This window comes from Myxocyprinus asiaticus, chromosome 37, assembly GCF_019703515.2.
Source record: "Myxocyprinus asiaticus isolate MX2 ecotype Aquarium Trade chromosome 37, UBuf_Myxa_2, whole genome shotgun sequence".
In the NCBI taxonomy this organism is placed as follows: Eukaryota; Metazoa; Chordata; class Actinopteri; order Cypriniformes; family Catostomidae; genus Myxocyprinus; species Myxocyprinus asiaticus.
The window spans coordinates 3,908,861-4,042,500 of NC_059380.1; the positions used below are offsets into that span (position 1 = coordinate 3,908,861).

General features: G+C 36.5%; 6 protein-coding genes and 1 pseudogene across 9 annotated transcripts; 3 read left to right on the forward strand and 4 right to left on the reverse strand.

Annotated features, from left to right (window-relative positions):
- Positions 1 to 22,390: 22,390 nt before the first annotated feature.
- LOC127427598 (gastrin-releasing peptide receptor-like) lies at positions 22,391 to 30,102 on the reverse strand. The gene is made up of 3 exons (XM_051675274.1): positions 29,681 to 30,102; positions 25,474 to 25,825; positions 22,391 to 22,973 (listed from the first exon to the last, which is right to left on the reverse strand). The coding sequence occupies exons 1-3, from the start codon at positions 30,085 to 30,087 to the stop codon at positions 22,584 to 22,586; spliced, it is 1,149 nt and encodes a 382-aa protein (XP_051531234.1). The 5' UTR covers positions 30,088 to 30,102; the 3' UTR covers positions 22,391 to 22,583.
- Positions 30,103 to 46,167: 16,065 nt separating this feature from the next.
- Positions 46,168 to 61,544, forward strand: LOC127427596 (endoplasmic reticulum membrane adapter protein XK-like). The gene is made up of 3 exons (XM_051675273.1): positions 46,168 to 46,513; positions 52,878 to 53,140; positions 57,338 to 61,544. Exons 1-3 carry the CDS (start codon positions 46,269 to 46,271, stop codon positions 58,120 to 58,122), a joined length of 1,293 nt encoding a protein of 430 aa, XP_051531233.1. The 5' UTR covers positions 46,168 to 46,268; the 3' UTR covers positions 58,123 to 61,544.
- Positions 61,545 to 61,885: 341 nt separating this feature from the next.
- On the forward strand, positions 61,886 to 75,565 carry LOC127427587 (cytochrome b-245 heavy chain-like). 2 transcript variants are annotated; one of them, XM_051675257.1, is made up of 13 exons: positions 61,886 to 62,024; positions 62,181 to 62,273; positions 63,325 to 63,435; positions 63,543 to 63,627; positions 64,933 to 65,081; positions 65,778 to 65,959; positions 68,855 to 68,987; positions 69,514 to 69,606; positions 69,724 to 69,977; positions 72,294 to 72,456; positions 73,784 to 73,930; positions 74,035 to 74,159; positions 74,250 to 75,565. In XM_051675257.1, the coding sequence occupies exons 1-13, from the start codon at positions 61,980 to 61,982 to the stop codon at positions 74,365 to 74,367; spliced, it is 1,698 nt and encodes a 565-aa protein (XP_051531217.1). In that variant the 5' UTR covers positions 61,886 to 61,979; the 3' UTR covers positions 74,368 to 75,565. The 2 variants fall into 2 exon arrangements, with proteins under 2 accessions (XP_051531217.1, XP_051531218.1); XM_051675258.1 differs by lacking the exon at positions 63,543 to 63,627 and having other exon boundaries at positions 61,969 to 62,024.
- A 138-nt stretch (positions 75,566 to 75,703) lies between these two features.
- Positions 75,704 to 84,298, reverse strand: dynlt3 (dynein light chain Tctex-type 3). Its single transcript, XM_051675301.1, has 5 exons — positions 84,171 to 84,298; positions 83,621 to 83,662; positions 82,997 to 83,120; positions 78,233 to 78,310; positions 75,704 to 76,180 (listed from the first exon to the last, which is right to left on the reverse strand). The coding sequence occupies exons 1-5, from the start codon at positions 84,195 to 84,197 to the stop codon at positions 76,104 to 76,106; spliced, it is 348 nt and encodes a 115-aa protein (XP_051531261.1). The 5' UTR covers positions 84,198 to 84,298; the 3' UTR covers positions 75,704 to 76,103.
- Positions 84,299 to 85,907: 1,609 nt separating this feature from the next.
- On the reverse strand, positions 85,908 to 102,794 carry LOC127427582 (X-linked retinitis pigmentosa GTPase regulator-like). The gene is made up of 17 exons (XM_051675249.1): positions 102,674 to 102,794; positions 101,692 to 101,817; positions 101,475 to 101,567; positions 99,966 to 100,028; positions 99,267 to 99,425; positions 98,877 to 99,026; positions 96,747 to 96,905; positions 96,509 to 96,664; positions 96,015 to 96,139; positions 95,446 to 95,637; positions 92,810 to 92,930; positions 91,699 to 91,796; positions 91,493 to 91,552; positions 88,528 to 88,794; positions 87,639 to 87,687; positions 87,335 to 87,435; positions 85,908 to 87,149 (listed from the first exon to the last, which is right to left on the reverse strand). Exons 1-17 carry the CDS (start codon positions 102,702 to 102,704, stop codon positions 86,931 to 86,933), a joined length of 2,169 nt encoding a protein of 722 aa, XP_051531209.1. The 5' UTR covers positions 102,705 to 102,794; the 3' UTR covers positions 85,908 to 86,930.
- An 11,024-nt stretch (positions 102,795 to 113,818) lies between these two features.
- LOC127427605 (pleckstrin homology domain-containing family A member 3-like) lies at positions 113,819 to 119,841 on the forward strand. Of its 3 annotated transcripts, none has more exons than XM_051675283.1 (8): positions 113,819 to 114,117; positions 114,789 to 114,905; positions 115,011 to 115,166; positions 116,214 to 116,350; positions 116,492 to 116,662; positions 118,213 to 118,256; positions 118,394 to 118,469; positions 118,672 to 118,820. In XM_051675283.1, the coding sequence occupies exons 1-8, from the start codon at positions 114,078 to 114,080 to the stop codon at positions 118,675 to 118,677; spliced, it is 747 nt and encodes a 248-aa protein (XP_051531243.1). In that variant the 5' UTR covers positions 113,819 to 114,077; the 3' UTR covers positions 118,678 to 118,820. The 3 variants fall into 3 exon arrangements, with proteins under 3 accessions (XP_051531243.1, XP_051531242.1, XP_051531241.1); XM_051675281.1 differs by having other exon boundaries at positions 113,820 to 114,117; positions 118,360 to 118,469; positions 118,672 to 119,833; XM_051675282.1 differs by lacking the exon at positions 118,213 to 118,256 and having other exon boundaries at positions 118,360 to 118,469; positions 118,672 to 119,841.
- A 4,218-nt stretch (positions 119,842 to 124,059) lies between these two features.
- The window catches only part of LOC127427762 (guanylate cyclase soluble subunit beta-2-like), a 9,673-nt pseudogene continuing 92 nt past the window's right edge, over positions 124,060 to 133,640 (reverse strand).

Consider the following 133,640-nt stretch of genomic DNA (forward strand, 5'->3'; position numbering starts at 1 on the left):
TTTCACAGTGCTTTCAAACACTTCAGTTAGATTTTGGTCCATCCTGATATCAATATTAATTCAACAGTAATTATGGATCTTTTCTTGATTAAGTGGATAGGGGAGACTGATATAATTATTATTGTCATTATTTTATTATTAAATAATATTAAATGTTTTATTATCATACAATTATTAAATATATTTAATAAAAAATCATTATTTAATATTATTTTATTTTTATTATTTTGTGAATAATGAATTAAATAAATGTTTTGATTAATAATAGATTTGACTAACAATGAACAATACTTTCACAGCACTTATTAATCTTGCTTAATTTCAAAGTATACTAATAATTTTTAACATTTAAAGTTGTATATATTAACATTAGTTAATGCATTATGAACGAACTAACTTATTATCCAAGATTAATAAATGCTAAAATATATTGTTCATTGTTATTTCATGATACGTAATGCATTTACTAATGTTAACCAATACAACGTTATTATTATTATCTATTTATAATTGATCAAATGCATAAGATGCATTACTTTTGTCCGGTTGAATTATTCAGATTAAATATATTTATTTTTTTACATGAATAAAACCATGAAAATTTGCCAGGAGCACATTTTTTTGGTTACCTGACAAAACATTTTTTATAGTGTATTAGGTTAGAAAAGTAATAAGGGAGGAAATATTTGGAAGTAAATCTTGTAATGTCAGTCCTGCCTGCCAAGCATTTATCCGTATGTAAGATGATACTGTTTTCTTCAACATTCATGCATTTTGTCGAGTACAGATCTAAGGCTTAATCAAGTCATGTGTACTTGTTTGAGGTCATTTTCTGTCCCACAAACAAAACCGTTATAAAAACTAAAACTATTCTGAAATAAATTCCTTAGTGACTTAATCCTTTGTGTAGCCAGTATTCTCTTGATTGTAAGAGAGTAATTCTCTCAAACAAATAGAGCAATTGTGTACATGCTGTTTTCCTTAGGTAAGGTTTCCATAGAAACACTTCAGTTTACTTGGAACATCAGATACTCATGGCATTACTGCAAGGTCTAAGCAACTTAGTGACAAACATGAATAAATAATTAATTAGCATACACCTTTTGTAAAAGCTTTATGATTCATGTTCTGATGTGCATTGTTTTACACTGTCAGATAATAATAGCTACCAGTAGAATTGAAGCAGATGTCCACGCAGATTCCAATTAAACTAAATAACATCCATAAGGTTGACTCACACATATTTACATTACATGTCAAAGTACATAGTAGAGAGCGGTCTGTCTGCCCGAGTTTCCTCTCACTCAAGTATTTTGCGTAAGAAAAAAATACAACCCCAATTCCGAAAAAGTTGGGACAATATGAAAAATGCTAATAAAAACAAAAAGGAGTGATTTGTAAATTATATTCACACTTTGCTGTATTGAGAGCACTACAACTACACATTATACGATGTTTTACATTGTGAATTTCATTGTTTTTTGAAAATGTACAAATGACTTTCAAATCAGATGATTGCAACACACTCCCAAAATGTTGAGACAGTTGAGTGTTTACCACTGTGAAACATCACCATTTCTTCTAATAACACTTATTAAGCATTTGGGCACTGAAGACACAAGTTTGTTAAGTTTAGAAAGTGGAATTTTCTCCCATTCATCCATTATGCAGGTCTTCAGCTGCACAGTTGTACGGGGTCTTCGTTGCCGTATGGTGCGTTTCATAATGCGCCACACATTCTCAAATGAAGATGGTCAGGTCTGCAGGCAGGCCAATCTAGCACATGCACTTTCTGCTTATTCGGCCAATATGTGGTTTGAAGTTGTCCTGCTGAAAATTTCAGGATGTCCCTGGAAAAGATGGTGCTGGATGGTAGTATATGCTGCAACAAAATTTGTACATACTATCTGTCTGCATTAATGGTGACCTCACAGATATGCGAGTCATGCCATGGGCACTGACACACCCCTGGCCCATACAGACACTGGCATTTGGACCTGATGCTGATAATAGCTTGGATGGTCCTTTTCCTCTTTGGCCCAGAGACCACGATGGCTGTGTTTCTCAAAATCTATTTGAAATGTGAACTTGTCGGACCAAAAAACACAGTTCCACTGTTCTACTTTCCAGCTAAGATGAGACCGAGCCCAGAGAAGTCGGCAGCGCTTCTGGACAGTGTTGATGTATGGCTTCTCCTTTACATAGTAAAGTCTTAACTTGCATCTGTGGATGCAGCGGCGAGTGGTGTTGACTAACAAAGGTTTATTAAGTTATCCCAAGCCCATGTTTATGATATCCATTACAGATGAATGATGTTATTTAAGACAGTGACGTCTAAGGGATCAGACATCACATGCATTCAGAAGTGGTTTTCGTCTTGCCCTTTACGCACCGAGATTTGACCAGATTCCTTGAATCTCTTAACTCTATTGTGCACTGTAGAGGGTGAAATGCCCCAAATCCTTCCTATTTGTATTTGGGGAACATTGTTCTCAAAGTGCTGGATTATTTGCAGAAGCATCTGTTGGCAAATTGAATGTCTCGAATGAAGGACTAGGCTGTTTTTGGAGGCTCCTTATACAGTATACAGTATTATGACACAATTGCCTCACCTGTTTCACATCGTCTTGTTATTTTAACTCGTCAAATTGTTATTTGTCTTAAATTGCCCGTCTCAACTTTTTTTGAGCGTGTTGCAATCATCTGAGTTGAAATGACTGTACATTTCTAAAAAAGGTTAACAAGGTAAAACATCATATAATGTTTAGTTGTAGTGCTTTCAATATAGCAAAGGGTGAATATAATTTACAAATCACTCCTTTTTGTTTTTATTAGCATTTTTCATACTGTCCCAACTTTTTCAGAATTGGGGTTGTAACACAACTCGCAACAATTTGTATGAGATGGAGAAATCATAAGATATCCTATGGCTTGACTTGTAAGAAAAGCTATGTCTTTTATCCCCATAGAGAGCAATCAATCAACAAACAGAATTTCAAATCGATGCAATGCAGGCATCAAATTTTTGCTAGACTCCAATCAAACCCTTTATTTTAAGAAAGGAAACGTCTGTGAATAATTCTGTGATACACAAACTTTATTTTTCAATTAAAATCATGTTTATGTTGAGGTATGGGTATGTTTAGGTTAGGGTAAAGGTTGGGGTTAGGGGTAAGGTTAACAGTGTAACTATAGATGTAATTAAATGCAGGTACTTTAAATGTAAACACAATGCAACAACACATATTTAAATAATACGTACATAGAGTCAAATACTTAAATGCATAGTGGTTTAAGATACTTAATATAAAGTGGGTCCATGTAGCTTGTAACTGGAAAAGCTACACTACTGTGAAAATAGCTTAACTGCTGCCACATCACTGAAAAATGTAGTTAAGTCAGTAGTGTTGCTACTTTAGGTTAACTACTCCCCAACTCTGTGGGTTAAAGTTAGGAAAAATCGTTACAACATCGTTTACTATTATTACGACTTGTCAAGTTACGTACATTTTATTGTGATAGATGGGTGAACAAAAACCTTTTTGTTGTTGTTGTTTGTTTTGTTTTTTTGTTTTTTTGCAATGAATGGGAGTTTATCCTGAAATGGATTTTCCAAACAAACGACTTCACCAGCCACACCTGACATTTTCACTTGGATGCATATTCATCACCTCCAGCTAATCCTTGACAATAAGAACATAGTCTTTCTCACCGTAGAGCCCCAAACACACACACGCACTCTGTCTTTTACTGTTTAAGGTCACGCAGTCATTGCCCACAGAGTGTTAAATGCCTGGGAGTCGTCCTAGCCACCTTGACCTTTATGGATCACTTTATGCAGCAAATGCACAGCCCTGCAAATGCACTGCATCCTTATTAATCTCAGCTCCACGCTCCATACATCCGTCAACTTAGGGTCACACATCATTCATCGCTGGTCTGCCTGCATCAAACAGTATGACCACTTGAGCACATCCATAAGTATGCTCATTATGCAATCTCTGAAAATTCTCACGTTTCATCAGTGTATCTGGTGACTAATAGATGCTGCCAAATTAACAGACGGTCCGCCATCCATGATCTGTTTAGTAGACCAGTCAAGACATACTGTATGTGGATGAGAAGGTCTCTCATCTCTCCACATGAGAGGCATCTGCCTCTCTTCATCAAGGAACTTTGAACCAATGGTGGAATAACACCCCAAATGCAGTTACATTTCATTACAGGCCAAAAATCACACTTTTCAAAGGGGTCATATCAAATATTTTTATTAATTATTTGTTTATGTCTTTTTTGTTTGTTTGTTTTTTGTTAAAATACATACTCTTTAATATGAAGTAAGGCATTTGATCAATGATATCCAGTGTAACCATTGTGACTTAGCCGCGCTGTAAAACATTACTCTGTTTGAGTGTCCCAACCCAGCAACATCGATCCAACCAATGTGACTTTGGGGCGGGGCTATCTGTTTGTTGCACCAGTGGCAGTCTGTGGGGAGTATTTGAAAACAATCAATTTTTTTGCAACAGTGCTCGTCCACTTTTTCAGCCGTCTTGGTTCAGGAAATATTTTTCCCATTCATTTTTTCCATAGGGATTTCCTAAAATCCTTCATAAAAGAGTTATAAGCCATGAATCAAACCAACCAGCTCCGAGGTGAATCACAACATTATAAACTTTGATTTTGAAGCGAAACGTATTTGAAAATTGGACAAAAAAAAAAAAGGTGCAAGACTGTGTACTTAATGTTGCTCATGAGGCAGTGAACAACAATCCCATGAAGCATTGTGAATGACGTAATTGAATTAAAAACGATGCCAAATTACAGAATTGTTGTCGATTATCAGTATAGAAACAATATATTTTACGTTTATTGCAAAATATTCAGATATATCAATACATAAGAAGTCTGAGAGTGTAGGGTTAGGGTTAGGATTTTTTATTTATTACATTGAAATAGCGACAACTGCTGGCTTCAACTGAAGCGTATACCATTGATTAACAACCTTAGAGCTCATGGCAGATCTGTCTTTAAAGGTTTATACTGTAAGTTATCGTTAAAAAACAAGTTGCCTATGGAGAAAATGAATGGGATTTTTACTTCCAGAACCCGACTGTTGTGCTTTATTCCGTTTGGTGGCATTAAATAAGACTTTTTTTTTTTTTTTTTTTTTGCTGCTACGCCTTTAGAACTTTTGTATGAACAGCCTCTTTGCATGTGAAATAAAACTGAGCACTTTGCAGCTCTTGCAAGCTGCACTTTTCGTATTGAGCCCAATATAGTTTATCACTGTCCTTCTTTCCTTCAATAACAGCCTCTTTGCAAAACTGCATTACGTTTTGACAGATTCACAACCAATCCATGCTAAAAATATGCCGCTCAAACTGTTAAGATCAGACTGAAATAATTAGGGATCAAGACATGTGCAGAGCAGCAAGTGCTACACACAGCCAAGGTTTGACAGACCCTGACATCAGAAAGTCTTTTCACTGGGGAGAAAGTTTTGAGTTCTAACTCTTAATCACTTTGCTTATTTAGAAAAATGAAAATCAGATAAACAATGGGGTGAAATAAGCTATTTTATGTATTATTCAGCTGTAGCCCAGTGTATGTTCCTGACATCATGATGATAATTCATATAATCAGTTTTATTTGTTACAACTAGACTGATTGTTATTTGCAGAGTTACTGCAGTGAATGTTATTGTTTGTCTTTGGATTTTAATCAAGAGTTTGATTCAAACTCAAAACTAAAATGCCAATAGCAATCAAAATTAATTCCGCCTGCACTCAAACTGTCAACAGAAACTGATTGGTTTTGGCTATTATCAACTTCATGTGAGCAAAACGAATTGGATTTGAGCATGCAATTTGACAACGGTCTGGGACATCTCAAACTGTTCAGTATGAAACCGTTTCAACAGGAGACAACCTCCTTTTTTCTAATGGTTTTTTGGATCACGCTCTCCGGGATTCAATTTCATCTTAAAGCTCTGAAGCACCAGTGCCGGCATGTCCCCATAACAATCCCCAACATATTCATATCAGAGCTGTAGAGCCATAGACATGTATTCAGGTCAGCCTGTGACAACCAGGCACTGCTTTCCATTGTGCAGACAGGAGGCACGTGACCTCATATCTGCATAAACAACAGAATATGAAATGGGGAAATGAGAGAGATGAAAAGAATGTGTCTGTGTATATACTTTATATGTTAAGGCAAATTTGTCCCCAGAAGTGAGCTAAATCTGTCAAAACTATCCTTTGGGGGGGCCTGGGAAGTTCAGCGAGTATTGACGCTGACTACCACCCCTGGAGTTGCGAGTTCGAATCCAGGCTGTGCTGAGTGACTCCAGCCAGGTCTCCTAAGCAACCAAATTGGCCTGGTTGCTAAGGAGGGTAGAGTCATATGGGGTAACCTCCTTGTGGTCGCAATTAGTGGTTCTCGCTCTCAGTGGGGCGTGTGGTAAGTTGTGCGTGGATCACGGAGAGTAGCATGAGCCTCCACATGCTGTGAGTCTCCGCAGTGTCACGCACAACAAGTCACGTGATAAGATGCGTGGATTGACTGTCTCAGAAGTGGAGGCAACTGGGACTTGTCCTCTGCCACCCGAATTGGACCACCACAAGGACCTACTAAGTAGTGGGAATTGGGCATTCCAAAATTGGGGAGAAAAGGGGATAAAAAAATACATTAAAAAAACTATACTTTGGGGACATTTTGGGACATCCCCATTTACAAAAATAATAGAAGTCTATGTTAAGTCCTCTTAAGTTGCCTTAGTATATGTGTGTGTGTATTTTGTGCTTTTTTACTCAAAAATGTGTGCTCTGACACTTCCTGAACTCTGCGTACCTTTTATGTCATCAAAGATTATGGTTTATAATATCCTCTAATTATATTGTTTAACTTACTTTCTAACCCCAGAGGGGAGTTCAAACATTGACCTGTTTAGCTGAGAAATAATGAGGACCAGAAAGGAGCATACTGATCATAAAAACACCAGAAAGGACAAAGGTTGAGCGAGGGGAAAAAAAAATGGGACACACAGAGAGAGAGAGAGAGAGAGAGAGAGAGAGAGAGACAAAAACACATATATACGATGAAAGTAAATTATTTTTCAGATGCAAAACTGAATTCTCCCTCTATCATAAAACAGAACAAATCTACAGAACAATGTATCTGAGTTTAAGTAGTAGTGCTAATTTTATTCTGCTTACATTCTACTTTAGTCACAGTTCTTGCTATACATTAAACTGCTTTGCATTTACAATACGTCTCTGTGTTTTGTCAATTGTATGCAAAACTATTGTATGCAAAAACTATTGCAACTACGTTTTTGAAGAAAATATGAGTGGTGTTTGCCCATGCATAAATCAGCGCCATGATGCTGCGGTGTTGCGGATGGTTGCTAGGATGTTGCTAGGTCAGAAAATCCCACCCCCAAGTCTCTGTTTTACAGTATTCTGGTCCCAAGATGTGGCTCAGGTCTCAAACATCTAGGAGATGTTTTAACCCATTTCATTTCACCCTTCTGTTAGGTAAGCACAGCTTACCTTGCTTATATGGATGGCACGTCCCTGGTCCATATTTTGTTAACCCCTCACTGTACAATGATGCATTCAGTGTTGGGGAGTAGATAATTAAAATTACTAACTTTACTAACTTAAGTAAATGTTTCAGTAGCGTGACAGTAGTTAAGCTATTTTGACAATAGTGCAGCTTTTCCAGTAAAAAAACTACATTTTCCAATGATTTGCAGTGTAGTGTCACAAAACGCTACATTTGTGTATTGCAAACACAACCACTGGAGCAGAGGGTGTAATCAAGCACACACACCTTAACTGTCATCCGTGTCAAGTTAAAAAGAGCTTCAGTATACAAAAATGCACCTCGAGACACCTGCGCTCTGTTTCATTTATTGTGCTGCATCTAGACTGTTTTTAGCACAGGTTTCACTAAGATTCGATGTTCTGAAGAAGTTCAGGTGTCAAAGAGGACTTCATGTGACTGTTGCACCTTTGCACATGAGTCCAGATTGAAAAGTTTTAGTCCAAATAAAGTTTCAGCGTGTGATAAACGGTGAGCCAATATTTTTTCCCTTCTGCTCTGGTTTGCTGAGGGGCCGCTATGTCTTGTTTAAACTGTTTACTGTTACTATACTATTACTATACTGTTACTATACTGTTACCAATGTTGCCTATGATGTTTTCATGGCATACAGCCTTTTGCAACAAATGTACTTGCTTGGAAAATAAATTATAAAGTGAGTGATCAATTTTGAGTTACAGATTTTATTAATCAGTTAGGAACAGTTTAAGAACAGTTCAAGAATAATTTATTTAATGTTATAGGATTTATTTGAAAGAATTAAAATAATAATTTGATGTCTATCCTTTTATTGTCCATCTGATCAAAGCTGATATGGGTTTTAGAAAAGTAATTAGTAATTTAATTACATTTCAGACAGAGTAATTAATACAGAAATCTAATTACAATGTAGAAGATGTAATTAATAATTAGTAATTAATTACTTTTTTGGAGTGACTTACCCAACACTATTCAGAAGCAATATAATAGGTGTGGGTGAGAAACAGAACAAGTCCTTTTTTACTCTAAATCTCCACTTTAACTTTCACTTTCAGATGTAAAAGTGAAAATGGAGATTTAGAATAATAAAATTACTTACATTTTAATCAGTTTCTCACCCACACCTCTTATTATGCTTCTGAAGATAGATTTAACCACTGGAGTTGCACAAGGTGGCAGAGAGCTCGCGATCGAGTTGCAGGTGTCCGGTCACAGTCTAGCATGCAACAACGCGCAATTTTTACAATTATTAAATCCAATAATATCCATAAAAGGGATGTATGTAGTATGAGACAGAGAAAAACACAGACTTTAAAAGAAACAAGTCAGAAGATAAACAAACATCTTTGGTGTAAATCGGTAGCATTTAATAATCAAATTTCCAGTATCCAGGACGGTGGGTGTCAGTATATCTAAAAACTATTTTCGCCTTTAAAAGCTTCAATGTAGTTAGCTACTTTGTGTTGGTAACTTGTAATGAAGCTAAATACTTTTTATAAGAGTAGCTTGACTAGTTTAACTACTTTAAAGTAGCTAAGTTTGTCAAGACAAACTTTAATTTTGGCTTAAAGCCTTATCTGAAAATGTAAAATTGATTTTAAAAAATTTAAGTTTGACGTTAAAGCAGATTTCTTGTGTGAGTTTGTTTAAATTGGGAAGTGGAAAGTTTTTACTCTGTGACCATGCGCTACACGGACTGCTATCTCTGTTGCGCACCATCTCCGTGTTTACATTTGCGATTCCCTCTGCACTCGTTTACATGCATGAGAACAGCATGATGGATGCCGCAACCGGCCCTACCCCCAGGTAGTTGGGGGCCCCCCTGCAGCCATGGGCCCCGGGGCTTTAGCCCAGGTAAGCCCATGTGTTAATACTGCACTTCCAATGGCCAGCGGATGTAGAAAAGTAAGTCCCGCCTTATAGGTAAAGATACAAATATCGCCTCTCAGTCAGCTCAAGAATGTGCATGCGCATTAGCTTAACCAGCCTGAAAATATATATTTGTTTGTGTGTGATGAGCTAAAGAAGCACAATTTATGATACCATTGTCAGATTTTACAGCTGATTTGAAATATGTTCTTTGATCGTAATCTTGACCAACCATTTTGGTGATTTCAGTCTTTCCCCATTAAAGTAGATAGAGGCTGCCCTTGTATACCACATGTTTAGTGGACCGACTTACCTTGCCCTTGACAGAAATTTTGGTCTTGGCTTAGGGATGGTAGCTTGGGAAGCTACAGCTGTTTTTCACATGCTTTCGTTATTTGGAAATGTTCACTGCTCATGTCTTTCTTTGGCATGACTACGAAACTGCCAAAAGTTCTGTAAAAATGAAAATTGTCAACGTCTTTACGACCGTCTAATCAAGTGCATTTGATTAGCAGCACCTGGCCAATTAATACCTTTCCACAGAGGCAGTAGGAGTGCATTTAATTTCTCCCACATGGTTCCTCTATTTTGGCTTCCTTTTAGTCAGATAGGTAATGACATAGTGGCATCTGTTATATGTTGTGTATCAAATATAAAGCTACATTTATGTGATTTTAGAAATTGGTGAGAACCAGTTGGTTGTCTTTGTGCTCTTCATGTGAAGATATTAGAAACACAGGTGTGCTGGGTGCAGAATGTGAATCATAGCTGAGATCATCACATCTCTTCAACAGAAAGCAATAGCTATAGTGTGCATTTGAGGTTCTGGTGACAAGAAAATGAGAGTGGTGTTCTTTCAAGCAGACTCTTTCAAAATACCAAGAATTCAGCTCTTCTGTTCAATGGGCTTCCTGTCATTTTAGTAAGTACCTAGGCCCAATAATGCACAATAGAGACTATATACTAAATTGTTTTTACCTTTTTCTTGCTTTTATTTATTTATTTATTTATTTTTATGAAGAATCGATGACGTATGCTTCAGCCTCATCTCATCTCCATCATGACTGAGCACATGGTAGCATGCACTCTGCCTGTGATTACCTGCAGTTCCTTCATTTTCAGTACGACAGCACTGTTTACGTGTGATATTGCTTAAATATATCATGGTGTATGAGTTTATAGAGGACAGGCTGTAAAGGTAGGGTGAATATGGGCAATTCACCCTACATTTACTGGCACTTTTAATTATGATCCAAATGCCATATAACCTGACATTATACATTTATGGAAATTTTAGGATGTCTCCTAAATGAGTCAAAAGTGAAAAGTAGGAAATACTAAATACTGGGAAGAAGAACCTTTGAACCTTTTATTTTTTATTTTTTTTCAGCCAATACTTGTAAAGTGGAACCCTTAATTTTTAAATTAAGTTTGTTTACCTCTTAAACAAGCTATACAAGGGCCTACTTATATATAGTTAATTATAAGTATTTATTTTGTTTGCAACCTAGGCTTACATAAAGATTAAAATATCCACATCCACAGCACAAAGGTGCAAGTGCTCAACTATAACAAATAGTCAAAAATGGGGAAATACGCTATTCATTTGTATTTCAAATTTATGCTACATAAACATTAGAATATGATCAAGAGAACAAATTAAAATCATTTATTTTCCTTTCACTTTTGCATATGAATACACTACATTTATAAACTGAACTGCACTACACTGCCATTTTGTCATGTTTGTCATAATATTATTAATTAATAATAAACTCATAACTCTTTAAATTACTTGATTTGCTATCCCACTTTACTAGTATCACCCTGTCCCACTTTGCCCATATGACTTTGTAAAGTGGGACAGAGGAAAACTGATTCTATAGAAAATATTTACAAATTATTTGGAAATACTCTCAACATTTTCCATCATCATAAATCATTATATGTGATATTTACCAACACTGAGTCAGCTTTTACTTTTTTATAACCTTAACAAGATTTCCCACCGGTGGTTGAGAAATTGGCATCCCAATGTAACATCGTCAACTAAGTAACCCCAAAAAGTTAATTATTTACTTCCCAAGGATTAGTTTAGTTACGATTTTTAACCATTTTAACTACGGAATGGTGGTGGTGGCATAGTGGGCTAAAGCACATAACTGGTAATCGGAAGGTTGCTGGTTCAATCCTGACAGCCATCCCCACTGTGTCCTTGAGCAAGGCACTTAACTCCAGGTTGCTCCAGGGGGATTGTCCCTGTAATAAGTGCACTGTAAGTCGCTTTGGATAAAAAGCATCTGCCAAATACATAAATGTAATGTAAAGAAATACATATGGATGTAATTGGGATCAAGCTTAACTGTCCCACTTCACCCATATTCACCTTATGCAATGTATAAAAATAACATTTAAAGACAACAATCGGAATAAGGTATTTTTGTAGATTTGTTTTTTATTTTGTTTTGTTTTGGAGTCTGATTCCGAAGGAAAACGATGTACAGTCCACAAGTCTGGCATGTTGGTTCAGGAAATGTTTTCAGTAGTTTTACCTCATTAAAGAGATTTCATCAGAGGACAGAAGCTTGTAAAAATCTGATAATAGATGAAAGGCTACATTTGAACAAATGCTTTCACAATGAAACTCTGTTTTTCAATGTTTTAGCCAAGAAATTGATCGATTAACAAAACAACAGGATCATTAATACAGAGGCTTGTAAAACATGACGCAACAGAAAGTTCTCGTCTATATATATATATATATATATATATATATATATTCTGTAGATCAAAACACCTAATATTTCATGTGAACCGGATTCCAGATATGCTTTCGTGTAGTCTCTAGCCCAGAGGTGCCTGTCTGTACATGCTTGTGTATGCTATCAAATGCTGTGCAGAAATTGGGAAGCTGTCCGGTCACGTATGATGTTGATGCAGTGCTGGCCAAAATGCTTTGATCAGTTTCCCACGATGCCCTGATATTTGTGAACAGGTATTTACAGGAAGTGCACAGCACATTGCACAAGCCCAGAGGAGAATGATGGAAAGATACTGTCCATTATGGAGCAAAAATAGACTGATGCTAGAGCAATAAGTTTTACATGCCTGGCTGTTCACATTGCAAGTTCATGCAGTTCATATAACAAGCATCTTCACTTTCAAAAAAATAGTACTGCTTAATGTACAACAGCAGTTACTGCGGTGGTACCCTCATGGGGAACTTCTGTACCCTTTTTGGGTACATAATTGTAACTTTAGCACCTGTTGTGTACCTTTAAAAGTACATTTTTATGTAATTTGAAACCTTTTTGTCTCCTTAAGGGAACAAATATGTTCCCAAAACAAGGGTACCACACCAGTGACAGTGTAAACAGTACCATTTTTCCATAATAAATTTAATTAAGGAATGGTTCACACAAAAATGGGAATTTTGTCCCCCATATTGTTCTATACCAATTTTATTTTCTTTATTCTGTGAAACATAAAATGAGATGTTGTAGGCAGAATATCTAAGCAGCTCTTTTACATACAACAAGTGGATAGTGATTTTAAATGCCAAGCTTATGTGTTTCACAATGAAAGCAAATAATAGTACTGTAGGTTGGAACAACATTGGGGTGAGTAAATGATTATAATATGTCTTTTTTTTTAAAGAAGGTATTTCTACCTTAAAATGATTTTGTTAATGTAACCTAACATATTCAGGTTGATTCAGTCATATTAAATAGCCTAATATTTTTGACTTGAATAAAAACATTTCATTCAGATGTTATCACAGGCTATTATGAACTAGAACTTTTTATTCTCATTCGGTTCTGTTTTATTTATTTATTTATTTGTTTATTACATTTTACAGCTTTTTTTTAAATATAAACAAAAGTGGTAAGTAGAGATGGGAATCATTAGGAATTTTACGATTCTTGTTCTGATTCTGATCCTTCAACCATCCAGTAATTTCTCTTAATTTAAGTTTCACCAGCCTCAAGTACACATATGGCAACAATTATTGGTCCATTTCGAGTCAGACATGATGAAATGATTGACTTGCAGTACGCTATGTTTTTGATTCACTAAAAAGAACCAGCTGATGAGATTCACTCTTTCGGGTATGTTTTGTTAATGAAGCGCTGACTGTACGTTTGGCAGTCTAGATTCAAAAGAACCGACTCATAAGAGTCATTCTTTTAGGAATCGGGCTATACCGGTTTTTGGCGGTGTGTAGGTGCATCCCAAACCGCACACTTCTGCACTATTCTACGACATTTTGTTGTGTAAGTAGTGCGAGTAGTATGTTTACACAAAATGCAACAAAAAGAAGTGTACTGCAAGAACCGGGATGATGCACTTCTTCAACCGTTAAAACGGAGTTTGGAATGTTTGACACTTCATGCACTCAGCACTAGCGGGTTGCCGTACATAGCGGAAGGGGCGGAGTTACCTGGCTGTGCTGCTGGTCTGACAAAACAGTTGTAAATCATGGGGAATGTAGCAACTAGAGAAACTTTAGTGAAGACAGCATCTTACAAATGTGAGTTGAATCATCACTCCATGCTGTGAATATGTGCTAAAGCTAGCGGCAACACATCACTTTCATTTGAAATGTCACTTCTGTCATTGTTAAACGGCGAACGCTTCTGTGTAGTAAAAAAAAAAAAAACATTAAGTGTTCCATTTTGGACGATACTACACTTAGCTGAGTATAATGCAAGTGCATTGTGAATACTGCGTCATTTGGGCCTAATTAAATTCTTTCGGTTCTTGTATTTTTGAAAAACTGGTACTCAGTTCTCGGTTGCCGACCCTAGTCGTAGGGCATTACAGCTTGCCTTTTTCCAAATGAGTAAACCAGGAATATTCTAGTGCACTAAGACTTGACTTTGGCAACAGACTAAACACTGCAGTTGAACACACAGTGTGATTCAATGAGCTCAGTATAGCACCACAATGTCAGTCCAGTGGAAGGTGCCCATCTGGTAGAGTGATGAGGTCACATGACTGAGGCTGTAATGAAAAATAAAAGGTTTCATACACATGGTTAAAAGTCATTAACTTGCTGTTAAATTGATTTTATATGGCATCTGTAGCAATGGCGGCCATATGAAGACATAAATATAAATGTAGCTTAGTGTAAATGCATAGCTGAGGGGATAATTTACCCAAAAATGACAATTCTGTTGTTCTCAACTTCATGTTGTTCCAAACCCAAATGACTTTCTTTCTTCACTGGAACACAAAAGGAGATATTAGGCAGAATGTTAGCCTCAGTCACCATTCACTTTCATTGTATGGAAAAAAAGAGCAGCATGAACATCTTAAAAATGTATCTTGTGTTGCAAGGAAGAAAGGAAATCATACAGGTATGAGGAACAACTTGTGGGTGAGTAAATGATTCATAATTTTTATTTTGGTTTAAACTAACCCTGTAAGACTTTCAAGTTGCAGATTCCCTCTAAAAACACAAGCACACGCACACACGCATATGTGCATAAGCAAAACATTGACTGATCCAAAGTGACAATTTTGTACCCAAATCAGGGGATTGTTAAATGGCAAGTTATTCCAAAACATAGAGGTCTTTTAGGTATGCCTGCAAATTTGTCTCATTTATCAACCAGTGGCACTGCAAAGTATCACCCGAATCAAAACAGGAACCCTGGTTTAATCATCATTAGTCCTGTCAATCACACATAGGGATACTTAATCACTCCAATAATAAGCCTAATTTGGAGATGAATTCTTGCTGGCAAGAGTCATCTGTTGCTACACCGTCCCATTCACCTCTACAACATAAACAACACTCAGTATAAACAGAGTTATTTTTTAAACAGACGAAACAATCAACATCGTCAAAGATGAACAGAACACATTTTACACTCCTGGCTTAGGAAAAACCAAGGCTGTATGACAGAGCCGTAAACTCCATTAACAGGTGAGTTAAAGGAGATTTTCATCTCATGAAAATTACATGATCGTAGTGACACATTTAAAAAAATGACATGACATTGTTCCTCATGTTGCAATTCTGAGGTGAAATGTCCACTGCGTGGCGCTAAAAGTGAGGTTTTTAAGGTTAGTTCCCTATCAAGTTTTAAATCAATGAAACTGACCTCCCTACCCTAAACCTTAAACCTAAACCTAATCTATATAGTGTCATAAAAACCTAATCTATATACTGTCCAAAAAAAAAAAATGTTTTTTTTTAAGCAACCATGTCATTTTGTGGTGCTTCTATGACACTTTCAGCTCACATGTCGACTTGCATGCTCTTCAGGACTCATAACCCGATCCTTTGCAATGCAAGTGCAATGCTCTATTAGTTGAGCTACTGCACAAATTAATTGCACTTGGACATAAAAATGTATCGCCTTACAAGTCATGCACTATAGAGACAGAGTTTAGATGTCATAAGATTGAGTGAGGAACAGAGTTAAAAGTGTTTATGAACTAATAATCTGCCGTTTTACTTGTGATTTGTGTGAAAGTGAATAAAAGTAATTGGTGATGTAGTGCCTCTAGTATTCATTTAACCAGGAAACTGCCACGATACGTACAACAAGCCACGTAAAAATCATTTTGAAAACATGTAGCTATAGTAACCTAATTCTATGAGATCAGGTTGCTCTATGGGCACCAAACAGAATTGCAAAAATAACTATAGGATAAATTCTGTAGACTAACTTTGAAATTGGCTTGAAAAAACCTTGTCTTAAGGTTTAAACTAGTTTTGAAAGTTTAAACTCATTTTTTAAAGTTTGAAGTTGCAGTAACCATGTGTTGCAAGCATGTTGCTAGGCTTTGCTAGCATGTTTAGCAATTAGCTGGGCAATGCTAGCATGTTCTAGCATATTGCTGGCATGTTGCTAGGTGTTTCTAGCATGTTTTAACATTTAGCTAGGCATTGCTAACATGTTTATCATGTCACTAGCATGTTGCTAGGATATTTTATCACTTCGCTAGGCATTGCTAGCATGTTTTAGCAAGTTGCTAGCATGTTGCTATAATGTTTTAACACTTAGCTATGCATTGCTAGCATGTTTTAATATGTTGCTAGCATGTTTAAGCACTTAGCTAAGCATTGCTAGCATGTTTTAGTATGTTGCTAGCATATTGCTAGCATGTTTAAGCACTTAACCAAGCACTGCTAGCATGTTTTAGCAAGCTGCTAGCATGTTGCTAGGATATTTTTTTTTAACTTAGCTGTGCATTGCTAGTATGTTTTAGTATGTTACTAGCATTGTGCTAGCATGTATTAACACTTAGCTTGGCATTGCCTGCATGTTTTAGCATGTTCAAACAAATTTCAAAACAAGGAGGTCTAATATACCTTTTAAAAAAGATCACACTAACATTTTCATGCTACAAGTCGCGCATGAATTACACACTTCACCATTAATGTAATTAAGAATTTGCACTACTATTACACTGAAAAGTTATATATCAAATACTATATGTTTCTGTTGGGGGTGCATTTTGTTTTCACTGCCATTACCTACTCATAAACATAACAGTCATAAAACTAAACAATAAGTTAGTGAATTCAGATTGGTTTTTAATTGCTGCAGACTGAATAATTGACTAATTGAATAATATAACAGACATTGAATAATATAATGAAAAAAAAAAAACTGAGGGGAAACAATTGATATTTTCCAGTACAGGCATTTCTGAAAAGTCTAACTGACCTCGACAACACTCTTCTGCTCCTATACATCTATTTTTGCATGATCCAAGTCCAAGTATCCCAAAGGGACATATGACTGTTATATTTCTCTAAGGAGGTGTGGGATGGAGGGTCTGTATATCTCTGTTATGTTCTCCATTGTAAAGCGAATCATCAAATTGTTCATATTTTTGCATATTGCATGGTATCAAATTCAAGGCTCTGATGCTGGCATACAGAACTGTTACTGGGTCTGCTCCAGCATACCTAAAATCATTTATGCAGAGCTACGCGCCCACTAGAAGTCTGTGGTCGGCTAAGGAACGTCGCCTTGTTGTACCAACACAAAGAGGCACCAAAACACTTTCCCGGACTTTCAGCTTCATCATACCACGTTGGTGGAACGACCTTCCCAACTCCATCCGTGAAGATGACTCGCTCTCTGTCTTCAAAAAATAATAATAAATTCTGTTACACTTTATGCTATTTTGAATACTATTATGATGCTAGTGATATTTTGTAATACAGCACTTTTTATACCACTGTCTCCTAAGATGATTCGCTTATGTTTTCCTCTCTAGTAAGTCGCTTTGGATAAAAGCGTCTGCCAAATGAATAAATGTAAAATGTAAATGTACATTTAAAGGGATAGTTCACCCCAAAATGAACATTTTCTCATCATTTACTCACCCTCCTGGGATCCCAGATGTGTATGACTTTCTTTCTTCTGCAGAACACAAATTCAGATTTTTAGAAGAATATTTCAGCTCTGTGGGTCCATACAATGGAAGTTAATGGGTGCCAAAATTTGGAAACTCTAAAATCCACATAAATGCAGCATAAAATTAATCCATACGACTCCAGTGGTTAAATCCATGTGTCCAGACACGATATAATAAGTCTGGGTGACAAACAGATCAATATTTAAGTCCTTTTTATAATTAATTCTCCTCTCTGCCCAGTAGGGGGTGATATTCACAAAGAAAGAGAATCACCAAAAACGGAAGAAGGAGAATGTAAGAGTGAACTTAAACATCGATCTGTTTCTCACCCACACCTATCTGAACACATGGATTTGACCACTGGAGTCATATGGATTACTCTTATGTGGATTTTGGAGCTTCAAAATATTGGCACCCATTCACTTGCATTGTATGGATCTACAAAGCTGAAGTATTCTTCTAAAAATCTTCATTTGTGTTCTGCAGATGAAATTAGGGTATTAGGGTGAGTAAATGATGAGATCATTTTCATTTTTGGGTGAACAATTCCTTCATTACTTTTATATCTCTCATCATCCATCAAAATAATAATAATCAAAGAATCAGACCTCTGATTTAGTTCTGTCCTAGTTTTCTCACACAATTATTTGTTGTTACATTTTATTTTTTGCATTCAGTTGTTTTTCTATGCATTGAATGGACCCACCAGTTTAGAATGACTGTTAACAGATTATTGTACATTTCTGTTATTTTTAAAGTGACCCGGAGCCTTTGGAAATGTGTTGTATCCTGCAAACAAACATTTTAAAAAAGGATGATCACATGTTTAGCCTGCAGCTCTTTCGGTGAGTAAACAACACACCATTTTATTCACAAAGCCAAACAGGCCTACGCTAGAGAATCTCCATTCTGTGAAACAACATCACAATCCACAACTAAAAGATTGTCTCAACATTCATCTTTTAACTTCATTACAGTTAATGTCTGAAAAAACAACAACAACAACAACAACAACAACAAAACAGCACACTGCATGACTGCACAAAATCAGAAGCGGCATCAGTTTGCTACAATGCCCTTTGGCAAATAAAACCAAAGAAGCATTAAGGTGAGGGATTAAGACACAAAACTGCAATAAGGGATGTATTTTCTGCATCTTGAAAATACTAAGAATGACATGCCTTCCTTCAAAGCATCACTGAAGTGGCAAAAACAATGGTCACCAGTAACCCATTTCCTGCCAGAATTCATTAGTACTGACCAAGTAAGGCATTATAGCATCAGTCAATAATCAATAAAGGTCCTTTGCAAAGACTTTCAGAAGCAGAAAAGACAAGGATCATGACTATTTTTATTCACATTTGCTGAGGCTTGTAAAACACTCCAAATCAAAGTCTCTTTCAGTCTTTAGAACCGCAAGTCTCAGTGAAAAGTATTCATCCAAGTATTGAAGATAAAACAAAATAACTAAGTATTGCGCATATTACATAACATTTGTTCATCCTTTCACATTTATATGGGTTTGCCTCTCAAAACACATTTGTTGTAGATAAGTATGGACTTTTATCTTTAAATATCTTTGAAAACGCAATAACTAACAAAACACTGATTGCAAGTGAGTCATACAATTACTGTAAGTTCCAGGCCATTGAAAGTCTCAAAGTTCATAAAATAGCCATTCTAATTTTCCATACATGTATTTTCATTTGTGGTTTTAGAGGGAAAAGAACAAACACCAATTATAGGTCAAAATCCAATCCAACAATAATGAACACAAACTGATGAAAAGAAAATCCCCTCCAAATTCTCCTGGTCTTATCAACTAAACATGTTTAAAAGTGAAACGCTGTATAAAGTGAAACTGTGCAATTTGTTAAATCAAGGAGCCATTTTTACCTGATCTGACCCCACAGGTTGTTCCAAACCCAACTTTCTTTCATCCGAGGAACACAAGAGGAGATTTTAGTGTATGTTAGTCTGAGTCACCATTCACTGTCATTGCGATAAAAATGAATGGTGACTGAGGCTAACAGAGTGATACAGATTTCCCAGTTCGATTCGATTCTGATTCTCTATTTGATTCCGATTCATTGGGGTATATTTCAGTTATAATGTCCATTTTACTTACATATGAAAGAAATTCTCTCTCAGCTAGGGTGACCAGATGACCATGACAAAAAATACCCCTGGAGTCACGAGTTTGAATCCAGGGCATGCTGAGTGACTCCAGCCAGGTCTCCTAAGCAACCAAATTTGCCCAGTTGCTAGGGAGGGTAGAGTCACATGGTGTAACCTCCTGGTGGTCGCAATTAGTGGTTCTCGCTCTCAATGGGGCGTGTTAAGTTGTGCGTGGATCGCGGAGAATAGTATGAGCCTCCACATGCTGCGAGTCTCCACGGTGTCATGCACAACGAGCCACGTGATAAGATGCACAGATTGACTGTCTCAGAAGCGGAGGCAACTGAGACTTGTCCTCCGGCACCCTGACGACCGGAGGAAAAAATGAGGAGCTGCACTCCTAACCAAAAGAATGCACAATCCTTTCTTTCTCTTAAAATAAATAAACAGAACGCATAGTCTGGAAAAAATACTGGTATGCCCGTTTCAGATGGGATTTAAATCAATGAGAAGCTCTGGTAATTATTACATTTCCCCACATCACTGTATAAAACGAATCTCATCCAAATAGGGTTTATGACATCACATGGCTCGTTGATACAGGGTTGCGATTTTACTGACCGGGTGTCAGATGTTTATTGGGAAGGGGATGCATTTTTTATTATTTGATTCCTTGAACTGTGCTGTTCAGCTATTATCATCCCTCCCTCTCTGGTTTTTGGCTTTTAGCAGGTGAGTAAACCTTTCTTATGGGCTGACAGATAGCAGCAGCGGTGGGAGGGGGTGATTAGGGGAAAGCTTAGCACTGCAGAAAAAGCCCCGCTGATTCTGAGACTTCAAGAATGAACCATTCTCTCATTATTTGTCAGATGCTTCTCATTACAGAATAAGCACGTATCACAGCAATGATAATTTTCGTAAAATATTAGGCTAAGTCTGATTATAAGGACAAAAGTTGTCCCAACTGTAACTCCGTCAGGACACGGCTCATAAAATCGGGACTGTCCCAGTTTAATCGGGATGTCTAGTCATCCCTATGCTCTCAGCTAATGCTGTTAATTATACATGGGACCTTCTAACTTGGTACATTACAAAATATTAATTATACAAATTATATTCTATCATTAGTTTTTCATCATTTTGGTCACATATTAGCTTTTTAAATTCCATGTATTCCATCCATGAATATGATGTCTTAAAATTGCACATTATATAATGTTTACATGCATAATTTGTACTATTCACAAGGATTTACAATATATTGAACTGTAGATCAAGCGTTAAAATGGTACTGTGTCTTTAAGAATAGTGACAAGTGTTTTGGCTGAATGCAAATTGACAAGAATGGAGTCGAATGGCTTCTTTACTGCATCCATGTGATTAGAATTACACGTTTCTTTTTAGTTTTTAGTTGTTTTTTTTTGCTGTTTTAGGTCTTTTTTACCAGCCAGTGGCTAATCACAGACATTTTTAGTCTCATAGCGCAAAATCTGATTGCATATGTGAGCGATTCACCCACGTTGTAGAGGGTTGCTGCATAGTTAAATATCAATCTTGGGATTTTAAGAATCAATATCGAGATTGTGTAAAAGAAGATTGGTAAATCAAGGTTTTTACCAAGTCCTACTGCCTAACATCTCTTAAGGAAAAAGTAATATGGGTTTGGAGCAACCTGGATAAATTAATTAACTTTGATTTTGGGGGCCTAGGTAGCTCAGCGAGTATTGACGCTGACTACCACCCCTGGAGTCACGAGATCGAATCCAGGGTGTGCTGAGTGACTCCAGCCAGATCTCCTAAGCAGCCAAATTGACCTGGTTGCTAGGGAGGGTAGAATCACATGGGGTAACCTCATTGTGGTCATGATTAGTGGTTCTCACTCTCAATGGGGCGCGTGGTGAATTGTGCATGGATCGTGGAGAGTAGCATGAGCCTCCACATGCGGAGTCTCCATGGTGTCATGCACAACGAGCCACGTGATAAGATGCGCGGACTGACAGTCACAGAAGTGGAGGCAACTGAGACTTGTCCTCCACCACCCGGATTGAGGTGAGTATCCGCACCACCACGAGGACCTACTAAGTAGTGCGAATTGGGCATTCCAAATTGGGAGAAAAGGGGATAAAAATTAAAACTTTTTTTATTGTATTTTTTTATTATCCTTTTAAAAATACCGCCGTTGTTGTAACCCAATGCACTCGGATTAATTTAGTCATATTATATTTTTGACTTCAATAAAAACAGTTAATTTAGATGTTATCACATTAAGTACATGTTTGAAGCTGAAGTACTGTATGTAATTTCTGTGCTACTAGAGCCTCAACCCCCAACAAACAGAGCAATTTTCACACCACCACAGAAACACAGTGCTTACAATTTTAAAAATAAAATAAAATAAAATAAAATAAATGAACATATGAATGGCTTACTTATAGTTGTCTCTGCATATTAAGCTGGGATAGAAGAAATTATTTGAACACAGAACAAATTACATACTTCAGCTTTAAGTTGTCTGATAAAACATATTGCACAATAGTACACAGTGTCCTATTTCAATAACATTTTTAACTATAATTTAACACTGATGAAGACACATGTGATCAACTTTCAGACAGTCCAGTTCAGCCCTCATGGCAGACAGCATTGCCATTGATAATGCTAAAGCTGGCTACAGAGTGATTCTGGGTGCTTTTGAATGAGCTAAGTCGTGTGTTGTTACGCCTCGTGCTTTGGGAACGCAGGGAAAGGGATGGGCAACAGCAGCACAGTTGCTTGTTGAACTGCTTTCGAAAGGATTTGCTGAGCAGGTAGAGAGTGAAGGGGTTCACGCAGGAGTTGGTGAAGGCAAGGATCCGTGCGCACACACTGGAGATGAAATGGGCCATGGAGGTGTCCACCTCTGTGTAGTGATAGGAACGGTAGAGGTAGATCACATGGCTGGGGAGCCAGCAGATGGCAAACAGGCCCACGAACACCAGCACTGTCTTGGCAAGCCGCATCCGTGACTCAATCTGTGGTTCAGAGAGCAGAGCTTTAAATATCACATGTTGTTTTCTGTAAGATCCACATGTAACGTGCATGCAGGGCAGCAAAATAATAGTGTTTGAGGTAAGTGTAGGTTTTGGCCTTTGGTTATGTGTAAATTAAATGTGGCATCAGAGCGGCTTTACTGTTGTTATGACACTTGGTACACATCTTGTTTCCTGTTGGCTGTGCATGAGAATCAATAGTGTAAAGGCAGCTACAGTGCTGTGAAAAAGTACAACTGTTTTTGTGTATATCTCATACAAAATTGTTTAAAAAATTAATTATAATTATATATCACACATATACAGTGAAATTCATTTTTTCACATATCCCAGCTAAGCTGGGGTCAGAGATGATACAGTGCCTCTGGAGCAGATAGAGTCAAAGGCCTTGCTCAAGGGCCCAACAGTGGCATCTTGGCAGTGCTGGGGCTTGAACCCCTGACCTTCTGATCAGTAACCCAGAGCCTTAACTGCTGAGCCACCACTGCCCCTGATTCTAACAAAATTCTAACAAAATCTAACATAAGACAAAGGCAATCTGAGTAAACAAAATACAGTTTTTTAAATAATATTGTTATTTATTGATTTATTTCCAATACCAGCTGGGGCTGTGTGAAAAAGTATTTGTCCCTACTAAATCCCCAAATCTATGAAACTGCATTCATAATGGGGTTCAGCTGGACTAGACACACCCAGGCCTGATTACTGCCAGCCCTGTTCAAACAAATCAACACCTAAATAGACATTTCAGCAGCATGAAGTTGGCTCAAAGGTCTCACCCAGTAGCACACTATGCCAATGTCGAAAGAAATTCCAGAAATGATGAGGAAAAAGGTGATTGAAATACATCAGTCTGGGAAGGGTTACAAAGCTATTTCAAAGGCTCTTGGACTCCAGACGAACCACAGTGATAGCCATTAACTCCAAATGGAGAAAACTTGGCATAGTAGTTAACCTTCCCAGAAGTGGCCGACCTTCCAAAATTCCTTCAAGAGTATAGTGACGAGACATACAGGAAGTCACAAAAAATCCAAGGACAACACCCAAGGAACTGCAGGCCTCTCTCGCATCAATAAAGGTCACTGTTCATGACTCCACTTTCAGAAAGACATTGGCCAAAAATGCCATCCATGGAAGAGTGGTGAGGCGAAAAACACTGCTAACCCAGAAGAACATTAAGGGTCGTCTGAATTTTACCAAAACACACCTTGATGATCCTCAAAGCTTTTGGGAAAATGTTCTGTGAACTGATGAGTCAAAAGTGGAACTGTTTGGAAGACAGGGGTCCCGTTACATCTGCCGTAAATCAAACACAGAATTCCACTAAAAGAACATCATATCTACGGTCAAGCATGGTGGTGGTAGTGTGATGGTGTGGGGATGCTTTGCTGCTTCAGGGGCGACTTGCAATACTTGATGGAAACATGAATTCTGTTCTCTACCAGAAAATCCTAAAGAAGAATGTCCGGTCATCAGTCCGTGAGTTGAAGCTATTAGACAATTATCTAAAGCATAGGAGTAAGTCCTCTGAATGGCTCAAAAGAAGCAAAATTAAAGTTTTGGAGTGGCCTATTCAAAGTCCTGACTTGAACCCGATTGAGATGCTGTGGCAGGGCCTTGAATGGATGCTCGAAAACCCTCCAATGTGGCTGAACTACAGCAGTTCTGCGAAGAAGAGTGGTCCAAAAATCCACCACAGCGTTGTGAAAGACTGATCTCCAGTTATCGGAAGTGTTTTGTTGCAGTTGTTGCTGCTAAAGGTGGCACAACCAGCTAATAAGTTTAAGGGGGTAGTTAGTTTTTCACATGGGTGATATTGGTGTTGGATAACTTTTTTGCTTCAATAAAAAAATATATATTTGAAAACTGCATTTTGTGTTTACTCAGTTTGCCTTTGTTTTATGTTATATCTCGTTTGAAGATCTGAAACAATTTATGAAAAATACACAAAAATGGAAGAAATCAGGATACTTTTTCACAGCACTGTATAAATAGGTAAAAAGATGCAAGGAAGACAAGACATCTACATTTTAAAATTTTAAATGCTGAACATTGAAGACAGTTGACAATCCAAAACTGGCAATTCAAGTCATTTACTAAAGCACATAATTTGTAACGTGATACATTTTATCAGTTGCATTACATAACCAACTACATTTACAAGCTTGTTTGAGTTTGATCAGATTGCACAGTAGTCCAGCTGATAGAGCATTACACTTGCAATGAAAAGAGCACGCAAGTCGACACATGAGCCGAAAATCTCATAGAAGTACCACAAAATGACACGATTGCTTCAGCAATTACTTTTTCATTTCACATTCGCTTTTTATGATGCTATCACTTAGGTTTAGATTTAAGGTTTAGGGTAGGGAGGTCAGTTTTGTTGATTTTACACTCAGAGTGTTAGTCTTAAAAACGTCATCAGTTTGGGTAAACATTTAACTTGCTTTTAGCACAACACAGTGGACATTTCACCACTCACCTGTCTCCTTTTGTGAGCGTTCCCCTCCACAGGCATGTCAGTCGCACTTCGAATCAGACTCTTAGCAATAAAGATGTAGTACAGAGAGATAATGAAGAGAGGGATGATGTACAGAATGAGGAAGGAGGACATGGAATGGATTTTGGGGTGCAGGCCTCCAGCGTGAGGGTACGGGGCACATGCCATGAAAGTCTCATTGCTTTTGGGGATGTGGAAGGTGTGGAGGTCGGAGAACACCGCTTCAGGAACAGCCAGGACCATGGAGAGCAGCCAGATTGACGCAGCTCTTAGGAAGACCTTCAGTGTGGCATTTGACGTCTGGACATTCATCGGTTTGACAATGACCTTGTATCTAAGAGAAAGAAAAGAGCCCAGGAACAACAGTACATGAGCCATTTTAATTAAGTACACAAATCAAAAGGAAAATTATAACAATTTCTCTGGGAGGAAATCCTTAATTACCTCACAGTGTGCCACATAATAAATAAAGGCCATTCTCAAAGACTGCTGTGTCTCAGAGTCATCACTATAATACTCTTTCGGTTGATCAGAGGAATATGATACTCTTCAACGCTCTTACAAACAGGATGAGAATTTGTGATGGATGACAACTTTTCAAAAGTTATCAGAGTTGAAGTGAAAGTGCATATTCTTTGATTTGAATGCATAGTATATAGACAACGAAAACCTCCCTCCCACCTGGATGTGCCGTCTGCCATCTGTTCATTAGGGCTTTTTATATACTAATCTAAATATGACACACAAAGACACTCCCGATCATAAAATACAGTAATGTTCAAACAGTCCCAATACAAAAGAGGAGAAACAGTCGTTCTCGGAATTGGTCATGTAGTACCTGTTTTAAAGTATTTTGTCTTTGCCTCACATCGAAAACATACGTGAAAGACTCATCCATAATTGGCTGCTCTCATTCTGCAAGATCTTTCTGAATAGTGTAGTCAGGCTGAGTTAGTCATGTTAAAGGAATATTCAGGGTTTAATACAAGTTAAGCTCAATCGACAGTATTTGTGGCATAATGTTAATTACCACAAAAATGTATTTCAACTTGTCCCCTTCTTTTCTTAAAAAAAAAGAAAAAAAAGAAAGAAAAAAAAGAAAAAATCGAGGTTACAGTGAGGCATTTTCCTGTACAATGGAAGTGAATAAGGCCAACCCGTAAACATTAAAATAACATTACAGCTCAAATAATACACAAGTTTTCACAGAAGAATTAATGTACTGTAAATGTTTTAATACAATTAAAATCTTCACATTTCTGCCTTTAAACCTTACAAAAATTGGCCCTATTCACTTCCATTGTAAGTGCATCACTGTAACTTTTTATAAAGAAAAGGAGGGACGAGTCAAAATTATTTTTTGTGGTAATCAACATTATGGGGCAAATGCTGTCGACTGAGCTTAACTTGTCTTTAACACAGAATATTCTCTTAAATAATATTTTTGACTTCAACCAGTTAATTTAGATGTTATCGCATGAAGCACATTTTTGGACAATATATACCCATGTTTTAGGAAACCTGTTTTTATATAAATTGGAAATTTTATCTTAATAATGAGAATAATCATTCTTAAAAATGATTGAAATTCCTTTCACAAAAATACTAATCAAAATCACATAACCACAAACACTGACTGATTCTCATTGAAATCCGGAGCAACTTGGTCCTCAATTGATCCATAGCTCTGAGGATGCACCATTTCACCATTCCTCTTGAGTGCTCTAGCATCAACACAAACAGGTACATAAAGCAGTTAATTTTTTCCATCATTAGACATGGAATACTTCATATGCCACTGCATGAACCCGAAATGACCAGCCGGTTGAACTGCGATGCACCTCACTGATCTCTGCCTGTATCACATTGGTCTAATAATGGACTACACTCTTAAAATGGAATGCATAGACTATCAATTAATTGCAAACAAAAGTCTTCATCAACCAACTAACAAAGGTCAATGCATCTATGTGAACTTCTGCAGTTAACCCAGGATGGACTTCAAAAACATTAGTCATTAATCTTACAGTTCATACAAAATCTTTGTTTAAACACTGACCCTTAACACTTACCATGACTTGCACTGCACATAAATAAGTAATATTGGCATTATATTCATGTTGTTTAGTCAGAGGGGAACTGACCCCCACAGTGAGTCTGGTTTCTTCCAAGATTATTTTTCTCCATTAACCAACATCTTATGGAGTTTTGTGTTCCTTGCAGCAGTCGCCTTCAGCTTGCTCACTGGAGTTCTAAATACAATTATTATTTAATTACTTATTTGTATACACAATTTATAATCATATTTAATCAAACTACACAATGATGACTCTAAGACTTTATATTGGGACTACTTTGTATTACAGTTTAATTTTCTGCTAAAGCATGATCTTCTGAAAAGCTGCTTTGAAACAATGTGTGTTGTGAAAAGCGCTATACGAATAAAAATTACTTGACTTATTTTTCACTTCTGTTTGCCTGTTCCTATCAAACACTACTTTAAGAGAATAGACAGACTACAGAGGCAAAACACAGAAGGCTGATGAATAGAACAGAATAAAACAGAATCAGTGCTGAACTGAATCACTGAAGTCATGGCTGACTTGAAACAAAACCCACTAATTGTAAAGTACCCATTATTAAACCCTATTCATACTCTACACTAGAAAAAAGCAGTAACCTTCAATTGCTACCTTAAAGGAATATTCTGGGTTTAATACCAGTTTAGATCGATCGACAGCATTTGTGGCATAATGTTGATTACCACAAAAAGTAGTCCTCCTTTTCCTTAACAAAAGCAAGAATTAGGGGGCCTGGGTAGCTCAGCAATTATTGACGCTGACTATCACCCCTGGAGTTGTGAGTTCGAATCCAGGGCGTGTTGAGTGACTCCAGCCAGGTCTCCTAAGCAACCAAATTGGCCCGGTTGCTAGGGGGAGTAGAGTCACATGAGGTATCCTCCTTGTGGTCGCTATAATGTGGTTCTCGCTCTCGGTGGGGTGCGTGATGAGTTGTGCGTGGATGCCGCGGGGAATAGCGCGAAGCCTCCACACGTGCTATGTCTCCACGGTAACGCGCTCAACAAGCCACGTGATAAAATGCGTGGATTGATGGTCTCAGACGGAGGCAACTGAGATTCGTCCTCCACCACCCGGATTGTGGCGAGTCACTACACCACCACGAGGACTTAAAGCGCACTGGGAATTGGGCATTTCAAATTGGGGAGAAAATCATAAAAAAAAAAGAAAAAAAGAAGAAGAAGCAAAAATGGAGGTTACAGTGACGCACTTACAATGGAAGTGAATGGGGTCAATTTTGGGGGAGTTTAAAGTCAGAAATGTGAAGCTTATAATTTTATAAAAGCATTTACATTAATTCTTCTGTTAAAATCTGTGCATTATCTGTGCAATTTTAATGGTCATTTTAGGGTTTTACGGTTTACAGTGTTGCGTTGCCATGGTAACGAAGTTGTAAAATTCGAAATAACTTTATGCAGATGCGGTTAGTAAGTGATTTTATCACACTAAAATCATGTTAACACGCATATTGTTTATGTCTTGTGGTTATACTTTTGAAACAGCATTTTAATGTTTACAGATTGACCCCATTCACTTCCATTGTAAGTGTCTCACTGTAAACCAGATTATTTTTCTTTAGAAAAGGAGGGAGGAGTTGATTTTTTTCTTCTTCTTCATTGTGGTAATCAACATTATGCCACAAATGCTGTCGACTGAGCTTAACTTTGAACCCAGAATATTCCTTTAAGGAGCTTTGCTTGCCTGATCTAACCCATACAGTGTGTTTTGTTGGTGTAAACTATAATCCATTCGTGCTGATTCAGTGATGTTATATATATATATATATATATATATATATATATATATATATATATATATATATATATATATATATTATTTTATTTATTTATTTTTTTTAAATTTATTTATTTATTTTGCTTATATAAAAACAGTTAATTAAGATGTTACTAAATTTTTTCAGTGCAGTAAAACTTAAGCCTACTCTGAAACTAAATGCTTGCAAATGTTTGTCTTGATGATAGGCAAAATAATCAACAATGTTTAGACATTTAAAAGAACTGGTCACATTTTAAAATAGTGTTCATGTTACTCAGTATATACGCACGTTTCGCTCTCTGGAGCGAAATATATTTAAAGACAAAATCTGTTACCTGTCCGCTGCCAAAGCGGTGAGCGTGAACACCGACACTCCGACCGACGTCAGCTGGATGAACGGGATGAGTTTACAACCAAGCCGCCCAAAGAGCCACTCATCCGAGAGAAACTTGCTGGCGTCCACGGGCGCGCAGGTGACCAGGAGCAGCACGTCTCCGAGAGCGAGGCTCGACATGAACAGATTAGGGACATTGCGCATGGATTTCACGATGCAAAACGTCAAAATGAGCGTCACGTTACCAATTAGTCCAACAGTAATAATAAGCGCGTAAACGGTGGCGATAATAATGCCTGAACGCAAGTACGGATGCTCCGGAGCGGCGCTGACGTTGTTGCGCTCCAGCGAGTCGTTCAGAGGCAGAAACTTTGAAACATCAGGTGTCGGTGTGTCGTCGAAAGACATGTTAACATGTGTGCATGTTGTGCCTCAAGACTCCGATGAAGCTGAATATGACCATTAACACAGATAGTTCACATCCCTTTCTGTTCTTTACTTGGTATTCCTCTCCAGCGCGTCTGCTGTGAACTCTGTGCGCAAATGGAGAGTCCATGTGAGGTTTGGACCGTGTATGTCAAACTGGTGCGCCTGCGCTCTCAGGTGTTCTTTCAAATATAGATTTAGTTAATATTGAAAAAAAAAAGTATTAATAGACAGCTTTAAAAGAAGTCAGTTGTGCAGTTGAGTAGACCGGGGTTGGTTGGCAACAGAGTTCATTTCTGGCAATTCATTTTGTTATTAATTAATTAATTTAAAAAAATATATATATATATAATAACCTATTGTTCACCTTCTTGATCTACACTGATTGATTCTGTCAGTGCATTTGAATGTTAAAATATGTTAAAGTGAAGTCAGCTTTTCATGTTATCTACTGTATGTGAAAACAAAAATGCAACCCTTCTGCGAAAGATTTTATAACAATATGGAGAGCGATTCAAATATAGTAATTTCAGCAGTGATGGGTATCAGCTATATTTTGATTTTGATTTGTATTCTTGTGATAAGTTATGCAAGGTGATTGACATCATTTGCAAAATGTGGGTTGGCTGGCACATTGATTCTGGAGTTGGTTGGCACATTGGATATATAAAAAAAGAACAGATAATAATTCATAACCTTCATAAAGACTATTTACCAAACTAAGTACATTTACATACATAAATACAGTATATGACATTATTATTATTGTCATCATAATCATTCATATTATTATTAGGCCTATTACACACAGCTCAAGCCAATGATACAACAAATTCCGATCTTTTATGTGATTAAAAATGGTTTACATTTAAACAAGTTTATTTTCATATTAATCCCAAACCATAAATTAATCATAATTACATTAATCTTATATTAATAATATATAACCCATATTAATGATATAAGACAAGTGTGTTTCAACATTGGCGTTCTGTTGTCCTGGTTTAAAATAAACGAAACTATTGTTTGTTTTTCTTTGTGTTGCTTCTCTCTTAAAGCTTAACACGTGCCAACTAAACCCCACAACCTGTGCCAATCCTAATATGGGGATAGTTGGCAAAAGTGCACAACATAACTTAAATAATTAATTAACAGGCACATTTGGTGACTTTGAATATGTTAGGTTTTTTTTTACTTAAGAACTTAAGTTTTCATTTGCACTCATTTGGGGTATCTTAACGTTTGTTCCACCAGAGATATGAAACGAAGAATAAAAAGTGTGCCAACCAACACTGGTCTCCCCTAATTTAATTTTCTATCTTGTCTGAAAACCTAGTGAGCTGCCAGCCTAGACAGCATTCTTTGGGCATATAGGTCAAAGTTGATAATGGTACTTTCAAACTGATCTTTGATCTTAGCTCTACAAAGTTACCACAACAATGCACATCACATCAGTGTAATGTTACTTTAGATTGACCTTCTGTCAATTCTGGTATATCAAATGATATTATTAATATTATATTCTCCAGCTGTGTAGCTGGGCATTAAAGGTCAGTCAGATCCCCTGGCGACTGAATCGCTATGTTCAAAACAGATTTTAAAACCGTAAGGGGTTAAGATTGCAGATTACAGACTAGCAATTTTGAGAATATCCTCATATATTGTTTTGGTGAAGATTTAAAAAATAATAATAATAATTTAATATAATATCAAAACTTCAATGATAGACCTGCACTATGACATCTAATGTAAACATGGATAGCTCTCTTTTTAAGTGAACTGTTGAAGCATGTTTATAGCCATCTTCTACCCAAGTGTGAAAATGCTCTGGAAGGAAGCATAGAACATCTGCTACCACAGAGTGACCAACCATATATCCAGTCTCCATAGAAACAGAGTTAAAACTGCTTATGAAAGCCAGGCAGTTTTAATGGAGTACAGATTTTAGCACACCAACCAAAACAGTGAGTCCCAAGCAATTTATTGAAGAGAACATAGCAAAGTTCAGATCATAAGATGAAAAGATACAAGTGCATTTGAATTAATTAAAATTGTTAGATTCCACCGCCTCACATTAATTAACTGAACCCACATTAAACTGATTAAATCAGGGAAGCAATCTTGCACTACTAGAATTACACCGTGAATTCAAATAATGAAATCCAGTGTGCATTTATTATAAAAACCTCTCCATAGTACACCAGAGACCAGACCAGCTATCAACACAAGGTATAGATGTTCATGTAAAGAGACTTCAAGAGGCTGGTGGTGCTTGGTAAGAAAACACTCAACAGGTCTCTCACAGAAACTAATCAAAGCCACAAGAACAACTTCTATCAGCATTATGAGGTGTGAGTATTTGGGTTTTGCAATTGGAAGAATGGATGGTGATAACTGCAAAGCCCAAGCTTATCTTCACCAGGTATGAATGAAAGGGAGAAAGACTTGAGTCCCACCATTGTGTGAGTCCCCCCATAATCCTCTATAACACTGAAGAAAGAGGAGGGCATACAGAGGAGTTTTCTGAAATATGTCCACCAGGTTCCAATTTACACTTCAATCAAAAAAGATGTTCTTGTGTAAAGATGGCCAAAGCAGTTAAATACTTAAAGCAATACTTAAAACAACAGCAGCTTTACCCCATTTTTTCCAAGGGCCTTTTAGACACGTTTTATTTTAGTCCTGTAGACCCCTCAACATTCCAGTGACTAGAACAAGTGTGATATCTACAGTTATGCTCATACAGTAAGTTTTCATACCACTTTGCAGAGTCTGTAAGATCTGCCTTTAAAAAAAAAAAAAAAAAAAGGTCTGCCCTGAAGAAGTTGCACAACATATTTAAAGTAATATTCCGTGTTCAATACAAGTAAAGCTCAGTCGACAGTATTTGACTATCACAAAAAATGTATTTAGTCTCGTCCTCCTTTCATTAAAGAAAAAAAGTGGCACTTACAATGGAAGTGAATGGGGCCAATCGGTTAACATTAAAATACTATTTCAAACGTATAGCCACAAGACGTAAACAGTATGTGTGTAAACATGATTTTAGTATGATAAAATCGCTTACTGTCCTTTTCTGTGTTACATTATATCCAATTTTATAACGCCATTAGCCTTAAAACCCTAAAAGGACCATTAAAAGGCAGATTTAAACAACTTTACAACTTTTTGCTTCTGTTTTTTATAGAAAAGGACATTATAAGGGTCTAAAGAAATACACTCTATTGCCATTGTGATGGAATTATTATCTAATATCCTTTAATGAATAAGTAGATGTGTATCCCAAAACAGTATATTTCATGATCAATAAAACATTCACATATGTTAAAGAAATTACAGCTATAGGGGTTCAATTAGAATCCCTTGATAAGGATTAATGAAGGAAAATAATGTCATATGGAATGAAGAAACAGAAGGTTATACAAAGAAGTATTATTATATTAAATTTGACCCATTGAGTGCAGTGACACAAATGACAAGGAGGAACCTTTTAAGACAAGAAGAATGGTTTGAGTAATAAATGTCTTGAATATAATCTGCTGGAATTTAATCAAAAGTTGTCATACAAAAGTTATAAAGAGCAGGTATATTGTGCATAAATATACTGTATATATATATATATATATATATATATATATATATATATATATATATATATATATATATATATATTTTACCCACGATTAAAAGAAAATGTTTTTTTGTTTGTGATACTATTGATTCCTTTTACAGTTGTGAATACTTTTTCAATAGAATATCTTTGTTTGGTAACACTTTACATTAAGCTTCCCTTTGTAAAGGGTTTATAAAGGGATTCATTAATGACTAATAACTGATCTACAAATGCATTATTAATTATTTATGTGCAGTTATAACAACATGATTAAAAAGGTGAATTTCATGCAGTGCCTGCCAAATAGTGAGCCAATTTTAACTCACATGTTATAAATGCTTAATAAAGGCACTTATTCATATGTATTTTAATCAAAATCATGAAAAGTCAAAATTCATGATCTATGTCATGATCCAGCAAAAATTGACTAGTATAGAGATTAAAAGGTTTTGTGTCTATATTCATTACTGTAATGCCTTGACTTATGTTACTTTCCTGGTTATTTTAATGTAAAAAGAATGGTGCTCCTCCGAGTGATGTCTTACCCAGTCCTCTGTGGGTCTTCATGCTCACCCAGTGCATTGTTTGACAGTTCTGATTTCTCTATTGTTTATCAAATGATTGTTCACAAAAACTTTAATGTTATGGGATATTTAAACTTTAATCGTACATTATAAAGCTTTAAGATGAATTTATCAACCTTTGTAATCTAAAAATGGGTACCTTAATGCAAAATTAATACCTATATTGTTTAATCATGAGTTAACCATGAACCACTAACTATCCACATTATCAACCTATGAAATGTACCTTAAAGTGGACCCCTGTAAACCAATTATTGAGTTGCCAACATTAATAAGCAATGAAAGTGTACCTTAATGTAAAGTGAACAACTGTGAACCATTTATTAATGAGTTATGTATGTTAGTAAGCTATAAAATTGTACCTTAATGTAAAGTGAACACCTATAAACCATTTATTAATGAGTTATGTATGTTAGTAAGCTATAAAAGTGTACCTTAATGTAAAGTGAACACCTGTAAACCATTTATTAATGAGTTATGTATGTTAGTAAGCTATAAAAGTGTACCTTAATGTAAAGTGAACACCTATAAACCATTTATTAATGAGTTATGTATGTTAGTAAGCTATAAAAGTGTACCTTAATGTAAAGTGAACACCTATAAACCATTTATTAATGAGTTATGTAGGTTAGTAAGCTATAAAAGTGTACCTTAATGTAAAGTGAACACCTGTGAACCATTTATTAATGAGTTATGTATGCTAGTAAGCTATAAAAGTGTACATTAATGTAAAGTGAACACTTGTGAACCATTTATTAATGAGTTATGAATGTTAGTAAGCTCTAAAATGTACCTTAATGTAAAGTGAACACCTGTAAACCATTTATTAATGAGTTATGAATGTTAGTAAGCTCTAAAGTGTACCTTAATGTAAAGTGAACACCTGTGAACCATTTATTAATGAGTTATGTATGCTAGTAAGCTATAAAAGTGTACCTTAATGTAAAGTGAACACCTGTGAACCATTTATTAATGAGTTATGTATGTTAGTAAGCTATAAAAGTGTACCTTAATGTAAAGTGAACACCTGTGAGCCATTTATTAATGAGTTATGAATGTTAGTAAGCTCTAAAGTGTACCTTAATGTAAAGTGAACACCTGTGAACCATTTATTAATGAGTTATGTATGCTAGTAAGCTATAAAAGTGTACCTTAATGTAAAGTGAACACCTGTAAACCATTTATTAATGAGTTATGTATGCTAGTAAGCTATAAAAGTGTACTTTAATGTAAAGTGAACACCTGTAAACCATTTATTAATGAGTTATGAATGTTAGTAAGCTATAAAAGTGTACCTTAATGTAAAGTGAACACCTGTAAACCATTTATTAATGAGTTATGTATGTTAGTAAGCTATAAAAGTGTACCTTAATGTAAAGTGAACACCTGTAAACCATTTATTAATGAGTTATGAATGTTAGTAAGCTATAAAAGTGTACCTTAATGTAAAGTGAACACCTGTGAACCATTTATTAATGAGTTATGAATGTTAGTAAGCTATAAAAGTGTACCTTAATGTAAAGTGAACAACTATAAACCATTTATTAATGAGTTATGTATGCTAGTAAGCTATAAAAGTGTACTTTAATGTAAAGTGAACACCTGTGAACCATTTATTAATGAGTTATGAATGATAGTAAGCTATAAAAGTGTACCTTAATGTAAAGTGAACACCTGTAAACCATTTATTAATGAGTTATGTATGCTAGTAAGCTATAAAAGTGTACCTTAATGTAAAGTGAACACCTGTAAACCATTTATTAATGAGTTATGAATGTTAGTAAGCTCTAAAATGTACCTTAATGTAAAGTGAACACCTGTAAACCATTTATTAATGAGTTATGAATGTTAGTAAGCTCTAAAGTGTACCTTAATGTAAAGTGAACACCTGTGAACCATTTATTAATGAGTTATGTATGCTAGTAAGCTATAAAAGTGTACCTTAATGTAAAGTGAACACCTGTGAACCATTTATTAATGAGTTATGTATGTTAGTAAGCTATAAAAGTGTACCTTAATGTAAAGTGAACACCTGTGAGCCATTTATTAATGAGTTATGAATGTTAGTAAGCTCTAAAGTGTACCTTAATGTAAAGTGAACACCTGTGAACCATTTATTAATGAGTTATGTATGCTAGTAAGCTATAAAAGTGTACCTTAATGTAAAGTGAACACCTGTAAACCATTTATTAATGAGTTATGTATGCTAGTAAGCTATAAAAGTGTACTTTAATGTAAAGTGAACACCTGTAAACCATTTATTAATGAGTTATGAATGTTAGTAAGCTATAAAAGTGTACCTTAATGTAAAGTGAACACCTGTAAACCATTTATTAATGAGTTATGTATGTTAGTAAGCTATAAAAGTGTACCTTAATGTAAAGTGAACACCTGTAAACCATTTATTAATGAGTTATGAATGTTAGTAAGCTATAAAAGTGTACCTTAATGTAAAGTGAACACCTGTGAACCATTTATTAATGAGTTATGAATGTTAGTAAGCTATAAAAGTGTACCTTAATGTAAAGTGAACAACTATAAACCATTTATTAATGAGTTATGTATGCTAGTAAGCTATAAAAGTGTACTTTAATGTAAAGTGAACACCTGTGAACCATTTATTAATGAGTTATGAATGATAGTAAGCTATAAAAGTGTACCTTAATGTAAAGTGAACACCTGTAAACCATTTATTAATGAGTTATGTATGCTAGTAAGCTATAAAAGTGTACCTTAATGTAAAGTGAACACCTGTAAACCATTTATTAATGAGTTATGAATGTTAGTAAGCTATAAAAGTGTACCTTAATGTAAAGTGAACACCTGTGAACCATTTATTAATGAGTTATGAATGTTAGTAAGCTATAAAAGTGTACCTTAATGTAAAGTGAACAACTATAAACCATTTATTAATGAGTTATGTATGCTAGTAAGCTATAAAAGTGTACTTTAATGTAAAGTGAACACCTGTGAACCATTTATTAATGAGTTATGAATGATAGTAAGCTATAAAAGTGTGCTTTATGGTAAAGTGACCACATGTAAGCCATTTATTAATGACTTACTTTTCCAACATTAGTAACTTAAAGTGTACCTTAATGTAAGAAGGTACCTTAATGTAAGAAGACATTTAAGAAATATTTATTAAAAGAGTTTCCAACTCCTGCACTTAATTTATTAATGAGCGACTTTTAATGCTTCAAGATGACATAATTTATAATACATATTATTCAATCAATAAATGAACATATATCATGTAACATAGTCTGATGAACATTAAACCACTAAACTTTACATATACAGTAAGGTACACTTTTATAGCTTATCAATGTTTGTAAGTCATTAATAAATGGTTCGCAGGTGTTCACTTTACATTAAGGTACACTTTCATGTTGGTAAGTCATTAATGAATGGTTCACAGGTGTTAACTTTACAGTAAGATACACTTTAGCTTATTAATGTTAGTAAGTTATTAATAAATGGTTTGCAGGTGTCCACTTTACATTAAGGTTCACTTTCCCTAGCTTACAAATGTTGGTAAGTTAATAATACAGTGAATGGTTCATGGATAACTCAACAAATTAACCATGGTCGTTCAGTTTGCATAACGTTTTTGAGGTTGCTAAATAAGTTAATCCACCTTGCATTAAGACTTGTACTAGAAAGTGCAAATATTGTTACTTAATTAATAAATGACCCCTAAAATGAAGAGAAGTAAATTATATAAGTGAGAGAAATCAAAGTTACAGGTATTGCTGTGGATGAGCATGAAGACCTGAAAGGTGTTTGGCTGAGACATTCCAACTTTGATACGTAGATTACCACTCTGAGTAGCGGCATTCTTTCGTCACCAACTTGACAAGCAAAGTGACATGAGTCAAGACATTAGAGTAATGGATATACACCTTTTATTCTCCCTATTATAGCGTATTTTGCTGTATCTTGACATAAATAATGAATTATGAAATGTCATGATTTTGATGCAAATAAGTATGGATAGGTACCTTTTATTAAGTACTTATTACATGTGAGTAAACACTGGTTCACTATTTGGCAGGTACTGCATGCACTTCACCCTTTTAATTAATGTTGTTATTACTGCACATAAATGATTAATAATGCATTTGTAGATGAGTTATTAGTCATTATTAAACCCCTTTACAAACCCTTTATAAAGGAAAACTTAATTTAAAGTGTTACCCTTTGTTTTTCTACAATAGTTCAATTGCACTTCAGCATAAGAATTGTATTGGCTTCCCTAAATGTCACACCAGCTGAATGTCTCGTCTTTTGGATGTTATCTTGAATACACACCACTCTTTCCACTGACAGGATTTGAAAAAAATGTACTCCACTGCAATTTTGCTGCAATTATTGAGTCGTAGCCAGTACACGAATATGCTGATGAAATGTCATTCCTTGTTGTGTTTAATAAGCGAATGGATAAAGAGCCCATTTCTGTGATAATCTGCCTCTGTATCCATTACAACAATGATGTTCGGCATTTGAGATATTCCAGAAAATGTCAATCTAAAAAAATACGAAGAAAACTGTTTTCCTTTCCTCTTCATAAGGGAAATTTGCTGGCTGATTAAAAGAACCCATTACTTAATTTCAATAGGCTATGTATTCAGATTAGGCTGTAGCATAGGACAACTTTCTCCCAGGTTTAGAATGAATTGACAACTTGTTGCCAAGTAATAATGAACTCTGGAAGGGAGAAAAGTCAAATCATGAAACACGAGCAAAGAAAATTCATGTCAAAGGTCATCAGATCTGCAGCAAACTACGGTGACCTTTTCAGACTGACCGAAGATGAAAAGGTTACTATGAGACCTTTTCTTATCAACTATAGCGATAACCACATAATCCCAGTGCTGCGTTACCACAGCTAAAATGAATGTTGAGTTTAGAGCCGTGTCCAATCAAAACATGATAATGAGGCTTTATTACTCAACATATTTCTTCTCCTGAGCCCTTTAAAGAAATAAAAATATGGGGAATATGTGAACATTGTTCCAAACCCGTTTGACTCTTTCACCCGTGGAACCCAAAATGAGATGTTTTGAAGAAAGGTTTATGCTGCTCTTTACCACACAAAGAAAGTTTGAGCTCCAAAAATGACAAAAAGCATGCACTATATGTACCAAGTCTTCTGAAGCAGATATTAAAGTTTGAGATATGGGAGCTACAGTACATCAGATACTTCTAACTGACGGTAAATCTGTGATATGTTTTTTAAGGATCTCTTCTTTCCTCATTCTTAATCTAAAACAGCAGGTGATTGATTTTATTTCAGTTCCTTGATTAAACACCCATCCAAGATCCGAATAGTTGACTTCAGGTAAATATATGACATGAAGTCTCACTCATGTTTCAAACTATACTTTTCATTAAAGTGATAGTTCACCCAAAAATGCAAATTATCTCATTATTTACTCACCCTCATGATATCACAGGTGTGTATGACTTTCTTTCCTCATCAGAACACATTTGAAGAAATATAGAAAAATATCTCAGCTCAGTAGGTCCTTAAAATGCAAGTAGATGGAGATTTCTCGTTTGAAGCTCCAAAAATCACAGACAGTCAGCATAAATGTCATCACTACAACTCCAGTGGTTAAACTAATGTCTTCTAAAATGACATGATCACTGAGATATTTTTCTATTTTTCTTCAAATGAGTTCTGGTGAAGAAAGAAAGTCATACACACCTGGGATATCGTGAGGGTGAGTAAATAATGAGAGAATTTTCATTTTTGGGTGAACTATCCATTTAAGTACGCTCATAAATGCCCTGTTTGCATTGCACTTTTGTCATGCTATGAAACTGACAGTGGACTTGAGCAAAGATCAGAAATGTCCAAATAAATGGCTCCCTCTTTCGTATACGTACACGCGCACACTCACACACACATGTTGGTGCAGCTATCATTATAAGGACTCTCCATAGACATAATGATTTTTATACTGCACGAACAATACATTCTATCCCCTAACCCTAACCCTAAACCTAACCCTCACAGAAAACTTTCTGCATTTTTACATTTTCAATAAAACATCGTTTAGTATGTTTTTAAAGCGATTTAAATTATGGGGGCACTAGAAATGTCCTCATAAACCACATTTATAGCATAATACCCTTGTAATTACCAGTTTGTAACCTAAAAAAAGTCCTCAAAAGTTCTCAAAAGTCTCACACACACACAGTGACATGGTAAGGAAACCATTGCAACCTCTCAACCAATTGTCAATGCCAGTCACCTTGAACATTTTGCACAGAAATTAAATTTCTTACTCAAACTATTTCACTTCAGCCTGACTCACACTCAGGAACTAAGTTGAGGCTGCCTATTCATCTTACTTGGGATTACATTTGTGAATTATGGACCCAAGTGGGCAAAGTACAAGAAAAGCAGTAATATTCTGGGAAATATTTTTACCTTTGATTGACAGCTCAAAAACAGGTGGGTGGTGGATGGTCAGTGGTTCTGGGTTCAATACAAGTTAAGCTCATTCGACAGCATTTGTGGCATAATGTTGATTAACAATAGAAAATCATTTCGACAAATCTAAAATCTGGGTTACAGTGAGGCACGTACAATGGAAGTGAATGGGGCTAATCTGTAAATGTTAAAATATTCACTGTTTCAAATACAATATGCATGTTAACATGATTTTAGTGTGATAAAATCGCTTAGTAACCTTTTCTGTGTACAGTTATATACAATTTAACAACTTTATTGCCAGGGCCACTTAACTGCAAACCCTGAAACACTAAAATGACAATAAAATCAATGATTCAAACAACTTTACAGCTCCAATAATATATGAGTTTTACCAGAAGAATTAATGTAAGTGCTTTTATTAAATTATAAGCTTCACATTTCTGCCTTTAAACCCTCCAAAAATTGGCCCCATTCACTTCTATGTTACATACTGTAAGTGCCTCACTATAACCTCGATTTTTGCTCTTTTTTTTTAAGAAAAGGAGGGTCAAGTTGAACTTGTAATTTTCGTTGTGATCAATGTTATGCCACAAATGCTGTCGATTGAGCTTGACCCAAAATAGTCCTTTTAAAAAATCTGAAAACAGTGAACACAAGTTTATGAGGTCAAAAAGGTATACCAACAGCATCCAATATGGCAAAAAATGATTGATTTACATGGAACACACATGCTGATAAGTTGTATAGCTTGCAAGCACTGCATGTCAGTTTGGATAAAAGCATCTGCCAAATGTAAAGCAAATGTAGTAAATGTACAAATTCAGTCAAATGATGATTACCATATTCTATTCAAAGATTAATGTGCACATTATGTACATAGTTCATTGTTCAATGAACAGGACACTACAGTTACTATATATGCAGAAAAATATTATTTGGTTTCCAGTTGGGTTTATTGCATTACTATATGCTTTGATCTGTTTTTTATTAGTAAAAAAATAAAAAATAAAATGCTGCTGTAACTAACAAAGCGTACAATCTGTATCAAATTTGGTTGGGTACCAATTTCCGACAATGATGAATGTAACAGAGAGTTCCAAGCAGTACCACATAATGAACTAAAGATCTGATAAATTGAATCACATTGACGTTGGTATTTGTTGTAAAGCCTTATAAGGCTGTGTTCTATACTCTACTTGAATTCAATGTGTAATGAGCTCTAATTTGGTCAATTTCTGCTCCATTTTGTTCTCAATATGAAAAGACCATGCTTGCAAGCACCCATCCTCTACATTTGTCCCAAGAGTACCCATTTCTTTTTCATCTTTACTCTTTACCGAGGCCAATTAAGGATTATTCAGGACCATTTGCTTTCGCCTGGAAACTGTGATAAACATGTCTGCAGACGAGGCTAAGTAAAGCAGATGAGGTAAGTAACTACATCTTTAAAGCATTGGTAGTTGTTGATTCAATTTGATCACACTATAATTTGACATGTTACTACTGAGTTTTCAAGTTGCTTAACATCAACCCCATTCTGCCGGGTTGCTGCCATCCCATATCAGACTTTTTTGCATCTATTCAAATGTATTTACCTTTTCCTTTCGCACTACTTTTAGTGCATTGCACGAGCAACCTCAGAGACCAGCAACCAGAGAGTAATCACGTCCACATAAACAACGGTGAGTAAGCTTCGGGTTGCCTTTTCCCTCTAAAATTTCATTTTTACTCCAATAACAGTTAGGTGTAGTGTTGGGGTTTGGGATGGGGGTAGAGAAATAAGCATTCCTATTAACTATATTACATCATTTACAACTAAAATACAACTTGTTTTTGGTGCCATTCTGTGGACATTTCACTCGGAAACTGGAGCTCACATGTGCCCATACGTTCGACAACACTTTCAGCTTCGACCATTGAGGGCAGTTATTCAAATTATGTTAAGCACAGACCGATTTCAGTGGAAGAATATTTGACCACTGGATTCACAGTGAGGTCTGGTTTATTACGTGGTGAAAACGAGTTTTGCTAGGCAATAACTAAGGGTCTAATGTTCAAAGACATTTCTCACAAAGCTGGTTTTAAATCAAGGGTAGGACAGAGCCATATACAGGTGCGTTTTCTACAGTAGGTCTCCTCTGCATGTGAGGTGGTGAACCTACATGTGTAAACTAGAGGAAAATGTGACTCGGCAGAGAAACTTCAGCCGGGTAGTTAAGTGGAAAGGTTGTAAAATGTAAGAGGGAATTTGTATCTTTAAGCACAACATATCCAGGTAACATATTCAGATTAAGAGTCATTCTTAGAGTGATTCTGCGTACTTAACAAACAAGAATGTACAGACCATTAGGTTAGCTGCCCCTAAATTTCTGGCTTAGACAATTGACGATGAAATGATACCCTCACAAAGTGACACAGCTAAACTCTTGTCTATGGGGTTTCCACTCACTCAGTGTAATGATGAACAGTCCATCATTCATTGTGACTTCGGCTACAGAAGTGAACCCTCTTTTCCATCCCGTTCCATTCAGGGACCAATTTCTGTGGAAGAACCACACACTGATTAGGTCTGACATGTTTCATTTTCTTTAGTAATTCTGCATGAAATGTAACTCCAGCAGGATTACTGTTGGGATTTATCATCTGCCTGTCAAGTAAATGCATTGCCTGAACTCACCAAAAGGAAATTCAAGTCAGGATTTTATTAGATTTTATTAGAGTAAGCCTGAAAACTAATTATTTTGATTGCTCAAAAATTGGAACAGTTAATCAATACCCAATTACCACATTTTGTTTTTGACCTCTTTTCTCTTAACACTCTAAAATGTCATGTTTAGCCAACATGATCACACGGGAAGTCTGCATGTTGTTTCCGAGAGTTCCCTATAATTGGCCACATTACAGTTTACACATTACTCACCGACAAGCACCATCTCTTATCAGACATTTCTGCACTGGCTCCATTGTGTTTACCTTCCCCTTTGGCATGACAGGAAGCATGTTGTGTCAGCAGCTTGGAAGACCAAGGTTTGGATCCTGCATTGAAATCAGGTAGTAATTGTGTCAGAAATGACTGTCTATAAAATAATTATATTGAAAGAATTAAACTTATATGCAACGATGACAAAAATGTTACATGAGGATGCCATGCTTATGCATATAATTTACTCACCCTCATGTCGTTCCCGTGAGAACTTGAGGTGTTTATGGCACTTAACAATACACTGTAAGTTCTCGCATCTCTCACGGCGCTCAAGAACGTGCAACTAGTCTAGGTTTTCATTGAAAAATCACTTGCATTGCAGGTTGTTTCTTACCAAAACCTGTATGTCTTCAGAAGACTTGGAATATGACGCACAAGCCACATGGACTACTTCTGTGATACTGTTGGGTTCTTTTTTTTTAAGCTTTAAAGTGGCAAATGCCATTATATTGATAAGGTAAAAAGAAATCTTATTTTGTGTTCCACATAACATAAGAAAGAAAGTCATACAAGTTTGAAACAACATGAGGGTGAGTAAATTATGACAGAATTAAAATTTTGGGGTGAACTATACCTTTTAAGTGCTAAAAGTAAGCCCACATTTAAAATCTATTTAAAAGAAGTACACTAACAGACTCATGATTTGATAGGAATTTTATGAAGTGAAACTGATTTGCATAAATTACTTGTGCTTCATTCATTCTTGAATATGTTTCCATTAACATTTCACACACTGTGACTTACAAAAAAATCTAAAAATAGCAGCAAAGCATTTAATTCTGGTGTCTTTGAGAGCAACATTTACAATTTACTATTGTGTAGCATTGACGTACAAACTATGGGCTGCAAAGCATTTCCGAAAGACTTATTCACATGACACAGCACTAATTACTCATCATTAGAGTACAACGAGGATAAAACCCCCCAGCACTTTCCTAAACATCTGTTTGTTACTATGCACTTCAACATTTTCCTGATCCATGAGGTCATTGCATGTAATGTCTAAATCGAGGCAATTTTGAGGCAATTTCAACTAATATTTAAGAACTTTTAAAAAGTTGCAAATTTCAGCAATGATCACATACATTTTGAGACAAATTACTTATTTGTTAATTTTCAGTTTTGTTCAATGTGATTAAATCATAAGTTTTTCAATAACTGTCCAATACTCCAGTATTTGGGGTAAAAAGCCCCCCTATTGCAGGGTCTAAAGGCCCCTATAAAATACAGTGTTTTTCTTAAAGGTGAGCTCAGTAATGGACTTACACTGACACCTAGAGGCACGGATGCAGTACAATAACAATATTTTTTAGTTATGATGCCATTGTAGAAGTTCACTATTCACAGTCAGTCATGATTAATTAAATGCATGAGTGAAAGTGTTCAATAAAAGGGCGGTTACTTAGATTAAAGGGATAGTTCACCCCAACCAAAAAAAATAAAAAATAATTTAAATTAAAAAATAATAATAATTCTCTCATCATTTACTCACCCTCATGCCATCCCAGATGTGTATGACTTTCTTTCTTCTGCTGAACATTTCTGCTGAATTTTTAGATGAATATCTCAACTCTGCAGGTCCATACAATGCAAGTGAATGGGTACCAAAATTCTGAAGCTCCAAAATCCACATAAAGGCAGCATAAAAGTCTTCAGTGGTTAAATCCATGTCTTATGAAGCAGTATAATAGGTGTGGGTGAGAAACAGAGCAAAATGTAAGTCCTTTTTTTTTCTTCTTTTTTTTACTCTAAATCTGCACTTTCACTTTTACATGTGAAAGTCACATGTGCTGCCTGTTTAGTTTCACTTTCACATCTGAAAGTGAAAGTTAAAGTGGAGATTTATAGTAAAAAAGGACTTAAATATTGTTCTGTATACACCTGTATTGGTTCTGAAGGAACTGGAGTTTTATGGATTACTTTTATGCCTCCTTTATGTGATTTTTGGAGTTACAATGGTCTGATCACAATTTACTTGTGTAAGGGTGGCCAGCTGATAGATAGCTGTGCAATGTATATAAATTTTTTGCCTCTTTGTTAGCGCACCCACCTCCCATGCCGGTGACGCCGGTTCGAGTTCCGTACGGAGCGGGTAGAACAGGAGCATCACAATGGTGCCGTGACCCAGATGAGAGTGAGGTTTAGGGGGGTGAGTGTAATGGTGGCCAGCTGATAGATAGCTGTGCAATGTGTATAAACCTCACTGTCCTGACCTCAAGAGGTGCACTAGCCTTAATCTTCATTTGTTACTAAAAAATAAATAAATAAATAAATAAATAAAAACATCCTGATGTAATGATTTGCATTAGTCGACAAATTTTGCAGTATACCTACTCCCCTATTGACTTTTACCCACTGCTTGCTGATGACGAGTCAAATTTGAGCTTACTGCGCCCCCTATCGGTTAGAGTTGCAACACCGTTTTTCGCCTCGATCAGCTGTGAGGCTGTGTCTGGTGGTTGCACGCGAGCACTGAAATTTCAAAATGCATGCATTCGAGATCGGAGAGCAGAAAATCAAGATGGATGAGTGAGGATGAGACTTCCCAGTTCAGTTCTAGTGTCGGTCTCTTTGTTTACGGCCGAGACGACGGCTGCTCTTTATCTGAGCACCACTTATCGCTCCGCCGGTGACAAGATTTGGCAGTGTTTCACTCTCCTCTTCACGCTTGTGCCATCCGTGCTGGTCCAGCTCACACTGATCTTTATTCACAGAGACCTGAGCAGAGACAGACCTCTAGTATTGCTGCTTCATATATTACAGCTAGGGCCAATAATCCGGTAAGTAGCCAATGAGTTATTCTGTTTTAACGCATTAGATCTTGGATGTGTTTGAATGGTGAGGATTGCATACCATGTATATAGATGGATGAGTAATCTCTATCCACATAACGGACTGAAGACCCAAAGCATCAATTGTGAGCGTGTAATAAGAAGCATTTTCTCTTTTGCGCACACAGACGATAACATGCGCGTATTATATTGTCGATATTTATTATGCGCTCAGGCAGGTCTGTTTCACGGTTTTTTGTCGCTGTTAATTATATGGGTAAGTGACCATACCATGAACTGCGCAGGAATGTGTTAGGTGCGTGATTACGCACTCGCATCGTTTTCGAGATCGATTTTAAACGCGCGCTGCAAATGAACAAACTGCTGTTTATTTTGTACACAAGCTTCCAGCCAGATGTGCACAATTTGTATCCTGAATACAAATACAATGATTGCAAATACGTGCAATAGTTACTGGTGTTATCCACAGCATCTATTTCAGTCAAGGCCTCACAGTGGACTGTTCCATCTCCATCTGTCTGTATGTTGTTGCATTGACTGTGCATAATTGATGCATCGATTTTGCCTTCTAGTGCAATTTAGCAACGTGACCCAGTGGCGTGTCCAGGATTTTTTTTATTTTTTTTTTTACCAGGGGTGGCAAAGCGGTGGCAAGAGTTGAGTGAGGGGTGGCATCCAGTAAGTACATCTGACTGGGGGGGGGGGGGGGGGGACTCTTTGTCCTGCCAGACACCCTGTTATGAACCATGCGCAAAACGGACGGGTTAAGCCATTGCGCACCGTCTCCACGACATGAGTAGGGGTGGCAAGTAGGGTGGCAGAGCTCATTTTTAGGGTGCACCCCGTGCCTTCTGGCCCCGCTCCTGTGCAACCTGCGCCTGCTCATTCAGATACAGCACTCTTTCAACCCTGTGTGGACCATGCATAATTCAAATGTTTATTTCACTGAGTTTGTGTGAATGGCCTGTGGAAGATCTCTTGGCTTCCTCTTAACACACTGCCATCCATCACATTGTCATTAAGGACTGTTTGACTCCATACTGTTCAATGACAAGGCTGTTTCAGGGAAATGTTTGGCACCTACAGCCTACGCTTGGACACCTAGCCTCTGCATTTTAAACGAATGAGATGGACAGATTGGCCTCTGAGGCATTATAGAAGCTTGGGGTAAGCTAGAATTATGCTGGTTTAATGTGCAATGAGCCTTGGGCGCCGTGACCCTGTCGCCGGTTCACAGGTTGTCCTTCCTTGGACCACTTTTGGTAGGTACTAGCCACTGCATACCGGGAACACCCCACGAGACCTGCCGTTTTGGTGATGCTCTGACCCAGTTGTCATAATTTGGCCCTTGTCAAAGTCTCTCAGATCCTTACGCTTGCCCATTTTTCCTGCTTCCAACACATGAAATTTAAGAACTGACTGTTCACTTGCTGCCTAATATATCCAACCACATGACAGGTGCCATTGTAACGAGATAATCAATGTTATTCACTTCACCTGTCAGTGGTTTTAATGATGTGGCTGATCAGTGTATGTCAATAGTTTTTTGTATGGTTTGTCAAGTGCTTTTAGTTAAAGGAATAATATGTGGCTTAATGTTGATTTCCACAAAAATGTAATTTCTTTTTAATTAACTATAATAATTTTCTTTATTTATCACACATTATACATATACAGTGAAATTCTTCTTTTTCACATATCCCAGCTAGGCTGGGGTCAGAGTGCAGGGTCAGCCATGATATGGCACCCCTGGAGCAGATAGGCTTAAGGGCCTTGCTCAAGGGCCCAACAGTGGCATCTTGGCAGTGCTGGGGCTTGAACCCCTGACCTTCTGATCAGTAACCCTGAGCCTTAACCACTGAGCTACTACTGCCCTATTGACTTAAAAAATCTGGGTTACAGTGGCCACGTTTACATGCAAACAAATAATCCGTTTAGAATCCGACGGATAGCTCAGTCGGATTGAAAAGCCTACATGTAAACAAAAAAATGATCTGACTGAGCTGGATCCAAATGAAATTTCCATCCGATTGAAGGGGGTGGTGTAGACCTAAAATAATCAGATTTAAAAAAAATATTAGCCATGTAAACGATTGAATCCGACTACTTTCTCAATTGTATTCAAAATACCTTGCGCTCATGTGCAGAGATTTGGTGCATGCAGTATGTATGTTTATACATGATACTCTTCACGGGAACCTACAAAGCAATTATTAAGGGTATGCGGGCTTGCACTTAATATTCTGTACGGCATTCTGTGTTCCATTGTGTATACGTGACTTCACTCACTTCCTGATGTCGAAACCATAATTTTTAAAGCATTTTTCATTGCCATAGTGACAGTCGATCGGACGTGACAGATTAAGAAAGTAAATGTTAGAATATGTTTTACAAGAGATGATGCAAAGTGAACACAGTAAATAGCCTAAACATCCTCCTGGAAACGTATGTTAAATTACACACGGTTATAGGCTTTGAATAAAAAAACCTCAAAAATATCGGTAGACTATTAATAATAATATCTAGGTTTTAGACGTAGGCTATTAATATCGTACAAGAGTAAAACTCTTCTTCTGACAGTTATTTAACACTGTGAGCATCACTTCTCTTGCTGTTTAAATAGCCTACCTTTTTATTCTTGAATGATTAAATGCTCCGTTCCGCCGTCATTATTGCTTATTGATTTTTGCGTAGCGTCCCGTCCACAGATGTTGCTTAAAGTCCCTATTATTTTGCTTCCATCCCACATCTGTAAACTCCTTTAAGGACAATTCTCACCTGTCTTCGTACTCGCTTCCAGAGATGCCTGCAGTTAGACTAGAGGAGGAATGGCATCAGGAAAATACATGGTTAAGTCAGACAGGGTAGTAGGTGCTGCTTCTAATTCTTCGTTTGCAGAGTAGAGTGAGTAACATAAGAAGAAAGCTTTTCTGGCATATTTTTTTTTAGATATCTCAACAAAGCAAAAACACCTGGGGTCTGGGTAGCTCAGCGAGTAAACACGCTGACTACCACACCTGGAGTCGTGAGTTCGAATCCAGGGCGTGCTGAGTGACTCCAGCCAGGTCTCCTAAGCAACCAAATTGGCCCGGTTGCTAGGGAGGGTAGAGTCACATGGGGTAACCTCCTCGTGGTCGCCATAATGTGGTTTGCTCTCGGTGGGGCGCGTGATGAGTTGTGCGTTGATGCCACGGAGAATAGCGTGAAGCCTCCACATGCGCTATGTCTCCACGGTAACGCGCTCAACAAGCCACGTGATAAGATGCGCGGATTGACGGTCTCAGACGCAGAGGCAACTGAGATTCGTCCTCCGCCACCCGGATTGAGACGAGTCACTATGCCACCACAAGGATTTAGAGTGCACTGGGAATTGGGCATTCCAAATTGGGGAGAAAAATGGGGAGAAAAAACAAAACAAAGGACTTTGGTGCCATTCTCACTTTCTCAGCCTTTCTCTGCTTCTTCAGATTGCAACGACTAACGCTCTTTGCATGCACAGAAGTTTTGTTCGGAATACATGTAATGCACATGTAAATTAATATTTGTATCAGATTGCAAAGTTTAGGGGACATATAAACAGTACATTCGGAATCTGCAATCGGACTGAATTTATTCTGATTGATGAAAATTATATAATAATTATATACAGCGAAACATAGCCAGTGAGGCACTTACAATGGAAGTGAATGGGGCCAATCAATAAACATTAAAAAAACGGTTTAAAAAGTATAGTCACACAACACGTAAACAATATGAGTGTTAGCATGATTTGTGAGATGAAAAAAATATCTAATTGTGCACCTTTGTTTCCATGACAACATAATGCCGCAAACCCTAAAACGACCGTAAAAACTATTAACTATTATCGTAAAAACTATTTAAACAACTTACAACTCAAATTATACACAAGTTTTAACAAAAGAATTAATGTAAGTGCCTTAATAAAATTAAAAGCTTCGCATTTCTGCCTTATAGCAATACAAAAACACTAAAATAAGTGTAACTGAAATAGTGACGTTCAAGTTAACCCTGTATGGTACGCATTATGTTCTAACAGTGGAATATTTTTTCCCGTTTGATTTTCTGACATAAAATAGCAACAATAAAAAGGAAAAAAAAAAGAGAAAATAATTTTTTGGGAAAAAAAGGAAAAACAAAGGAAACATTGTCATGTGGCAACTAAATGTTTTTCTTAAACATGATCAGTTCCTCCTTGAATTAAATGAATATTTCTTCAATTAATTGATGTATTTATACACATTTAACTCATACAAACTAAAATTGAGTGAATCATTATCATGCGTTCTTCAATATTGTGGATTATTGATGTCACTCATTTTAACTGTCACTAAAGCCTATAGTTCATCCTCACTTGCTGGGTTTCCATCCAAAATATTTTGCATTTTTTAAGCGCATTTCTAAAAAATTGACTTAAGAAAATATTAATTGTTGCGTTTCCATCCACTACTAATGCGCATTATCATGAGAGAACCGCCTCGTCATGATGGAGCAGCTGAATGACCTCTCCCTGCTTCGGAAAGAGTTTTATTGCAAGATTGGAGCAAGTATCTCATTTTATGAAATGCATCCACAAGACACCGCAGAATAAGTGTAATATTTGATATAATGGAGCTGAAATGGCTGCGATGCCCACACACTGCCAGTCTCCGCATACCTGGGAGCGCTCGCTCTCAGAACTGTTCTGGTGGATTGTGAGGACTCATTTTATTGACCAGCTGTGGGTTAAACACTTCCGAATGACAAGCGCTATGTTCAAAGGATTGTGTGCCAAGGTCGGACCTTTTGGTGGGCTAATCACATCAAGATATCGCACACTCATAACACATGCATGAATGGACAAAACACATCATCATTTTGCAAATAAACCGTTTCCATCACTTTAATGCGCATTTTAACTAATGCGAAACTCTAGAAAATCCACCTCCTCCTAGCGCATTAAATTTTAAGCGAATCTAGAAAGTTTATTTGTGGGGGCCTGGGTAGCTCAGCGAGTATTGACGCTGACTACCACCTGTGGTGTCGCGAGTTCAAATCCAGGGTTTGCTGAGTGACTCCAGCCAGGTCTCCTAAGCAATCAAATTGGCCCGGTTGCTAGGGAGGGTAGAGTCACATGGGGTAACCGCCTTGTGGTTCTCGCTCTCAGTGGGGCACGTGGTAAGTTGTAATTGAAGAGAGTAGCATGAGCCTCCACCTGCTGTGAGTCTCCACGGTGTCATGCATGACAAGCCAAGTGATAAGATGCGCGGACTGACTGTCTCAGAAGCTGAGGCGACTGAGACTTGTCCTCCGCCACCCGGATTGAGGTGAGTAACCGCGCCACCACAAGGACCTGCTAAATAGTGGAAATTGGGTATTCCAAATTGGGAGAAAAGGGGATACAAATTAAAAATAAAACAAAAAACAAAACAAAGAAAGTTTATTAGCATATGAAGCGTTTCCATTCAGGATTTCTTATGTGCAATTTCAAAATGTGCATAAAAATTGCTGGATGGAAACCCACGTTGTCATTTGGAAGAACTAACTGTGCACTCTTTCCATAAAACATTGTCATGTTCATTTTGGTCTGAAAAGTTGTGTTTATTGTGCATAAATGCTATTTTATTATGGTAAACACTTCCAAATAAATGAATAAATGTAATAATAAAATAGATGGCACTATCTATAAAAATAACCAATGAAAAAATGCATTAGTGCAAGATCAGTAACTTAGACATTTTACCATTGTAGTGCAGAGTTGCCATTTGACAATGTTCATATTTTCTTAATTTTCTGTAAAACTATATTAGATAAAGTTTATCAGTTAACAACACTATCTAATTAACTTATCAAAGATGCAGTAAAAAAAAGAAAATCATGATGTAGAAGAAACATACCAAAACGTGTTTAAAAGAGCATTTCGTGTCAAGGGTGACCCTCGGAAAAACAGTCTTGGAGACAAAATTGTGTCATGTGGCTTAAAAACAGCACATTATTTGGTTACTTTAAAGACTGCTCTTTTATTTCCAAAACTGCATTATGGATATTTTTTACTAAAAGGTGAGAAAGTGAAAGAAAAGAAATTGTTGCCATATGGCCACAATGCACCATATCGTATGTACAGTACATGCATATAGTAGACATGTAACAAGGTGTTGGTGATGCAGTGAGGTAGGGCAATTGAAAAGTCTATGACAGATGCAAAATCGATGTTATATGTGGTGATATTGTGTGTAGTGTTAACTAAGTTTTCTATTCGCAGAGGTGTCACTATGTCAGATACCTGTAAAACAGCACAGAAAAACTGAAAGATGTGCACTGCTATCTAAACTATACACTCAATGTTGTTCCTAAGGTGCCTGGATGCCTTCTGTATCTATGGCAGTGCTGGAAAGGTGGAGGAGCCATATGTCACAATCACCAGAAAGAAGCAGATGCCCCAGGAGGAGCAGACAGAGGAGGTGGAGCAGGAAGTTGGGCAGGTGGAGGGGAAGCTAGTCACTCACCGTGCAGCCTTCGCCAGGACCTCTGTCATACAGGCCTTCCTGGGTTCTGCACCACAGCTCACACTGCAGCTCTACATCTGTGTGCTGCAGAAAGGGGTGTCTATTGGAAGAGGTGAGAGAGAGAGAACACTCACTCACACACACACACACACACACACACACACACACACACACACACACACACACTCAAACAACACCTAAATTAGAACTGCAGCAAGAGACAGACTGGGTTTGATGAGAACTGTTAGAAAACCCGAAAGCTTTTGCTATCCATCCATCCATCCATAAAAATAAAGAAATAGTATTTCTTAAATATTTACCAAAGAAAATAGTTAAAAAAAAAATAGTTATTAACAATAAAACAAATTCCAGGGTAATATAACTAATATAATATTATATATATATATATTATACATTTACAAAAATAAATAAATAAATGTGCACATGAATGAAATGGCAAATCAGAGATGTTTAAATTGGTCAAAAGGCATATCAATAATGCTTACTTTCAATGAATACATTTTTCAAAATTTGAATAACACTTTTGTTTTTCATGCAATTAAAACAAGGCAGACAGTTCTCAGCTTGGTTTCGATATGTAGTCTATATAAAGACAATGGCATCCAGTTGCCCCACACAAAATAAGAATTGTAATAGAAATCCTATTAATCAGAATCAGAATCAAAATGAGCTTTATCGCCAAGTATGCTTACACATACAAGGAATTTGTCTTGGTGACAGAAGCTTCCAATGCACAACAATACAGCAACAAGACAGAGATAATAAAAATAAAAAGCAAATAGAAAATGTAAGTATATATAGAAATACACAATAAGACAAAAACATGTACGAAAACAAATCTGTTATATACATAGTGCAAGGGAATGTAATGGCAGAAGAGGTTGCACATAATTATTGCTCAGTGGGGCAGTTTTAACTGTTCATGAGATAGATAGCCTGAGGGAAAAACTGTTCTTGTGAAATTATTAATAAAAATGAATAATTACAATTACAACATCAAGGATAATTGACAATAACGATTTTCATCATTATCGCGCCGCCCTATTTTCTGTGTTAACATGCTAAGTGGACATCTGTACCATTGCAAAATGACTGGATGTTTTTCAGTGCCTCACGCCATGAGCACGTGTTTTTAAAACTGTGTGTCAAGTCAAAAACAGCGTAACTTTCAAAAATGAATCTCCAAGCACCTGCGTTCTTTCAAGACTTCGTTGAAAGAATTTTTTTATTCCTTCTTTCTTTTCATGCCGTTATTTGGGCTTGTGATGTACAGCTTTGCAAGCTTATGAGTTTCACTGTTAACGAGTTTCGAGTTTTGAAAGTCCTCTTGTGGGATCGCTTGATTAATTTTCAGACATTCTCCACCACATCTGTAACATGTTAAAGAGACAGAAAGCCATTGGTTTTAATGTCATTGAGGTGTGTCATGTTTTTGCCCTTTAAAAAATGATCTATACACCTTCTGTTTTGTATTAATACCATATTTCTTGTTTACAATAATGTGAACCCTCTTTGTAAACATGGAGCAGCTCCTCACTGTTGCCCATCTAAATTTAACAAGGTCTCCTCAGTGATACATTCTACACTGTGCCTTAGAAATGCTTTCCTCTGCTTGTGTACTATATATTTCCTCTTGTTATCTCAAGGACGCACACTTTGGTTCAGCTAAAAGCAAAAATAGCACAAAAATAGATAGTGCTACAGTATGTCAAGCAGTTAGATACTGGTGCGTGCAGGTCTCAACGAACAGACAACTTTACAAACTGGCAAAATATATTTTTGTGAAGTGAAGTACATTGTGCAGTTTTATCATAAGGAGCTGTTTATATATTATGTGTAACCTAATATAGTCAGGTTGATTCAACATATACTGTAGGCATGAGGAGGCATGTGGATTTGCAAGCTGTCATATGGCTTAATGACAGTTTTAGTCTATTAGTCATATGGTATCTATCCCTGCTCCCCACCTATACTGAACTGTCACACTAGACTGTATATGTACCTGTCTATAGAATGATAGACCATTCGCTGATAGATCAAAAGATTTGTAGTCGTCCACCACATGTGAGGAATGTGTTGCCAGCCTTGTTGTCTGTTCTTGAAAGCAGTATTGTGGATCATAATGGACAGAGAATGACCCCATTCATTACACAAGAGGCATGAAGTAATGATACAGTGACTGATTCTGGATGAGATGGGAGGCCATATGTTTGAGCTGCTGGTGGATTTACAGTAGACCTTCAGGGTATCTGCATTTACTATTCTTTTATTACTTAACAGCAGGAAACAAAACAGTAAATGATGCAACAGTTTCGGCAACATATTATGCATCACAGTAGAGTTGTTTATTTCATATCTAAGTATGTAAAGCAGAGATGGACGAGGCTTTTGTGCAATGTGTGATTATTTTTTATATTATTTGTAATATAGTGTTCAGTGTTGGGGAAGCTACTTTTTTAACTAAATAAAGTTCCAAATGTAAGTTCAGGAGGAGCTTGTTCATCTAGGGCTGCCAATCATATCCCAAGGATGTATAAGCGGCTGCTTCCCTCGCACCGGTGACAATTTTTCCAGCATCCCTCCAGCTCCTCATCTCCACCTTTATAATGCATAACACCTAATTATTCTTTCAAAAGTAGCACTTTACAATAAGGTTCCATTCTTTAAGATTAGTTAATGCAATGAGCAATATATATATATATATATATATATATATATATATATATATATATATATATATATATATATATATATATATTTACAGCATTTATAACTCTTTGTTAATGTTAGGTAATACAAATACAGTCCTGTGCTTGAGCCCTTCTGTTATGAACAGCATGCAAAATCAGTTTACTTCAATGCACTCCAGCACTATATGAACCAGTGAACTCATTAATGCAGAATTTAAAATAGCAAAACAATAGTTTGTTACAGTAGCTACACTACAAGTTAAATAAGTAAAAATAAAAGGGGGGCAATGTGTTTTTAAATCAGATGAGATATTTTATTTTTGCAATCAAAACACTATTTATCTTCCATAAATCAACAAGGGTTACATCATTAAACTTATAAAAAATACAGGGTTCCTGTGGTCATGGAAAACCTGGAAATCAGGGACTTTTAAAATACAGGCTTACAGGCCTGGAAAAGTCATGGAAATGAGGCAAATCTTAAAAAGTCATGGAAAAGTAGCTTCGGCAACACTTCACAATAAGGTTCTATTTGTGAACATTAGTTGACTACATTTGTTAACATGAATAACAATGAACAATACGTTTACAGCATTTGTTAATCTTAGTTCATGTTCATTTCAACGTTAATATAACTTATATTTCTTTTTAATTAAACGTTGTATACAATAACATTAGTTAATGCTCTATGAAGTAACATGAACTAACAATGAACAATTGTGTTTTCATCAGTTAACATTAACCAAGATTAATAATTAATAATAATTAGTTTAACCTATTTTTAAGAATTTCAGTTTCATACAAAATTCCTTAAAATTTCATTACAATTTAATTGTTTAACAAAAGTAAATTGATAAAACCTTAAATATTAAGCTTTATTTTATTTTATTAAAGATTACTCAATTTAGTTTGATGAAATTTTGTTATAAAATTGAAATGTGTAAATCTTAAAATTATGATTATTATTATTTTGTATTTTTATTTTATTTATTTATTTTTTTTTTTTTGGAGTTTAATGTTAATAAATGGAACCTTTTTTTAAAGTGTTACCAAAATTTCTATAGTGGATGTAAAAAAGTTATGCAATGCTCTAAAGCGTTTCCTTCGCTGGAAATTACTTATTGTGAGCGCGCTCTTTGTGAATGAATTATTTAAAAATCTTTATCCAGTGACTGGAAAAAACATGGAAAATTCATGGAAATTCATTGGTCAAGAGGTGTGGGAACCCTGTAAATAAAACAAATAAATCTAGAAAACATCAAAGTCATAGTAATAAACTGCTAACTAACTAAAGATTTTACAGGGATGTTTTTGCAGGGACTAAAATGAATAAAATGATTTTTTTTTTTAATCCAAGTGATTAAAATGACTTTTCAATGCTACCTCAGTTAGTTTGGGGGTAAAGCTGCATGTGCAATGCAATGCGTCAAAAACAGTGACGTAGCCACTGTCACGCTACTGGAAAATGTACTGTAGTTAAGTTAGTAGCATTGCTACATTTAGTTAAGTTACTCCCCAACACTGACAAATTTAAACTGAATTAGATGGTTATGTTTCACTCATGTTTCCTCTTGTCTCTCTTTTTCTCTTCCTTCCAGGGACATTGATGTTCATTTCCCTTCTCTCTATTGTATACGGAGCCCTGCGCTGCAACATTCTGGCTATCAAGATACGCTATGACGATTATGAAGTCTCTGTCCGGCCGTTGGCGTACCTGTGCGTGTTTTTGTGGCGAGGGTTTGAGATCGCCACACGTGTGACCGTGCTGGTCCTCTTCAGCTCCGTGTTGAAGGTGTGGGTACTTCCAGTAGTGGCCGCCAACTTCATCCTGTTCTTTCTGTTCCCATGGGTTCTCTTCTGGAGCAGTCGTTCTCCGTTTCCGGAGAATATCGAGAAGACGTTGACACGCGTGGGCACCACTATCGTACTCTGCATGCTTACTGTCTTGTATGCGGGCATCAACGTGTTCTGCTGGTCTGCCGTTCAGCTCAAACTGGATGACCCTGATCTTATTGATAAAGGCCAGGCGTGGAGGCGGATGGCGGCGTATTACTCACTCCGTTTCATAGAGAACACGGGGCTGACATTGATGTGGTATGTCTACCGGACTGATTTCTACCAATGGGTGGATGCCCCTGTGTTGGAAATTCTGCTGCTTTTGGGTTATGCCACAGCTGTGTTCTTTATGTTGCTGTTTTACCAGTTTTGCCACCCTTGCCGGCAACTGTTTTCCTCCAGTCCAGCCCAAGGCTTCTGGCAGGGCTGTGGATCCCTTTGCCTGCTCCGGGAGCCCTTTTCCCAGTCCGACTCCATGAGGACCAAGCCTTTGTCAGAGCCATCAGGGAAAGACGTTGGAGATGACCCACCCTGTGTTACAGTCTGAGTAAACAACTTAAGCACATTGCCATGAAGGATGTATGGCAAATGAAAATGTTTGTTGCAGTCTTTGCCTTCGTACTTGACGTTGGAATGTAAGAGGCAACGTTGGTTAAAATTGGAGATAAACGTTTCTCTTCTTCGGTATACAAGGCAATCAAGCCAGCATGGTCCATTGCAGTGCATGTGAAAATCCTTAACAAAATGAGAGTGAAATTGCTGCTTTTGTCATGTGATGTGTCTGTATAATTAACGTTACAATTTCAGTGCTCTCTGTGAATGCATCATTTTTCAACCTGGTCTCATAGAATCACATTACTATAACTACATTGCAAAATGACTTTTACATGGCTCGTTGTACGTATCGCGGCAATTTCCTAGTGAAATAAATACTAGAGGTGCTACAACCACAATGCCTTTTCACATTCACACAAATCACGAGTAAAACGGCAGATTATCAGTTCGTAACCACTTATCACATCAAAACATGTTTAAAAGCAATATATTTCAACATTTGCATCATATTACATACATTACAAAACTACATTTTCAAGCTTATTCAAGTGCAATCAAGTCGCTCAGTACCTCAACTGATAGAGTGATATATTTGCAAGCAAAGAACTGGGGTAAGAGTCCAGAAAATCACATGAAAGTGTCATAAAAGCAGCACAAAATGAATTGGTTGCTTCAGGAATTGTGTTTTTTTTTTAATCTCACATTTGCTTTTTCTGACACTATCGGTTAGGTTTACATTCAAGGTTTAGGGTAAAGACTAGGTCTAATTTTTTTATTTAAAACTCGATAGAACATTAACCTTAAAAACTAGGGTTGCACCGATCCGATACCTGGATCGGTATCGGCTCCGATATTGAAGCTTTTAGACGGACTGGGTATCGGTCCGACTAGTCTGATCCAAATCCGATACTGTTTGTTATGTCATGTTCGTTACTGTCAAGCTCAAAAAATGACATAAAAGAACCATAAAAACACCATTAAAGTAGTTCATATGACTCGTGCATTTTATTCAAAGCCACTTGAAGACGTGCAATAGCCCTGTTAATCACAAAAGGCTGTGTTTAATAAGTAAATATATAAAATGCAAGCGCAGCTCCACTCACGAACAGCATCTCAGGTGTAGATGCTCAATAGTTCGGTTCACTTATAATATGCATTTAGAATGGCACTGGAGGTGCTTTTTTTTTCATTTTTATTTTTTTTACTGGAATTTGAATAAGAAGCGAATTAAACTACTGTGAATTTGCCAACAAACAGACACATACAGGACTTCCTGGAGAGTTCAGAATGTCAAAATAAAAGCCTGAGGGTGTAAAAGTTAAAGGTGCACGATTGTGATATATTACTATGTATTACTATTATAATATATTATTATTATTATTTTTATTATTATTATTTGTTTACAAATTATAGTTGAACGGATTCCAAAAAATAACTGTGAATGAAAAGTGAGCTGATATCTTACAACTAAATTGAACAAAAAGAGATCTGAATCCTTTAAAGTCCAGATGCAATTTGAAAAGTTTATTTTCTACTGATGACTTATACTGGAATTACTGTTAATTTTGCTGCTACACTATCCAGTAGACAAGTTAACAATAAAGTTTTCCTTAATAAGCTATACATTTATATTGAAATAATGTGTAGTTAGAGGTTTGTGTTTCTTTACATATTAAAGAGCACACAATAATGTAAAGATATTCTAAACTGATTATGCAAAAAAAACTACAACACTGGTATTGGATTGGGATCGGTATCGGCCGATACTGAGATTTCCAATATCGGAATCGGATCGGAAGAGAAAAAGTGGTATCGGTGCATCCCTATTAAAAACCTCATCTGTTTGGGGGAACATTTCACTCACTTTTATTGGCACTCAGTGGATATTGCACATCGGAACTGCTGCGATACGTGTAATGAATAGAGCACAACAGTGCCCTGCCCACTTATTCAGCGTCTGGGTTCTGGAAGTGTTTTTCCCATTCATTTTTTGCATAGGCTTCTCATAAAATCCTCCATAAAAGAGTAGTAAGCCATGATCCAAACCAACCAGCTCCGAGGGGATTCACAACATTACAAACTTCGTTTTTAAGCAAAAAAGTATTTGAAAATTGGACAAAAAGACAAAGGTACAAGACTGTGTACTTACCGTCTTTCACAAGGGTACAAACTACAATCCCATGAAGCATTGCGAATGATTTAATTGAATAAAAAACAATGGAAATATATCAAACTATTGATTTTAGGTTGTCGATTATAAGTGTAGAAACAATATCTTACGTTTACTGCTAAATATTCCGATATGTACATTTAGATAAGTAGTTTAAGGGTAATGGGAGTCTGATTACGTCACTCACAGTGCGTCATGGGAGTGTGCGGTTGCTCCGAGGCAGGGTCAGTTGGCTGCGGTTCTCTGAATGGTGAACCGTTTTCTGCTGTCATGGGTAATGTAGTTGTTTACCAGGAATTCAAACATGCTATTTAAACAATGAAGTTGAAATAACGCAGACGAATGGCTTCAACAGAAGCTCATACCATCGATAAACATCCTCGGAGCTCAAGGTAGGTCTGTCTAAATTATCGTTGAAAATCAATTCTTCTATGGATAAATTGAATGGGATCTTTACTTCCGGAACCAGACTGTTGAGCATTTTGCAAAAATGTTGCAATATTCACGTGGTTTTCATAAGATCGGGCTGTTATTTTAAGCACTGATTTATTTAAAAGATTGTATTTGCTAAAGTTATAAGCTGATCTTTCCTTCACTTTTTAAGGGCATTGCTTTTTGAAAAATTTTTGACGGCCTCTCAGGTTCATTATTAATGCTTCCTTCTTTATCATTTATCTTGTTATTGTTGCTACACTCGTTCACACAGAATAACAAAATTTTAAGATTGTTATCATATGATAACACAAGCTTGTAGCCAAAATATTAGTAATTGCATGAATGCTTTCAAAAGATGATGTATTGTTTGGAGGGATTGGATGCCAGGACCTTAATAATCCTGCAAAAAAATAAAAAATAAAAAAAATAAAATAAAATAAAAAATAATAAAGTATAATAATTGTTTAAAGGAGTGGTTCAACCACAAAAATGAAAATGTTGTCATTATTTACTGGTTATATATATATATACTCACATTACACTCACATTGTGCACTGTTTTGCACACTATTTTGAAGATTTTTGCTACAAGGTGTAAAAAATATTTTTTTCACAGAGGAGAGTATATGATTGTATCCTTACTTTACTGCCTCCTTGTGGGAGCTGAATGGCTTGAGTTTATTAATTTTGCAAAACTTTGTGATGAGGGTTTGATCTGGAAACCCCCTCAAAACATCTCCATAAGCACTGTATAGAGCACATCACTGCTTTTAATATGTGCACCTGTCCATACTTAATAAAGGAGAGTGATACGTTATCCATGATAGTCCAGAGAGTTTCTTTTACTTCTCTTTTATAATCCTTTGTGTTGACATGAGACACAAGGTTCTCCTTGTTGCAATAGAAAGTACATATTCTGCCTTCTGTTTGAGTGATTGATTGTCACATTGTTCTGATAAAACACACTTTTATAAATCTACAGAAGATATAGATGAAAAAGGAAAAATGTATGTAAAATTAAACAGAAAGAGAGCTCTTATAGTCGTGTCTCTTGTCACAGACCGCCCTCTTTAGATTGAGGAACTTTGCTTGCTTGTTTCTGATGGGCTTGAATATGTGAGTGACATTTCCTGGCTTGCCTCTTTGTTTTATAAACCAAATCCCTTTTTAGTGGCTTTCTTCAAATTCTCTCTCTTTCTCCCAACACTTGCTCTCTCTTTCTTTCTACACACACAGGTCGACATCATGGGAAATTTTGCTGCCAATGAAGGACTATCAATTTTTGTCATTGTAAGCTTCTGAATTGCAAAGTAACTCTAGTTAGATTAAATACGATTATAAAGTTCATCATTTTATATAATTACCTGTGCTGAAAACGCCCAGCTTGTGATTTACACTTTACACTGTAGATTTCATTTTAATCTGTTCCTCTTTTCTGTTTTTCAGCTGGTATGGCTCGGCATCAATACGTTTCTCTTTGTGCATTTTTACATGGCATTTTTGATTGATAGATACTACTACACTAGAGTTATCCTTGGGGTGAGTGTCAAAGCATTTATAATGCTGTATCTTATCCAGTATGTGTTTATGAATGACATTTGAATGCATATTGCATCATTTGTGAAGTTCTTGAATATAAATGCTCTAAAGTTGTTTATACAAATTACTGATATATGAGTTTTAGTAAGATTGTTTTTGTTTTACTAAGATTGTTAGATTAAACTTTATTTCTGTTTATTTTATTAAGTTGTCTTTTGGTATTGTATTTATAAATATACACAATAAATAAATATAATATAAATATGCAACTTAGAGTAAACATAGAAATGAAGAGTATAATCTAACAATATATTACTATAAATATAAACAATATAAACATACAACTTTGAGTAAACTTCTTACAAATTAAGAATCTGTTATGTTACAGTAAATATGTACAATATAAAAATATTACTCTAAGTTGTGTTTTTATATTGTATATATTTATAGTAATATATTGTAAGATTTTACTCTTTATTTCTAGGTTTACTTTGAGTTGAATTTTTATATTGTTTATATTCATAGTACTATACATTATATATATATATATATATATATTAGCCTATTTTTAAGATGTACACATTTCAATTTCATAACAACATTCCATAAAATGTAATTGTGTAATGTTAAAAAATAAAATAAACATTAATATATATATATATATATATATATATATATATATATATATATATATATATATATATATATATATATATATATATATATACTTTTTTTTTTTTTTTTTTTTTTTTAAATTATTGAATTCAATTTGATGGAATTTTATTGTGAAATTGAAATGTGTACATCTTAAAATAATTTTTGAGTGTTTTGTTAGATTGTGCTCTTTATTTCTAAGGTTATTCTAAGTTGTTTATTTTGTACATTAAATATTTATACTGTATTACTAAATGTTATCTCTAAGTATCAGTTTTGATGCATCATTGAATGTGTCGTTCAGATGTTAGAGGTTAAAGAAGGAAATGAAACTCATTCTCTTGTGTGTGTGTGTGTGTGTGTGTGTGTGTGTGTGTGTGTGTGTGTGTCCCCTCAGCATGCTCTCTCGTGGGCCAGAGCTCCAGCTGCATGTCTCAATTTGAACTGCATGCTGATCCTGCTGCCGGTCTGCAGAAACCTTCTCTCATTCCTGCGAGGATCCATACAGGTCCGTAAAAGAGCAACAGAGCGGCACCAAATCACTCATCAACTGATAGATAATGTGAAATAAAAAATGGTCCGAAACCCCTCATTATTCTGTGTGTGTGTTGACAGTACTGTAGCCGCACTGCAGCTCGTCAGCTGGACAGAAACATTACTTTCCACAAACTTGTGGCCTACATGATTGCTTTCCACACAGGTAGAAGAGACACTTAATATCTCAACACATCTTTGGAATCTATTTCAAATCATTTTTCAAATCGTTTCAAGTTTATAATCTATTTGTAGGTGAAGTGTGCCATTTTTTCACACCTAGCTTCACCAATTGTAATTACAAAAATAATCACTGTGTGCTTTAACCTGCACAGCAATACGCTTATAATCAAACCAAAAATCAGCTTATTTAAAAAATCAGACAACGCAAAAAAAAAAAAATCGTGTTTACGTGAGATTTGAAATGAGTGGGTTGTCCTCTGCCTTTGATATCAAAATGAAAACAGACATGTCCACAACCCTTGCGCACACTGGATAAGCTGGCAAGAATGCCGGTTAAGGTGTTTACATGCAAAGCAGAATCATGCTAATGGTCGATCGGTTTATGCTTAAAACATTTATGAATGACTTAACACGTTGCTGGGTTATTATGCATAATCTGTGTAAAACCGTGCATGTAAACGTGCTCACTGTTTTCAAACAGTTTCCCTGAATGCACCCCCTGTCTTCCATTGGCCAGCCCAAAAAGATGGTCCCACCCCATTAACCCAATGTTGCTGTTGGACTGGTTGGATGCTCAAACAAACAAAGCAATGTTTTGGTCGCACCACATTGGTCACAGAGTTTACACTTTTCAGGGGAAATCAACCTATGAATAGCTTATTTATACTCTAGTTGCCTCTGCATATTAAGATGGGATAAAATAAAGTATTTGTATTGGCTACAATGGCTCTATTAAAGAGCACACATTATGGTTTTTAAACGTGCCTAGTTTTGTTTTAAATGTCTCATACAATAGATTTACATGCATCCAAGGTCAAAAAACACTTTAATTTGCTCATAATTTAAATTGCAGCGTTACCTTTTTTTTCCCAGTTTCAAAAACGACTCGTTCAATGATCCGTTCTAAAGGATTCATTCTAAACTCCTCCTTTCAGAGAGTCTACTCTGCTCTGATTGGTCAGATGTCCCCGTCTGTTGTGATTGGTCTACTGCTTAGTGTAGTGTTTGAGGGCGGGTCAAAGCTGTTCGCGAGCAGCCAATGAAGACCAGAGGCGGGAATTACTAACGACTCGTTTCAGGTGTTCAGAATCGGTTCTTTCTTTTGGGAGTCAATTACTCCATTTGTCGTGCACTTTGATTTTTGAAACTTTGCAGACTTTTTTACATTCACAAACAGCTATATAACACACTACATGAAAGGTAATATTTGACAAAACATAATAGGTGCTCTTTAATACATAATGCGTTGCTTTACTGAGTTCTGACCACATATTTTATGTTCTCGCAGCGATTCACATCATAGCTCACCTGTTTAACTTTGAGAGATTCATGGATTCCCAGCTTATGGTCAACGACAGGCACCTGCCATATGTGCTCTCTCAGATTGGTAACGGTGACAACAGATCCTACCTGAACCCCATCAGAACCAATGAGACGGTGAGACTGTCTATTAATATTACACCATATTTGAAAATACTCCATGTCATGCACAAAAAAAGGATGTTTAAAACGTTTTAAGCAATCTTGGTAAACCAGTGGTTCATTGTTAATTAATTTTTTCATGCACCCCGTTTCAAACTAGAAAAAAACTTTTGTGCACCCCCAACCCATAATCTGATAAAAAAATTCTATATACTGTATATACTATATATATATATATATATGCATATATAATGCTTTTAAACATTAATTGCATTTTCTTTCATGGCACTTTTTCTGGTGAATATCGGAGTGTTATTTGAAAAATTAGGGCTGTCAATTTAACGTGTAATTTAGTGCGTTTAATTCTAAAAAAATATTACGTGTTAAAAAATAACGAAATTCATCATGCCTACTGAGTAAAAAAAGTACATATTTTCCTACCATCTGCGCTATTCAAGCTTGAAGAACCTGTATTTCATGTTTTTACAAGTCTCGTCAGCAGGGGACAGTCAGCGCGCCTAAATAAACCTCATAGGCTGCACCTGAATGAGAGCCGGTCACATAGGACATATTGGTTCTTCCATGCATTGTCACCGCAGCAAGTTTGAATGAGTAAACAAGACCTGAGAACTAGGGCAGTCTTCCACCGCTCCACACTATGGTTTAACACCACTGTTTTTTTTAACTGTTGTGTTTTGGATCCCTCTATAGAACCCAACGATAGTGATGTTCACGACGATAGCAGGACTGACGGGGGTGGTCATCACCCTCGCTCTCATCCTCATCATCACCTCCTCTATGGAAGTCATCAGAAGGTCCTACTTTGAGGTTTTTTGGTTCACTCACCACCTGTTCATCGTCTTTTTCATTGGTTTGGTGCTGCATGGAGTTGGGTGAGGATTTATTTCAATCAATGTTTTTATTTTTTGGGTAACCGATACAAACCTTTGTTTTTAATTAAACAAATGCAGTGTTTATAATTCAGCTAGAGACACATTGATTTTAGAGAGTGACATACTGTGTAAGAAATTTATTGTGCATTTTAAAGGTGAAGTGCATCATTTCTACACCACTAGCAACACAAACGGAATTGGAATTGAAAAAAATATTGACTGTTTTCAGACAGGTTTTCCCAAACTTTCTGCCCAACAAAAAGATAGCCCCGCCCCAAACTCACATGATTGGTTGAGTCAATGAGTGTTTACATGCACAATCTGACTAACACCGATTATAACTAAATTTTTGCACACTGACTTTTACATGCCTCATTCTTCGTTTCGTCGCAGTTTCCTAATGAAATGAGCACTAGAGGCTCTACAGCAACTGTGCGTTTATTCATTTTCACACAAATCACGATTACAAAGGCTTTATAAACACATATTTTTCACACTATTACTCACACACTGCTATGTTATGGTATCAAAACACTTATACTCTACAATACTCTAACACATCATTTGGAAAGCGACCCATGTATTACAGACCCATCTACATTTACACACTTATTCCAATATGATAAGCTTCCGCACTAGCTCACCTGATAGAGAGCTGGACTTCAAACTTGGAAGTCACTGGTTCGATCGCACACAAGATGACACGTGAGACGAAAGTGTTATAGAAGGGACATGAAATGATGTGGTTGCTTCAGAAAATGTGCATTCAAATTCGCATTTTGTTTTTGGACACTATCGTTCAGGTTTAAGTGTTGGTTTAGGGTAAGCTGTTTTGTTCACCTCTCATTTGCTTTTTAAAAGCACTATTGGTTGGTTTAGGTTAAAGTTTTAGATTATGGAGGTAGTTTTACTCATTAAAACCTCCATCTAATGTTCACCACAAAAACCTTGTCTCAAAAAAATTACTCCACCATTTCACTCGCTTTTGGCGCCCCCCGCTGGACATTTCACGAGGAAACTTGCAAAAATTTTGCCTCTTAAAAATCCATTGCTGACCACATGTAAGGTCGTGTAGATGACTTAAAGGGATAGTTCACCTAAAAATTAATGATATCCCAGGGGCAGTGGTGGTTCAGTGGTTAAGGCTCTGGGTTACTAATCAGAAGGTCGGGGGTTCAAGCAGTGTTAGGCCCTTGAGCAAGGCCCTTGACCCTATCTGCTCCAGGGGTGCCATATCATGGCTGACCCTGCACCCTGTCCCCAGCTTAGCTGGGATATGTGAAAAAAAAAAAAAATTCACTGTATATGTGCAAATGTGTGATAAATAAATATAATTATGTATGACTTTCTTTCTTCACCAGAACACATTTGAAGAAAAATTTAAAAATATCTCAGCTCAGTAGGTCCTTAAAATGCAAGTGGATGGTGATTTCACTTTTGAAGCTCCAAAAATCACAGACAGTCAGCATAAACGTCATCAATATGACTCCAGCGGTTAAATAAATGTCTTCTAAAGCGAAACGATCATTTTTGGTGCAAAAAAATATCAATATTGAAGTACTTTTGAACTACAATCCAACACTTCCGGTAAGTTTCAAGAGAGGGTGGAGTTCAAGCGGTCTCTCATGTGACAAATTCACGTTGGCCTGTCATGGACATAATCTCACGTTCTCCACTTGGTTGAGACATCCAGGATAAGCACACAAACTCACCATTGTAAGTAAAGAAACAGATAATTACAGATCTAAACCAAAACCAACCAAGCTACTGTATAGCGTTCCTCCTCCTCACTTGTAAACAGCGCCGCTCTTCCAGCTGTGACACACGCGCTTCAGTTCCAACATGTCTCACGTGCCAATGCGATTACGTCACATGCGCATGTGTCTTTATGGATGACGTTTGAGCTGACTGTCTGTGATTTTTGGAGCTTCAAATATCAGATCACCATCCACTTGCATATTAAGGACCTACTGAGCTGAGATATGTTTCTATTTTTCTTCAAATGTGTTCTGGTGAAAAAAGAAAATCATACACACCTGGGATACATGAGGGTGAGTAAATAATGAGAGAATTGAAATTTTTTCTGAACTATCCCTTTAAACAGCTTTCCTTTATCGGGGTAATGTCATAAAAGCATGGTCTGAGCAACCGGTACATGTTTGCTCATTAGACCGATTTCACGTTGCATGTAAACACCTTTACTGGGATTTTTACCGGTTTATGTGAGCAAGTGTTTGATGTCAAGTGATTTTTTGAATAAGCTGATTTTTGGTAGTTATCAGCATATTCTCATGCATGCAAACACACACAGTGTTGTTATGTGGTGGCGGCGTAGTGAGCTAAAGCACATAACTGGCAATCGGAAGGTTGCTGGTTCGATCCCCACAGCCATCTCCATTGTGTCCTTGAGCAAGGCACTTAACTCCAGGTTGCTCCAGGGGGATTGTCCCTGTAATAAGTGCACTGTAAGTTGCTTTGGATAAAAGCGTCAGCCAAATATGTAAATGTATGTCGGGCTGCTCAAAACAAACAGATATGACTTCTTCAGGAAATCAATTTTAACATGGAAAAAATTGCACAGATCACCTTTAAAATCAGATCATTATTGATGAACATTGAGTTTTCACAGGTACAGATGATGATCTGGAAACTGATTTTAGATATACGGTAGTGTTTTTATATAATGAAAGTCAGGTTTAAGTCTTATTTTGGTTAAATGAAACATTATACAAGGAAAAACACATTGTTTTCAAGCAGCACTTGAGTGATCATATTGGCGTGCAGAACCATGTACATTTATGACACATCTCAGTCATAATATACAGTAATGTCTTAATGGCAGGAAACGCTTACGCAATATGTATGCAATAATACTGCATTTGTGTGTGTGTGAAGGCGTATTGTGCGAGGCCAGACACTTGAGAGTTTGAACGTGCACGACCCAATAAAATGCCAGAGCCACTTTGATACCTGGGGTCAAAATGGCACCAACTGTCCTGAACCGGTCTTTGCTGGGAACCCTCCAATGGTAAATCACATATTATCAAAACACATGCATCTCATGGAACCTTTCAAGAAAATGTTTTGGTCATTTCTATCCCCAAATCAATATTAGCAAAATGTGACGTTATATTGCGCATAAATAAAATGAATTCTGCCATTAGGACCATTAAGATTATTTGCATTGTGACATTATTTCCAGAACATTTTACCACCTGTTCTCATTACCGTAATGCATCCGGGCCATTTACGTTTACCATTCACATTGTTTTTAATGATGATTCTCATTACTGTTACACAATATTTTTTTTATTGTATTACATAAAAGCAGTATGATGTTTAAATACTTTACAATTTAAATATAACATCTTTTGTTTTTTCATATTGTGCAATGAGAATATCACAATGACCATTTTTGATTTTAGAGGAAAATAGGACCAGGACATTTTCTTGACAGGTTTCGTGAGAATCACCCATTTATTACACATCAGTTTCATTCATTATTTCAACAGCATTACATAAACATACATGTTTCCCATGTACTTTGCTTATAGACATGGAAGTGGGTGGTCGGTCCCATGTTTCTGTACGTTTGCGAGAGACTGGTGCGATTATACCGCTCACAGCAGAAAGTGGTCATTACCAAGGTGAGTGAATAATTACGTTTTTTTATGCGCTTCTAGTGTTGTCAAATCCCCATGGTCTCTTGATCCAGTCCTGATTAACCAATCAAATACTTCCCCTCTCTCAATGTCACTTTCCAGGTAGTCACGCACCCTTCCAAGACTCTTGAGCTGCAGATGAAGAAGAAGGGCTTTAAAATGGAGGTCGGTCAGTATGTGTTCATCCAGTGCACGTCTATCTCTCAGTTAGAGTGGCATCCCTTCACCCTGACCTCTGCCCCCGAGGAAGACCACTTTAGCGTGCACATCCGTATCGTAGGAGATTGGACGCAAGCTCTTTACAAGGTCTGTGGAGGTGACAAGACTATGGTGCTGGATGCGTGGACGCTTCCAAAGTAAGTTTCTAATTGATACACTGTAAATATGCTTTTCTTTTAAACACCCATTTTTACAGATAACAGTTATAATGGCTGTTCATATTCAAATATTACTCATATTTTTATAAAACGGTACATGCTTGTGGCATAAAAATGAAAATGATATTTTTTTCACCACAAGTACACATCACTTTATAAATATTACATATTTATTTGACAGTTTTTAACAGTTTTTTGGTTTTTTACACCACAAGCATACACCACTGTATAAATATAAACTTTATAGTTTTTAACTTAATTTTATTTATTTTTTTATTTTCACCACAAGTACGCGCCACTTTATAAATATATATTTTATAGTTTTTAACTAATTTTTTTTCTTTTACGCCACAAGCACACACCATTTTATATACATTAACTTTATAGTTTTTAATTTAATTTATCTTTTTTTATTATTTTCACCACAGTACACACCACTTTATAAACCACATTTTATAAATATAAATTTTACAGTTTTTAACAAAAAAATAAATAAATAAAATAAAAATATTTTCATAAGTGCACACCACTTTATAAATAAATATTTTACAGTTTTAACAAAAAAAAATAAAAATAAATAAAATACAAATATTTTCACCACAAGTACACACCACTTTATAAATATATATTTTACAGTTTTTAACAAAAAAAAAAAAAAATAAAATAAAATACAAATATTTTCACCACAAGTACACACCACTTTATAAATATATATTTTACAGTTTTTAACAAAAAATAAATAAATAAAATAAAATACAAATATTTTCACCACAAGTTCACACCATTTTATAAATATAAATTTTACAGTTTTTAACAAAAAAATAAAATACAAAATAAATAAAATACAAATATTTTCACCACAAGAACACACCTTTTCATAAATATAAATGTAAAAGTTTTTAACAAAAAATAAAATAAAAAAATAAATAAAATAAAAATATTTTCACCACAAGTACACACCATTTTATAAATACAAATTTTACAGTTTTTAACAAAAATAAATAAATAAATAAATAAAATACAAATATTTTCACCACAAGTACACACCACTTTATGAATATATATTTTACAGCTTTTAACAAAAAAATAAAATAAATAAATAAAATAAACATATTTTCACCACAAGTACACACCATTTTATAAATATATATTTGATAGTTTTTAACTTAATTTTTCTTTTTTCTTTTATGCTACAAGCACATGCCACTTTATAAATATACTTTTAAACTTCATGGCTTGTAACTTAATTTTTTTCTTTAATGCCACAAGCATGCTACTTTATAAATATATATATTTTGTAGTTTTTTTTATGGCTTATATTTTATTGCGAACTGTTTTTTTTTTTTTTTTTTTTTTTACTTATGTTACTACTTGATTTACTGCTTTATATAATTATACTTTATAATTTATTTATTTTTTATTTAAAATGTTTATTTAAAATGGGAGGTTGGAGGAAATACAGTTCCTTGTCAAAACGTACTGCAGATGTTACAGTATGTTGCACATTTGAACTTCTTCAACAGGTGCTGAATCAAAGCACAAAGCATTGAAATAAAAACTGAAATAGATCCGCACACTGTTTAACTTCCCTTTTATTTATTTTAAACCGTGTGTGGATCTATTTCAGTTTTTATTTCAAGCTTTGTGCCTTGATCCAGCACCTGTTGTAGAAGTACTGGATGTGCATGCAATTTCCCCCTTATGTTGCACAGTTGACAAATAAAACTTTGACTTAAATTAACTGATTTAATTTAAGTAAAAAAAATACTAAATATTATTAAACCAACCTGAATGCATTAGATTACACCAGCAAAAGTATTTTTTAAGGGTAGATCAGGTAGAAATGTATCTTTAAGGTAAAATTTGCACTTTACACTGTGGATTTATGTAGTATTCGATTAATAATATCACGCTGCTGTTGTGTGGAACTCGTAAACTCAAATGAGACAGATGTAATATTTTTGTACTAATAAGTGTCACTTGTACTGTGGGAAAATATGTTTGTGAAAAAGGGATGTGGAGGTACAACAACAGTTGAAAAAAGAGAAGTGTGCAGAAAGACCATGCAGCGCAGGTTAAAGTTTCAGTTTGAGGGGATGCTAATCAATTTCAGCATTAGATCATTTTTGTGGATCATTTATTTCCTTTTTTTTTTTTCTTTTTTTTTTTTTTTACATTTCTAATCCCTACAGTAAAGAACTGAAAGAATACAAACACTATAATCGAGCACAATGCTCGGTTATTTCTTTAAAACAATTTCCCATGAAAACATCTTGTTTGCGTCTATGCGTGTAGGATGGCGGTGGATGGGCCGTTCGGGACGGCCAGTGAAGATGTCTTTCGTTATGAGGTTGTGATGCTGGTCGGAGCCGGTATTGGAGTGACACCTTTTGCTTCTGTTCTGAAGTCTGTGTGGTACAAACACGTCCAAGAGAACAAAAACATCTTCACTAAAAAGGTGATAAACAGCACTTAGTTTAGCCATTTAAGTTCTGAATGACAGAATAACATAAAGAGATAACACCCCACACTGTAAGCGAAAGGCATGAGACCTGGCACATATATCTATCACAAATGGATCTACAAAATGCCCAGACGGTATACAATTACAGTATCAAAGCATTTTCAAGACAATTAGAAAATAATCTTATAGAATATATTCTGATTATTCTGATGTTTGATTTTACACATATCGAAGAGACGATGCAACAAATCAGGACAAATCTAGAACAGGATTCATTACTTTCACACTGAAATTTCATGAGATGCAACTGGCTGTCAAACACATATTGAGCTACACATATGTATTTTCTCAGGCACTTATTGAGTCTAAACAGATGCACAACTTACATAATTTCAGTAGCACACACAAATGACAAGAGCCATATCATACTGTTCATGTGTTACACTTGCTATAGTTTACTTCCATGTTGTTTCTTCATCAAATAGCAATGTCAAATTTGAATCAAGCCAATCACTGAAACATCAGCGCCATCTTGAGGAACAAATTGAGGGGGGGTGGTGGTGGTGGTGGTGGTGGTTGGGGGGGGAGGGGGTGCTCTGGGTTACTGATCAGAAGGTCAAGGGTTCAAGCCCCAGCACCACCAAGATGCCACTGTTGGGCCCTTGAGCAAGGCCCTTGACCCTATCTGCACCAGGGGCACTGTATCATGGCTGACCCTGCTTTTATGTGAAAAAAATAATTTTCACTGTGTGCAAACATATAATGTGTGATAAAAAATAAAAAGCATGCATAATATGTATGTGTACAGTACATGCATATGGAATAATGATAATTCACCATTGTTGCACAGAAAATCAGCATGACATAATAGTCATTTGCATGAATGTATTACTCATTTGTCTTTGCAATTTTGGCATTTATTTATCTTACGCTATTTATAAGAGAAAGGTTGAGAAATACTAAGAGGTGTGGACACAACTCCAATAAATGGATGTGGTACAGGCGATGGAATGAAGTCTCGGGTCACCAAAAACCCGAGGTATGCTTTTAGGGTTAAAGTGATGAATTACACCTTTAGTTACTCTGCCAGTGTGAACCTGATGAGAACTGACTTCATACAGTACATCCACTAAAAATCACTTTGGGACCAGTTGATCTATTGATATAAAATTAAATTCATACACTTTTAGCATGGTGTAGGTGTTCAAATACATTCTGGGGCCTCCGCATCTACAATGCTCTGCCGCTCCAGCTTTAAAAGGATAAATGCGTGTTCCCATAGATTACGAGGTTTACTAATGTATTGTTCTGACCTCTGCAGATCTATTTCTACTGGCTGTGTCCCGAGACTCAGGCGTTCGAGTGGTTTGCTGACCTGCTGCAGAGTTTGGAAAGAGAGATGACAGAGAAAGACATGAGCGATTTCCTCAGTTACAACATCTATCTTACGCGCTGGAAAGATACTGATGTGAGACAGATCAAATATGCATTTGTTTAATGGTGAACCATGAATTGACTCATCCATGATAGTGTCAGACACTCTTGTTTTTGATTACTGTTTGTTGAATTAAGGCTGCCCACATCAGAGTTCAATACGAGGCAGAGAACGACCCCATCACTGGGCTAAAGCAGAAGACTCGATACGGCAAACCCAACTGGGACAATGAATTTAGTGCCATTGCTACCCAACACCCAGGGTACGTAGAGTCCGTGAGAACAGTCTCTGTTAAATATGCACATATCACAGGCTTTATTGACCATTATTTCTGTGCGCTTCTTTCTCTCAGTTCTAAAGTTGGCGTGTTTCTATGTGGTCCAACTGCACTGGCTAAAGCTCTGGGGAAGCAGTGCTTCACACACACCGAGTATGGAACTGAATTTATATTCAACAAAGAAAACTTCTGATCAAGTTTCGACAGCTCACGAATATCAGAATTAATTTCATTTCCACCCCAGACTGATCACTGTACCCTGCCCGATCCCCCCTGTGAAAAACTCCTGACATCACACCTGGAAGTTAAATATAGCTTTTTGAAATGTATAGTTGAGTAACACGATGAGGAATCAAAGACTTCTGATATCTTATTGTCTAAATATTTTTTTCAATGTCATCAATGTACTAAAACCAGTTTGCACTGGTTTAATTTCAGACATTAATGGAGGGAAATAAACCTGTTTAAGTTCCCTGATATAATGTTCAACATGTATTATGATGTGTTCTGTTTGTCAATTTCCCCTAATATTGTATGGGGAGTTTTTAAAGTAAAGGATTGCTGTTAGAGCTTTAATACACTTTCAGATATGTACATTTGGCTTTAATTGTTGCGTGTAAATCCTCAAAAGACTAAACCACCCTGATACATTTACTTAACACTGACTTATTAAATTCAAACCAGACAGCTTTAATAATTAAGCAACGACATATCCCCAAAAAAAAAATAAATAAATAAAAAAAACTCTTTGGCTCAACTTGATTTAGTCACGGACAGTGGTTCCACATATTTTGAACTGAATTTTCTTAAATTAAAAATACCATGTAATTTAAATTTAAATACTTCAAGTAGAGGAACCCTAACTGAATCAAGTAAACCCAACAAATAGTCAAAATAACCCAAATGAAACTCATTTAGAAATATGTTAGCTAGTAAGAGGAAATGTAAGCATGCTTAATACATGCTGGTGGCAGTAGCGTAGCCAAGGGTGGGCCTGGATCCACCCAAATTAGACCCAGGCCCACCCAGAATATTGAAGATTATTCATTGAATTCAAATATTTATTTATAAAACAGTTTAAAAAAAAATGCATAAATTCTAATTTGTGAAAGTACTGTTTGAACGCATAGCCTCTGTTGTTGAGGAAAATTTGGCCCATACATTTTTATTAAGACCCACCCAAAAGTAATTTCTTGGCTATGCCCTTGGGATCACTATGCGATGGTTTGAACAGCAACTGCTCAATGGATAAAGCATAATGTATACTTAAATTGTATTGGTCCTCAACCTAGGCTCAAACTCCACTCTTCACCGTGATGGTAACCCCCAAAACTACAACATAACAGAAATTCTTCGGGTTTCCCCTTTATATTCATCTTGCACAAAGAGACATAAAATAACACTTCATTTTAACATTTACTTTCCCTGTCGAGTCCTGTGCAAAGCATGCTGGGAACTATAAAACCTCTGCCAAGTTTCAGTTAACTACACAAAAAATATTCATGGATAACGTAAAGCTGACAAGACACTTTTTTTTTTGTTTAATCAACTCAAGTTAATTTAATTTTCCTTGGTTGCCTTGGAATTTTTTGAGTAAGATGAACATGGGAGGATTGAGTAAAACTGTTCATTTTTTTGTGTATTTGCATTTCATTCTATATAGAGCAAAGATGTGTTACCTTTGCAAGTAAAAAAAGAAAAGAAAAGGCAACTACAGGTACAATGTTTGCATGATAGACAAGCACTTGCAATACAGTCTAAGCTTTGTGATTTGGGCATAAACAAAGATGAACATGGTTTAAGTCATTCCTCAGTCGAGGTTTTTGCAGCAGACAGCTTCAAAACAGACTTTAGGAAGTGATCATCAGGGCGATGGTAGAGTTGCCCTTCTGTGCCTGCGTTTGTGCACGTATCAGCCTTGGTTCCTGCTCACAACGCAATAGCCACAGCAAACACACTGACGACACAGTACATGGTGCGATTCTCCCACCGGACTGTGCAGCTTCCTGTGAGAAGACACACATTACACTGAATTTATTTCCAGGCAGGGCTTGTTATAATATCTGTCCCAGTTGTGTGATGGTGCCACCTTGCTTGCGTACTGTGCTGTGAAAAAGTACTTGCTCCTTCCTACTTTCTTCTATTTTTGTGTATTTTTCATACTACTTTTTTTTTTTTTTTATCTTCAAATGAGATATAACATAAAACAAAGGCAACCTGAGTAAACACAAAATACAGTTTTCAAACATACAGCTCTGGAAAAAATTAAGAGACCACTGCAAAATTATCACTCTCTGGATTTACTATTTATAGGTACAGTATGTGTCTGAGTAAAATGAACATTTTTGTTTTATTCTATAAAGTACTGACAACATTTCTCCCAAATTCCAAATACAAATATTGTCATTTAGAGCATTTATTTGCAGAAAAATGACAACTGGTCAAAATAACAAAAAAGATGCAGTGTTTTCAGACCTCGAATAATGTAAACAAGTTCATATTCATTTATAAACAACACAATATTAATGTTTTAACTTAGGAAGAGTTTAGAAATCAATATTTGGTGGAATAACCCTGATTTTCAATCACAGATTTCATGTATCTTGGCATGCTCTCCACCAGTCTTTCACATTGCTGTTGGGTGACTTTATGCCACTCCTGGTGCAAAAATTCAAGCAGCTCAGCTTTGATTGATGGCTTGTGGCCATCCACCTTCCTCTTGATCACATTCCAGAGGTTTTCAATGGGGATCAGATCAGTTACATTTTTGTGCCACGAGTAAAGTAACCCAACAGCAATGTGAAAGACTGGTAGAGAGCATGCCAAGATACATGAAAGCTAATACTGGTTGTGCCACCTTTAGCAGCAACAACTACAACTAAATGCTTCCAGTAACTGGAGATCAGTGTTTCACAATGCTGTGGTGGATTTGTGGCAAAACTGCTTTAGTTCAGCCACATTGGAGGGTTTTCAAGCATGAACTGCCCGTTCAAGGCCCTGCCACCACATCTCAATTGGGTTCAAGTCAGGACTTTGACTAAGCATCTCCAAAACTTTAATTTAGCTTCTTTTGAGCCATTCATAGGTGGACTTACTCCTATGCTTTAGATAATTGTCTTGCTGCATAATCCAGTTGCACTTGAGCTTCAACTCACGCCTGAAGCAGCAAAGTATCCCCACACCATCACACTACCACCACCATGCTTGACCGTAGATATGATGTTCTTTTTGTGGAATTCTGTGTTTGATTTACGCCAGATGTAACGGGACCCCTGTCTTCCAAACAGTTCCACTTTCGACTCATCAGTTCACAGAACATTCTCCCAAAAGCTTTGAGGATCATCAAGGTGTGTTTTGGTAAAATTCAGACGACCCTTAATGTTCTTCTGGGTTCTTCTATTATTCTTCACAGACTCCGGCACACATGTACCATCACAAGAAATATGATATTATTTACTAAAAGTATAAAAAAAAATCCCCAATTTGCATTCCAGAATCAACAACTTTTTTTTTATATTGGCTTTCTGAATAAATTGTTCTAAACTTCTGTTATATTGCTTTTTGCTTTTTTATTACTTATTTGATTACAACATTGCAACACAACGTTCACAATTCAGGGATTTCCCACAGACACTCTATTTGAAAAGGACCCCCGGGGGTCCACAGACCCCAGTTTGAGAAACGCTGGTCTAGTCTAGCTGAACCCCATTATGAATGCAGTTTCATAGATTTGGGGATTTAGTAACTAAGGGCAAATACTTTTCAACACAGCCCCAACTTGTATTGGATAACTTTTTTGACACAATAAGTAACTATCATTTAAAAATTGTATTCTGTGTTTACTCAGATTGCCTTTGTTTTGTGTTAGATTTTGTTTGGATTTTTGAAACAATTCAGTATGAGATCTAAAAAAAAAAAACAGAAGAAATACTTTTTCACAGCACTGTATTTAATAAAAGAAATAAAAAATGGCACACCTGCGTACTTATGTTTGGCATGTCAAGCTTTTTAGTCTGGAAGTGCTTAGACTATGAGTTCAAAATTGCACAAAGCATTACCATCAGTAGTAGTGTCCCAGTAACAAGAGTTTGCTGTATGAAGACCTGCACCGCTTTTCTGCATCACAGCACAGTTAACTGAAAAATATCCATAACATATACAATCAACAACAGCAATTAAACAGGGATCTTTCAGGCTTATGCAAAAAACCAAATAAAATACATAACCCCTTTATAAACGTATACATATTTTATAAGTAGCGCTGTCAGTTTAACGCATTACTTCATAGCAATTAATTATATAAACAATAATGCAATTAATCACGTCCCCGGACCATAATATGGAATATTCCTACCATCAGAGTAGGGCTTGACAATATGGCAAAAAAAATAAAATCTCGATTTTTATCAAACTTATGGACAATTCACGATTTATTTTTTTAACTTTTAAATGTACTCCAACATGATTCAAACTGCATGTTCTTTATTAGAATACAAGGCAACCTGGTTAGAGAAATTCAAGTTGTTTTCATTATAGGAAACAAAGGTGTGCACGAAAAAAAGTGCACCGTAGGGGAAGTTGTCAACAGAGCGCAAATTTGAAATAAATTCAAATCTAATAAACCCAGATGTTTAGAAATAATAGAATAAAATAAGAAAACGGCAAAAAACTTCTTAGCCAGTGTAGGTATTCATTTTATCTAAACCATGTCTATCTAGAAATTTGTCTAGAAATCAATATATATACTCACTGTATATCAAACAATTTGTGTGTATATTCATAAACCCCCGCAGATAGAAACGCGCCCTCTAGCGGTTCTCGCTGAGCAGCGCAGCAACATGAAATAATGTATCGTTACAACTCAACTCGCAAATTTTGTCAAAATGATCGCTTGACAAAAGATGCAGTACACATGAAACACATCACAGAACAAAGCAATAATTAGCAATCTATCTGAATCATCGTGGTAACAGGAGCAGTGGATGTTTGATTCTACATTTACATTTATGCATTTGGCAGACGCTTTTATCGAAAGCGACTTACAGTGTACTTATTACAAGGACAATACTTGATTCTCCCATATATAGCCTATCCATATGATTTGATATGAAGCACCCGTAACTGTCACGGACTAATGCTTTATTAAAACGAAAAGGAGACTGTTCATCAACATAAGCACGCCAAGGCCAGTTATGGTCTTAAGCCGGTGTATACCTGCATTATGGATGAAGTTAAGCAACAACCACACTTTATACAATCTTACTAGGAATATTACTACTGTCTTTTATATCAGTCTCCATGTTGTTAACCTGTCACGTTCATTTGGAGCATGCACATGTGCAGCTGATCAGGTCGGAAACGGCATAGACAAGTCAAAAACTAAGACAAGCACTGTGAATTATTTTTCGTATCTAACTATAGCATTTGCAATGTTTTAAAGATATCAAGAGATATCGATTTAAAATTTTTAAAAAATGTTATCGTGTCAAAACGCAAATACTAATTAATCGAAAAAATCTGAAAAATCGTCCAGCCCTACATCAGAGCAATTCAAGCTTGAAGTACCACCTGTTTTCAGAAGGGGGCAGTAAGCAAAACTCAAGCTGTACAGACAACACACAGCTTTATCCACCTTATTTTTCAGCATGAGTACAGTACGGTGCTGGGGAGGAAGTTGGCAGCCTGCTCGTCGCCCTCCCTGCATGCGGTGGTTAATCACCATAACTAATGCCAACAGTCGACGCTGCAACACAGCCAAAGAAGAATGCAACAAAAAGCTGAATTGAATCATGAAAACAGTCCTTGTCAGGACTCGCTGATGCTAGATATAGAAGCAAATTTTAAAATTTGCCACCTTAACATCAAAGGGATCAGCAGTGCCAAGTGCGATTTTCTTGCCCGCCTTCATCTCGCATTAAGCGTCGATGTTATTGTGCTGCAAGAGATACATGCAACATCTGAGGACAGCCTTAGGAGAAGGTCAAATACCAGGCTCTGTGCTGATTGATGCTATTTATAGTGGCGTACATGCGATAGCAACATATGCAAAGGGATCAATTATGGACTATCATGTAATCTATAAAGATCACCCAAATAGTGTTCACATGCTGGCAGTGGAAGTTGGAGAAGTCACCATTGTGAAAGTGTACAAGCCCTCCAGCACAAATTGGTCAGATACTCCATTGAAACTTTTTCCATCACTCTGCAGTCTACGTTGGTGATTTTAGTCCCCAAAACCAAATATGGGGTTATGAGCACAATGACTCCAATGGCAATGTTCTGTATGAGTGGATGGTACTGAATAATCTCCACCTCATTTACAGCCCTAAGGATAAAGGCACTTTTAGATCAGCCAGGTGGAGTCAGGAGTATACTCTGATCTAACATTGGTCACCCGGGACCCACAAGGAGATATTACTACACCCACTCAACAGATCATCAATTCTTTCCCACAGTCAGCACCACCTGGTATTACTCAGCTATGGTACCAGAATACTGCTAATAAAATCAGTGCCCAAACCACGGTGGAATTTTCGAAAAGCCAATTTGGAGGCTTTTGCTAAAGACCTTGACTATGTCATCCAGTTTATACCAGCAAGTGTAACAGCATATGAGCAATTTGTAAAGGCACTGATTGCAGTTGCAAAGCACCATATCCCACGTGGGTTCCAACAGGGGTATATTCCTGGCTGGGACAAACATTGTGACAACCTGTACAGAGAATAAAATGCCACATATGAAAACTGGGTAGCTACGCTTTTGTTGAAGAAGTTGAATGAACAGAGGTGGAAAAGGTGGACGGAGAGAGTGGAGAACATATACTTCACTCACTCAAGCTGAAAAGCCTGGCGGCTGCTCCGCAGTCTTGGCGCTGACTCAAAACCTACATCATCTGATACTGATTCAACAACAACATCATCCGTGCAATAACACCAAATAATGTGGCCTCTCACCTTCAAAGAGTCTCTAAGATCACGGTGGCTAAAGAACATGCTCAGAAAATAAAAAAGGCCCTGCCTGAGAGGAAGAGGGCTTTGGTAGCCTAGCCTATCCTCTCTAGGAATTTTTCATTGGAGGATCTAATAGAGGCACTACAGAACATCAAGCTTGGGAGAGCTGCCGGCTTCGATGGAATATATCTAGAGTTTATAAAGAACTCTGTTTTAAAAACTCAAGAATGGCTGGTGACATTCTTTAACATCATCCTGGCATCGGCAAGTCTCCCAAGGTTGTTCAAAAGGACCAAAGTCGTTGCCATTTTGAAACCTGGTAAGGATGGTAGTGATTCTGCACATTACAGACCAATTTCTCTTCTCAGCGTTGTATTCAAACAATCTTACAACGTATCCAGCCCGTCACTGAAGAAATAACCCTGCCTGGTTCACAGGTGTCTCGAAAACATTGCAGCTGCACTGAGCAAGTGATGGCACTTACCCACACTGAAGCTGGGTTTCACCGTAAACTGAAAACTGGCACAGTATTTGTTAACCTCACAGCAGCTTAAGACACTGTCTGGCGAGATGGACTGATGCTAAAACTCAGAGACCATTTCTTGCGGCAAATTATCTAATTGAATAAACTCCATGCTCTCTAATCGCCTGTAGCAAGTCTTCGTGGGTGACAAGAGCAGCAGATGGCACAACTTAAATAATGGCCTCATACAGGGAAGTGTCTTGACGCCAGTGCTGTTTAATCTGTATGTTTCGGACATTCCACCCTCAAAGGCGAAAAAGTTCCAATATGCTGATGATTTGGCACTGGCGTACCAGGCAAAGACCCTAGTTGAGTGTGAGAAGGCCCTGGAGGAGGACTTGTACATCTTGAATCAGTACTTTCAAAAGTGGCGATTACAACCAAATCTGTGGCTGTGTTCTTTTACAAATTGTTTAATGTCATATGAATAAAAAAAAAAGTACGGTGTCGCCATTATCCACCTTGAATGTGGACCTCTTCCGGTATAAGTCACCTCCAGCTATTTTAGCGATACAAAACATTATGTTGCTTTATATCGAAGGCTGCCAATATAAGTCATCATATTATTATCATCATCAATTACTATTTTCATAAGCATATTGGTTTGTAGCGGAAATAGTTTTACCGTTTATCGCATTTTGCCATTGTTTCTTCACACACTTTTGCACAGGCAGAATGAATGAGAGATTGGACGCTGATCGCCTTTTGAAATAAATAAATAAAGGCAACATTGTTGCGAAATAAGGTGGATAGAGAACAAACCACACTCAGGTTTGTTTGACACAAGCACCAGCACAAGATGAGGAAGTGTTTTTGCATTCAAACACAGCTGGACTATTTATAATTATTTAATCATTATATACTGTATAACTGTCTTTTGAGAGCCATTCTCACAAATATTTAAATGTGATTAATTGCGATTAATTAATTAATCGGCATATCATGTAGTCAATTTGATTAAAAAAAAAAATGTTTTTAATGGTCAGCCCTATTATTTTTATTGTTCTTTCCTTATCAATCACCATTAATTTTGAATTATTCAGTTTCAATATATTGGTTGACACAAAAATTCATGTTTGGAAGTAACAATAAGGAAAAGTAATAATGCCACAATAATTTTAATTATTAAATTAAATTAAATTATATAATACACACACACACACACATTCAAACACTGTATATATTATTTAAATGTAACTTATAATTATTTAATCATTGTATATTGAATAATTATTTGAGGGCCTTACAAATTTTCATCACTGACAGCTCTAGTCATAAGTTGTATAATCTAATTGTTTACAGGATGAATATTTGCATATAATATGAAATCTAATATGAAAAGTTCATACCAATGTACTTAAATGGTTTTCCCTGCTTGACTAGCTGAGTGAGTGTGTGTTCGACTATGCTGGCTGTCCACTGGTTCACTTTGTTCTGGCTGTAGTCCACACCTCCAATTATACCCTCGATGCACTGTCAGATAAACACACACAGAGAGAGTTAATGGAGCATGCTTAGACACACACACTTGTTTTTATATCATTGTGGGGACTCTCCATAGACTTCCATGCATTTTATACAGATCTAAGGATAATTTATATCCCCTCCCTATCCCTAAACCTCACAGAATCCTTTTTGCATTTTTACATTTTAAAAAAAAACTGGCCCGCTGGCTGGGCCCTACAAGGTAGGTGATCTCAGGTTTTACTATCCTTGTGAGGACATTTGGTCCCCACAATGTAGTATAAGCATGTACACACACACACACACACACACACACACACACACAGAGAGAGAGAGAGAGAGAGAGAGAGAGAGAGAGAGAGAGAGAGAGATAGTAAAAGGCTAGCCTAGCATTAATCCTGCAGGCAATAGCAGCAACAAAGCAATTCATTCAGTGTGAAACAGCAGTAGATCTTTATGCTGTTATATGAGTGATCATTCAGAGTCGTTGGTTTTATAATGAGCATTACCTCTTTAACGACATTACTTGCTTCATCTGGGCTGAAAGACACCTGAATTGAGAGAAAAGAAAAAAAGAAACAAATGAGAAGAGACGAACCAGCTCTCAAACTGTCAATGCAAGAGATTTAGTCTCCCAAATCTACATTTTAGAATTTTAAAGCAAGAAAACACCTCTAAACAATAGCTTGACACTGACATATTGCCATCGTTTGGGCTCATTCGTGTTTAGCTTAATGATTCAAGTGAATGTTTTCATTTGGCCACACCCAGAAACATTTAGCATACAAGATATAAAACACAATAACGTCAAACGCAAACTGAAATATAGTTTTAGCTGTTCTACGTACTGTAGATTTAAAGGATGTACACTTCTTGAATAGCTTTACAACTGGTTCATGATAAATTAAATCTTTTTTTTTTTTTTTTTTTTTTACTGTCTGAATAAAGCTGTTAGCAAGCTAGCAGTAAAAGCTTGTCCGTAGTTCCTCAGCAGTTAAAAATAAACAAATAAACAAATAGTAAGCATTCGCATCATGTCATGCCTTCTGTAACACGTACTTCATCTCCAGAATGGTACTCCTCCATCTTTTCAGATTAAACACCGAAAATCTGGACACAACAAACTCCTCAGTTCTGACAGCTAAAAGAGCGACACGCACTGATGCAGAATAACATTGAGTGCTGCCATCTAGCGACACTCCTCCGAGTCACCATCTGTCTGTCTGTCTGTTTGACTGTCTATCTATCTGTCTGTCTGTTTGACTGTCTATCTATCTAACTGTCTGTCTGACTGTCTATCTATCTGTCTGTCTGTCTATATATCTGCCTGTATATTTGACTGTCTATCTATCTGTCTGTCTGTATATCTGTCTATATATCTGTCTGTCTGTCTATCTGTCTATCTATCTGTCTGTCTATTTGTCTATCTACCTATCTGCCTGTTTGACTGTCTATCTGACTGTCTATCTGTCTGACTGTCTATCTATCTATCTATCTAACTGTCTATCTAAATGTCTGTCTGTCTATATATCTGTCTGTCTATTTGTCTATCTATCTAACTGTCTATCTGTCTGTCTATCTAAATGTCTGTCTGTCTATCTAAATGTCTGTCTGTCTATATATCTATCTGTCTGTTTGACTGTCTATTCGACTATCTATCTATCTGTCTATTTGTCTATCTATCTATCTAACTGTCTATCTATATGTATGTCTGTCTATATATCTGTCTGTCTATCTATCTGTCTGTTTGACTGTCTATTCGACTATCTATCTATCCTAACTGTCTATCTGTCTGCCTGTCTATCTATCTGTCTATCTGACTGTCTATCTATCTGTCTGTCTGTCTATATATCTGCCTGTCTATCTGTCTGTTTGACTGTCTATCTGTCTATATATTTGTCTGTCTGTCTATCTAACTGTCTATCTATCTGTCTGTCTGTCTATATATCTGCCTGTCTATTTGTCTATCTGTCTATCTATCTAAATGTCTGTCTATCTGTCTGTTTGACTGTCTATTCGACTATCTATCATCTATCTGTCTGCCTGTCTATCTATCTGCATATTTGACTATCTATTTGTCTATCTATCTGTCTGCTTGACTGTCTATCTGATGTCTGTTTGACTGTCTATCTATCTGTCTATCTGCATGTTTGACTGTCTATCTGACTATGTCTGTTTGACTGTCTATCTGTCTGTCTATTTGTCTATCTGCATGTTTGACTGTCTATCTGACTATCTATCTGTCTGTCTATTTGCCTATCTATCTGCCTGTTTGACTGTCTATCTGCCTGTATATCTGACTATCTATCTGCCTATTTGTCTGTCTGTCTATCTATCTGTCTGTTTGACTGTCTATCTGCCTATTTGTCTATCTGTCTGTTTGACTGTCTATCTGACTATCTATCTGTCTGCCTGTTTGACTATCTATCTATCTGTCTGTCTATCTATCTATAGGTCTATCTGTTATCTATCTATCTGTCTGTCAGTCAGTCAATCTATCATCTCTCTATCTCTCTCGCTCTATGTCTCTATGTGTCTATCTATCTATCTCTGTGGAAACAGCAGACATTGATGTTTTTAATTGATGTTTTAACTGTATCATGTCATATACAAAGGGTGTGAGATGATTCTCATAAAAAATGCCATTGACAAAGTCACATCATATTACTCTGAAACAACACAAGATTTTTAATATATACTGATATATATATATACTGATATATATATATACTGATATATATATATATATATATATATATATATATATATATATATATATATATATAAAGTGCACAGTTGCCTTGAGAGTATTTAAAGAAATATTCCAGTAAGACTCAATACAAGTTAAGCTCTATCAACAGCATTTGTGGGATAATGTTGATTACACATTTTTTTTAAATAATAATAATTTTGACTTGTCTCACTTTTTCTTAAAAAAAAGAAATAAAAAATCAGACAGGCACTTACAATGGAAGTAAATGTGGCTAATCTGCAAACATTTAAATACTCACTGTTTCAAAAGTATAGCCACAAGAAATAAATAATATGCATGTTAACATGATTTTAGTGTGATATAATCTCTTACTAACCTTTTCTGTGTAAAGTTCTAGTTTTACAACTTTGTTGCCATGATGGCATAACACAAAAAACATAAAACCACCGTAAAAAAAATGGTGATTTAAACAACTTCACTGCTCAAATAATACACAAGTTTTAACAGAATAATCTGAGTGCATTGATAAAATTCAAAGCTTCACATTTCTGCCGTTAAACCCTCGAAAAATTGGCCCCATTAACTTCCACAGGGTTGAATCGAAATACATTTTTGTGGTAATCAACATGCCACAAATGCTTTCGATTAAGCTTAACTAGTATTGAACCTGGAATATTCCTTTAATCAAATTTAAATAAATTGGTTTAAAATACACACGTGCACACACGCACACACACACATAATTCTATTTTTAAAATACACCATATATCAGTATATTAATCTTCAAATGATTTTGAAGATTAATTTCATAGAAAAGTTACACAAATCGTAGCATCACACACTACAAACATAAGGGAAATAACATTTTACAATGTTGTAACAAAAAAACAAAAGCTAGTTAAAGCTAGTTATATTCAGTAATCTGCTTTGCAGCACAAGGCACAGTGCCATTGACACCAACAACACCAACAGGACATTATGCCACAGTTTAAACCATTGCCTAATACCACTTTTTGCTCCAGTCCAAGTTTTATATCCAGACGATGGTGTCAGCATAAACAGCATGTTCATCCTGGGGTTCTGTACGATAAAGCAGCTTAAAAGTGTCAAAGCAGATTGCAGGTGGCAGAGCGTGACCGATCGGCCCCTGTGGTCCGGGATCCTGTCTGAGGTTCACTGCTAGAACTCTCTGGCCCTCGAATCTCTGAGTTTGCAACTGGGCCATCAGCTGCAGGTCTGCCTGCTGAGGTGCTCTCTGCTAGGTTTTCAGCTTTCTCTGCTGGCTGGTTGCCTTTAGTGGAAGATCTCTTCTTGAAAATAGAAAGCTGAAGGTAGCGGAGAAGATATTGATTAATCAAAGGCCATACAAATATTTGCACAAATGAAATTAACTAGATTTTTGTGGTGCTGGACCATGCAACAGTAATTAGAAAACATAATGCTGAATAGCTTAAGTATGTTTTATTTTTATTTTTTTTACAGTTATTAAAGAGTTAGAGTGTTCAGATACCCTGGTCCTAGAGTCAAAAAAAGTCTTTGGTTTGTCTTGTCTAACTCCATTCTTATCTGATTGTGTCTCCTCCTTCAAGCGGGAAGCAGGACTGGGTTGTTCTTCAGAATCCATAAGAACCCAAAGAGGGAAACAGAGAAAAAGCTGCTTATAATCTCTGAAATCACTGTTCTTAGCAGATGCTTTGTAGCTAAGGCAACTTACAGTACAGTGCACAACCACTCTGCCAAATCATGCACTTAACTGGACCACAATGGTAAAGAGAATAGAAAAAGGAAAGGTTGCTCAAATGAGAAAAACGAACCTATCATTGGTCCATCGGGGACAGATGCTTCTTTTATGCTCTCCTTTTTCTGCATTGTGAGATATTTACATCAGTCAAACAAAACAAGCCACTGGGAATACTGCAGTAGATTATTGACATGATGCTAAATCAGGAAGTTTATTATAAATAATCTTTAAAGAAATATTCCCAGTGCAATACAAGCTAAGCTCAAGCATTTGTGGCATAATTACCACAAAACAATTATTTAGACTGGTCCCTCCTATCAAAATTAAGGTTGCATTGAAGGACTTACAAAGGAAGTGAATGGGGCCAATTTTTGGAGGGTTTAAGGTCAGAATATGAAGCTTATAATTTGATAAAAGCACTTACATTAATTCTTCTGTTCAAACTTGTTGTTGTTGTCATTTTAGGGTTTAAGTTTATGGCATTACATCAGCATGGCAAAGTAGCTGTACGATCGGATGTAACTTCACACAGGAAAGGTTCGCAAGTGATTTTATCACACTAAAATTATGTTAACATGCATACTGTTTATATATTGTGGTAATACTTTTGAAACGGTGAGTTTTACGGATTGGCCCCATTCACTCCCGTAGTAAGTGCCTCACTGTAACCCAGATTTTAGCTTTCTATGAAGGAGGGGCAAAATCGAATTTTTGTGGTAATCAACTTTATGTGACAACTGCTGTTGATTGAGCTGAACTAGACACTATATGAAAATGAATAGTTCACCCAAAAGTGTTGTTGCGAAGCCACATGCTGCTATTGTTATTATTATTTATTATTATTATTTTGAAGAATCTTTATGCAGCTTTTGCCATAAACGGTATAGCAGTTGGTTACATGGTGACATAATTTTCATTTGTGGATGAACTATTCCTTTAATAAAAGGTAGGTTTCACGATACCTGTAAATCTGGTTTTATAATCCGTTGCTCCTGCTTCTCTGTTTGCTTTCTCTTCTCATCTAAAACATCTTCCTTCTCCTCATTCTCCTCCGACTTTTCCCCTTCTTCTACATCTGCCTCCTGTTCCTCATCCTCCACCTCATCGTTGTCATCATCATCATCATCATCTCCTTCCAAATCTTTTTCATCCTCATCTTCTCCCTCTAGGTCTCCTTCCTTTCCATTGGTCTCATCTGTGCAAAACTCGAGAGTTTGGTGAACTTTGTCCTGCAAAAAGCATGAAAAGAGGTAATCATTTAGTAACTAATGCAGACGGGCTGCTGTACGTCAAAGTGTCTAAACCAGTGACCATATGGCTATAGAAGCAGATAGAGGTTGAGGTTGTAGATTTATTTCAAATTGAGGTACTGAGGTAGCACATCATCCCAAAACTGCTGAGACTCCTGAGATTCATTGTCTGACATGTCACCTTTTGTTTTGGGCCGTTTGGCTTTCGTTGGCTGCTTCATCATTTTCACACTTAGCTTTGGTTTTTTTACTCACTTTTCTTTTATTCTCATCTTTTTTCCTCCTCCTCTTCTTCTTCCTCCTCCTCTCCATCTTCGTTTCCATCTTTGTTTTCTTCCTCATTAATCTCCTCTTCCTCTTGTTGGTCTTCCTCTTCTCCCTCCTTATCCTCAGCTTCTTCCTTTTCCTTTCTTTCTTCCTCTTTCAAAGACTTTCTTCTCATCTTTGCTCTCCTCCTTCCTCTTCATTTTCACTCTCATCTTCTTCCTCTTCTTCTCCATCTTTCTCATCATCCTCACTCGTTGCTTCAGCGTCATCCGTGTCGTCATCATTTATGTCTTGTTCTGTGTCATCCTCCTCTTCCTCCTCCCCTTTATCTCCCTCACTTTCACTGTCCACTTCTTTATCTTAATTTTTGGATGAATCTTCTGTCTTACTCTCCTGCTTCTCTGAATCTTCCTCCTCTTCTTCACAACTCTTTTCACCCTCTTCATCATCCTCTGCTTCACTCTCACTCTCCACTGCACTTTCTTCCTCATCCTCCTCACTTTCTTCCTCCTCATCATCTGATTGCTCACTCGCTTTGTCTTTGCATCTGATTCTTCTCCACTCTCCTCCTCTTCATCATCATCGCCACTCATTATGCTTTCATCCTCTTCTTCACTCTCTTCAACTTCTCTATGTATCTCACTGGTTTTGTCTTCCTCCTCATCTTCTATGCTCTCACTCTCCTCTTCCTCAGACTTGGCCTCAATATGTTGAGTTCCCTCACTTTTGTCATCCTCACTAGAGGCTTTGATTGTTGTATCATTGTCATCCTCATCCGAATCATTATCATTTTCTACTTTTTCAACAGTTTTGCTTTCACTTTCTTCCTCTCTATCATCCTCTTCCTCACTTTCATGCCTCCTGTTCAACTTCCCTCCACCTCCTCATCAGACATCCTACTTCTCTTATTACTCCATTCCTCCCCTCCTTTCTCCATGCTCCCTCTGTATGTTTCCTCACTTTGAGCCTCTGCTTTGGACTCAGGACTGCTCCTTTCCATTTCCTCATCTGAAGACCCTGGTTCGGGTTTAACGTTGATGGTGACGGCTGTTCTTTTGGCCTCTCGTGTCTCCTCTGGTCTTGGGACCTCATAAGACTCACTTAGGGAAGAGGCATTGGATAGAGTTCACTATTTGGGAGGAGGTTTGGGTGTCTCTTCTGAGGTGTGGACTGGGAAAGAAACTGGCCGACTGCTGCATCTCTAAGAAGATAAGTAGGACTTCTGATTCCCACATCCTGGATTAGAGATGTCACCTTGTTGAGAGGATTTTCCTGCATTTGCTCTGACTCTGATTCAGAGTTGGAGTTGGCAGCTTCAGAGACCATGGTAGGTCCCTTAGATACAACTTTATCCTCTAAGAGTGAGCGGCTTTGTTTTGGTCTGGATGTCATCTTATTACTTTTAGAGTCTTTTTTTGAAGCTGACCTCTTCTCTGTTATAACAGCGGCTTTGTACTGTGGGATTTTGCTTACTGTTTTAGCAGTGTTGGTTTCAACTTTCACCCTCTGAGCTTTGGGTGGGACCTCTTTTGAGATCTTCTTACTTGTGAGGACTTGGTCCTTACGTGAAGTCAGTTGAGATGTTCAGCAACAACAACTGGTTTTTATTTTTGCTTCTTTTTATTTCCCTTCAACCTTTTGAGGCTCACTTCTGACTTCTCGTGGATGCTCTTTGGATCTCGCTTTGCCTGCTTCCTCTTGGTTTGGTTTAACCTAAGCAACTGTGGTTTAATCCTGGCTTTGGTTACGCTGTCTTGACTCAGTTGGACTTTTCCTTTTGACTGTTTAGAATCTGACTTAGCTTCATCCCAGGACTCTATCAGCTGCATTTGATGTGTAGTGTGCTTGGGAAAATGGGCTTTGGATCCAGATCTACTTATGTCAACCAAACTTGGCCTCTTAAACCCTGTTCTGGTTTTATCTCCCCCTGCTTTCTGATGTCCAGGCTTTCTGTCCTCCAAAGCAATCAGGACATTCTCCTTCTCATGACCCCTGACTCTTTGGGCTCCTGTGGGGACTCATTGACCCAAGACTCTCCCCTACCAGTGAGCTACTACTTGAGCTTCTATGTGACTCAGTGGGAAGAGCTTTGCGGGGAGAAAGCTCTGCCCTTTTGCTATAAGGGGCGGAGTCTTCTCTTGGCTTCCCCATCTCCTTATGTGATCTTTCACAACTTTAACCTTCTTCTATCCCAGGAAGCAGAAGATAAAAAGAGAGAAAGTGTCAGAGAGAAATGAATGAACATGCAGAGCAGGATGAACAAGAGCAGAATGAGTGTTAAGGCTGCAAAACAAATGAGAAAAATGACAATAAAGAAAAGAGAGAGACAAGCAAAAGGGAGAAGACTAAACGAAGGCCGCCCTTAGAAATGTTTTCAAAAGCACCTGGAGTCTTCTGCATGAGATCTTACCTTCTGCATTGGAGACAATGTGAGGGTTTTATCCAAAGGATCCATCTTCATTACATGAGTCTGAAATCAAATAAATTTTAGCATTAGTCTTGGAGGTTTTTAGCTTAGCTGACACTTAAAACAATAATTTCCTATAAAAAATGTTTTCATTAAATATTATAAAAGCATGCATGCCTCTTTAAAAATTGATGGTATGCTTCTCCTACCAGGTTTAATAAATCAGTGGTTTCTCCAAGATCTTTTACACTTTCATTATCCTCCGTACTGCTTCTTTCATTGAGAGACGTCTCTCTCTTACCAGGAACTGATCAGGAGAGAAGACATAACAATCTGAGCAAACTTCTTAGATTCAATTATACACTGGAATATAAATTCAACTTGCACGAATAATGTCCTTTTTTTAAATGACAACTGGGTTTTCATCCATGTATTTTTTTGTGTGAATTTCGGGATATCGCATAAAAGTTGATTTTGAGCTACAGGAAGGAACTCTGTAGCTCAACTGGTAGAGCGTGGCACTAGCAACACCAAGATTATGGATTTGATTTCCAGGGAACACACAAACTGATAATAAACCTTGAAAGCACTGTAAGTCACTTTGGATGAAAGCATCTGTCAAATGCATAAAACAAATTAAATAAATAAATATATAAAAACTGCTGAATGGAAACACCAATATGTACAGTAAATAAAATCTTAAAAATGCATATACAAATCGTATGAGCTCTCGAGGTGGACAATTTTTTTATTTGATAAGAACAGACATGCGCATACACTACAATGGCAACACATTTAAAAAATTAATTCTTAAATGTGCATCAAAAAGTCATGTGACTTGGCTTCAAGTCATCTACTGTAACTGAATAATTCACTCATAACTGGACTAACCAGTGGACCAATTTCATCACATAGCATCTCAAATGTTGCTCTGGTCATTCTGAAATACCAAAGCATGTCTTCAAAATGATTGGTTACAATTACCTCCACAAACTGCTCATCACGCTTTCATTCCCAGAAATAAGGAATCTGCCAAGATTGCAAGCAAACATGAAGTCTGTCAGAGCATTTTGTCTGCGCATTCTAAACCGCAAGTAATTTATTATATTGAACAAGAGAGCCGCAGTGACTTGCACAGTGGCATCAACTTCCATTTTGCGCCAATTTCCCCTGAAGTTTCATAAATTCGTAACTTGGATGGAAACATGGTTTTTATATACAAAGAAACTGTTGACCTCTGACATGAACCACAGATATGAGTTTTAATATTGGGTTTGCAGGAAAGGCTATTACTCTGGAGGCTGGTGTGAGGGATCTTACCAGGTCGGTCACTGTGGGAGTGCCATGTTTGGTTTGAAACAGGTAATGATGCACTAAACTGATTGCCACTCAGGGTTGGAAGAGTTCGGAACATCGGTCCAGATTGATCTGGTGAACGCTCCTGAATGCAGATAGAGGAAAACACATCACATCCACATCCACATTTTTTTGCTAATCGCTAAACTTTTAAACGGCAAGAAATTAATAGTATTTTTGAAAAATATGTTTAAAAAGATGTACACACATATGAGATGAAGACTCTAGTCATATCATTCTTAAAGAAAATGCTGATTTATTCTACATATGGTGCTGGGTGCACATTCATGACAGTCACCACGGTGAGAACACATGACCACACGAATATTGCTTGCTATATCTCAGTAATGATGCTTTCAGTTGAGGAATCAAATAAAGGAATGTTCTGGGTTCAAAATAAGCTAAGCTCAATTGAGAGCATTTGTGGCTTAATGTTAATTATTTCGACTCATCCCTCATTTATTAAAAAAAAAAAAATTGTTAACAATAAGGCACTTGCAATGAAAGTGAATGGGGCCAGCTGATAAACATTAAAATACTCACTGTTCCATAAGACATCAGCGTTATACAGTTAAAGTCAGAGGTTTACATACACCTTAGCCAAATACATTTAAACTCAGTTTTTCATAATTCCTGACATATAATCATAGAAAACATTCCCTGTCTTTATTTTAAGAATGTGAAATGTCAGAATAATAGTAGGGAGAATGATTTATTTCAGCTTTTATTTCTTTCATCACATTCCCAGTGGGTCAGAAGTTTACACACACTTTGTTAGTATTTGGTAGCATTGCCTTTAAATTGTTTAACTTGGGTCAAATGTTTTGGGTAGCCTTCCACAAGCTTCTTACAATAAGTTGCTGGAGTTTTGGACCATTCCTCCAGACAGAACTGGTGTAAAGGAGTCAGGTTTGTAGGCCTCCTTGCTCGGACACTCTTTTTCAGTTCTGCCCACAAATTTTCTATCGGACTGAGGTCAGGGCTTTGTGATGGCCACTCCAATACCTTGACTTTGTTGTCCTTAAGCCATTTTGCCACAATTTTGGAGGTATGCTTGGGGTCATTGTCCATTTGGAAGACCCATTTGTGACTGAGCTTTAACTTCCTGGCTGATGTCCTGAGATGTTGCTTCAATATATCTGCATAATTTTCCTTCCTCAAGATCCCATCTATTTTGTGAAGTGCACCAGTCCCTCCTGCAGCAAAGCACCCCCACAACATGTTGCTGCCACCCCCACACTTCACGGTTGGGATGGTGTTCTTCGGCTTGAAAGCCTCACCCTTTTTCCTTCAAACATTACGATGGTCATTATGGCCAAACGGTTAATTTTTTTGTTTCATCAGACCAGAGGATATTTCTCCAAAAAGTAAGATCTTTGTCCCCATGTGCAATTGCAAACTGTAGTCTGGCTTTTTTATGGTGGTTTTGGTGCAGTGGCTTCTTCCATGCTGAGCAGCCTTTCAGGTTATGTCGATATAGGACTCGTTTTACTGTGGATATAGATACTTGTCTACCTGTTTCCTCCAGCATCTTCACAAGGACCTTTGCTGTTATTCTAGGACTTATTTGCACTTTTCACATCAAACTACGTTCATCTCTAAGAGACATAATGTGTCTCCTTCCTGAGCGGTATGATGGCTGCGTGGTTCCATGGTGTTTGTACTTGTGTACTATTGTTTGTACAGATGTACGTGGTACCTTCAGGCATTTGGAAATTGCTCCCAAGGATGAACCAGACTTGGAGGTCCACAATTTTTTTCTGAGGTCTTGGCTAATTTCTTTCGATGTTCCCATGATGTCAAGCAAAGAGGCACTGAGTTTGAAGGTAGGACTTAAAATACATCCACACGTACACCTCCAATGACTCCAATTAGCCTATCAGAAGCTAAATTAGGCTTGACATAATTTTCTGGAATTTTCCAAGCTGTTTAAAGGCACAGTTAACTTAGTGTATGTAAACTTCCGACCCACTGGAATTGTGATATAGTCAATTAAAAGTGAAACAATCTGTCTAAACCATTGTTGGAAAAATTACTTGTGTCATGCACACAGTAGATGTCCTAAACGACTTGCCAAAACTATAGTTTGCTAATATGAAATCTGTGGAGTGGTTAAAAAATGAGTTTTAATGACTTCAACCTAAGGGTATGTAAACTTCAGACTTCAACTGTATGTGTTATGATTTTAATGTAACAAAATTTCAGTGTAAATTTATATCAATATTACAACTTAGTTGCCATGACAACGCAACACTGGTAAACCCTGTAATCTGGAAAAACAATGTAATGCCAGTAAATCCTGCACTTTATCGCACAAAAATCATGTTAACACGTGTAATGTTTACATCTTGTGACTATACTTGTGAAATATTGTGTATTTTAATGTTTATGGACTGGCCCCATTAACTTCCATTGTAAGTGCCTCACTGTAACCTCGATTTTTGCTTTTTTTAAAGAAAAGGAGGGACGAGTTGAAATGCATTTTTGTGATAATCAATATTATGCCACAAATGCGGTAGATTGAGCTTAACTTGTAATATTCCTTTAATGCAACATAAATGAATCTATAAAAATAGGCTCTGAAGTGTATTTTCACCCACCCGTTCTCTGCGTCTAACCCGAGCTGAGAGACTTCGGTTTAGTGTGGTCTGACTGTGCGTGTCACCCAGTAGCTCAGTATAGGACTTCTCTAAGTAGTCTTCAGTCACATCATCTTCCTCCAGGATCAAATCCTCTGAGCCTTCGGCCCTGGGCTTGGCCAACACAAGCATGTGACATCCACCACATGTCACCTGGAGAAAATAAACATATAATCAAACTGGAGTTTTGTGGCTTTAGTTCATGTCTGTGGCCATCTACAAAATGCTAGTGTACTTCAAAGTGTTTACAAAATAAACTAAGCATTTACAGTCTTTCTTTTGTGGACATAAAATATTGAAGACATCATCTACTTGGAGGTGTTCACACATTTGTGTCCAATGAAACAGAATGAGGATGTCTGTCTCCTCCTCCTGATACAACCTACAAAGTTGTTTAAGACCAGCAAATTGCAAACAGAAAATATGTAAGCAAGGGAAAGAAAATTGCGTTCCTCAAACCATTTCATTGGGTCTTTGCGCGTACATATGTAGATACTATAAGATGTAGATTTTGTGGCAATAATACGTACAGACTGTACATGGTAGTTGAGGAATCTTGGACACAGGGTTGGTTTGAACTGGTTGGTGAAGTTCTCTTCTCCAAGACCTAGTTTGCCATGGCGACCATCGCCAAAAGTGTACAAAAGGCCACTGTCTGAAACAAGCGAGAATACAGAGAATGTACATGGGCGTTTCTTCAACTTCAGGCAATTTAATGTCCCAGGGGTTGATTTTTATTAAAACGAACAGATTTCAACTTTTTTCTTTCTGTTATATGAAGGTCTCATTAAAACTGTATTGGAAACTTTTTACCAGGCCTTCATTTTTTATTTTTGGTACTTTTTAAATGCCTTATATGTATAAATGTAATTGTTTTAGCCTTATCCCAGACCCAGACTTTCAATATGACACAATGAAAAAACATAAAAATACAAATTATAACATGTTTATAACTATGATCATCTGAACAAAGAATGAAATAAAAGGACATTGTCTTTGTGGTTTATTGTGTGTGTTGTGTTACCAGTTATGACCGCTGTATGATTCTCTCCACACTCCACATGTTTCACTCTGCCCCTCCTGAAATGCTCCACCACTCTGGGTAAACGAGACTCAAATATGAAGGTTCCGTGTCCAAGCTGCCCGAACTGACCCAGGCCAAACGAATACAGCGCGTGCTCTGCATTAACAGACATGCACAACATGAAGTCCAAGAAGGATGACATGGAAAGGAAATGGGGCAGCAAAAGATGCTCTACTACCTGTAAGTGCCACAGTGTGCCCTCCTCCACAGGCCACCTGCACCACCCTATCAGAGATACCCGTCACTTGTTGAGGCACTTTATGATTGGCCAGCGTCTCGTTGGACAACCCGAGCTTCCCACTGTCCCTTTCTCCAAATGTGAACAAGTCCCCATCCACTGGAACAAATGAAACATCACATAGCATCAAGCAAACCTTCATGGAAGGCCAAATTAAGAAAGTTTCATGAATTCGATGTGGCCACACCCTGCTCTGAGGATCACTGAGAGGAAATGGGAAAGAAATGAAAAGTCAGTGGAGGTTTTTATTATTAAGAGAAACACCAATGGATCAGAGTTAAAAATCACTGTTCTTAAAGGGATAGTCCACCTGAAAAATTCTGCCAAAATTGACTCACCCAAACTTGTTCCAAACTTGGAACAACTTTGTGGAATACAAAAGGTGAAGTTAGGAGAAATGTTAGGGACTGACAGCCTCAGTCATCAAAAAGATGCATTGAAAGTGAATGGTAAACAGAGACTGAAGTTGCAATGAAGTGCACAGTTCTAAATCGTGTTTTGAAGTATTTCCTACTGAAACAGGAAGGGAAAATACACCTCTTCACCACCTCTGCGCTAGGTTTGTGCTTAAAGAGGTGGGGTTAAAACTGACTAAAAACTTTTGACTATAGAGCGCAACAGCGCCCACATACTTTTTCAGCCGTCTTGGCTCCGGAAGTATTTTTCCCATTCATTTCTTCCGTAGACTTTAAAAAATTCCTCCATTAAAGAACTGTAAAGCCTGAACCAAACCAACCAGCTCCGAGGTGAATTGCAACATAACAGACTTTGTTTTAAGGAAAAAAAGGATTTTAAATCAGATGAAAAGACAAAGGTACAAGTCTGTGTACTTACAGTCTTTCATAAGGGTAGGGACTACCATCCCATGAAGCGCAGCGAATGACGTAATCGAATATAAAACTATGAAAATAAACGAAACTATTGATTTTAGCTTGTTGATTATAAGTATAGAAACAATATAGTTTACGTTTATTGCAAACATTCCGTTAAACACAAACGTGCAAGTAGTTTGAGATAGTCGCTCCTGGGCTTGTTTCGCGGGCTTTGTTGGCTGTGGTTCTCTGATTGGTGAAGCTTTCTCTGCTGCACCATGGGTAATGTAGTTGTTCAACAGGTTTTCCACTACTAAAGATGAAGAAGTTGAAATAACGCAGACGGATGGCTTCAACGGAAGCATATACCATCGATAAACAACCTCGGAGTTCAAGGTGGGTCTGTCTTGAAAGATTTATAAGTTAGCGTTGAAAATCAATTCATATATGGAAGAAACGAATGGGATTTTTACTTCAGGAACCAGACTGTTGTGCTCTATTGGCTGCAGTCTTGCATGCGTCAGAGAAGAGTCAGTCATATAAGTGAAAACAGCAAGTTATGACATTTTGATTAAAGATTACAAAGTGAAAAAAATAAATAAAAAAATTATATATACATATATATATATATATATATATATATATATATATATATATATATATATATATATATATAAAACAATATGCATGGATGAATAATTCGCAATAAGACCTGTAACATGCATAAAGAAAATAAATAGGGTCAATTTTTATTTCATGCTGACTTTCACATCCTGACTAATATCTCCTTTTGCCTTCCACAGAAGAAATGAAGTCATACAGGTTCGGAACAACATGAAGGTGAGTAAATGATGACAGAATTTGTTGGGTGAACTCTCCCTTTAAGTAGTATATAACTAAAAATCATTCAGCTATTTATAAATGACTATATTAATTAAATGAATTATTAATAAAATATTATTTAATAAATTAAGTAATATATTAATAAATAAATAATTAAAAATTATGACCACTATAATAATGTAATATGTAAAGAATTTGTTACTAAATCAATTAAAATGATTATTAATTTATGTAATTTATTAAAAGTTGCAATATAAATAATAATGTAATTTGTATACTATTATTCACTATACTATTTAAAATAAAAAACATTGATATTAAATCAGTGTGTGACAGACATAGGACTGAAATATTTTAATATATTAAAGATTGCAACTGACCGTAGGATGACATGAGGTTACAGTGCTATACATACCAGTGACAAAGGCAGAATGGTAATATCCACAAGACACCCAGGACACCCGTTTCCCTACAGAAACCTCATGCGGAGTCAGTGCATTATTCTCCTTCCCCAAACCAATCTGTCCCTCGGAGTTATCGCCCCACATATAGAGCCTTCCGTTCTCTGAGATAACACAGAGAAAGGGGAAAATATAATAAAACATCCAAAAGTCCTCTATGCATACATACAGTTTCATATCATCATAAACGCCTTTACAGACAATGGTATACACACTTACAGTTACACATTTTTTTATCTTAAAACTACACTATATATGCAGGACACATTCCAAATTAAATAATATAGAATCTGATACCAGGTAGACACTGTTGCTATAAGGCCAGAGGGACAGAACATCCTTACGTGTGAGCGCAGCGGATGTATTGGAACCTGCAGCGAGCATTTTGATTTGTCCATCCTTGCTGAAGAAGTCCACGAGGTGGAAGGAAGTCCTGTCATCACAGTCACCAAGGCCGAGCTGCCCCTCATTATTGCCTCCAGAGGCATACAGGTTACCACGGTCTGCATAGTGAACACAGTGAAGAAAACTATTTCAGTATATATTTTATACATTTTATATATATTTTTTTCAGTTCAGGCATCAGTAATCCTAATTAATTATTTGATTTCTTTTTACATAATGAGAAATGATTAAAAAAAATAAAAATTAATTTTTTTTTTTTTTTTTTTTTTTTTTTTTTACAATTGTGTTTGGTGCCACTTGTCTTACAGGGACTTTAAGGGACAGTTCACACAAAATATATTTAAAATGTGTCATTTTAACACATTTAATCTCCCTTGTGTTGTTCCAAACCCATATGACTTTCTTTCCCCTATGGAACATAACACAATATGCAGTGTGTTAGCCTTAGTCACCATCAGTCAGTCCCTAACATTCTGCCTAACATCTCTATCAATGTTTCACAGAGAAAAGCAAGTCATATAGGTTCAGAACAACTTGAGAGTGAGTAAATGATGACAGAATTTCATTTTTTTTTTTTTTTGAGTGAACTATCATTTTAAAAGCAACTCTGTTATTCTGTCATGTTTTCATAAACTTACACGTGTAAACAAGTGTGTGAGTTCTTCCACAGGCTGCAAGCTTCACCCTCTCTGACTGCAGATCTTCAAATGAGAACAAACATCATCACTGCATGTCTGAAACACATGGCTTGACATTTATTAGGCAAATCATTAACAGATTTATACACCCTAAATTAAAAAATTTTAAGTAGGTGGAATACTGTATTTTTTTGTAGTTCCAATAAGCACTTCCCCTCTGCTCTCCAGATTAATGCAGATTATGGACCACTCCACATTGGGATTAAGAAAGAACTCATTTTCTTATTGTTACTTGAAAACATGGAATTTTGTGTGTCAGCCAATATATTGCAACTGAATAATTCCAAAATCATGGTGATTGTTAAAAAAACAAAATTATAGATTATATTATATAAATTATATTATATAAAATTATATAACTTACTATTAATACATTTTATTAATCGAATTAACTACATGATATATGTCAATTAATTACTTGCTGAGAAAGGTCCTCAAATAACAATAATTCAATATTTAATAATTCAATATAATTCTTCATCTTTCGACGGCTCCCGTTAGGGATCAGCACAGCGGACCATCTGTGATCTGCATATTTGACTTGGCACAGGTTTTCTGATGCAACCCCGAGTGGCTGGGGGACTCTCACTCACACTTACGGGGCAATTTTAGAGTCTCCAATTCACTTAAACTGCATGTTTTTGAACTTGTGGGGGAAACTGGAGCACCTGGAGGAAACCCACACGAACATGGGGAAAACATGTAAAAGCCATACAGAAAGGCCCAGTTGAGCCGTGACTCGAACCCGTGACCTTCTTGCTGTGAGACGACAGTGCTAACCACTGAGCCAGATAATTAAAATGCATTACATTATTGTGGCAGACGAGTAACACATTAATAAGAGAATACAAAAAGTGACTTTAGGTGGCAGTATTCCACAGCAATCCATTTTGCACGATATAGATTCATTTTAGGGGTTTTCTAAGGGCGTGTCAATGTACACACGCATCAGTCGGACGCTTTGGAGTGTCTCACTTTGGTTCCGTTGCATCATAAACAGCGTTTTAGGACACTTTGTCAAATTAAACCTAGTTTAAAACTAAAGATCCCTGCGTTTCGCAATTGTGCTCCATCCATCTGTGTTTGAATGCAAGAACGTGTTCTCATCTTGTGCTGTCACAAGTGTCGAGGATGCCCTCTGAACAGCTGCGCGTTGCCTATACAGCTGGAGTTGCACTTACTGCCCCCTGGAGGTGGTACTGCATGCCTAAACTGCACTGATGGTATGAATATTCCATGTTACAGTCCAGGGACATGATTCATTGCGTTAATTTTTGAACACATTTTTTTCAATATAATTAATCGCACCGAATTTTCACGTTAAATCGACAGCTCTAAATAATAAAAACTCATATAATTAAAAAAACCAGCTAAAACGGCATTGGAAATAGTCTTCAGCGTGTCTGATTCAAAAGCTTCACTCAGTGTTGGCCTGAAAATCTGTTATACCTTTCACACGAGTGGGCTTATTCATAGTGGTCTTTGTTCCGAGGCCCAGCTGTCCCCAGTTGTTGCTGCCAAACATAAACAGCTTCCCATTTTCTAAACAGAACAGGAATAAATATCCACAGGGTAAACACATGAAATCATGGAGTAATGCATGCCCGATAACAATCCTGTGTGCTCATTTTTCCTGGTCAAACAAAAAACATACAGTAAATCATACCTGTTACCAGTGCTGTGTGCTCATCTCCACAGGATATCCTCAAAGGAACATCATTTTTTAGCCAAAATTTACTGGGAGCGTTATCTGCAAATTTACTCTTTCCAAAAGTGAAGACGGCTCCGGTATCTAAAACAGAACAGAATTTATGTTAATATATACATGTAAGTTTTATGAGTCTACATGGAATATTGGTTATTGGCAAAAATGATTTGTCACGCTGAATGACGACATAAAAGAACTGCACAACAGCTATACAAAAGTGATTAAACAAGCTTTTTTAAAAAAATTAATAGTGGCCAATCACAGCACCAATCAGGTACACCACCTAAAAACTCAACTGCTATTAAATGCATGTATGTTTTTGTCCAACTACCCATTTTAAAGGTTACCATCTTTGGTGATTTGAGTAAATGGTAATTAAGTTTCTCACAGCACTGTAATGCTTAATACTGTAGATTCAGAAAGGATTATTGTTGAAAAATAGTTTTCTCTAAAATCATGCAGCTTCAAGCTGTCTATTTCATAAATCATAAAGTATTGCACTATATAGTGTTTATTTATTTATTCCAAGAATAACAAATAACCTCTTTGCTTAGAGACATTTGTACAAAGGCATTAGTTTACTTGTACAAATAGTCATAGAAAATTATGTAGTGCAGAGAGAGGCGTGACCACATGGCGTGGTTGCCTTGGTGACAGGTAGCCACAGGCGTCAATGAAAAAGGCGGACAATGTGTTCAAAGAACAACATATAAAACACAAGTAGCAATTTATACCCCAATTACACCACAGTTCCTTTAGTAATATAATATACGCGGATAGATGAGTAGTTAAGACATGTTCACATCATAACAATATGCTATACGCGTTCCATTTAAGCGCTACACACACTAAAAGCGAATCAAACAAAAACAACGGTTGCAGCAATTAAAATATAAAATACGATTAACTTTGAACAATAATGTACTTCATAATATCTTACTAGGGATCTCATCTTCTGTCTCTCCAGCCATCTCCTCCGGACTAATCAGATTATTTACACCAGGGTTCTAGGATGTGTGTCCAAGAAGTTTTCAGTCTTGGGAGGGAAAAAACCTTCCACTCTAGATTTTCTTCCGCGTTAAGGTTGCGCCAAGTCACGTGTTCATCATCAGCTCCTCCAATTGGTTACACGATTTCCGATTGCGCAATCTATCTATCTATCTATCTATCTATCTATCTATCTATCTATCTGTCTGTCTGGCTGTCTGTCTGTCTATCCATCCATCGATCTATCTGTCTGTCTGTCTGACTATCTGTCTGTCTGTCTGACTATCTATCTATCTATCTATCTATCTATCTATCTATCTATCTATCTATATATCTGTCTGTCTGTCTATCTATCTATCTATCTATCTATCTATCTATCTATCTATCTATCTATCTATCTATCTATCTATCTATCTATCTATCTATCTATCTGTCTGTCTGTCTATCTATCTGTATGTCTATCTATCTGTCTGTCTGTCTGTCTGTCTGACTGACTATCTATCTGTCTGTCTGGCTGGAGGGCTATCTGTATGTCTGTCTGTCTGACTATCTATCTATCTATCTATCTATCTATCTATCTATCTATCTATCTATCTATCTATCTATCTATCTAACTGTCTATCTGTCTGTCTGTCTATCTATCTGTCTGTCTATCTATCTATCTATCTATCTATCTATCTATCTGTCTGTCTGTCTGTCTGTCTGACTGACTATCTATCTGTCTGTCTGGCTGGATGGCTATCTGTATGTCTGTCTGTCTTACTATCTATCTATCTATCTATCTATCTATCTATCTATCTATCTATCTATCTATCTATCTATCTATCTGTCTGTCTGTCTGTCTGTCTGTCATATCTATCTATCTGTCTGTCTGTCTGTCTGTCGGACTATCTATCTGTCTGTCTGTCTGTCTGACTATCTATCTGTCTGTCTGTCTGTCTGTCCTGCCTGCCTCTCTGTCTGTATGCCTGTCTGTCTGTCTATCTATCTGTCTGTCTTGCTGGATGGCTATCTGTCTGTCTGTCTGACTGACTGTCTGTCTGTCTGTCGGACTATCTATCTGTCTGTTGCCTGTCTGACTGTCTATCTGTCTGTCTGACTATCTGTCTGTCTATCTATCTATCTATCTATCTATCTACTGTATGTCTGTCTGTCTTTCTGTCTGTCTATTTTTTTTATTTTATCCCAAAAAACAGAGCACAGGTACAGCAACAACAATAATAATTGTAATAATATCAATTATTATTATTATTATTATTATTATTATTACAGTTTTTCTCAATCGCTTTGGCTCATTCTTTTGAAACAGTCTGAACATTCTCTAAACTGTAAGTGTAATTGTCACAGCTGTTTTATGGGACATCACAACTTTATTGCATGTCTGCAAAATGTAGTAACTCTCCCAAAACATTTAATTCATGCTTCAAAACCTAGATATTGTGTCAGTAAATTTGCCAATGCCATAAAAATGATTTTTTTAAATTTTTAAATTTTTTATTTTTTTGTCATTGTATGAGCCGTACTGGCCAAAATGTCTAGATGTTTTTTCACCATGGCAGTCAACCCTGGAAATGTTTGTTATATACACATTTTGTTGACACTGACTGCTTACTGTACTATACAAGAATGACAGTTTTGTCACGCTGAATGTTATTGTGTATCACACTGAGATTTTAAGATACCGATTTCAACAGTAGGTAAAAGTTTACTGGGAAAAGTCAATAATGTACAATACTGTAGTACACAGAAGAAGGATATGCACATTTGTATGTGTACAGTAAATGTATTTTTGTAGCAATGTGTTACATGTAAACAGAAAATTCACATTTGCATGTCCATTTTTACACATTTCTTACATGTAAAGTCATATATAGTGAACAGAAAAAAAAAAAAAAAAACTGCAACAATGAAAAAACATTCCATGTCACAGATATTTATGGAATATACATGTATGTCTGACAGATTCTGATAAGTGAATGGATCATTTTGCATGTGATGGCTCACACGATGACAGAATGTTTAGAAGTTGTGAAGAGTATGACAGTTTCACTGCGAATTAACTCATCAGTTTTGATCAGCAAGCTTGTGCATTATGTTATTGTGCAAATTGTAGACAATTGTACTTACTCTTTTGCACACATGTGCCAAAACACATGCAATTTGCTTAAATGAATAAGAAATTTAAATCTGGTGTGAACAGGAAACTGGTGTGAAAAAATTAACTCAATGTTTTGAAAAAAAAAAAAATAGTTCTCATTCGAGAATTGAGTCAAAGCGATTGAGAATAACTGTATTATTATTATTATTATTATTATTATTATTATTATTATTATAAGAATTCACAAGAACTCAAAATTTCCCCCCCAAAATAAATATAATATTTAATCATATAATATTTATAATATTCTATTATTAGACCAAAAATTACAGTACCAAAATCAGACCAAAAAATGTTTCTGTTGATTTGATTTCGCAGTCACAAAACTGCAGTTATTATTATCAACAATGACATTATTATGTATTATTATATAATGTTAATAATTACATTATTCACTATGAAACAAAATATGAGCATGTGCTATTTGGTGCTTTCTAGTAATCACACTGGCAACAATTCTATGGTGGAAGTCTGATAGTTTCACAAGCAATTTGTGTAAATCATAATCGCATCACAATAAAAAATCAATTCCACACATTTGTGTAAAAATTGCATTAGGGATGCTAAACCAAATGAAGTCTTTGTGCTGTACACCATTCATGACTGAGAAATCTATGACATTCAGACCACCCTCCTCACTCTTAACCATGTCAGCTTTCCTGATGTAATGGCATTTGTTCTTCCAGATAAAGCTGAAATTACATTGTTTATTAATTGAGTCATTTCGTCTGATATTTCTAGTGAAAAGGCAGAGTAAATAGCTTTTGATAGACTTTCCATCTTAGATAGTAAGACCCTTCAGAATATAGCTGTGTCCCTCTGTATCCAAGAATTCAACATTGTTTTACATTTATCAATATTTCTACGAAGGTTTTCTTTCTCCATTATTTTTTTATTCCTGGTGACAGTGATACCCAAGTATTTGACTTCTGCTTTAACCTTTATGTTACAAATTGAGTGTGTTGATTGGTCATACAAGTCAAGTATTTCACACTTATTAATGTTTAATTTTACGCATGTCGCTTTAGAGAATTGCTTAATGGAATCCAGCACTGTGGAAATTTCCTTTCATCTGTTGTGTCATCCACAGATTGACTTATTATAATGTGTTTTCCCATAATGTTTATGCCTTCGGTCCCATTATTCCTAATCATAATAGACTATAATTCAGCAACCATTATAAATAATAAAGGAGAGCTGTTGCAACCTTGTCTAATGATCCTCTTGACTGTAAATCTTGAGTAGGCACCATGAGCCAAAGCTACACAACTGTTAATATCATTGTATAGTATACCAATTAAATTAGTACATTTCTGTCCAAAACCAAAATTATTTAAAGTTTCTAATATAAAAGGATGTTCCACTGAATCAAAGGCTTTGTAGAAATCAAGAAATACAACGAATCCCTTCTCTAAAAATGTATGACTGTAATCGAACAAGTCTAGTACCAATCTTATGTTATTATGAATAGATCTTCCACCAAGGAAGCCAGATTGTGTTTCATTTATTATCTGGGTCAGGCCTTTTTTCATTCTAGCTGCAATAATTCCAGATAGTAATTTATAGTCAGTGTTAAGTAGTGAAACAGGTCTCAAATTGTCTAGTAAACTTTTATTCTCGCCATGCTTGGGAATAAGTGTTATTAGGCCTTGCTTCATGTTTGGCATTAATTCCTTTCTCTCTATGCATTCTTGTATTGCCTTGAACAACAGATGTCTGATATCTTTCCAAAATAATTTATAAAAATCATCCGTGAGCCCGTCAGAGCCAGAGGATTTGTTCAATGACAATCTCAAGCTCACATCATCCAATTCTTCTATTCTTAAATCTGACTCATAAATTTCTTTAAACAAACCATCAATCTCGGGTATGAAGTCTTTAATTTTTTTTAAAAAAACTGGTAGAATCGGTGTGGCAGTATGCAGATGTGTAGAGATTACTATAAAATGCGAAAACATCCTTTTCAATGGTTCTAATATCCTTGCATTCTCCATTTATCAGTAAACTTGACACTGCCTTATTTTCCTGTCTTCTCTTCTCTAGAATATTGAAATACGAGGGGTTCTTTTCTCCTTCCTCTATCCACCTTGCTCTCGATCGCACAAATGCACCATAGACTCTATTGCGGTACATATAATCTAATTTGGATTGCAATATCATTCGTTTTTCTTTATCCTCACTATTTAATTCTGCTTTACAGCACAATTTACTGATTTCCTGAAACAAGTTATTTGTTTCAGGAAATTTCTTGCTGAATTTTATGGAAATTTCTCTAATTTTATATTTTACAAATTCCCATTTATTAAAGAAATCGTCTATGGTCTCAGCATTTTAAATTTCAGTTATTATTTATTTTATCCTTGTACAGTATTCCTTATTGTTTAACAGATTGGAGTTACATTTCCAGTAGCCACAGTGATCTGTTAATGGGGCTTTGGAAATTGAAATGTCCGAGACAAATTCCCTAATTGAATCAGCAGCAAGCCAGTAATCAATCCTGGATTTGCAGGTACCATTAGGTTTATACCAGGAGTATTGTTTTATACCTGGATTTAAACTTCTCCATATACAGTATCTACCTGGCAGTTTCTACTAATAAATTCCCCAATTGTGTGATTAAAGTGGTAACTGTCAAATTTAGAAATCCATCTATCTTCCCATTCATCAGGTGTCATAATCCAGTCACTTCCCATTAGAATAAAGTCTGTAGGATAAAGCGTTTTTAGCTCTGATACGGCATTAGTGATATCTTCAAGCATTTGTTTGTTTTGGGCATTAGTTCTATTACCATACACATTGAGAAAATGACTTTCAACTTTTAAAACAGCCATTAACCAGTGGCCTTGCCCATCTACCCTGTAAGTAATAATATCACCTGGAAACCTATTGAAACAAATTGCAACACCAGCAGATCCTGTGACTAAATAGTATTCGATCACCCCATTGGTTAGTCCAAAAGTTCACATCCTAATCAGAAGAATGAGTTTCTTGTAATAAAAGACACTGCGGTTTTCACCCTTTGCAAAATAAGAATATTGCCTTTCTTTTGTCCAAATCTTTTAGACCCCTCACATTTAGCGAAGCAAATGAAATCGAACAGTTGAACATTACTGTAGAAAATTGGAATTAGAATGAAAATCCAACAACAGAACTTAGTGTTAATCTTGTTTTACGCTGTTTAACAATAACAAAAAGTGTCCCATGTCCTCATATTACACTCCTTTCGCATCTACTGTATGCAGATAAAACCTTTCTCTTGTTTAACCAATCCGACGACCCTCTATGTAGCCGTGTGGTCCAAGGTAGTAGGCTCATTTCCCAGCCCGATCTGTGGCACAGTTTTATCCTTGCCTCCCTATCCTCCAGTGGTAGCATCTTGACGAAGCGGATACCTCTCTCCCTGCACACCGGGGAATCCTTGCAGTGACGCCATATCTCCTCCTTGACAAGTCTCCGGACAAACAAGAAAAAATTCTGTTGTCCTCCTTTCGGCCGACCCTATGCGCAATGTCAATGCCTTCTTTAAGCTGGCGCGCTTCCATGTCGGGGGCAATCTTATTAAAGAGTTGTATGATGTCTGCTCTGATGTTTTTGTCGCTCTTTTCTGATAAACCTTTAATTTTCAGACACCATCGCATCTTGTATCTTTCCTGCCACCTGATTCTCTCTTTAAGCTCCTTTATTTATTTACTCAGGTGTTCATTATGCTTTTCCAGCTCGTTGATTTTTTTCTTGCACCCCTTGACTTCTTCAGCATTAAACTGTACTGCCTTGGTTAGGCTAGCAATCATGCAGCTACTCTGTTTAGCTTGCTCCTTAAGTTACGGCAGTTGTTCATTAAAATTATTTTCCATACTTTGGCTTCCAGTATGGTCAGGTTCAATACCTCCTCCTCCTTTGTTGCAACTTTACTTTTCTTACCGATTGGAATCTTGCTCGGAGTTGTTGCCGGGGAGTCTTTTCTTTTGTTAGCCATGCTAACTTCCATGGCGTAGTCATGGTGGTCAGTCTGCTCTGGTTTCTTTACCTGCTTTGTGCTCATTGCGTCCTGGGTCTTTATATTTTCCCCATCTTTAATTTTTAATCTAGCAGGTTTGATCATATTTTGTTTTCCCTTTTGATTGATTGGAGCATTCTTTTGACAAGTGTGAACTCAAAGTTTGGGAGAAGTTTGCTACAGCCTCTGATATGCATTACTGCTCAACATGCCACCTTGCCGCCTTCCGAAGAATCTAGGGGGTGAGATGGCTCGAGAGGAGAGATGCGGCTGAACGGTGCCATTTTCAAACAGATTTTCGCTGATTTAGAGAGAAATAAGCATCGCCGCTTACACGGACCAAGTTGGAGAAAGGCGGATGGCATTAGCTGGTTGGTGACTGGGTCGGGATGGAAGGATCTTGGTAAGAGGAAGATGATAGGGATAGTGTGGAATGGTTGGCTGTTGGAGGTGAAAGGGAGCAGGGTAGAGGGAGAAAGCAGGAAGAAGGACATTGGAATAGGATGAATATACATCAAAAAAGGAGTCTGGAGGAGAATAGTTTTGAGGAAAATGAGCGAACTGTTCAGAGAAGGGAGGAATTCAAAATAATTCTTGTGTTTAGGAAAGAAGATGAACATATAGGCCTAGGTCCAATTACATTTATCAAGGAATTAAAAAAAGAAGCTGGGTGAAACAGAAATGGCAAAGATACTTTGTGATGGGAATATAATAGTAAAATGTAAAACAGAGGAACATAGAAATACTGTAAAGTGTTACTCATTGGAAATATATGCAAAAAAACTATAGTGGACAAAAAGTAATAAGTGGAAGGAGGGGAACATAAAGAGTGATATAGAGCATTCCAATTGAAGAGGATTTGGACAACATCAAAAAGAAAATTCAAGGAGGAGAAGTATAGAATATCAGATTAAATAAAACAATAAATGGAGAAAGAGTGGGAAGTCTCTCAATTTGACTTGAGTTTCAAGATGATAAACTTCCAGAAAAGGTCAAAATAGGATATATGAGCTACCCAGTTAGAGCATATGTTCCACCACAACTTAGGTGTTATAAATGCCAGAGGTATGGACATATAGCTGCTGTCTGTAAAGGAAAAGTGTGGGGGAGAGCATAGATATGAGGAATGTGGAGAAAATGTGAGGGTGAAGTGTTGTAATTGTGGTGGGGATCACAGTGTAACATATGGAGGATGTGAAGTAAGGAAAACTGTGGTGGAAATCCAGTAAGTCAAAACAAAGAACAACATAAGCTATGCAGAGGCAGTGAAAAGAATTCAAGGACAGAAAACAATGGGAGAAACAAGAAAAGTTGAAAGAGTCTGTGAGTTAGGAGGGGAATAAAGGAATCTAAGGGAGATATGCCATTAATTTTATTCATGTCATATGTCATTAATTGCTCAGATCAAGTGAGACATAAAACAGAGAAAATTAATTCTGAAAGGTGCTGAGAAATTCATATCAGTTAAAGACATTTCGTGGGAACAAATCAATAAAAGACTTGAATCAGAGGGGAAATCATCCAGTCAAAATGGACAGAGTTAATGTTTATTCTTCAATGGAATGCAAGAAGTTTATTAGCTAACAGACAGGAATTCAAAGGATTTATGGATGACTTAGGAACAAAACCAGATATAATTTACATACAAGAAACCTGGCTGAAACCAACATTTAGACTTTGTAATAGCAGTATGTGATAGTATTAGAACAGACAGAGACAGCGGTAATGGAGGAGGATGTGTAACATTTATCAATCAGGAACTACAATACATGGTAGTGGCTAAAGGAAAAGAGCTAGAATGTATCATAATAGACATTTGGACAAAAGAAGGTAATATTAAAACAGCAAATTATTATAAACCATGCAAGAAACTGTCATTGGAAAAACTGGATGAACTGGCAATTCACTTAGAAGGTAAGGTTATCTGTTGTGGATATTTTAATGGTCAAAGTACATTATGGGATAATTATAGTGATATGAATGGTGAAGTTATAGAGGAATTCATGGATAGGAAAAACCTAGTATGCATTAACAATGGAAATGGTACTAATGTTGTAAATGGGAAAGAAACAGCAGTTGATATCACAGTTGTATCTGAATCTATAGCAGGGTTATGTTGGTGGGAAGTTACTAAAGAAAGCACAATGGGGTGTGACCACTATCCAATTCTAATAGAAATAGGTTCAAGAGCCGAAATAAATGAAGCAAATGGATCAGGGGGATAGGTGTTTAGTAAAGCAGATTGGGTGATATTCAGGGAAATAAGTGATGGAAAAATGGGATAAATCGATATTAATCATGATCTAGTAGATTTAAACCAGTTAATTAGTGGGACTATAATTGAGGCTGCAATTCAGCCAATTCCAAGGCATTTAGGAAACTGTAAAAAGAAGATTGGGACAGCAGTTAAAGAGTGAAACAAAGCATTTAAAATACTAAAAAGAACTCATAACTTTGAGGACCTGATCAAATATAAGAGAATGCAAGCAAATGTAAGAAGAATAGTTAAAACGCAAAATGGGAATATTGGAGATCATTTTGTGAGACAGTGGGAAGAGAAACAGAAACTGATATGGTGTGGGTTATGATAAGGAAAATTAATGGGATAAGGAGAGAATATAGATATCCAACATTAACAAACAATGAGGAGACGGTGCTAACTGAGGTAGAGAAAGCTGATAGCATTTGTTAAAATTCACAAAGGTAAAGTTCAGTGCCAGGTAAAGATCAGGTTTGTTATATATAAAAATATTCTTCTTGAGTTATATAATAAGGTGTGGGAATTAAGGAAATTGCCTAGTTGCTGGAAGGAAGCTGAAGTTGTACCAGTCCGTAAAGCGGGGAAGGAAGGTAGCAGTCCAAATGATTACAGGCCAGTTGCTTTTACATCTTATATGTAAAGTGATGGCAGTGGCGGATTTAGTCATGGGCGACATCTTGTGGGGCGGCGGCATGCAATCTATCATTTCCCTACAGTTTGTGAGCTGCTGAGCATGACTTTTATCTAAAGACAACAATAATAGTCTTTTAATAATTATAATGAGTTTCAATAACGTCCGTATGTTTTCATGTATATAAAAGCATGTCTACATATCTGTTGACTTCAGTGTTAAGTGTTATAAGAATACAGCAGATCTATCTTTTTTCCTACAGTTTGACGACTGCACACCAACATAGAGGTAAAAAACAGGAGCTGATATTAAAAATAGCTTTACATATTTAACATAGATCTAGTCATCTGCTTAAATTGGCTAAAAGAACCGATCAAACTGTCACCTCATAAACATAATGTAAAAAAACATAACTTAATGAAGACTCATGCGCTGATATAAACTCCATTTACAATGTGCGCTTAAAAGAAGGATCAGAATAAGCTTTATTTCCAAGTATGCTTAAACATAACATAATGCTGCCAATCAAGAACGATATGCCGACAAATAACTCTCATTTGTGTGTTCGTCATCTCTAGATGATTCATTTAGATCAACATCAATGCCGATTAAAAACATGGATAAATGAGCATTGTTGAAAGCAGCTTTGTAGAAATGAACGGAGCCGTGTTGATTAGACTGTCTGACTGATGGCGTATTACGTAAGGGATGTTTCGGCTCATGAAACTCACCTGTGATTGGCTGGATGGTCGCTCAATCAGCCCAAAGTAATAAAACGCAAAGAATACTGTATACAAATACACCATTTTGACTCGGTATGGGTTTAGCTTGAAAAAGTGCGGGGGACAAAAATCACCTTTTTACGTGTCACCCACATCCCCAGCGGCTGCTACGCCCATGCTTCAAACAATATACAGGATTCAGATGATGGGATTAATTGAAACTTTTTGTTGGGTACCAGCTCATGTAGAGGTAAACAGAAATGAGATGGCAGATGAGAGTGCAAAAGAAGTCACAAAGAAAAGAGATATAGACATAAATGTAGCATATAGTAAGTCAGAAATGAAAAGTTGCTTCATTTAATGAACCAAATATCTTTCAGCTGTGTTTGATATAATGTCAAGTGATTTTCTAGTACCAGATTAGCAGTTTATCATGATTACTCAAGGATAAGGTGTTGGAGTGATGGCTGCTGTCTAGATTTGATCAAAAATGATTTTTTTTTTTTCAAATAGTGATGGTGCTGTTTTTTACATCAGTAATGTCCTGACTATACTTTGTGATCAGTTGAATGCCACTTTGGTGAATTAAAGTACCAATTTCTTTCCGAAACAGCAAAATGGAATAATAAGGATATCAAGTATAACAATAAAACACTTTCCTTTAAATATCGTTTTAAAAATAACATCTTGTTGGTGACACAATTGTTCCACCCCAACGGTTATCTACTTTCATACACTGAATTTTTAAACAAATATAAACTTCCAGTATCTGCTAAGGAATATGCAATTGGCTTTGATGTTATTCCATCTGGACTCCTTCAGTTGTTGCGTTTTGCTGAAGTTGTAGATTCGAATCCTACTGTTGATTTTAATTTAAAACGAAATGGTTTGAGTATTATTGATAATAAATGCAACAATAGTTTCCTTAGACAGATTTGCCAGCCAGTTAAGATACCCCCAGCAAAAAGATTTTGGAATTCATGTTTTTAAGACATTATGCGGGAGGATGTTTTCATGGTCTTTAGGAGATATTGTGTCACCAATAAAATAAGGGATGTTTCGTTTAAAATTATTCATTGCATTTACCCTGTAAATCAGGTCATAAGGAGACTTGGCGTGTGTTTTGCAACTTCAGCACTGAGAGTTTTGTGCATCTTTTCTTTTATTGCATTTGTACTAAATTGTTTGGTGTTTGGTGTTTGGTGTTTGGTGTTTGGGGGGGGGGTATCACTGGGACTGAGATCATGGAAGGACTGTCCAGTGCATTAATAGCATAATTTGATCCCGACCCACACTCCCAGCCAGCAGGTGATGGTAATGCACATTTGGTTGGATGCCAACCACCATAAAAAATGAAGAAGAAGGAAAGCATCTATGCTAAATAAAACGACTCTTCCGCTTCAGCCTGTAAACAGAGTGATCTCATCTCTATTCTGCCTCTGTCTCCCTTTAAAAGAATTTCCCAGAATGTGCGGCGAGCCTGATTGACAGAAATGACTGTGAAACAAAATATTTCTATCGTTGCCTTATGCATGCTCTGCTGAAGCTGCTTTAAAGTGTTCTCACCAGGGGTTTCTGCGTGGAGAATAATGGAAGGAGTGCTTTACAAGTGGACAAACTATATGACAGGTAATGGTGGCACTGGTAAACTGACATTTAAACACTTTGGCACGAGCTGCAGTTTGGCAGGACATACTGCACTCATTCTAGTTTAGGACACCTTTATATGACAGACAGCTGCTCATTTATGCAACTTTGTTGTTCTGGATTGTGTTGCTTGTTGCACTTGTTCTTTCTTAATATAGTGTGTGCTTTTAAGTTTTTTTGTTTTTTTTTTCTCCCCAATTTGGAATTTCCAATGCACTCTAAGTCCTCGTGGTGGCGTAGGACGAATCTCAGTTGCCTCCGCGCATCTTATCACGTGACTTGTTGAGCGCGTTACCGCGGAGACCTAGCGCGTGTGGAGGCTTCATGCTATTCTCTCTGCAGCATCCATGCACAACTCATCACGCGCCCCACCGAGAGCGAACCACATTATAGCCACCACGAGGAGGTAACCCCATGTGACTCTACCCTCCCTAGCAACCAGGTTGGTTGCAATTGGTTGCTTAGGAAGCCTGGCTGGAGTCACTCAGCACGTCCATGGATTCGAACTTGCAACTCCAGGTGTGGTAGTCAGCATCTTTACTTGCTGAGCTACCCAGGCCCCCTTAAGATGTTTTTTGATTGCCCCCCAGTTGCATCTTTGGTTTGATCATAATCTGTTTGTGATCTAATAATAAAAATATGTTTTCCGGTAGGATGGCAGCCGAGGTGGTTTGTGTTGGACAATGGCATCATTTCATACTATGATTCACAAGATGACGTATGCAAAGGCAGTAAAGGCAGTATTAAGATGTCAGTATGTGAAATTAAAGGTGAGGACTTCCTGTGTCTTTGAAGGGTGTCTGTTCTTTCTATGCCTAGAGGAAAGTAAACTGGTTTTTCTGTTGTAATTTTTGATTTCCTCATTTTTGCACCAGTTCATCCAACTGACAACATGCGACTGGAGCTGATCATACCTGGGGAGCAGCATTTTTATGTGAAGGCTGTAAATGCGGCAGACAGGCAGAAGTGGCTGGTGGCTCTTGGGAGCTCGAAAGCTGGACTCATTGATACTAGAACCAAAAAAGAAAGGGGTTGGCTGCATTATACATTTTGCATACCTGTTACTCATCTATGGTCTTTTATTGTCTTATAACCTCTCTTCATAGTAACAGAATAATGCCTGTTTTGATTTTGGTTATTGTTTTGACCTGTAGTTTTGCTCAAAATCATAGCTGCTGGAAATGGGGCCTGTCTAGACTTGATCAAAAATGACTTTTTTCAAATAGTGATGGTGCTGTTTTTTTACATCAGTAATGTCCTGACTATACTTTGTGATCAGTTGAATGCCACTTCGGTGAATTAAAGTACCAATTTCCTTCTGAAACTGCAAAATCTGTACATTATTCCAAACTTTTGGCCGCCAGTGTATATATTTGCAGACGTTTTTGAAATTTGGTAGATTTGACCGGTAATAACCCTAATGCTTAACAGATTAGTTCATTTAAATATGAATATATGAATTTAATTTTTATGACATATCCATACAATTTCCAGATTTTTCTTAACTCATTATGATGGTATAATTAATTAATATGTATATTTTATTTACATTATTTAATAACATTATTAAAAAAAGTTATTAAAGCTAAGCTTCACATTATTATCTTATAATATTATACTAATTTTTCTATTTATAATAATAATAATAATAATATTATTATATATTTAAAAATTCATTAATACAACTAAAATTAGTATCTAATATTTGTATATTATTATTTATAATATTGTTATTATAATATTACAAAAAATGAATTAATAAAACTAAAATGTGTATCTAATATTATTATATTATTATAATATTTCTCATTATTATTATTATGTAAAATAAATTAATGAATGAAAATAAATGTATTATATAATAATTAATATTCTAAGGACTGTATAACATAATAAAATGTGTTATTGCTATTAAAAAAAGTTTGTATTTTATTTTATTATTATTATTCATTTATTTGATTTGATTTAGCCCTGATGGGAAATTAAGAAAAGAGACGGAAGGCTTTTAGATACTTAGTGCTGGACAACATTCAGATCCATTAACAAGCTTGTTTCCTCTCCTTATGGATGTTTTGCAGAATTAACAGAAACCACAGAGTCACTGAAAACCAAGATGTCTGAGCTGCGTCTGTACTGTGACTTACTGATGCAGCAGGTGCACACTATTCAGGAGTCTGTGCAACAGGAAGGGGAAAGTGCAGTGGCTAGCACTGAGGTTAGACACCTAACTCTGGTGTTTTTTTTCTAACCACAGTAACCATCGGATATATTACAGATTAAATAAAAAGACATGAAATGGTTATCACCACATAAATCTACTCTTTAAAACATACTCGTTCTGTTTTCTGTTTCCCAGATGAGGAATGAGGCATCCTCATTACTGAGTGCCACCTGTGAAACCTTCATCAAAACACTGGAAGAATGTATGAAAATCGCCAATTCCAAGTTTAAGACTGACATGTTGCAATCCGGCCCCTGTGATTTGACTGTGTCCCCTGTGTCGCCCTCTCCCTTCCAGATGTCCCGGGTAAAGACACAAGCAGAAGTTATATACTCATATAATACAATTAAATTAAAACAATTAAAAATGTTTCTTTTTGTGAAATTGATTCATATTTCACCCTGAAATCAAAAGAAATAAATACCAAAGTAGATTCTGCTTTAAGAAAAAAAAAAAAAATACATTTGGACTATGTTTATATACATTCTTATTAATGTAAATGAGTTTTTTTTTTTTAGTTTTTTTTACTCATTATTTTTATAATGAGTCCTATTAGATTCTTGTTACACCCTGTGTACACGTGACGCAACAGCTTGAATGTTGTAAGCTGTTGTGTAGTAGTGCCAGCACGTGCAGCACAAAATTGAACGCGACACCCGTTTATTGTTGTGCGACGGACGTGCCGCATTGGACAGCATCATTCATTATAATGGGGTTCTGTTGCTTTGGCGTGACGCAACCCGCTGCTCTCGGCCGGTGTAGACAGGGTGTGAGAGTGAAACAATTTTTATTTTATTTCAGCATAAATTAAAGACAAGCAAAAGTTATATTTGTAATAAATGAATCTTATGTCCGAGTCATATTTCACCCCAAAATCAAAAGAAAAAATAAAATAATATTTTGCACAAAGACAATTAACCCTATTTTTCAGACCATGAACATATAAATTCTTATTAATCTAAATGTTTTTTTCTTGTAAGTTTTTTTTTTTCCTTTTGTTATTCTTATTTTTAATGAGTCTCATTAGATTCTGATTAGTGTAATAATTTTAAATAAATATGTTTTCCACACATCCTTTGTAAAAATTACAGAGCAAATTACCTATTGTTTTTCGGCTAGTTTGGGGGACCTCTGAGAAATCTAATCCCGTCCAATTATTATTATTATTATTATTATTATTATTATTATTTATTTTTAATAAAAAATAAAAGCATAAATTAAACAAGCAGAAGTTATAAACTCTTATAATACAATGTACCTTTAAAACATTTGATTTGGAACAAATGAATATTTCATATTAAGTCATATTTCACACCAAAATCAAAAGAAAAAAAGAAATACAAAATTATATTTTTCATTAAGAAAATGAACCCTATTTTATGGACCATGAATATATAAAAATATAAAAGAGTTTTTTTTTTTTTTGTTGTTTTTTTTGAATTCTCATTATTTTCAATTATGTATCTCATTAGATATTCATTAGTGTCATTTTTTTATTATTATTAAAATCAGCATAAATTAAAGTTAGTGCAACAAATACAACTATGTATGAATACTTTACAATTTTAATAATAATTAATTTTTTCTCCATTTTATTCATTGTGATGTTAAAAAAAAAAAAAAAAGGGAGGGGGGCCTTCTCATTAAATTAATGTGATTATGCAAAATATCTTGGTCCTAAAAGAGTCTTCATTTTCTTTATGCAAAATACAATTTCTTTCTTTCTTTCTTTCAATTTTGGGGTGAAATGTGATCCGGACATGTTCTTGACTCATGCCATTCACTGACCTACTGATAAGACATCTAGCGTTTTTTTTAAATGTTAATACATTTTTATTTGTATTATTATTGTGTAGATGAAGCGCTCGATCAGCCATCCTGGCACCTACAATTTTGAAAGGTACAAAATGCTTACCAGACAAAGCCTTCGTGTTTGCAGTCTAGACAGCTTATGCTGTTATTTGTTTGAGTGTCTGTAAATGCAGGAGCTGTTTCCTTTCAAGGTCGAACTTACCAAAAGAGTGTATGGCATTGCAGAAGTCCACCCAAAGGCGTACATGGACATGCTCAGATACAGAGGCTCACAGCGACAGAGGGGCCGAAGAGATGGAACGTGAGTCTCTCACACAAACACACACAAACACAGATCAGCTTGTTCCAAACTTTATTGCTCACGCAGTCACCGAATGTCTAATGAATAAATATTGCCATCCAGGAAGACTGAACAGAGGTTGACAAGAAGCGTTATATACAGTCATACTTACAATAATCAGCATTTTCTTTCACTGTACCTTTGTTTTGTTTTTCTCTTAAAGGCTTGATGTTTCACAGAGCCCACATCAATGGTGACTCCACTCCGAGTATCCCTGAGGAGGCTGGAACGAGCACAAAGTTCGGGTCGGAAACTGACACTCCGGAATCTGACCTTTCCCTCTGAACCGTTTGAGAGAGCTTATTAGATGGGGAAAAAAGAGTGCGTACTGCTGTGCAGTCAAACTTTGCAGCATTATAAAGTCCCATTTTACAAAGTATTGTGTTATATTTCCTGATGAAGGATTTGGTTGCACTTTATAAGAGATGACAGAAAAATATGAGTCTGATTTGAATGTTTATACTCTTCCAGGTATTTTAAAATATTTGTTAGCATTGATGCTACTGCTTTTTTTTTTATTTTTTTTTATTTTGTATTTATTTATTTTTTTTATAAATATTGCTTTATCCCTTCGGTGAAGAGTTGAAAATGTTTGTACTGGGTTTTTGATGTGTTGTGCAGTTGCCTTTGTGACATGGGAACCTTGATGAAAAGGTATTTGTTACTGTGCCAAGGGGTTGTGCGTACGTGCTGACATTAACTTTGGGGGGGTTTTTTTTATTCACTTGGCATGCAATGTTGTTTATTAGTTTATGATGCAAAAACATTTATTTATTTTTGTATGTTACTAGTTTCCACCCTCACAAAAAAAAAAAAAAAAAAAAATTTTTGCCTTAATTCTTCGCATGGAGGAATTTGGGCTATTCATTATTGTAATGTTAAGAAAATAATTATTAAAATGCTCTAGCAAGATAGAGATTCTTATTTCTTTATCTCATAAAAGTGGTTTTAAAATGTCTGATCGTGTTTTCTTCAAACAAAGACAAAATAAAAATGAAAAGGAAACATTTTCACATTTCACACAGATACTTTTCTGAGTCAAAAACAGATTTTTGTCATGGAAACCCTGGAAATATCAGGGCATTTTAAAATAGGATGTGTCAGGCCTTCAAAAGTGACGGAAGTGAGTTAAATTCGTGAAAAAGTCAAGGAAATTTCTATAGTGCATATAATTTGTTGTTATGCTCTGCTCTAAAGTATTTGATTGGCTAGAAATGGCTCATTGTGAGTGCAATCTCTATAAATGTATTTAAAAAAAAATAAAAAATATGGACATTTTTTGGTCAAAATGTGTGGAAACCCTGTAATTAGGGCTCATGTTATATATTGGTTCAAAAGTCCACATTGAGCCACACCAGAGAGTATTTAGCAGAGGCGGGCCACTTCTATTAAAATTAATGGGTGAAACTGGAACACCCAACCAAGGAGCTCTCAAGCCCAAGGTTCAAAGGATGTAGAAAGGAAGTCCCACCTTACAGGTAAAAGAGCCAATAACCTTTTAGATACGGACATCACCTGTCAGACAACGTGCATGTGCATTAGCTATACAATCCGAGAAAACTGAATATTTTTAGCATAATTTGAGGTAAAGAAGCACAATTTATGATACCAGTGTTGTCAGATTTGACTGCTGATTTGAAATATGTTCTTTGATCATAATCTTGACCAACTGTTTAGAAGGTGTTGGTCTTTCTCCATTCGAGTAGATAGGAGCTGCACTGTAAAGACTGGAAATAGCCTTCCGAGAGCATTCCAAAGATGGCCGACAGTGGACTGACTTGCTAGAAAGACTTTGGCCACATTGACAATCTGTGGTTTAAAACAAAACAAAACAAAGTTTAAGGATTTGGAAAAATTTTAAATGAAGATGTATAAAAAAAAAAAAAAAAAGGAAAGAGAAATATTTAAGATTCTGCACTATTTTTAGGTTACTAATCAAATAAGCAAGTTTGTGACATGGACCATATAAATTATTTAGTTCAAAAGGTCAGATTTCTTTTTAGGGCATTCTCAAATCCTGCTGGATAACATCAGGGGCGTCGCTAGACCCCTTTCACTGGGCATGAGCCCAAGTAAAGTTCTGCTGTGCCACAGCAAACTTTTCCTGATATGAGTATCATTTCCTGGTATGAGATAAGGAGTAGCAATTTGAATTTGAATAAAATATGGAGTTTGTCATTGCCATCAACTAAACAGTAACCAATTTTGGCAATTGTTACAATGCCATTTATTGTAAATTCAGCTATAAAATTACTAGTGAAACCAGCCAATAGTTACATTAATGCTATCCAATAGTACAAAAAAAAAAAAAAATTTTCTCCCAGGGGGCATGCCTCCAGACCACCCTGGGACAAAAGGGGACAATTTATAATTTCTTGTGAAGCCTGTGCCCCAGTGGTAATAAAAGTCCACAAACGCCACCTGGATAACATGATCATCAGGGTTTGTTCACGCCAGCTTTTGTGCATGCTGTCATTAAAGCAGAAGGGCCACATGCAAAATACTTAGACATTATGGCACGGTCACCCAAACTGTTATGCTCATATTATAATTTGTAATAAAACAAAATATCTTACATTTGCAAAATGCAAAACAGATGCATTTAAATGGACAACAGATTCCAGATGACCACAAATGAGCACTTCACTGCATTTGATCGGTATACAGCAACCATATGTTTATCTACCTTTGGTCATCTGTGTTTGTCATCTGATTTCCACATAAAAATAGTCCACAATGTGTGATTAATACTTCCAGAGGGAGATAAGCTTCCCTAGCACGGTAGATCTACTGCAGGTGAACAAATGAAGCCGGGCAGCTCCGGGAGAGCTGGGAATCAGCACGGAGACTTGCCTTTCCCAGATGACAAATCTATGTCCACAAATCAGAAATCCCCAACTGTTTCTCGAAGAGCTGGGAAAATCAGTAATCACATGCTGTGCAATACCCTATAGAGAGCACGTGGTACTGTGTTGATTTGTGGATGTGGTATTGACCCTCTGAAAAACAGATGGAAATTCAATAGTTTTTTTTTTGTTGTTTTTTTTAAACTTAGCACAACTTAGAGATAGATGTCTGACTAAAGTATAGAGCAGAATTTAGTACTGAGGCTATCTGAATGAAGGCCAGTGTGGACGTGACATCAAACTGAATTAAGCGATCAGGAGAGATGTTGCCTGGGTGGAGAGATGGTGATGTGTTATCTCTTTCTGCACACCAATTGCCTCTTCAGGGCTTATCTCTGTGAAAATTGACAGCATAACAACACTGAACAACATAAAAAAGTGTTGACAACATACTATGTAAGAGTGGCTTCAAATCATATTCATGATTTTTTGCCAAGTATTATACAGAAATATTCCCTATCAAACAAACATACTGCCATACTTACAAAGGCAAGGAGCAACTTCACCAACTGACACAACTAACTCAGTTCTCCGTTTTCTCTGAATCTGAGCAGATTCATTTAAAGAACTATTCGGGAAGGAATTTGTTTTTTGAATTATTTGTACATGGGATATCATGTCTTCGAATTTATGTACTGATTCTGACGGGATCTCTATAGACTTATACATGTGATATTACAGCATTATGTGTATACTGAAGGGAATGAATTAAGGTGAGTATATTTGCTTTAACTTTCTTCGAGTGTTTAGAATAAATAGAATGGGATGCCGGTGTTCTGAAAATGCAGGCAATACTTGAACCACCAACTATTTTGCTTGAAAGGTGGCAAAAAGGTCTAAATCCATCATAAATCTGCACCTGTGAGTGCAACTAAACATTTAAATGGTGGCTTGAGAGAGGCTGCCACAGAGTAAAGTGTACTTATTACATGGACAGTCCCCCTGGAGCAACCTGGAGTTAAGTGCCTTGCTCAAGGATGCAATGGTGGTGGCTGTGGGGATTGAATCAGCAACCTTCTGCTTACCAGTTCAGTGCTTTAGTCCACTACGCCACCACCTCTCCAATCATTTTAACTTTATTTCGCACAGTCGTGACTATATCTTGCAATCTCTATCTTATATCTTTATATAAGTAAGAATTCCAAGAAATAAAAGATGAAATTCTGACTAAATAAACGAACAGAATTACCTCGCTCATTCATTTTTTTTTTTTCTTTTATTGCCAGTTTTTGGCTTACATTAATTTAGCGTTAGAAGGTCAAAATAAAAGAAGGGAAGCGTGGAAAAAAATTCCGCAATCACAGACATTCCAGTTTGGACGGGATCCCAAACTAGCTGAAAAACAGTAAGTCATTTGCTCTGTAATTTCTTTTTACCAAGGATGTGTGAGAAAACACAGACAAGTTTGATTCAGACCAGATTAAAATCACAAAGCATGTTTGTGAAATGGGATTTTTCTCAGCATCCTCAAAGAAAACTAGTCCTGCCCAGATAAAGACTAGTATTATCACTCAAATTTGACAAAATGTGTAGTACCTGCATTCTACACGGCCTATCCCTAACCATAACCTACCCCTAAAATCAGACAGAAATGTTGATAGGATTGTTGCTTACCCCAAAACCTTAAACCAAACCCTAAAATCTGATTGGTCGATAGGAATGTTGTACCAGGACCAACAAGGATGCTGATAAAGGAAAATGTCCTACTTGGCAGAATCACAATAAGTCAATGGGGAAACTCTCAGAAATTCTTTGATCCAAATATCACAGCACTGTAACTGTTTTAAATAAAACCTTCAATAACTATTTTTCCATCACTTTTGTTGCACAAATTATTTTATCATGAAAAAACATTTCCTCACCCTTCAGGTCTTCGGTCACGTCCTCCGGGTCATCCCGGTACACACATGTCTCTCCATCTACTTAATAGTTAATCGCTTCTTTAATATCAAGTTTATGATAAATGGCACTATTAATTAGGTCTGCACTCAAAGTGGCATTTCACCACACTGCGTTTACAGGAAACAATGCTTTTCACAGGTAAAGTACCTTACTTGCTTTTTACACATATTACTCAAATTTTTTAATCTTAACATTTAGAAATAGTCCAAAACAAAGATGAAAATACACTTTTGTGTCCATTTAAAAATTAAGCAGTAAAAATAATGATGTTTTTATTGTTGTAGTCTAATGATAAGTTTAGTTATTATTGTGTCAAAAAGCAGAAATAAAATCGGTTCTGCATATCAGTTTTAGTGACACCATATTGATTAAAATCTACCTTGTTGTGATATAGGTAACACCCTAAATACCATTTTTCAAGCCAAAAGTAATGTGTGTAGCACAATGCACATTTAGGCTACTTGACATGGGGATTTAAAGCTGATATTTATATTTTTGTTTTTGTTTTCCAAAGTTGAAAAACTTCAATTGTAAGTAAGCTATTAGTAGGTTGATTCCCCTGAAAAGCAAAAACACTGTGTCTCTGTGTATGAGTGGTCCAACTCGTCAACTTTTTACTTAGTTAATGGAGTGTCAGACCAATGATAGATGGAGCAGTGTTTGGGAAATCTGTCTGAAAAACAGTGATTCGTTTTTGCAACTGTGCACACTTCAACTTTCAGGCCAATCAAAAATGTAGGTGTTCAACTGTAGGTGAAGGGGCTGACGTGAATGTGATCTGGGACTCTGTGGCTCTCCATCCAAGAAGCTGTATTAACCGTCTCCAAACAGACAGTACCATGGCATCTTTTTGCAGACCCATTCTTATCTAGAATATAACAATAAACCCTTCAGTTTTACATAAATCCCATGCTAGTAGCATGACGTGGTGGTGGCATAGTGGACTAAAGCACTGAACTGGTAAGCAGAAGGTTGTTGGTTCAATCCCCACAGCCACCACCATTGTGTCCTTGAGTAAGGCACTTAACTCCAGGTTGCTCCAGGGGGATTGTCCCTGTAATAAGGGCACTGTAAGTTGCTTTGGATAAAAGTGTCTGCTAAATGCATAAATGTAATGTAAATGTAATAGCACACACAGAGCTTCTATTGACATACATCTGTCTAGTCACACACACATATGTGTGTGGTTGTCCTGTGACAGTGTTAATCACCTCACTTGCAGCAACTCTCATGCCTAGGGCAAAGTTTACCACCCCCTCTGTGTGTGTTGCTGTAGGAATGGGCACTCTGCCAACCACCATGTAAGCATCACCTATGGTCTCCACCTGGTGTGAGCATGGTCATGTGATTTAGAGCTCAACTAGAGTTGTTTAATGATGTGAAATACCCTTTATTTACTTGATTTTACACATTTTACAATGAAAATCAGATTTTAGGTTGTTAGCTGTTTAACTAACATAAAAGTACCATGGTAATGGCTTGGTTTTGGGGGATATACCATGGTATACAGTGTGAATAGAAATCATTCAGTTTCATGTTACACATCAAAGTACCATGGTATTAACTTCTAACACTCTGACTATTTCACAGACTGCACCATTTATTTATATATATATATATATATATATATATATATATATATATATATATTTTATGAGGGTTAGCTTTTAAATTGTTTAAATGACAATATGTGCTGATATTTTTAATGAGGACTTGTTGAAATAGCATCTGATCTCACATACATTATAGACGTCATGGATGTTTGTAAGACGATCGAATCTGGAGTACATGGCGTTCAGCATGTTGACTATCTGAATGGGTTCACAGCCTGCACAGATGTTAGTGAATGTGACCACATCACTGAAAAGGATAGTGCACGCTTTGAACTCACCTGAAAAGAAGGAAAGTTGACTTCTGCTGACCTGCATTAAAAGAATAAATAAAATAAATAAAAATAAAATAAATTGATTTTTTATTTATTTATTTTTTTTAAAGGAAAATCTGTGGTTATTGAAAAGCATTTATTATAGAAGTAAATGGGATCAGTCCACAAACATTAAAATACACACGGTTTTAAAAGTATAGCTACAAGACTGAAACATTACACCTGTTAACATGATTTTAGTGTGATAAAATTACTAATCATATCTGTGTAAAATTATATCCAATATTACAACTTAAACTCTGTAATCTTGTAAACGCTGTAACGCCGGTAATTCCCTTATTTTATCACACCAAAATCATGTTAACACATAAAATGTTTACGTCTTGTGGCTTTACTTTTGAAACAGTGAGTTCTGTAATGTTAATGGACTGCCTCCATTCACTTCCATTGTTGATGCTTTAACCACGATTTTTACAGTTTTTTAAATAAATGAGGAATGTGTCTAAATATTTGTTTTGCTCTAATCAGTCCCTAAAGAATTTTGCAATCTTGCAATCGCAAGAATTAATGCAAATTCAACCACTTTCCTCATTATTTGCGGCAGCTTACAATTTTGTATCATTTCCGCAATTTTTTCGCATAAATTGTGAATCTGAGGTAATCAGTTCACTTTCTCCATGTCTGACTGTGGCAAAACAAATGATTGAAAAGCTTGATGCAGTCGAGACATCTCCAACTGCACAGCTGACATTCTATCATTTCCATTTAGGGTTGCCAACTATCCTATATTAGCCGGGATGTTCCATTTTTTGGCTGAAATAACGACATCCCATACAGGATGCTTAGTGTCTTGTATTGTAGAGCCTAGACGCTCAAGTGGAATCCTATTGCGTTCACTATCAAAATCCATGTCTAAACTTTCATGGGACAACAGACGGCACACATGTATTACAGCTAGCATTTTATATTCACGAGCTGCTCTAAGTGTGGTGCAGAGTTCTTCTGAAGTGCTCACATAACACACTATTGCACCATGTATATCATACATTCACTTAAAATGAGTAAAATGTGATTACAGATTAAAGGGATAGCTCACCCAAAAATGAAAATTCTCTCATCATTTACTCACCCTCATGCCATCCCAGATGTGTATGACTTTCTTTCTTCTGCAGAACACAAATTAAGATTTTTAGAAGAATATTTTAGCTCTGTTGGTCCATACAATGCAAGTGAATGGTGATCAGACCTTTGTAGCTCCAAAAATCGCATAAAGGAAATATAAAAGTAATCCATACGACTCCATTGTTTAAATACATATCTTCAGAGGCAATATAATAGGTCTGGGTGAGAAACAGAACAATATTTAAGTCCTTTTTTACTCTAAATATTACTTTCACTTTCACTTTCAGGCACCACATGTGACTTTCAGATGTAAAAGTTAAAGTTAAAGTGGAGATTTAGAGATTTATTTAAACTCAAATCAATGTTTTATGTCCATTTATTTGGTTAGAAGCAGTGTAATAAGCAGAATAATGTACAGTCATCCAGTTGTCATCACAAAATAACCCCCTTCTGCTTCACGTCTTGGTCCTGATCACCCTGTCAGGATTTATGTAGTGATAACAATCGAATGACAGCATATTATCCCTTACATAATGCATGGATAATAGTGGTTTATTACTTTATTTCAGACTTTGAGTAAGAATGACCTTAAAGCTTTATAACAACGTGTTTAAGTGTGTCATTGTTCTGTTGGGTGTTTTTATGGCTCCTTTACCTGCCTCTACTCGCTTGCCCTCTTTAAACTGGTTGGCAACGTGTGTTGGCAGCATGGCATAAAGGAGCTTTTCTGATTTCTGTTTCTCGATCTCCAGGTTCCACGAGAGGATTCTCAACTCCTTCTTCTTCCTTTCCAGCTGATTGGAGATCTCAGTCTTGGCTAACCTCTGCTGGTTGAGAAGGATCAGGTCTCACGTGGTGTCGTGTGGGGCGATGTCGGCTAAGTGGAGCCCCCTCTCCTCCAGCTCCTGGAGGCTTTGTAATTTTGGAGAGCACAGATAGATCATGCAGTTCAGAGACTCCATCCACATCATCTGCCCTGAAACACACACCAGCACATTTGTGAGATTATTGAGGTGCTTTTCAATGTTCAAGAAGCATACATCAAACATACATCAAGTAACTTGATTTTTATATTTTCTGAAGTACATGTGAGTGGTGTTTGCAGGCGCAAACCTTGTCATTAATGCTAGGGTGTTGTGGGGGTTTGCCGGGGTGTTGCCACTGTATGAAGTTGCTAGGGTGTTATGGGTGTTTACTAGGGTGTTTCTAGGAGGTTGCTAGGGTGTTCTGGGTGGTTGTTAACCTAGGTGGTTGCTTATGGGCACATATCAAATGGCCTCGAAGTCTTTATATTCTTGTCCATCCTTCAATGCAAGTCTATTGTATTATTTCCATGCCAGTAAAGAATGCCAGGTGCAAAACAGTAAGTCCAATCGCTTAGAGCAGTATTAGCACACCTCTCCTCAATAAGCTGCATTATTTGAGCATCATTTATGTCCGTAGCACAAATGCTGAGAGACCTATAATAGAATTGACTGGTTTTGTTGTTGTTATGGATACACTGTACCTCACAGTTTGAGCATGGACTGGTTTTGCTGGCTCTCGGGTAATATCTCCCTCCTGGTTTTCAGCACAAACTGGCTGTTGATGAACTTCTTGATGCTTTGGATGTTGAAGATGACCTCTGGGTGAACAATAGCGAAGTATTCATTCAGATGGATGCCAGCTGTCTACAGTCCAGGAACAAACTTCTGAATGTTCACACCTGTGTGCTTCACCACGAGCTGAACAGATAGGAATCCAAGTTAACATGGTTCAGAATCATGCTTTTGTGCCAAACTGATTTCAACAGGCTCAAAACATTTTAGTGTATTTTTCAGAGCTGTTCTAGTGTTACAGTTATAGTGTCTCACATCTAGGTCAAAAACGATGTGAAAGGGAAAAGCATTACAGAAGGCTTGCTCTTCAATCCACAGTCTGTTAGGGTAACTAGGGGTGAACGAGTTTCGCAGATTGCCTTAATTAGGAGGAGAGACACAAATGTAAACTCTCTCTCTGCAGAGAACACAGCTGCACATTAAACCAGTGAACTTCATGCTATACATCTCGTATGTTCTGAGTTATAGATTTTGGAACAATTTTGTTGTAAAGGATTAAAACAAGGGCGGTCAATCAATTGCATTTTTTAACATACATCAGATTAATCACATGATATGCCGATTCAATCAAATGAATCGTATATATCAATATTTGATGAAAAATAAAATAATTTGATATATAATTAATAATAAAAAATGTGTGTGTGTATATATATATTTACATTTACATTTATTCATTTGGCAGACGCTTTTATCCAAAGTGACTTACAATAGAGGAATACATTATAAGCGAATCATCTTAAGGAGACAGTGGTACGAAAAGTGCTGTATTACAAAGTTTCACTAGCGTCAGTATAGTAGTATTCAAGACAGATTGAAGTGCAACAATATTTTTATTTTTAATTTTTTTTTTTTTTTGACTGGTTAAGTGCTCATGGAAAAGATGTGGTTTTTAGCCATTTTTTGAAGACAGAAAGTGAGTCAGCTTGGGAGTTGGGAAGGTCATTCTACCAATGTGGTACGATTAAATCGTAAGTCCGGGAAAGTGTTTTGTTGCCTCTTTGTGTTGGTACAGCAAGGCGCCATTCCTTAGCCGACCACAGGCTTCTGGTAGGAACGTAGCTCTGCAGAAATGATTTTAGGTATGCTGGAGCAGACCCAGTGACTGTTCTGTATGCCAGCATCAGAGCCTTGAATTTGATATGTGCATCAACCGGCAGCCAGTGAAGAGAGACGAGGAGTGGTGTAACATGCACTCTCTTTGGTTCATTAAAGACCAGACGTACTGTATATATATATATATATATATATATATATATATATATATATAACAAGCTCTGGAAAAAATTAAGAGACCACTGCAAAATTATCAGTTTCTCTGGATTTACTATTTATAGGTATGTGTTAGGTATGTGTTTGAGTAAAATGAACATTTTTGTTTTATTCTATAAACTACTGACAACATTTCTCCTAAATTCCAAATAACAATATTGTCATTTAGAGCATTTATTTGCAGAAAATGACAACTGGTCAAAATAACAAAAAAGATGCAGTGTTTTCAGACCTTGAATAATGCAAAGAAAACAAGTTCATATTAATTTATAAACAACACAATACTAATGTTTTAACTTAGGAAGAGTTCAGAAATCAATATTTGGTGGAATAACCCTGATTTTCAATCACAGCTTTCATGCATCTTGGCATGCTCTCTACCAGTCTTTCACATTGCCACTCCTGGCGCAAAGATTCAAGCAGCTCGGCTTTGTTTGATGGTTTGTGGCCATCCATCTTCCTCTTGATCACATTCCAGAGGTTTTCAATGGGGTTCAGGTCTGGAGATTGGGCTGGTCATGACAGGGTCTTGATCCGGTGGTCCTCCATCCACACCTTGATTGACCTGGCTGTGTGGCATGGAGCATTGTCCTGCTGGAAAAAACAATTCTCAGAGTTGGGGAACATGAGTCAGAGCAGAAGGAAGCCAGTTTTCTTCCAGAATAACCTTGTACGTGGCTTGATTCATGCATCCTTCACAAAGACGAATCTGCCCGATTCCAGCCTTGCTGAAGCACCCCCAGATCATCACCGATCCTCCACCAAATTTCACACTTTGTATTTGTGCTCTGCTGTGCTTACTGCCCTCTGCTGAGTGTGAATCGCAAAAAAATGAATGTGGCACTACAAGCCTTAATTGCTCTGTTGGTAGAAAATTCTGACGTACGGTGAGGAGGCATGATTAATTGCGTAACATTTTTAACACCTTATTATTACATTTTATTAAACGCACTTTAACGCGCTAAATCGACAACCGGCTGCATGTGCATGTGTAGTAAGCTTGAAAGGTTGAAGACAAAAATACAATAGCTATCGCACAAGTGAACATCTGTCAAACCTTGGCCCAGCACAAATTACTTTTCCTCTTTTTATCATCTAAACACACACGTACGCACGCACGCATGCACGCACACACACACAGACAGACAGACAAATAAAAAAAAATCCCGTGAAGATTCCATTAAGTTTAAGTGGTTTTCTAAAAAAAGTGACACTTGTATGGTTCGTGGTCAAATTTGACTGACCATTGAAAGTAATGCAGAAATGAATGGGTGAGACTATAACAGAGACAAAATGCAGAAAACACACACTCAGAAATGAATTGACGAGACTATATCAATGCCACAGTGCAGAACAAACCCTCACCTACACCCACACATGCATTCACCCACCAACATCACACACACACACACACACACACACACACACACACTCACACACATACAAACACACACATACAACAACATACAGAAATGACTGGAAATTATTGGATAAGAATGAAAAAAAAAGATCTTGGTTAGACAGATAGTTAGCATCAGTCACCATTCACTTTTATTGCATCTTTTTGTCCATACAATGAAAGTAAATGGTGACTGAGGTTGTCTTTCTGCCTAACATCTGGTTTTGTGCTCCACTGAAGACAGAAAGTCACAAGGGTTTGGACCTTCTAGACTACCCAACCAATTGATAAAAAGGGACTGTTTGGGGAAAACTGTTTGAAAACTTTATTATTTCAGTTTGCAATTTTGTTTGGTGGCTCTAGTGGCTCTGAAATTACATACTTCACCTTTAAAGTCTTACACATGCGAGTCTGATATGTTTACCCTTCAGTAGAGTCTTACACACCTTAATCTCCTTTTCACTTTCTCTCTGTCTTGGTTGAGCCTTTCTATTAGACACCTTGTCCTTCTGCAGCATGTGGAAAACCACATGTTCCTTCTTCCTGGTACGCTCATCCTCTTCTGTTTGGTTAAGAATGGTCATGGTGACTTCACTGTCAAAGAAATCCTTTGCCACAGCCTCAATAATGCCTGACCAGTAGTCAACAAAAAGCAACAAAGTCTCACTCAGGAGGTTTCAGAATGATAAATGTGTCACAAAGCAACGTTCTCTATGTATTTTAGCTGATCTTGTGTGTTCATTGACCTAAATGTCCCACCTGGCACAATATGATAGAGTCCTTTCTTGTCTGTGTAATAGTGAAGGAGTATTCGGCCATCATCCGACCACTCCACACGAAAGGATGGAGTGTTCATAGCCTAAAAAGTGAGTTGTGGAAAATTAGATATGATCTAGAAGCTTTATACAGATTTATAAAGTGCATACCACTGAAGAGCCTGTAAGTCTGTCCCTCACAGCCTTGTTTTCATTCACATTTAATATCAAATATGGCACTACTGTGTTAAAGGTCTTTAAAGTTTAACAAAAAGTGAATTAACATCAATTATCTGCAGAAAAATGGTAATTAACGACCATTAAGAGTATTCTGACCTCATATGATAACTGTGCAGAGCGTCAAGATTTTCGATGAACTTCACCAGGTTTCCCGACATCTTACAAAAGCTGAAGGATTATTCTCCAAACAGCTTCAAAACCACCTCGGAAGAGACCTCTAGAAGGACAAACCAGAGCTGGCTGCAATTCAATTTTTCTTTTCAATTTTAATTGCTTTGTCAACCAGCAGACCCCCCAAGGCTCCCATGGTGTAACCATAACTACTGGTCATTTTGGGAGCAGCTCAGTGCAGTTCAGGTGTGTGATCCACTCAGAGATTTACACCTGTCTTTACCCACCTGCTCTGAGGGACAGACTGTAGGACAGGGTAGGACATCAACAGGGGTGATGCCCGGGTCTCAGTGGACATTATAAGTGCTCTCCCAGTAACTTTAATCAATGCCTGCAAGTTCTAGAGGACATTGCAAAAACAGCCATGAGTCTGTCACAGTCTGCCACTCGCTCTGTCATTAGTTTTCATCAACTCTTCATACAGCGACAAGTGAGTCCATTCAAAACAGGTTTTTTAAAGAAGTGAAACACTCATGAATCCCTAAATACCTTAACTACTGTAACTGATCTAATCTGAGAACAGGAAGCCACACACATGCAAACTGACAAATAAATGCAAATAAACTCAAATACAATCAGATGCATGCAGTTACAGAGTACATCTGAACTGTTCTACTTAAACTGATACTCACCCACCATTTTGCAAGCCTCTTGCACTAAACGAAGAGTGATGACATCGTCATAAATTTCATAGGTCATAAATGTGTCCTGGACCCCGGCCATTAACCTAGGAATTTCATTTAGTTCATACACATTTGAACAGCTGTCTTCCATGAACTTCACACACCGCACATGTGTGTTTCTCAGTTTCTCCCACGTGTCTTTTCCAAACTTTTCCGATGACCAGTGACTTTAGACAAGTATTAATAAAGCCGTACTGTTGGAGCACACAATGTCAAACATGGATTATATTATGTACTAAAAAGAAAAGGTTTTTGTGAAAAGTTTAAAATGTCTAAAAAACAGACAAACAAACAAACAAATTGTAAAATCAGAGTTTTAAAAAATTGCCATAAAAACTAATTTTTGCACTTACCATTTCTCCAATATAGCTGTGCTAAACTGAATACCAGGCCTTCTACTTTATACTCTTGCACGCAACTCTCATCTGTGATGCATGGAGCAACAGGACATGCTCCTAAAATTGTGGTCTGTAGATTATGTAGTCTAACACAAATCCATCTACATACATAGACACTCTTACTCAACCATACGCTCCAACATACAGTATATTACAGATCAACACATACACAAATACACTCAAAAAGATTTTGTAGCTAAAAATATATATTTTATTAAACATTTATTAAACGTATTTCATTAAAATATATTTCTAATATTTTAAAATATTTTATAAGTATTTTATATTTATTTTTAAAATTGACACGTTTCAGTTTCATAACAAAATTCCATCAATTTAAATAGCGCAATTTTTAACTAAATTAAATTAATACAACGTAAAATATTTATATTTTATTTCATATTGTTAACTCAATGAGATGGAATTTAGTTATGAAATTAAAATGCATTATTATTATTATTATTATTATTATTATTATTATTACTATTACTATTGTGAGTGTACATAAGGACTTCATTGCACCAGAGTTAAAAGCTTGCAGTTAACAAAACTATGTTTTGAAATCATAACTTGAGTAAATTGTGTGTTTCAGTAAATGAGATTTTTGCTCTGTGTAAGCACTTTTTCTAAAATACCTGGTTCCTCCAATTTGTTTGTTTTGAGGGACATAATGAAGTTTTATAACCTAGTCCTATTGCTGTTGCGCAAGTGTAATAATGCTTTCTCTTTCACTTTACCTCAACCAAACTTGTTTGTTGTGGAAAGTACAGTGCATTGCCCCCCCCCCCCCCCCCCCTCTTG

Bases quoted from the DNA above. Each gene is read 5' to 3' on its own strand.
- LOC127427582 (XM_051675249.1), bottom strand. From the start codon at position 102,704: ATGGCTGGAGAGACAGAAGATGAGATCCCTA. The intron at 101,818-102,673 runs GTAAGATATTAT...GTTCTGTTTTAG, and splicing joins GACAGAAGATGAGATCCCTA to ATACCGGAGCCGTCTTCACT. The intron at 95,638-96,014 runs GTACGTATTATT...TATTTTCTCCAG, and splicing joins TCAACTACCATGTACAGTCT to GTGACATGTGGTGGATGTCA.
- LOC127427596 (XM_051675273.1), top strand. From the start codon at position 46,269: ATGAGACTTCCCAGTTCAGTTCTAGTGTCGGTCTCTTTGTTTACGGCC. The intron at 46,514-52,877 runs GTAAGTAGCCAA...GTTGTTCCTAAG, and splicing joins CAGCTAGGGCCAATAATCCG to GTGCCTGGATGCCTTCTGTA. The intron at 53,141-57,337 runs GTGAGAGAGAGA...TCTTCCTTCCAG, and splicing joins AGGGGTGTCTATTGGAAGAG to GGACATTGATGTTCATTTCC.
- LOC127427587 (XM_051675257.1), top strand. From the start codon at position 61,980: ATGGGAAATTTTGCTGCCAATGAAGGACTATCAATTTTTGTCATT. The intron at 63,436-63,542 runs GTCCGTAAAAGA...GTGTGTTGACAG, and splicing joins TCCTGCGAGGATCCATACAG to TACTGTAGCCGCACTGCAGC. The intron at 69,978-72,293 runs GTAAGTTTCTAA...CTATGCGTGTAG, and splicing joins GATGCGTGGACGCTTCCAAA to GATGGCGGTGGATGGGCCGT.
- LOC127427598 (XM_051675274.1), bottom strand. From the start codon at position 30,087: ATGTCTTTCGACGACACACCGACACCTGATGTTTCAAAGTTTCTGCCT. The intron at 25,826-29,680 runs GTAACAGATTTT...TCTTTCTCTTAG, and splicing joins ACCGCTTTGGCAGCGGACAG to ATACAAGGTCATTGTCAAAC. The intron at 22,974-25,473 runs GTGAGTGGTGAA...TCTGAACCACAG, and splicing joins ACGCTCACAAAAGGAGACAG to ATTGAGTCACGGATGCGGCT.
- dynlt3 (XM_051675301.1), bottom strand. From the start codon at position 84,197: ATGGAGGAGTACCATTCTGGAGATGAA. The intron at 83,121-83,620 runs GTAATGCTCATT...TTTATCTGACAG, and splicing joins CAAGTAATGTCGTTAAAGAG to TGCATCGAGGGTATAATTGG. The intron at 78,311-82,996 runs GTATGAACTTTT...GATATTTTTCAG, and splicing joins AAAACCATTTAAGTACATTG to TTAACTGTGCTGTGATGCAG.
- LOC127427605 (XM_051675281.1), top strand. From the start codon at position 114,078: ATGGAAGGAGTGCTTTACAAGTGGACAAACTATATGACAG. The intron at 114,118-114,788 runs GTAATGGTGGCA...GTTTTCCGGTAG, and splicing joins GTGGACAAACTATATGACAG to GATGGCAGCCGAGGTGGTTT. The intron at 118,257-118,359 runs GTACAAAATGCT...TTTCCTTTCAAG, and splicing joins GGCACCTACAATTTTGAAAG to GTCGAACTTACCAAAAGAGT.